Source organism: Toxorhynchites rutilus, chromosome 2 (genome assembly GCF_029784135.1).
Source record: "Toxorhynchites rutilus septentrionalis strain SRP chromosome 2, ASM2978413v1, whole genome shotgun sequence".
Lineage (NCBI taxonomy): Eukaryota > Metazoa > Arthropoda > Insecta > Diptera > Culicidae > Toxorhynchites > Toxorhynchites rutilus.
In genome coordinates, this window is record NC_073745.1 from 298031811 (window position 1) to 298175989 (window position 144179).

The 144179-nt window shown below is 38.1% G+C and overlaps 2 protein-coding genes across 5 annotated transcripts; both read right to left on the reverse strand.

Moving 5' to 3' along the window:
• Positions 1-34589: 34589 nt before the first annotated feature.
• On the reverse strand, positions 34590-91184 carry LOC129770795 (nose resistant to fluoxetine protein 6-like). Of its 4 annotated transcripts, none has more exons than XM_055773882.1 (11): positions 90916-91184; positions 89773-90423; positions 53891-54129; positions 53590-53783; positions 46420-46776; positions 45939-46214; positions 45604-45849; positions 44960-45185; positions 35739-35913; positions 35533-35675; positions 34590-35437 (listed from the first exon to the last, which is right to left on the reverse strand). In XM_055773882.1, the coding sequence occupies exons 2-11, from the start codon at positions 90158-90160 to the stop codon at positions 35273-35275; spliced, it is 2409 nt and encodes an 802-aa protein (XP_055629857.1). In that variant the 5' UTR covers positions 90161-90423; positions 90916-91184; the 3' UTR covers positions 34590-35272. The 4 variants fall into 4 exon arrangements, with proteins under 4 accessions (XP_055629857.1, XP_055629858.1, XP_055629860.1 ...); XM_055773883.1 differs by having other exon boundaries at positions 89773-90442; XM_055773885.1 differs by lacking the exon at positions 90916-91184 and adding an exon at positions 90818-90912.
• A 34060-nt stretch (positions 91185-125244) lies between these two features.
• LOC129769976 (DCN1-like protein 3) lies at positions 125245-140871 on the reverse strand. Its single transcript, XM_055772524.1, has 4 exons — positions 140731-140871; positions 139841-140328; positions 139647-139784; positions 125245-126737 (listed from the first exon to the last, which is right to left on the reverse strand). The coding sequence occupies exons 2-4, from the start codon at positions 139962-139964 to the stop codon at positions 126058-126060; spliced, it is 942 nt and encodes a 313-aa protein (XP_055628499.1). The 5' UTR covers positions 139965-140328; positions 140731-140871; the 3' UTR covers positions 125245-126057.
• Between the last annotated feature and the right edge of the window lie 3308 nt (positions 140872-144179).

The window sequence follows — 144179 nt, forward strand, 5'->3', positions numbered from 1 at the left end:
GAATTCATACCAATCAACGAATATAACGACCGAAGTAGAATATTATATTTCGTGACGATCCTATTAACGTGAGACCTAAAAACCAGATGACTATCTAGAGTGAGTCCCAAGTAGACCACTTCTCTGGATCATTCGATAAGTGAGTCTCCGAACCGAATTCAGTCGGAACAAGTCTAGGAGATCTCGAATGCGGGAATAGACTTTGAAACAAAATCGCAGTGTCATCAGAAAATTGGGACGATATCGATGGGATGTCCGCAGTGTAAAGGTTGTACAGAATGGGTTAAAGTGTGCTTCCTTGGGGCACACCTGCATCTGTATAATGAAATGCCCTGAGCACATATTATGCAGGGATACTCGAAAGAGAGATAATTTCTGATGATCATATTAAGATACATTAGGAAATGGATTTGATTGTAGTTTGTACACCAGACCATCGTTTTCGAAGGCCTTCTCAATGTCCAAGAGCGCCATTACTGTCGTCTTGAACAGCGATCTGTTACGCTGTATAATATTGGTAACTCTAGTGAGTTGATGGATGGTGGACCTTCCCTTGCGGAAACCAAATTCTTTCTCAGGAAAGACATCATGCTCATCATCTGACTATAAGGCTGATGCATAAGAAACTTCTAACTATGCTCCTTCTATGGATATTCTTTCCACTCCTCCGGTAGCTACTCTGTGTCCCAGATCCTGATTATCAACCGGTGCATACACTGCATAAGTTTTGCTGGATCCCCCTTGAAAAGCTTCACTTCACAGTGAAGCCATCAATACTCAATTTCTCCACACTCTATAAGTCTATAAGTCTTAGGCCTCTTAGTCTTAGGAGTATGAACTCCTCCTATTAGCCGATCTGAACATTAGAATCACCGATGATGATTTTTTAAGTGTCGTGTTTTTCGATTGCGATCGTATTACCTTCCTAGCTGCGCGTAGAATTCTTCTTTATAGTCATCGGTGCTATCCAGATACGGGCTATGGACGTTGATGACGATGAAGTTGAAGAACTGGCCTCGCATCCTTAATCTGTACATTATTTCGTTGGTTGACCACCAGCAGACTACCCGTTTCTGCATCTCCCTTATCATGATGGAACCTGTATCTGTACCTTGGTAGATGATATAACCACCTTAAAATGAACGAACCACCTTAAAGTAGAATCGAACCTTTCCAACACATCCTAACTATCCTGACTATAGTCTTCTGCAGTGCTACGATGTTGAAATTTCGGGCACTGAATATTTCCAAATATTTTCGACGTCAGAACCTATCGTGGCGCTAACATCGATTCAGACCACTACCTGGTGATGGACATCAAAAACATAAGACACCAGCGCTCACCATGGTACCACCTACGACGACTACAGGAGCCGAACGTTGCTGCAACATACTCGCAGTGTCTTGCAGCTGCGTTACCGTGGGTAGACGAACTGGATGCTGCTCCCCTCGATGAATGCGGGAACACCTTAAAAGCAGCGATTAGCAGCACAGCAGAGACCGTCATCGGGTATGAACAACGAGGACAACGGAACGAATGGTTTGACGACAAGTGCAGAGCGCTCCTGAACGAGAAGGATGCAGCACGCGCAGCCATGCTGCAACGAGCGACTCGACAAAACGTGAAACGATACAGACTGAAGCGAAGGCAGCAAACACATCTCTTTCGGGAAAAAAATGCGCCGCCTGGAAGAGAGAGAAAGAGTGTGAGGAGATGGAGCTGCTTTACAGTTCTCGAGAATCGCGGAAGTTCTTCAAGAAACTAAACGCCTCGCACAAAGACTTTGTGCCACGGGCCGAAATGTGCAGGAACAAGGAAGGATGCTTCCTGACGAACGAACGCGAGGTGATCGAAAGGTGGAAGCAGCACTACAATGAACACCTGAACAGCGCGCAGACAGGAAACCAAGATGGCGTTGAGGAGGACTACCCTGGTGCAGTGGCTTCGCTGGCTTCAAGGCCGCATATGATACAATCGATCGATATGATACAGCTATGGAGGATCATGGACGAATACGGCTTTCCCCGAAAGCTGACAAGACCGAGTCAGGCAACGATGAACGGTGTGCGGCGTAATGTGCGAATCTCAGGTGAGCTGTCGGAATCATTTGAGACTCACAGGGGACTTCGACAAGGCGATGGACTCTCCTGTCTGCTCTTCAATGTGGCGCTGGAAGATGTTATGCGGGGAGCGGGCTTCAACATGCGGGGCACAATTTTCAACAAGTCAGTTTATCTGCTTCGCCGACGACGTGGACATAATCGGAAGAACACATGTGACGGTAGCCGACTTGTATACCCGACTGAAACACGAAGCAGGACTGATTGGGCTTGGGATCAATGCGTCTAAGACTAAGCACATGCTAGCAGGAGGGACTGATCGCAACAGAGTTTTTCTGGGTAGTAGTGTTGTGATCGACGGCGACGAGCTCGAGGTGGTAGAGGAATTTGTCTGCCTTGGCTCGTTGATAACAACTGACAACAACAACAGCCGTGAAATTCGAAGACGCATAGTCAATGGAAGTCGTGCCTTCTATGGACTCCGCAAATTCTTGAGGTCCAACAAACTCTGACCACGTACGAAGTGTACCATGTAAAAATCCCCAATTCGACCGGTTGTTCTCTATGGGCACGAAGCATGGACGATGCTTGAAGAGGACTCCCAAGCACTTGGTGTTTTCGAACGCCGAGTGCTCAGAACAATATACGGGAGAGTACAGGAAAACGGAGTATGGAGAAGATGAATGAACCACGAACTGGTGCAACTCCACGGCGAACCCAGCATCCAGAATGTCGCCAAGGCTAGACGAGTGGGATGGGCAGGGCATGTTGCAAGATTGCCTGACAGCAGCCCTGCACAGATGGTGTTCGCAGCGAATCCATCGTAGAATCGTAGGAACAAGAAGGAGAGGAGCCCAGCGAGCAAGGTGGTTGGACCAGGTGAAGCAGGACAAGAATCGGTGCAGCCGGGAGTTGGAGAAGTGCAGCCATGGATCGTGTTTATTGGCGAAAAGTTGTGAATCAGATCTAATCTCTGAATGGGGTGTTGAATCATTGTAAATAAAAAAAAATCATTTCATTGTATCTTCCAGTTCGATGTAGTCCTCCATCAAAACTGGTTGAGATGCTGGTTCTTTGTGTTATCCAAAGAGTCGAAGTTCTCGCCATTTAGAGTTTTCTCCAATGACCAAGTGTTAGTCTGCGGTAGTAAAGTTCATAGAGCGAGTCGCAGATGTATATGCAATTCCTTCAGTGTTTTTCGGAGAAACTGTATGTAATCCATACTTCATAGCGGTTTGCGTAACCAAGTTCGACCAGAAGTTTAGAACGGTGATTTTAGATATCTGTAGTTAATCTGCTAATTTACGTGTCGTGTGTCGGTCGTATGGAAATTGATACCCGAAATTCGATATACAAATATACAAATCATGAAAATCCGTTCGCAGCGAATAAATGTTATTAATGTACGAATAACTTCAATGAGAACGTGACATGTTAACTGATTTGGCACCCGCAAAGACTATATTCCTACGTCAAATATGATTAATCACATTTTTTTTCTTTCTTTATTAAAGAGATTTTCAGCCAAAGGCTGGTTCATCTCTTAATTCTCTTTCCTTTCTTCTCTAATTTTCAACATTTGTATGCATAACGAGTCTCCACGTCGGGAGTTTTGCCTGCGCTGGCTATTTTTGCACAAAGGTGCGGCTACTCACGTTATGATTGATTCATTTGATATATCCGTAGTCAAACTGTGATAGATAATATTGTGATAACTCTTCGGAGAAATTATTCAAATTACCGAATAGACTTTGCTCTGTTTATGCTGACCTATGAGCAGCATGAAGTGATTTAAGTGATTTCAAATGAAAATATCAATAAGTATTTCTCCGAGAGTGATGGCGAATGCCTGATATCGTCAGTATGAGAAACCAAGGACTTCCATCTCCGAGTGTTATATTAGATACAAAATGAAATCGAGACAATTGACACAAGCAACCAATTGTCACCAATTGGCCTCAGCAGTTATTGAGACACGAACTAGTCTATCCTTGTATGGAAGGATGAATGGAAATATGAATTGAAATTCTTGTGTCGAATTGAAGCAACACGTCTTCGTGTGTTCCGGGGAGATTGAGCAATACGTTGGGATTCGATTTGTGCAGAGAATTTTTCACCTGACATAGCGTTAAAAAGTGCTTTCATTGCAAATGCGAACTGCTTTAGACTTTTCAATGCCCTAAGGAGAGGGCATGTACCTCTATTAAACTGTCTCAAGGTACGTCAGAATTAATACATACATTTTTGCCACAAAGCTAACCACTACTAGACATCTTTTAGTCGTGTCCAATGTCCCTCATCTTCGGTTCCCAGAGAAGCGGAATGAAACGGATAACAACAATTACAAATGTACAGCTAGTTTAAAAGAACGTTGAATTTCCTTGGGAAATCCCTTTCAAATCCTCATCAGGGTCCCGCGTTAATGAGTTTAGGATGAGAAATTTCATAATTGCTGTCCCCTTCATGGAACATAACCACATGGGATTTAAATTACTCTTCGGTCAAAGCGTCAAGAGTAACTCATTCAGCTCGGTCAATTCAGCCCAACCCTTTTAACATCGATGGCGATGCATATTTTTAGGCCAAATCTATGGTCACGGACACCGCCATCATCCGTTTTGCTTCCGGTTTCTGGACGTAATAATCATCATCTGTGACGGATGGCGTGTCAATATATAACCAAACCCGAGCGAGATGATTATGTTTACGGAAACAGTCTGTTATTTGTCAGTTGATATGCTGAATGCTCCCAAGGATTACCACTTTCGATTGTGGGGACTATCCTCTCGAACCAAACTTCACAAAGGGTGAAGGAACCGATTGCCGTTGAAGGTGAGTTACAGACTCCCGAATGAAAGATTGTGATTGTGGTTGACGGTACGGACATCGGTCATCGTGGCACTCTTTTAATGGTTGGTTGCATATTTAAAAAAAAAAAACTAGTGTGCTAATGAAGTGTAATTTTCTCTGTCTCTGCATTTTGTTTACAGTTCAATGTCGCTCGCTGTCTTTGCTGGAGATGATGCTGATGTTGATGGTCTGAGCCCCCGCCTTACGGCAGAAACATTATTTACTTGTTTTTTTTTGTGTGAATAAGGTTGCACATTTCGGCAATCTGTTTGAAAACTTTTATTTACACTACGTTTGCTAATTTCTGCAATAGGTAAAGTTTGTTGAGCGTATCTCGAACAAGGTAAAAGATGGGTTTGCTGAAGTAATTTGACAAATATTCGGTTGTCGGTTATATTGCATCATTGCTATGTCCGAGAGCAACATGAGGAAAGTTCTCTGTCTGTTATTCAACGCAATACAGCGTTTGTTCAACTTTCCTCCAATATCTAGACGAATGATCGCCGAGAACCCAGTTTCCGCAATGATTACCATTTTTTCTACAACTTTTTTCTTATTCAACGAATGTTACACTTAAACCTTTTCTTTGCTATATGAGTTCTTCGTGTCTAATGAACTTATCTTGTCTCGCTTCAGAATTATTTTCAATATCGATGAACGATCCCGATATAAATCAGTTGCCTCAGAAATACTTTAATCACTTTTACCTGCTTTTAATGAGTTTCTTCGACGATAAACCAATCAGAACGAAGAGTTTCATGTTTTGTTCCTTGTGAACAGATATTCATTGTCAATCTATATATATATATATATATATATATATATATATATATATATATATATATATATATATATATATATATATATATATATATATATATATATATATATATATATATATATATATATATATATAACAATGGATTTCTGTCTGTCTCTCTGTCTGATTCTTATGGACTCGGAAACTACTACTGTTTCTATGGTGGTTAGACTCTGCACCCCCCTCTCTGAAGGGGGGGGGGGCTGCCATACAAATGAAACACAAATTTATGCATAACTCGAGAACTAATCAAGCAAATGGAACCAAATTAAGCTTAAGGAGGTTTGAGGTACAATAAATGTTTCTATGATGGTTAGACTCTCCACTCTTTCTCCCTAAGGGAGGGCTACCATACAAATGAAACACAAATTTCTACATTACTCGAAAATTATTCAAGCAAAAGAAATCAAATTAGGCACATTGAGGTTTTAGAGTGCAATAAATGTTTCTATGGTGGTTAGACTCTGTACCCCCCTCTCTAAGGGGGGGCTGCCATACAAATAAAACACAAATTTCTGAATTACTCGAGAATTAATCAAGCAAACGAAACCAAATTTGGTATGTGGAGATTTTAGGATGCAGTAAATATTTCTGTGGTGGTTAGAAACTCCTCCCGCTCTCTAAGGGTGGGCTGTCATACAAATGAAACACACATTTCTGCATAACTCGAAAGCTAATCAAGCACAATTTGGGATGTGAGGGTTTTTAGGTATGAGAAATGTTTCTATAATGGTATGATACCCCTCCCTCCTTTGGAATGGAGAAGGTATCCCATAAAAATATTACGCATATTTCAACCAAAAATATTCCATCCAAACATGACAATTGAAAATTTTCGGAAAACTCTGAAGGAAAAAGGGAAAATTTGGAAAATTAAATTGCCATATGTTCTACAATTACATAGTGACAAGTGCAGTTAGTCCATTTGATGTTTGCGCTAGCGAAATTGATCTTTGTTCGAAACTGGAAATGGATTTTAATGTGATGAAACGCACTCCTAAATCTTCTTCTGTCTATACAAAAAAAAGGATCGCCTGATGTGTTGATAAGAGCAGAACTCAAGGAAGGAATTGTTCGATTTAGGGCTGTCTTTGTTCTATCATATTTTGTGTATAAAACATTTATTCCATGTAACGGAGGAACATGTTATTTACAAGTGGTTGAAAAATCTTGAACGAGAATTGTGTCTGAAAATATTATGATATTATAATGATGAGTTTTGTTAGACATACTAGGAATTTTATAGTAAAAAGTAAATTCAACGGAGAAGAATAGAAGATCAATCAATGAACAGTTCTGCGATTGGACCCATGAACTTGCTCATAGTAAGAAAACGTGAACATTTGAAGGTATTGATAACAAAAAACAAATTTTTGGCGGGACGAAATTTGCCGGGTCAGCTAGTTTTATATAATTTTACGATAACGTATTGAGATCCCTGTGTCATCGTGGCAATTGGCAAGTTTGAGAATACGTTAGTAACAGTGCAGATGAAATTTTCTTGGCGAAAAATATCTTGGTCAGAGAGGGAATCGAACCCAAATATGCCAGCATGATATGCGTGAAATTACAAGTCGAACTGAGCGAGTAAAAATCCGATCGGAACCTCAGTTAGAACAAAGTGACCAAAAACTGAGTTCGCACACTGTACTGCCAGATGCTGATCAAACTGTAAATTTTAAAGGTCTACTTCAGAGGAAAAATCGAAACAACCATCGACGTTTCATGCAGTTTTATCCATTTGGCATCAAACACATTTTTTGGAAACCCCTTAGGTGATTTCTCGTTTTTCAAAAAACTCAAACTTTGACGCCTTTGCGTCCCTAGTAAATAAAGTTCGATTGAGCTGAAATTTAGCTTAGAGTATCAATATTCGGGAAGTAAGTCGTATTTTACGCGAAGATTTATAGCTTGGTTCAAACAGGAGATGTGCGAGCTTTTTATTGACGCCTTAATTGAAACAAGTACGATTGGAATGATGCAAAAAACTCCTGAAACTGTTCACAAACTTGGCCAGCAGCAAACCTACCAGACTTCATCTCCGGTTCCCCAGACCTAAATCCACTGGATTATTTGGACCAAGTTGGAGGAGCGTGCTTGTGCACATTCTCATCGAGATTTGAAATCATTGAAGAATTCTATCTAGAAGGCAGTCCGCGAATTCACACTTGCAACAATCCGTGTAGCGATTGACGGTTAGCCCAAGCGTTTACGACTCTGCGTGAAGAATTTCGTCAAAAATGTTAGTTTTAGATTCTTTTATACCTTCAATATAAATTTTAGTTTTTTATTCCGTTTTATTCTCGAGTTATGAATTTTCAACCGACTGACTGAACACCATACAACGTACAAAAAGGGGTACCGAAACCCGGAGGAAGTACCAACAGTCGTCGTCTTGTTAAAGGAATATTCGACCTGTATTAGAAGAGATTGTATTTGGGAACACTAGTGGACCACGTGGAATCTCGCCTCTCGCCTAATATTCCGTTGTATATGTCCAGCTGTGTTCTTTTCGCTGAGTAGGACGAACATTCCTGAACGTTCATCCATAAAATGAGGTTAAGCTGTAGAACAAGTTTGAAGATACTGAGGAGGAACTTGAAGCGTTTGACAGAATGAGTTTCAGAATCTTTCGAATTTGACGCATCAATGCATTATATCCGCCAAAACACTCATGAAGATTACTGTAGAGTAACGTGGAATATATTTAAAAAATTCAAGAAATGGTATCTTTTAATGAAGTGAAAATGATTATCGGCGTCTATAATTTTCCAAATCCAGTATTCCGAACATTTGCAAGAACTTGCTTTTGTAGGTTCCATGCTGTCAGTTGGATTACACCAAATTAATTATAAACTGTTATTATAAACATACTAGCTGACCCGGCAAACGTTGTTCTGCCATATAAAATATAAAACACTAGATGACCCGGCAAACTTCGTCCCGCCCAAAATTTGTGTTTTGTTAGCAATACCTTCAAACATCCACGTTTTCTCACTATGAGCAAGTTCATGGGTCCTATCGCAGAACTGTTCATTGGTTGATCTACTAATCGACCCCGTTGAATTTACCTTTTACTATAAAATTCCTAGTATTTCTAACAAAACTCATCATTATAATATCAGATTATTTTCAGACACAATTCTCGTTCAAGATTTTTCAATCACTTGCAAATAACACGTTTCTCCGTTACATGGAATAAATGTTTTACACAGAAAATAAAGTCTGCTTCATTTAATATTGGAACACAAACAATTGCGTGTAGTTCAGTCATTTATTAACGAATTCATAATTTGTTTTTCATACAAATGTAGCATTTTCTTTACTCTTTCATAAAAAAAAATTATTCATTGCTGTTTCGAAGAAATTCTCGTACTTTTCCCGTAATACGGCACATTAGGCGGCGCACACCCTTTTCGTCCACCGTTTTGGCGATTTGATTCCACCAGTTCTTCATTTGAGTCATGTTCCTAACAAGTTTTCCCTTTGCCTTAAGCCTCCGCTTCGTGATTGCCCAGTATTTCTCTATCGGCCGGAACTGGGGGCAGTTTGGGGGGTTGAGGTCCTTCGGTATTACGCTGACCCCGTTCGTTGCGTACCATTCCATAACCGTTTTGCTGTAATGGCTTGCGAGGCCGGCCAAAACATTACTGGACGGTCGTGGGCACAAATAAACGGCAGAATCCGTTTCTGTAGGCACTCTTTTTTGTAGACTTCTGATGTCATTGTCTTGTCAGTGAGAAAGACTTTAGTGTTCTGTCCACAACTGCATATCCCCTGCCAAATCATGTACTTGCGGGCGAATTTATCCGCAAACACGAACTTAAATTTTGCAGGTACATCCCCCCGAGCCGTCGCCAAATAAAATTTTTGACCTGGGATTTGCCCAAAGTCCGCCTTCACGTAGGTCTCATCATCCATCAGAATACATCCGTCGAACTTGGTCAGCACTTGGTTGTACAGCTTTCGAGCACGGATTCTGGCCACATTGTTCTGCTTCAGCGTCCGATTTGGCTGTTTGCTGGCTCGGAATGACCTTATTCCTTCCCGGAGACGAATTCGTCGCACCGTACTGTGAGCGGCCTGGAACTTATTGGCCAAATCGCGGTCTGAAAATTGGGATTCCTCTTGACGGCTTTGATGACTTTCCCACGCAGTTTCCGGTCGACAGTTCCACTCCGACGCTTCGAATGCGGCTTCCGAGCCGTCGTCAATGTTTCGTTGTACTGCTTGATAACACGCCATACGGTATTTCTGGGCATTTTAAGCTGTTTAGCTAGCTTAGATGCCGACAACAATGGATTTTCAAGAAAACTGTGCACAATTTTATCTCTCCGTTCGGCTTCCATGGCGGTTGTTTACAAAATGCTATCGTTTGGTGTTATGACATAAATACATGGTGAAAGGTAATGAATTTCCCGACACGTGGGTGAAAAAAGTTTCCAAATCCGTCCACTAGGAGCGCCACAATGAGCAAAAGAATTTGTTCCAATATTAAATGAAGCAGACTTTATAATAGACATCTCTAAATCGTTAAATTCCTTCCTCGAGTTCTACTCTTATCAGCACATCCGGCGATCCTTTTTTTTGGTATAGATAGAAGAAGATATAGGAGTGCGTTTCATCACATTAAAATCCATTTCCAGTTTCGAACAAAGATCAAATTCGCTAGCGCAAACATCTAATGGACTAACAGCCCTTGTTACTCTGCAATTGTAGAAATTGTCATGTTTGGTTGGAATATTTTTGGTTGAAATATGTGTAATATTTTTATGGGCTCTCCATTCCAGAGGAGGGAGGGGTGTCATAGCATCATAGAAACATTTCTCGTACCCAAAAACCTCACATCCCAAATTGTGCTTATTTAGTCCTCGAGATATGCAGAAGTTTGTGTTTCGTTTGTATGGCAACCCCCCTTAGAGAGGGAGGGGGAGTGTATTCACCATAGGAACGTTTCATGCCTCGTAAAACCTTCGCATGCCAAATTTGGCTCCATTTGCTTGAATAGTTTTCGAGTTATGCAGAAATTTATGTTTCATTTGTATGACAGCCCTCCCTTAGAGAGCGGGAGGAGTGTCTAACCAGTGTGTCATAGAAACATTTATTCACCCTAAAACCTCAACATGCTCAATTTGGTTTCATTTGCTTGATTAATTCTCGAGTAATGTAGAAATTTGTGTTTCATTTGTATGGCAGCCCCCCTCAGAGAGGGGTGGTGAAAAATCTAACCATCATAGAAACATTTATTGCACCTTAGAATTTCCAAATGCCAAATTTCGTTTCATTTGCTTGATTAATTCTCATGTAATGCAGAACATTGTGTTTCATTTGTATGGCAGCCCCCCCTTAGAGAGGAGGGGTCTCAAACTATCACGAAAACCTTCCCCGGCTCCAAAAACCCCTATATACCAATTTTCATGTTGACCGGTTCAGTAGTTTCCGAGTTCATAAGAATCAGACAGACAGACAAACAGACAGAAGTCCATTTATATATATATATATATATATATATATATATATATATATATATATAAATGTGTATGTAAATGTATGTTTTATTTTATAGATAAAATAAAACAAATTAAACATAACTTATGTATTGTAAATGTGTTTGAATGTTTTAACGATCTATAAAATTAATCGAATGTGATCGATGAAAAAGAACGAATGAAACGATTTTAACGGATGTTTGTACGATATTTCTTCTTGATTCAATGTATTTTTTTCAAACGTAACTGACACGTTTGATTTATTTGAAGTTCAATGTAAAGAGAAAAAAGTAATATATTTTTGTCGTAAAGTAGTATTATTTTATATATTACTAGCTAACCCGGCAAACTTCGTCCCACCCATTTACTTGATTAATTCTCGAGTAATGCACAAATTTGTGTTTTATTTGTATGGCAGCCACCCCTAAGAGAGGGGGGAGGGGTATCTAACCACCATAGAAACATTCATTGCACCCTAAAGTTTCCATATACCTAATTTGGTTTAATTTGCTTGATTAATTCTCGGGTAATGCAAAAATTTGTGGTTCATTTGTACGGCAGCCCCCTCTAAGAGAGGGGGAAGGAGTATCTTAACACCATAGAAACATTTATTGCATCCTAAAACCTCCACATGCCAAATTTGGTTTCATTTGCTTGATTAATTCTCGAGTAATGCAAAAAATTGTGTTTCATTTGTATGGCAGCCCCCTCTAAGAGAGGGGGAAGGAGTATCTTATCACCATAGAAACATTTATTGCATCCTAAAACCTCCACATGCTATATATATATATATATATATATATATATATATATATATATATATATATATATATATATATATATATATATATATATATATATATATATATATATATATATATATATATATAGATAGATAGATAGATAGATAGATAGATTTTAATATATTATTTTCGTTCCAATTCCATTGGTGGAAAATACGTGCTTGTTATTTTCGAATTGGACGGCTTAATTTATAGCTGCTGGCCGCAGTTGTTTAAATACATAGAAGACATGGTCCTTAACTTTTTTATATAAATTTCTTTGCATTTCCACCAAAACTTTATCCATAATATAAAATCATTATCAGACTTAATCTTCGTTCATGCTCGCTCTTAGCTCTCTAGAGCACTGAGAGCACAAGGCAGACAATCGGATATCCCCGTCCGGGATATCTTAGGTAGCCGTGATCCTGATCTTCTGCTTCATCTATACCTGTTCCTCAGAAACGCCGATGTCAACGTTTAATGATGTTTCCTTCGTTGTGTCCCCGTTTCATATCCCTCCTATCCAAACGATAAACTTTTACTTAGTCGCGGCAATACATACACACACTCTTTACAGATACACGGGCCAAAGGTTGTGCAGTCCACTGATCATTCAACAAGAGCCAAAGGTTGTACCTCTTATGACAACTCTACACGAGCTGATGATTGCGCCGGCTAGTGACCATTCTATCCTGGATTCCTCGAGTCGAGAAAGACGTACCACGCTAGATATGGGGTACAGACTAGGGGGGCGTTGCTGATTAATGGTCAGCTGCATCCCAATAGGAAGTATCCCGTGTCGGGCACACGTACAGAGCATCGAAGACTGCAACATACCAATTATGAGAACACTTGTAATACTAACCTCGAGCCAACCGCGAGTAATCGGTTACATATTACTAACATAGTTGTAAGCAAACATTGTCGAAATATTGAACTCCCGGCCCCGTTAGGCTGACGCCATATGAGCCTTAATAAAAATATATATTTTGGATAATAAAAAAAAAAAATCTTCGTTCAAGTTTTTTTCTTCAATTGCAGAGAATGTGTTACTTTTTACATATACATATTTACATATTACATATGAGGGGCTTAGAATGCAAGGGGTGTAAGTGACTTGATCGATTTCTCTTCATCAACTTTTTATTTAGTTAATAACTCGACTGCAAAAACGTTCCAAATTAAGTTTGCTATAGAATCCGATAGATGAGGTTCTGACCTATCTTCCACATTGTCAAATACAGCTGGGAATGTATTTGCAGCGAAGTTATGACCAAAAGAGAGAGTCGATGTAGAGAAATCGATCAAATCACTTACACCCCTTTCATTCTAAGCCCCTCATATTTGATATGGACAGTAAGTTTTTGTTTGAAATTTTTGTTTTAAAGGCGTTTTTCCACCCGAATATCCATTATTATTTTTGCTTCATAGAAATGGTACACGGAGTTCAATGTTGTCAATGTCGAATTGCGTGGTAATGTTGTCACATTTGCACAACTCCATTGGACCAGAACACGGGTGAGTAGTTGATCAGTTGACAGATCTGAAATTTCGGGGAAAACTGCACTATCGATTTCCTCAGGGCGGACATGAAAACCAAAAATCTGTTGGTGAGGTAATTCTCGTTTCTTCTATTCAACCGTCGAGTCGGGTTCGGTCCCACCTATTGCTGGATGTATAGCAATAGGTGGGACCGAACCCGACTAAATTTCATTTTTTGTTTGAACATGACAGTGCATTGCCTTTTTTTCCTGGTAATAGCAAAGACTGTATCGGCTTTGCTCATGATAGCGTCCCGCACCGATACCGCTTTTGTTGATTGTGTCGTAGGAATCGCAGTCGATGAATTCCAAATTATTGCTTTTTCTTCGAATCACATTTCCTCGCGACACTCTACAGTTGCCTACCATGATTCTAGCAACGTTTGCCCATTGAATCTACACACGTCTTCTCTCTCCAGCTGGTGTTTTATCAGGACTGATGACAATAGCGTGATTGTGATTTTGGAATTCGACCAAGTGTGATTTGAAGTATTTCAATAATTCATTGTGCTCACTCAAGGATTCCAGCTCACCGGCGATATGACTGGCTTATACGAACTGAGATTACTTGCGCATGTATGGATGAAAGTTCGATGGAACAGGCGGTGCGTCATCTGTCATTTAACAACGTGAATAAATTCGATCTATTTGAAACCGAACGATGGTTGAATTATTTGGATATTGTTCATACGAAAACACTAAATTCGCGAATAAAAATAGGGAATGGAGGCTCAAATTTGGGTTATATGCATGGTATGAAGCCAAATTTAAGAAACAAATTTTTGTTTTCTGCTAATCGGCATTTAACATATGGTAATCGGTATCGTATATAGTTTACATCATATTATCATGCTTACCAGGTTTTCATGCATAATTTCATAAAAATCGGTCGAGACATTTCGGAGGAGTTCGGCCACAAACACCATGGCACGAGATTTTTATATATATACGAGGATCGTTCAAAAAGCAAGTTTCAGTGCCCCCGCGCCATCTCGCATGAAAAGTTGGAAAAACAAAATTTCCAAATATGAGTTACGTTCTACCGTTCGTTTCTGACCGCGAAAAACAATAGTGGTGCTGAAATTAATCGAGAATTGTGTTCAGTGTATGGTGTAGGGCCCATTCTGCTCGCGTAACACAAGAGCAATTGAAAAAATGCAAATGCACTGTGTTCGAGCATCCTCCTTACTCTCCAGACTTCGCCTCTAGCAACTATTATTTATTCCCAGTGATGAAACAGGCGTTCGGCGGTCAACGATTCGATAACACTGCAGAAATTTGTGACGTAGTTACATCGTACTTCAAAAAGTTGGACGCTACGCACTTCGCGCTCGGAATAGAAAAACTCGTGCCACGCTATGAAAAATGCCTCGAACGTTGCGGCGATTATGTAGAAAAATAGAAAATAAAACGTAGATTACGAAAAACACCTTGTTTTTTGTCCTCACTTTATTTTTCCGCGATTCCTGAGGCACTGAAGCTTATTTTTTGAAAGACCCTCGTAGAAAGATAAACTTATGCCACACAGTTAGTAACTCGGAGCGTGCAATTCTTGTGTATTATCCCTCAGCGCTTCCTGAAGTTTACGCTCACCACAAGCCATTCGTTTCATCCCGTTCCTCGATGGGATATGACAATGCTTCTCAACTTGAGACCGCAGCCACGGTGGATTTCTCAACTTCGGAATTACGGCCCAGATTTTTAAATTGCGGAAGATCCTCCAAAAGTGTATCGCGTCGCGAGTATCACATACCTACGCACTACATCTTTGTCTACATCAAAGCCTCATATGATACAATCAACCGACGACGGCTATGGAGAATCATGGGCGAACACGGCTTTCCTCGGAAGCTGACAAGACTGATTCAAACAACGATGAACGGTATGTGATTCTAAGGCTCTGTCGGAATCGTTCGAGACTCGCAGGGCAGACTTCGACAAGGCCTTCTGTCAGTTCTTCATCGTGGCGCTGGAAGGTGTTATGTGGAGAGCGGGCTTCAAAATGTGGGACACGGTTTTCAACAAGTCTAGTCAGTTTATCTGCTTCGCCGATGGCGTCAACATAATCGGTAGAACACATGCGACGGTAGCGGACTTGTATACCCGATAGAAACACGAAGCAGGGCTGATTGGGCTTGGAATCAATGCGTCTGAGACTAAATACATGAGGTGATCGAGGAATGTGTCTGCCTTGGCTCGTCGATAACAACTGATAACAACATCAGCCGAAGGTTACACCAATATTCGAAGACGCATAGTCAATGGAAGTCGCACCTACAATGGGCTCCGCAAAAAGTGTACCATGAACGATGTTTCGAACGATGATGTTTCAGAACGAACATACGGCATTGGAAAGCGAACCGGAGTATGGAGACGGGGAATGAACTACGAACTGGCACAACTCTACTGCAGAAAGTCGCCAGCCAAGGCTGGACGAGTGCGATGGGAAGGTTATGTTGCAAGATTGTCGGACAGTAGCCCTGCAGAGGTGCTGTTCGAATCGAATCCGGTGGGAACAAGTAGAGGAGGAGCCCAGAGAGCGATGTGGAGCTGGACTTGGCAAGAATTGGTACGGCATGGAGTTGGAGAACTGCAGCTGTGGACTGGATTTATTGGCGGAAGAATATTGTGGATAAGATATGGGATGTAGCATCATTGGAAATTAATAAAAAGGATTTATGTGCGAAAAATGGTTTATTTCAACGTTTATTGATATCGACAATGTTTATTAGACATGGTTATTAGACATTCACGTATTTTTACTAAGCGCACGTTCATGGGTCCAATCGCAGAACTGTTCATTGATTAATTTTCTAATCTACCCTTTGAAATTACCTTTTACTATAAAATTCCTAGTACTTCTACCAAAACTCATCATTATAATATCAGATTATTTTCAGATACATTTCTAGTTCAAGATTTTTCAACCACTTGCAAATAACATGTTTATCCGTTACTTGGAATGAATATTTGATACAGAAAATATAATAGAATAAATACAGTCCTAAATCGGACATTTCCTTTCTCTAGTTTTGCTCTTATCGACACATTCGGTGATCCATTTTTATTTATATAGATAGAAGAAGATATAGGAGTGCGTTTCATCACACTATCAGCCCCCTCTTCTTCAGAGAGGAACGTTTCGTGCTCCCTAAAACCTCCATATGCCTAATTTGGTTTTATTTGCTTGATTAATGCTCGAGTTATGCAGAAATTTGTGTTTCGTATGTATGGCAGCCCCCCTTAGAAAGAGGGGTAGAGTGTCTAACCACCGTAAAAACATTTATTGCATCCTAAAACCCTCACATGCCGAATTCGGCTCCATTTGCTTGATTAGTTTTCGAGTTATGCAGAAATTTGTGTTTCATTTGTATGGCAGACACCTCCCCCCCCCTAAGAGGGGGAAGAAGTATCTAACCACCATAGAAACATTTATTGCATCCTAAAACATCAACATGCCAAATTTTATTTCGTTTGCTTGATTAATTCTCGAGTAATGTAGAAATTCGTGTTCCGATTTTTTTATCTCTTGCAGCATATAGTCTTCCAAAAGGTCGCGTGTTTTATTGTCAACTTTCAGAAAACGCAATAGATAACAATTTATAGTTTATCAAAGTTTCCACTATTTTCAGTCAAATACTTCTTAAACTGTACAAATCATCTCTCCTCCCTCGTGTTCTGCAAATATGTAGGCTGCTTGTGCAAACGAAACAAATACATCTGCCTAATAAACCTCATTGAAGAGTGTTTCAAATAAAGATCGCGCCGATGCGTTACATCTTTGTGAGATACCCATTAGCTCGTCGTGAAATAACTTCAATTGCGCCATACTTCGCCGCTCAAATGTCACAAATGATGCCAACCTGTCACACATGATCCATTGTCGGAATTTTGCCAAAATTACCTATCGCAAGTCCCCAATTACCCAACGTAGCACGAGCTCCACAACCGTGCCTAGTTCAAGAAAAAGCCAACTCAAACGATCATTGCACTCTACCAAGACATACCACTACTGTATGTAAATCAGATATAAAAATAAACAAGCGCTCTGCGAGCGCCACTTAATGCGAGTATTGCTTACCTCCATGTTATAAACCGTTTTACGCCAGCCGCAAAAAAGGTGTCTAATTGGTCAAATTATGTTACCATCTGTCATTTAGCTGAGTGTGTCGTCGGGTACGCGTGTGTGCCATCGAACTAAGGTAGAGTGACATAAGAATAGGTATACCCATTATCTCACCGACAATGTCATTCTCCTGCGCTGACACACATCGGAGCACTTGGGTCACAAACAGCTATCAAAATGTAAGGCATGGAACTTACCTGGTAGTCTATACGAAACGAAAAGAAAAACGCTCTTATGTAAAAGGTTTTAAGTGCTGCACATCTGTAATCTTCTTCTGTTGTTTGTCTAAACCCATTCGCGTTTCGCGCTTTTTGAACTGCAGCCATTCATTTTTGCACCTCTGCGTTTTCGACGTCGCGAGCACTAAACGTGAGTAGGTGCTAAACAAAGCTCGCGACCTTAATATCATAAGTTACAGGAAAGTGTCGCAATGGTTGAGTCTTCGTCGTTGGCTTCGTCCCACAGCAACGTTTAGTGTGAGCAGGTTCTAACGACTTCTCGTCGGCACTTAATTTTTGGTGAATGAATACGAATTAATCGACATTATAATCTATCGATTTCTTCCCTCTCGTCTGCATCGTCCCATCCTCGTTCCACCTGTTCTTCTCGTCCAGCATCAATGCATCATCCAAATCGCGGACACCGTTTGTGGGTCCAATAGCCGAAAAAAGAGTGAGTTAAGTCATGCTGTGGCCGCAGTAAACTTGTCTAACTGGTCCGGCTGTTTGGTAGCAAGGGCAACAACACCACAACTCCACAACAATCGGTCGGTCGCGTCACACACGTGAGAAAGAAAGAAAAATAAAATAAACAAAACGCTGAAGTAATCATCCATTGGGAGAAACTGACGAAAAAAAAAAGTGTTGGGAATCTCGGTCAACTCTCGCGTTGGTGTGTGCAATTTTTACTTTTCTTTTCAATTGGTGGTGCAAGGTAGGTTGAAAGGGAAGGTTTCGTTTTGGATTACCAGGAAAATATGCACTCGTTTTTACTTCAATACCTAGTTGATCTTTTATGTGAAAGGGACAAAAATAACTATGGATTGAAATTCAAGAAATGTTTGGAAGCGGGGGCAGTTTTTAAGTTTCGTTACTAATAGTGATAATTTTTTTGACGTAGGACTTCGTCTTTCATTTCTATACCGGGGTGTAAAATCAAAGTTTCGAAAACGAAAGCGTTACGCCGGAGACCGGATTTTGAGCGCTAATAGCTCCTAAACAACTGAACGAAATGGTATGATAAACACTTCATTCGAAAGATAAAATGTCTACGCGTTATATACTTGTTACTTTTTCATCCAAAAACTTGTTTCAATAGTCTTAAAATTGCTTTCAAAACAGGCTATTGAAATCACCAATCGGTATATAAGCGAGCGCCGCTCGGAAACCCACTCAGTTATAATTGAACAGCGATTGGAGCATGTTGTCGCTGTTGTGATGAAGCTAACTTCGTTTATCATGAAAGCGCTGATGAACGGTGTCACCAAGAGCCTGTTTGTGCACCACAGGCCAGAAGGGAATCCATCAGGAGGAGAGTGGTGCCACGGTTCCGCTTGAAACATCGGAGCAGCCGCCACACATACACATGCACGCGCGGAACCCTCGTTGCTGAAAAATAATCTACCAGTTCCCCTGGGAATTGAAAAATACATACATGCGAAAGAGTTTATTTTAATGTTTTTCTATCCATACAACACTGCGACCAAATACATTTGATTTCGTAATTTTTCAATCAAGTGTAATTAGCTGGAAAGCTTCTGAAGATTATTCTTCCCCATCAGTAGGATATTTTCGTATCCGATATTGTAAGCGCGTACAACGGAAAATGTTTCGTATCGCGAAAATTATATAATTTTCAATCGATTATTGCTCAGTCGCCGAAATTTTCATACTCAGAGTGTTCATTCCCCTCGAGTTTGCCTTCCAAATTGTCATCGTAAACCACACCTTCTCTCGCTTCAATCACGCACGAAAAGCATACTTAAGCGATATTCTGGTGGTGAAACCAATTCATTTTTCGTGAGGACATCGACAAGACAACATCGTTACTGAACGAGCTGAACGGCGAGGGATCGAGGGATTCATTACCTGGCCTGATCTGACCTGAAATGCAATCAGTTTGTTTTGACTGTGAGGGAGCGCAGAAAAGCCGATCGATCAGAAGGAGAAGAGGAGGTGACCAAGAGAGTATCAGCATCGAAAAACGGTTCCCCGGGAAGACATCGAAACAGCCGCCACACACACACACACATACACGCGCGCAACTTTTTCGTTTGCTGGTTATCGAGAAGAAACCTGAAAAGAAGTGATTGTTGCTGAAAAATAATCTGCCAGTTCCCCTTGGAATTGAAAATTACATTCAAGCTAGTTTATTTTAATGTTTTCTATCCATATAATACTGCGACCACATACATTTGGTTTTGTGATTTGTCAATCAAGTGCAGTTAGCAGGAAAGCTTCTGAAGATTATTCTTCAGAACAAGGTTTTTTGTACCAATATTGGATGCATAAAACCTTGAGCCTCCAACGTAACGCTCTCGTTTTCGATGTCCCCCAAATATTCATTTATTCATTCATTCACTTTCGGGCACTACGGGCGACTAAATGTTCAAATGTTAGCCTGCGGTCTACCATCGTTTATTGTATCAAAAGGGTCATATGAAAATACACGAAAATAGACGATAAAACACAGTTTTAACATTCCTGTACTCGGGCTGTAGTGTTGCTATTGTGTATTTTGGGCATTATCTTTATTTAAAAAAAATAATAAAATAGTATATTAAATGAAAAAACCCCAGGAAATATTTTTTCTCCAACTTTATTCGGTTTCAAAAGCCGTAGGCGATAGGCTGAATTAACCTCCTCAAAATATTTTTTTTGATTCTTGGTCTGTCAGATCGTATGCTCGAGTATAGGAGGGTTAATTGAAGGAAAAACATTATTCTTCTTCTTCTTCTTTATTGTCTAACGTTCCGTTCCGTCTAACGCTCCACCGTCTCAACGTAGTATTAGTTGCGTGAAATTTCTATCCAGAATAATACGTCTTGAAAGTATCCAAAGCACAGTGCAGGTCGGAAGAAATTTCTTTGACGCAAAATCCCCCGGCCAGAACGGGGATCGAACCCGAACTTGACCACGGGAGCGGGAAAAACATAAGTCATACTAATAAATATTCAATGATAAATTAATCTATGAAATAAAAATAATGATTGGTTACTAAATAATTGATAAGTGATACTTTATTTTCTGTAGAGTCTCATTAATCAATATCATTTATTTTATTAATAAAATTGTCATTTAGGAACATACAAAACATTACCTCAATTACCTAGAAGTATAAGAAATATCTGTCGGAAATATTGGTCCCTATTATGTAGATTGAATCGAATAGTCAATTCGATTCCTCTAACTATCACACCGAGCAACTTGTATTTTGTAAATCGATAGAATGTTATCGAATAGAGTTCTTTCTTGAACGTCATGTGTTGCGAATTCCATATTTTGAACGTTGCCGAAATGTTTCCCACAGAAAAATATCAGGAATGCAACAAGCAAATCAAACAGCTCGAAAAATTATGCCGTCAACTTTCACCAGACTGTATCTAAAACAGTAAAATAGACCTAACGAGCAAAATTCGGTTGAAAAACTAATTCACATTACTTATCATAGTATAAAATAAAAATAACATTACTTATCATAGTATAAACTAATAAATATAATAGTATAAAATAAATATAATGCACAATAAATCAAAATTAAAAGGCTTTTACCGGATGTTTCCAGCATTTTCCAGCCTGGAGAAAACATTGTTGAAATTGTTCCTAGTGACAATTTTTTGCTTTATTGGTTATGGACAATCTGAAAGAAAATAATATCAAAACGGAAACTTTAATGAAGAATTATCTACTCTTACAACTAATATGTTTTATTGAGGTTAGCATAAACCCCCTATAAAATTATCACGGCCAAAGGTGAGGTGAGATGATGTGACACTATCCTAGAACAGCAGGCGGGCGCCTAGGAATACCTACGCGGGCGACCGGTAGACCACGGACTACCGTTTGGCCATCCCTGATATATACTAACTAACTGAATAAATACTAACTTAACTTTTGTGATAACGAACCTGTAATAAGCAATTTGTCATATAATGAAATTTAAACAAAAAAGAAAAGATAAAAAACAGGAGATAGGGGAAAGTAGCATGTTTTATTTCAAAATCGCCCATCGAGACACCGAGCGCTACTAAACGCGTACCAATACGATTTGTGTGCGTTAAGACTCTCTCAATGACATAGAAAAAGCTTCCGATGGTCATACTCGGTAGGTTTCAGGAGAGCTTCAAAACGAGGTCTTGCTCTCTACTGCTCCAACCACCGACCCGTACGGACACAATAAGGGGCTGTCCACATACCACGTGGACAGAAAAAGCATGATTTTAGACACCAACCTCCCCCTCCGTGGACATTCCTTATACCCCTCCCCCTGTTGTCCACGTGGACATTCCTCCGGTTTTGAGGAAAAAATAAAAAAATACTATTTTTTCGCTTAAATTTAATTTTAAGTATGTTTCTATTTTCTATTCCATATGTTTTTTTTATAAATTGTTTATTTTTACAGGCTCAGTTACATTAGTTTAAAGGAGCCGAATTCTTAAATATATTTTTTAAAACTATACATATTTTTTTTAAAACTATACATATACATATACAATTTTCCTAACACTATGGTTAGTAAGGTGGAAAACCGATTACTCGCGGTTTACTCGAGTTTAGAAGGGTGACATATTCTTTCAGGAAAGGGATGGGATATAAGGGAATTGTTACAATGTTGATGATCACACTCAATTCTTAAATCTATTCGTATATCTATTGTATATTTACATTTCAACTTATTTTACTGTTTATACCAAGGGGGCCAATCGCTCGCAATGGATGAAAAGGAGGGTATAAGGACATAGGGACAATCACACACGAAGATCGATAGCTTTAAGGAAAACATATATTTGGATCATGTAATCAAGGTCTAACCGAGCCAACACATCTCTCACCGGTACATTGGGCTGTCTTCCTCGGGCTCGAAGGGAGTTTTCTAAATTCGATCTGGCGACAAGATACACCTCGCACGACCAAACAACATGCTCGATGTCGTGATAGCCTTGACCACAGACGCAGAGATTGTTGCTGGCAAGATTGAAACGAAAGAGTAGCGCGTCTAACGAACAGTGATTAGACATGAGTCGGGAGAAGGTGCAAATAAAGTCCCGACTCAAGTCTAGACTTTTGAACCACGGTTTGAGGCTAACCTTAGGGATAATCGAGTGAAACCACCGGTCCAATTCATCTTCGTTCCATTTGCGTTGCCAGTTAGCGATGGTATTTTTACGGACTAAAGAATAAAATTCATTGAAGGCGATTTGACGCTGATAAATGTCGCCTTCAATCGCACCTACCTTTACTAATGAGTCAGCCCTCTCATTACCCGGAATTGAGCAATGAGAAGGGACTCAGACAAATGTAATGACATAACAGCGTATGGATAAAGCACTCAAAATTCCTCGTATTCTCTCAAGGAAGTACGGCGAGCGCTTTTCCGGCCTTACTGAACGGATAGCTTCGACAGAGCTAAGACTATCCGTTACAATGTAATAGTGTTCAACAGGTCGTGAGGCGACGCTGTCCAGCGCCCAATTTTCCATATGTTTATTGATAACAATTATAGCCTTACCAATGGTAACGCTTTGTCTTGAAATCGTCGATTTTTATCAACATTGTCCGGAAGCGCATTATTTTCTTCCGAATTCCATTTACGTTGTCTCCTTATCCATTTTAACTCTGTGGTCGCTTGTCTGCTCTCAGCCACCATACCATTTTTACCGTTCTGGTCGTTTGTCTGCTCTCAGCCACCACAGCAAGAAACCATGTTAATCTTATGTTTTACTCAACCAAGTATCAGTTTATGCTTTTCCTAAACGAAGCTTCATGTTTAGTGAACCTGTTCACGAATCAATACGGTGCTCCTATGAGTAATAGATAACGGTACTCGGTATCAAACAAAGTAGTCACTCACACAAAACAACGTATAATGCATCGAATGCATAGGAATGTGGGACAAAAATCATAACTGCAGGATTTAGCCATTGTAATACTTTGGTGTGATGGAAAAGATTGTTCAAAAGTATCAGTACTACTGGTTGCATAAATGTCTCATGTCTCATGAATAATCGCATATGTGTCTCAAGCGACAAAATCCTTGTTAATCTAAAGTGAAAAGTTCTGATCATTTCGGATGCGCAGAAATAATTTTTTGAGTAACTACTGGTTTAAATTATGTTGAAATAGTTTTTTTTAAAGAGCAGAATAATTGTTTGCATAAGGGTCTTATGTCATCTGAATAATCTAATGTAAAAAAATATTTGTTTGTTAAAAGTGAAAAGTACTGATCTTTTCGGATACACATTGCTGGCATTAATTACTCATTTATTGCATCAATGGCAAAAGTGTTTCATATTCAACGGATAACAAAAATAAAATAATGCATTGCCAACTTCATAATACCACCATGTTCCCCTGTTATAGAAGCTCGCTTCCTTATTGGCAAAAAACTCGGATAGTCAATTTTCACAGGCCTCTTTTGTGGCTAACTTCTGACTACCTAGCTCGTTCGCCATGGACAAAAACAGGTGGTAGTCACTTGGTGAAAGGTCCGGACTATACGGCGGATGCAAAAGAACCTCCCATCCGAGCTCCCGGAGCTTCTGGCGCGTCACCAAAGAAGTGTGTGGCCTGGCATTGTCCTGATGGAAGACAATGCGGCCTCTGTTTATCAAAGATGGCCTCTTCTTCATGAGTGCTACCTTCAAGCGGTCCAGTTGTTGGCAGTACAGGTCCGAATTGAGCGTTTGGCCATAGGTAAGCAGCTCATAATAGATTTTCCCTTGACAATCCCACCAAACACACAGCAGAACCTTCCTGACCGTTAATGAGGGCTTGGCAATCGTCTGAGCCGCTTCAGCGGGCTTCGACCACGACCGTTTGCGCTTCACGTTGTCGTAAGTGACCCACTTTTCATCGCCAGTCACCATCCGCTTGAGAAACGGGTCGATTTTGTTGCGATTCAGCAGCGATTCACATGCGTCGATACGGTCAAAGATGTTTTTTTGCGTCAACGTGTGTGGCACCCATACATCGAACTTCTTTCTGAATCCAAGCTTCTTCAAATGGTTAATAACGGTTTGATGACTTATCCCCAGCTCTTGGCCGATGCTACGGCTGCTACTATGCCGGTCTTTCTCGGCTAATTCAGCGATTTTGTCGCCATTTTCGACGACAGGCCTTCCGGAGCGTGGCGCATCTTCGACGACCTCTACACCAGAACGAAAACGTTGAAACCATCGTTGTGCGGTGGAAATGGAAACTGTATCGGGTCCATAAACTGCACAAATTGTATTGGCAGCTTGAGATGCATTTTTGCCTTTGTCATAGTAGTACTGTAAAATATGTCGGATTTTCTCTTTATTTTGCTCCATATTTGCGACACTATAACTCACGAACGACTTAACCAAACAAAACACTGTCAAGGACTATATTATAGCGCGCAAAAATACCTTTCCAACAAGCTATAGTATGACTCGATACAATGAATACAACTAGAACTACGCGCTTACAACGACACCTCGCGGAAATACCGCAGGACTTTTTTGACAGCCTAATATAACAAGTAACACAATCTCGCCCCTTGATTATTTCACGATGATGTTGAATTTAGAATCTCATCTTGTTCGAAGATATTCAAAATCAACATATAACAAATATCGTAACGTAATCCTACGTCAACGATGTGGTCATGGTTCAGATAAAACCCTACAACTTTCTTAATTTTCCAAAAAAAAACAAATAAGAAAAAAAATCGATTTTTTCTCCAAAAATATATAGAAATGTCCACGTGGACAAAGACGGGAGGGGTATAGGAAATGTCTACGATTATCCACGGAGGGGGAGGAGGGTGTCTAGAATCGTACTTTTTCTGTCCACGTGGTATGTGGACAGCCCCATATATGTATGTCTGATGTGACCTCATACTTTTGGCTGTAACTTTCCAAAAAAATCAAATATCGAAAAATCTTTTTAGTACAACATTTCTGAGAGCATAAACTTTCCAAAAATCCAAACAAAATCGATTTTTCGATTTTCCCCCCTTTAGCGGCATTACAGTTGGAACAGCGTGGAGAAGCTATAGCGCAGGAGTGGCCATAGCGTAGACCACGGGCAACTTTTTCATTTATAACGACTTTCATTTATAACTGACTAACATCTATGAACATGAATCAATCGAAGTAGCTTGTGTCAAATTTCGGGTGGAAGAATTCTTCAGATGTTGGAACAGAGGAACTTGTATCAAAGGTGGAAGTGCTCAAGACGCAGAAGAAGGATCTATTCCCTGATCTGAACTCTTCGACGCCTTTAGGCATCTTGAAGATTATTCTAAGATATTCTCTCGAAGCATTTTAATCCATCGTAAGCAAAGTAAGGCAAAGATTAGACTAGAGAATAAGCGAAGCTGGTAATGATATTTCTAGCCTTCTAAATACGAATATACTGCTCAAAGGGAACATTGGTATTAGTGAGTAATTTCCACAAAATATCACAATCTCAAAACTAATGAAAAAATCTAAAAAGTCACCGGAGGGTTGTGTCCGAGACACGACCGCATAGTTGACGTAGGATTCCGTTAGGCTACCTGTTGATTTTGGATATGTTTGAACAATTACATCGTTAGACTTTTTGATAATGACTTGGTGGCTCTGATAAGGGCCGTTTTGTTTGGTTGTTGGGTATTGTTTATTCACTCCAACAGTGTTTACCGAGTGATGATGACAGAAGAATGGTAAACAATCGTTGGATGGTGCGAATCAGATAAAAGATACCGAATTGGAGACGAGATATGATTAAAACGCCCTCTGTGATCCTAAACGAGATGCCTCCTGTGTTATGTATGAATGAGCTAAAGAAAAAAAACTCACTAATGTAATATAAGATAATTACCAATCCAGAACACAATTATCAATTTTTCTCATCAGTAAAACATGTTACTTTAATTAAGAGAAAACACATTTGAAATGGAAAAGGTAATTTTCTTTATAATTTTTACTTTCTGAGTGTTTATTCAACCCAATGCGAATTTGAATTGGACTAACAACAACTAATACTATAAGTAGAGCATAAAGGAAATCACTTAATATTTCTTCACTTTTCCAATTTTTCTCACCGTATAAACTTTCCTTGGGTGAAAATGAACACAACAAAACAGATAGCTTAAACCAAAATTGAAATTGAAATAAATCGTTTCATATATCTAGTCATTTTTAACACAACTGCTACCATATACAACTTTATACTTACACTTGTGCTAAATTTTACACAATACACGATCGGTCTTCGATATGAAGTTTCACGAAGCAACCAACAATCAAGTTCCAAAATTAAATTTTATTTGCTAGAATTAATCGTATCACTCACCTTACTTGCAATCAGTGCTGAAAATATTCACGTTCACGACATTCAAATTCAGCGAATTGCTGCCTTCCTTGTATTGATAACCTACTGCTCAAGCGAGAGTCGATAAATATGAAACAACACTATCAATGAACCCCAGTGGAATGAACATCAACATCAGCTTGCCATGAAGTTCATTTTTCATTTTCACCTTCCTTTTCGTCATGGTATTCGTAAGGTCGAAGAAGAAGATCATTGCGTGTTAGTGAAAATCAAAGCATAAAATTCAACGTCACCAATTGAGAGTAAAATCGATTAATGGTAAAGGATGGCAATCCATCACACAAAATTCTTGTTTTTGGCGAGTTCGGCAATAGAATGTATAGAATAACTCTTGCTACGTTTTATGAATCTACTCACGATTGCCCGGAAATGACATACACCACCATTTATACAGGGTGGGCCATTTAAAGTGGAAGGATTTGTTTTTGCAATAGCAAAGTAAAGAAGTGGAATTTTAAATTTTTTTTTTGAAATTCATTTATTTTGGTCCAAGGAGATTTGTTCTAACTACTTTTTGATTATGATATCTCGTAAATGACCGCCTCTAGCCTTGACCGCAAAATGTGCCCTTTTTTCGGCATTTTCCATCACTTTGCCCAATGTTTCGGCCGATATGGCAGCAATTTCTTGTCGGATATTGTCTTTCAGCGCAGCCAGGGTCCTTGGTTTACCAGTGTATACCTTGGATTTTGAATATCCCCATAAAAAAAGTCAGGAGGCGTCAAATCAGGTGATCTCGGTGGCCAGTCATAACCGCCGTTTTTCGATATTAATCTTCCGGGGAACATTTCGCGCAATAATTTGGTCGTGGCAGCCGCTGTATGGCATGTAGCGCCGTCCTGTTGGAACCAGTAATTGTCCAATTCATTTTCACGAACAAATGGCAATAAAAAATCGGTTATCATTGTCCGATAACGCTCCCCATTCACGGTTACCGTTGCTCCATTTTCGTTTTCAAAGAAGTACGGGCCGATGACTTTATCGGCATAAATGCCACACTATTTGGTCGTAAAGAGGTTGCGTTTCGATGAATTGAGGGTTTTCAGTAGCATAAAACCGACAGTTTTGTTTATTCACTCCTCCATTCAAGTTGAAATGTGCCTCATCAGACATTATGATTTTTTGCCAAAAGCCACGTTCATTTTTGGCCATTTCGATGGTCCATTTCGCAAAATCAAGTCGACGTGGTAAGTCAGATGGGTTAAGTTGTTGAGCCATTTGAATTTTATACGGAAACATTTTCAAATCAACACGAATTATGCGTCGGAGAGTGGTTCGAGCGATGCCTAACTCTAGCGAACGATGGCGACCTGATGTCGATGGAGTCTCTGCAACACTGGCTCGAACGGCATCAATATTCTCGTCGAAACGTCTTGGTCGTTGTCTGGACAGATGACTGGCATTACCAACACTACCAGACGATATAAATTTGGCATATAATCGACGTATAGTGTTGTCTCCAGGCGATGTTTTGACTTTATTTTTATTTTTCCACGCACGTTTAGTTAACACAATTGAGAAGTTATTTTGAATGTACAGCTGAACAATTTCAGCGCGTTGTTTAGGTGTGTATTGTTCCATGATTAAAATTGTACCACAGCAGTGGAACTCCATACAATTCATTGACTAAAAAGTGTCCACATTTTCATCGCTTGTTTACTTGAAGAATGTATTTTTTTCAGGCACACTTGGTTTGAGAGTGTATGGATTTCTAGCTGTCTTGACGCAAGGTCTTTAATGAAAAATGAGAAGATGGGAAGGTTTATATAAACATGTTTATAATTACATAAGTTTATTCAAATATTAATATTGCCCTTATTTAACTATTCAGTGCAATTTTATCAAAATTTGAAAGAGAAATTAAAAAAGGAATTTTTTTTCAATATTTTTATGAGATTAATCTATTAAAAATCCATGATTACCTTTGCTTTATTATTTACCCCCCATTATTTGTTAATTTTTCCTGCTTTTCGTTCTTTGACCTATCATTTTGAGAGGTTTGAAATTGCGACAAGATAGAAATTTGGTGTGAAAGAGCGAATTGTAGAAAATTAAGTCGCAAATTCTCAAAACTTTATAATTAAAGTTTTTATGTAGTATTTAATTTTTGAGTTTGTTTGAATGACAGATTGAAGTTGATTCATAGAAGAATAAGATTTCATTTGATATTACGATTTTTGAAATCGACTCAATGGTTGTAAAATTATGACGTTTTGGAAGAAATCTTACTTATTTAATCAGCAAAAGGCCCACGTGGCATGTGCTGTACACAAAAATTGTCTCCATTCACATGAATTTTATTTTTTTTTTTTCCAATTGTTAACTTTCATTCTCATATCAAGGATCAACATATCATATCTTTCCATTAATCCGCAAACATGCCTAGTAGTAACTTAAAAAAAAACAAACTCATAAACGACAAAAAGAGTCTTCGTATATTTTTTATATATTTTTCACAGTTTTATAGTAGTTTTATAGCGCTTTTTTAGTTGGAGTGCCTTTTAATTGGCACTTCGCCAGTTGGAGCACGCGTCAATCAAGAAGCAATCATCCGTCATAATTGTATGTCAGTTTTACTCAGTTTTTCAATGCCATTTTTATTGAAGAGTCTTTGAACGTTAAAATCAAAAAATTAATGCATAGTATAAAAGTATTTAGTTTTGCAGTTTGTTTGACAAATGTATTCGTTTGAAAATATTTATTAATATATATCCATATATAAAGTGGATTATATCACATCCACTATTCAAGGAAGTTAATGATATTTTCTACCGTCAATCCAAATGCAGTAATCTTAATTATTATTATGGCCGTACTAAAAGACATGAAAAACAACAAGAAAAACGCGAACTTTGAAATTTGTGAACTATTGCAGTATTACTGCAGTATTATTGCAGCCATTCCATGCCAAACTGATATAGTGGTTTTCAGATTTTCGTGAAAATTGGTAGCTTCCCAGCAAACATTAAGTCGTATGAATAGCTATAATTGGAGGCGATATACATACAACCAAGACACATTTGTATGATATATGATGCATATAACTAGTATATACACGCAAAAGTGGAGGCTATATACGTATATGCCATATTGTGTACGCATATAAAACCGTATATAACGATATGCGATGCTTTTTGGACTGATATGCCATTTGATCCGACAATGTTACCACTCAATCCATCGATGACATGGAAAATCGTGTTTTTGCATTTTATGCGAGTTTAGATATACATGATCGATATTTTGATTGATATTTTATGCGATTGTGATTTGATACGAATTTATAATAAGTTACATATAATATGCAAATGCAAAGTTATACGATTTAATGTTTGCTGGGGTGATTCGATTTTTTTCACTTTTTCCCAAAAATGACTTTTATCAAAAACTCATAACTTTTGAACCACTAAGCCGATTCACATTATCGATACATCAAATTGAAGTTAATGAGCTAGTCTTTTTTGGAAAAATGTCAAACTTGCAAGAAATTTGAATTTTTTTCTTGTAATTCTTGATTGTATCCGTTTTTATAGTTTACATGGTTTCGGGACCAACGGCGCTATATTTTTCTATATTTTTTCTTGAAAACTGAGGATCTTTAACTCAAAATTAGATTTGTTTTTTTTCTTTTTTGAGTTATAATTTTTTAAAGTTAACCGATAGTTCGGAATATTAATTTCTTCCCCTTTTTCCTATTCTCAAAAATTCATAACATTTGAACTGCTAGAGCGATTCAGATGATAGATATATCAAATTAAAGCCTAGATTTTTTTGGAAAAATATTGCACTTGCGAAAAAAATTAATTTTGTTTTCGTGATTAATAATTGTATCTGTTTTTTTATAAATAAAAAAAATAATTTTTTGCAAGTGTGAAATTATTGACTTGAATTAACTATGTCGATTATCTGAATCGGTTCAGTAGATCAAAAGTTATGAATTTTTGAAAAACGTAATTTTTGGAAAAAAGGAGAAACATGATTTTTTGAACCATCGGTTAAATTTGAAAAATCATAATTTAAAAACGTGTGTTAAAAATGTGTCCTTCACATTTTTGGATATGTTGTCTAAAAAATCCTCAGCTTTCGAGAAAGAATATAAAAAAATGTAGCGCCCTTGAATGAAAACTATAAAGAACAATTACGAACAATAATTGGCATGGAATATATATAGTATATAGTTTGGTGTTAATTTCCCCGGCAGCTAAAAAGCTGTTTACTAAAAACTAATTGACGTTAACGTTTCATTACCTTGTAAATTCTAGATACAATACCAACAGAGGGTATTTAAAAAATTGGCTTTTTACGGGGTGTGTTCGAAACTGAAAAAAAAAGAAATTTATTCAGAAATCATATTTTTAAGTTGTTTTTTAAGCGTACATACATTATTTAGTATAATTATTGTATCATTCAATTTATTCCGATGAGAATGCTTTAAAATATATCAACTGATGCTCTTACCACATTTTAATTTTTTTTTTCAATGTTCAGTTTCTATGGCGAAGCTTCATTCGTAAATTACACATTTTTCATCATTGGAGGAATACGACCATAAATGTTGTTATGAATAGAACAGCAAGTTATGATTACAATACATATGGGTTTATTTTGATAATGCATTATACATAAGCCGATAAAAATGCATTATAATATTTGTCCACAGCGTTTCAGCGTGTATATGTATATTTTATTCAATTTTCAGTTCATAATTTCTATCCCATTCGCCGTGTTTATCATGATGATGCTAACATTATATACGAACCTCCCACCTTATATATGATGTCTCCCACCCTCTTAGAGACATCTTAACAATATGTTCAATTTTTAGAGCGTAAACCATCTGTCAATTTTTTCACTGTTTACATTTTCTTGCCACAAATCGTTGCCACTTTTTTCTCTCAAGTTCCACTTCTCTTCTCTGATTGTACTGAAATGACGCTTCCAACGCGGTATGACATTTGTTAATCTGACATCTCTGTCAAAAGTTATGGGGTTGCCAGATGCTTTCACTTTAAATGGCCCACCCTGTATGTGCAGTGGGTGACACGTTTTCAATAAAAATTCACTGCAAGCGATGAAGATCAACTCAACGTTCGTGATAATCACCTGAAATTATTGACAGTAATGGAAGTGCCTGAATGCAGGCTTTTCGGAATTCGTTCATGCTGTTTTCGATCAATATAGGGTAAATGATCTTGGTTTGTCCAATTTGGGGTGTTTTTACGCAACTAGTAAATGCAAATGGATTTTTCTTCATGAAAATCACACATAATCGATACGAGTATGGGTTTGTTGAAAAGCTCCAAGTCTCTAGTTGCTAATACTACCATAAGGTGTTGAAATTATTCAAATTTTTATGTTTTTTAACGATTTTCCTTAAAGAAGAATTATGATCATAGTTTGACCACCTCTGATCATGGTTTGCCCATAAAAATGATCATGGTTTGTCCGGTTTTAGAAATCTCCATTTTTGAATGAAAACATTCGAATTCACAATTAGATGTTGCATTTATCATTGCTTGAGTTTACTGTCATCATATTGATTCATTCATAATTTAGGCTTTCTTCAGAATATTGCCTTTTCTTGGGCATTTTAGAAGTGTTCACCTCAACACAATCAACACAGAAAAACCATACTCCTGCTATACGCGAAGCACACCATAAACAAACATAAACAAACTGCAGCGCGCCAAGCGGTTACCATAGAAATCATGTGAACAAAACAACATTATTGAATTGGACAACTCATGATCAGAATTGAGTTCATCAAAATGCGTTAATTTAATGGTTTAGCTATGTAAATCCGATACAAATGGTGAGCAAGCATGATGTTTACAATATTTATAAGTGTTGTAATCCAGAAAAGGTCTGAATACGTGCCAAATAATCATCTGGTTATCGATTAAAAATTAGCTCGAATGAGGGGCGCATTGACACAAATAGAAGGTGTATTTTCTAATCCTTTAAAACATGTGATTTCGTAAAAATATACTATCAAACTACTATAAATCATGTAAAAGGCAATTTCATTTATATGTTTCGAAACATTCGAAGGCCTTATTTGACACAGGAGCGCTGAATTAGAGCATTCAAAAAAGTGGGCAAACCATGATCATATTTTCGACTGGACAAACCAAAATCATTTACCTTACCAGACAAAGCTCATGCGTCTTGACTCTTGTGTTATACTCATTATGACAGATATGGTGTTGAGTTTCAACAGAAGAGAATTCATCCGATACTGGGAAAAATCTAATTCCTTCATTCGTGAATAAATTTTGATAATTTGTGGCACTGCTTGCAATATAAAAATGCTCCCGACTAGCATGTGTTTGCAACGCCGTTTTTCCTCAGGCATCTTGGTTTTGATATCTCTGTTAGAGAATACATTTCGGTAGAAACAAAAGCTCCCCCTACTTATATGTATTTGCGATGCCGATTCCCCCAGGCAGGTTGGTTTTGATGTCTCTGTTAGGGAACAGATTTCGGTAGAAGCTCCCCCTACATCATGAAATGACTGAGCAATAAGCTTTTAAATTGGACAATTTTCACGATGTGCTCGATTTTCGATTTTCAATTTGTACCCCAATATGTTCCCGAGAAGAAACAGAAACAGAAGGAAGAATGAAAAGAAAAGAAAAAAGATGAATAAAAAGAAGAAGATCATGACAACAAGCAGAACCTGGTTCTTTCCTTCTGAAAGTGGAAGTACACTGTTTACACAGTTTTATCTGTCAAAAAGTGTCAAAGATTTTTCTTCGGACAAACTGTGTACCGGAATCTCAAGCATCATTCATTAATGCAACAATGGTAACAAATCAGTCACCCTGTATGAAGCTTACATGAACAGCTAATTTGACTGAATAGTGATAATTGGATGTATTAGTTGAATTCAGGCAGGACCTTCAATACTCCTCCATCGAGACGACAAATTATCGAGGAGTGTAAAAATATGATGACGAAAGTGCTGTCTGCAAACTACCGAATCAATGCCATTGAAAAGAAACTGGATATATGCTAATTATACCACGAAGTTTTGATTGAAAGACACAGGTGAGCGCGAAATGACTGCAATATGTCAACGCTTCCGGCGTCACTGTCGAAAATTTTAATGTGAGAAGGTTACTCCAAAGTCTAACATTGATAAGAAATGATTTATTCGTGATATACGTGATACAATACAACAAAAAATCACACCTTTTCTATACTTACCCCGCCTCGAATTAACCTTGTAAGTGATTTATTCGCCACTAGTTCGCTTCTCGTCCCTCGGATCACGGATCACGACAGACAACACGGCGTTGGAAACTCGAATGGATGCCCACAGATATTACATAAAAAAAGTATCTTTATTGATTCCTTTTTCGCGTCATATAGTTGCTGAAGCTGATGGTAGATTTAAGGATTGATCAGCGGTAGAGTTGAATCATCAAGCCGCTCGGGTAAGAGAGTAAGTGATTAGAGAAAACAAGCGGCACGGAATCAAAAATACTAGCTTTGGCCGAGTGATCATTGTTTGGATGAAATCGAAAAAATAATGATGTTTTTGCTGGTTTCGATCGTAATTAGCACACGATTTGCGCATTTTATTTTTCGCTCCAATTTGAGACCGAAGTGCTACATAGTGCCACTTTCACTCTATCTCTCTCACGCGCGCGCGCATTCAGGAATATTTACAAACTGACTGGGTCAATGCCTAAACTAAACCCTACCATTAACATTAACAATAAATAATACTAGACAGTTTTCCTATGGAAAAAAGAACAAGTTAACATTAAAATCTTCTCTCCATGGAAACTTAGCTGGTGGCAAGCTGGCTAAAACAATATAGACGCTCTGTTATCACATTATCCAATGAGACGCATTTCCTTCGAACCGGAAATTCGGAATGTGCCCACGGTGTTTCTGTTTCATTCCCACGGTACCGATATCACTCCGATTCCGTTCCCTATTGATATACATGTAATTGTTAGTAGTAAATTGATCCATGCGATGATGCCTACGGGTCCGGCCAGTGTGCACATATATTTTTTTTTACTGTTGTTGTTATTCTACTTTTTTGGGTGACGCTCCGGTGGCTGCCGATGGCAACGGTTTTTTCTTCAGTTTCAAAATTTCGCTCGAAATTGTGCAGTAGGGTATTTCGAACAGAACCGTGAACGCAATCGCTGCCAGGTAGGACAGCAGTGTGACGCCCAGAGCCATCACGACCTGGTTGGGAAGTGAAGAAGGATGATTGAGCGATTGAGAGACAGAAGTTATCTTTGAAAATGGAAAAGTAGCAAAAAAAAATTGTGGAAACTCACCGCAGGAATAGGGTCTGCGTTCGAGCTGCTGTCGGAGATTCCGAATACGCCTGTGATAATCAGTGGGTTCAATAGGTAGATTGCGTACGTCAGCTTGTTGATGTGGATGAAGAATTTGGCGGATAGAAATCGGGTGATTAGGTCTGTTTCGGGGTGTTAAGGTGCGATTAGTGTAGTATACTATTTGACGCGGGTGTTTAACGTACTTGAGTAGCCGGCGGCGGTCGCAGTTATGGTCCAACAGGCCGACCAGGATGTCATGAACCGTACCAGCACCATTACGGTGGAAGCGAGCGGGAATGGGAAGTTTCGCTTGATCGTCGAGTGCATGCTGAGGATCAGCGAAGCGCATACCAGCACCCATGTCCTACGGAATTGTTTCTGGGGAGGGGTAGGCAAAACGAGAGCTATGAGGGAGAACACCGCCAATGTTACAGTAGAGTAAATTCATGCAGAATCGTCCATTCCGTCTGTCACGGTTCTCACTGATTTTTTGGAACATTTTCCATATGATGAGGAGTACCCAAAATACTGTTTATTATTTTCAATTAATGCTATTTTTACACACTACACAATAATTTCATAGTAGTTTTCAGTGATATATGAAATAGGTTATCGCGCAAACTGAAGTGATCTAATCAAAGAAATCTTTCTTTGTCAATAACATACATCAAAATCATGGGCTCTTTTGAAAAATATAAGTTTCATTTAAATAGTAGATCTGTTTTTGTATCGGTCACACTGTATCGGGTTTAAATTTTCTAGGGTCTGCTTCGAAGTGAGCGCAAATAGGGACGTTCAATTCTGGATTTGTACAGTAAAATTAGGCGAGCTTTTGATGAACTAAAAGGCATCACGAACTGATACGGCCATCAAGATGGGAACCTCAATGTCCAACATCGATCATACCAAAAGAATGTTGAATACCTATGAAAAACATAAGCAACTAAAAAAACCCAAGCAGAATGTTAAATCAAAAGATTGAAAATGGAAGTATACCTGAATTCTCGCTGCATAAAATTTCGTTTGTTTTTCGTCGAATTAACGAATTAACTTTGCACACCATTTATTGGAATTTTCAAAACTGCCTATCGGTTAGCAGTGCGTTTACTATTTTTAGTGCGTTCATCATCAATTATTAATCGTCGAAGATGATGCAGCACTTTTTCATTCAAATAAACACAACTTTTTGTTTACGCTGTTATGTCATTACATTTGTCTGAGTCCCTTCTCATTGCTCAATTCCGAGTAATGAGAGGGCTGACTCATTAGTAAAGGTAGGTGCGATTGAAGGCGACATTTATCAGCGTCAAATCGCCTTCAATGATTTTTATTCTTTAGTCCGTAAAAATACCATCGCTAACTGGCAACGCAAATGGAACGAAGATGAATTGGGTCGGTGGCTTCACTCGATTATCCCTAAGGTTAGCCTCAAACCATGGTTCAAAAGTCTGGACTTTATTCGCACCTTCTCTCGACTCATGTCCAATCACTGTTCGTTAGACGCGCTACTCTTTCGTTTTAATCTTGCCGATGGCAATATCTGTGCGTGTGGCCAAGGTTACCACGACATCGAACACGTTGTTTGGTCGTGCGAGGAGTATCTTGTTGCCAGATCGAATTCAGAAAACTCTCTTCGGGCTAGATGAATGCAACCCAATGTGCCGATGAGATATATGTTGGCTAGGTTAGATGTCCCAAATATATGTCTTCCTAAAAGTTATCGATCTTCGTGTCTGATTGTCCTTATATCCTTATATTCTCTTTTCTCTTTAAATACTTATTAGATATTAGATAGGCTTAAGAATTGAGTGTGATGAATGTGAGTGTGAACATTGTCAACATATCCTCATATCCCTTCCTTTTCCTGAAGAAAATATGCCACCCTTCTAAACTCGAGTAGACCGCGAGTAATCGGGTTTCTACATCACTAACATTAGAATTAAATGTTTATATATACTTGTAACAATACAGTGAGGGGTTTGGCTCCTTTAAACTTATGTTACTGAGCATGTAAAAATAAACGATTTAAATAAAAAAAAAAACACAACTTTGTATTGAAAGGTCCTACAGGAAAGTTCTTGGAATCCAATGGAAGCTACATTCACACACATTAAGATAACAATGGGTCCGTGGTATATTCCAAAACTTGAAGCTTTGAAATGATGTATTAGGTTGGGGACAAAGTTATCCATTATTTTCTCGTTGGCTGGCTTCAGTGGTCAATACCTTGCGTAATATCGATCATACAATTTCAAGTTTAGGCTCCTTGTAAAGGTGACGTTTCACACTAATAAAAATTCTTTTGTTGTTTTTTGTTTGATTCATTCAGTTGTGAGTTACAGGGTGCTAACAATGGAGGTAAACAAAGAGAAAATTCGGCACATTTTACACTTTTTATTTTATAAATGCGGAAATGCAAGCCAGGCCGCTGAAATTGTGATTGATGTCTATGGTGCCGATACTGCAACAGTAAAATACGTGCAATTTAATTTATTTTCTAAAATTTTAATTTTTTTTTTAATTTAAAAAAAAAATTTTTTCAGTGCAATACACTAAATTAAGATATCTACTGTCAACAAATGGACCGTTTGAAGCTAGCTTTTTCTCGCATTGGAAAATTCCCAGAGCGATAAGAAATTGGGATCAAGAGAAGATTTTAAAAATCTATTGCTATGGTTTTTCGTTAATAAGGACCAAGATCTCTATGATAGAGACATTATCAAGCTACCTTTAGAATGGCAACAAATTTTCTAACAAAACTATATTAAACTATATTAAAAATAGTTCTGACTTTCACCTAGAAAAAACGGATTGCCTTATATATTGGATTTTCAAGAAGTTACAGCATTTCAACTTAACACTCTGTTCTTCTGATTTCTTCGTCGAGTGTATTATAAAATTGTAACATACTTCGATTGTGTCTTCATCCTAGTGGAATGCGTGATTCTCTCCTATCAATGGAATTAAATCGATCGCACTCAGTTCATATGGATGAATTTCAGAATACACATTCCAGGGAAGAAGTTCAGCCATATGACAAAATATGGATGTTTGACGCACTCAAGCAGCTCAAGCCTTTTTTCATAAACTCAGAATACTAAGAGTGGGCGGAAAGTTCAATAATTCTTGAAAATACAGCGCATCATTGAAAAACTATCTTACCCTGTACACGTGGATATTATCTAAACCCCCTCCTCCCCCACCGTGGACAACCGTGGACATTTTCGCGACAAAAATGAACGGTTGCCAAATGGTTCAGCCATTAATTGATCGATTAATTCAGAGGAGAAAATTATGTTTGTTATGAAATAAATATTGCTGTAGTCATGGGTTAAACATGGTATGTTGAAAAAATGCAATGTAATGCAATGATAGATGATGACTGCTTATAGCCTAAATCAAATCTATATATATATATATATATATATAAAGGGTGTGTCACATCAAATTGCATCACGGAAAAAACGCTGTAGAAATTTAATTTTTAGGAATTATATCTTCAGCTTTCGCTTATAATCAGATAAGAGTGTATAGATCACGTTGGCCATGCTTCACTGTCAATTTTTCGTAAATTTGGAAAAATGTCGTCGAACGAAAAAGAGGGTCGTGAATTAATCCTGTGCACTCATTTCGAGAATCCGGAGTTTTCACATCGGGACATCGGTAAGATGCTGGGAATCGTCCAATCCACGGTCAGCAGAGTACTAAAACGATACTTCGAGAACCTAACCATCGACCGGAAGGTGAAGAACGGCAAAAATGGATGCTCCGTCAGTGAAAAAGATCACAATCGCGTAGTTAAGCAGTTTAGACGTGATCCCAGAAGTTCGGTCCGGGATGTCGCCAATAAGCTGAATTTGTCAAGTTCATTCGTCCAGCGGACCAAGCAGCGGGAGGGCCTGCGTACATACAAGGTTCAGAAGGCTCCTAACCGCGACGAAAGGCAAAACATGGTGGGGAAGACGCGAGCCCGGAAGCTGTACACCGAAATGCTGACGAAGCCGCATTGCCTGGTAATGGACGACGAAACCTACGTCAAAGCGGACTTTCGTCAGCTGCCGGGCCTGTTGTTCTTCTCCGCAGAGGACAAATTCTGCGTTCCGGAGGAGATTCGCAAGTAGAAACTATCCAAGTTTGCCACAAAGTACATGGTGTGGCAAGCGATCTGCTCTTGCGGAAAGCGGAGCGCCCCCTTCGTGATGACCGGCACGGTAAACGGGCAGGTTTACCTTAAGGAGTGCTTACTACCACGTGTTGGAGTGGTACGAAGCCAACGGGGTCACCTTCGTGCCAAAGGAAATGAACCCGCCCAACGCGCCGGAGCTTCGCCAATAGAGAAATATTGGGCGATTATGAAGCAGGCCCTCCGGAAGAACCCAAAAGTTGTCAAATCGGAGGCCGACTTCAAGAGAAAATGGATTTCTGTTCAAAAAAAAAAACTACAACCTGACGTTGTACAGAACCTTATGGACGGGGTAAAGAGGAAGGTGCGAGCATACGGGCTTGGGCTCGAAGTATGAATAAAAAGAAAATGTCAAAAGTTGTTTAATAGTATTTATTTTACTGTCTAAAATTTTCAAATGGGTCGGTCTACTAGGCGAATTTCTACATCGTTTTTTCCGTGATGCAATTTGATGTGACACTCATTCATATGGACTTGGAAACTATTGAACCGATCAACATGAAAATTGGTTTGTAGGAGTTTTTGGGGCCGGGGAAGGTTTTCGTGATAATTTGAGACCCTACCCCCTCTCTAAGGGGGGCAGCCATACAAATTAAACACAAATTTCTACATTACTCGGGAAATAATCAAGCCAATGAAACCAAATTGAGCATATTGAGGTTTTAGGATGCAATAAATGTTTCTATGGTGGTTAGACTCTCCAACCCCCTCTCTAAGGGGGGGCTGCCTTCCAAATGAAACAAAAAATTTCTGCATTACTCGAGAAATATTCAAGCAAATGAAACCAAATTAGGCATATTGAGGTTCAAGGGTGCAATAAATGTTCTGTGGTGGTTAGACTCTCCACCCCCCTCTCTAAGGGAGAGGGGGCTGTCATACAAATGAAACACAAATTTCTGCATTATTCGAGAATTATTCAAGCAAATGAAACCAAATTAGGCATATTGATGTTTTAGGGTGCAATAAATCTTTCTATGGTGGTTAGACTTTCCACCCCTCTCTCTAAGGGGGGGCTGCCATACAAATGAAACACAAATTTCTTCATAACTCAAAAACTAATCAAGCACAATTAGGGATGTGAGGGTTTTTGGGTATGAGAAATGTTTCCATAACCCTTTCCTCCCTCCTCTGGAATGCAGAGGGGTCCCATAAAAATGTTACACATATTTCAACCAAAAATTTGCCAACCAAACATGACAATTAAAAATTTTTGGAAAACTGAAGGAAATAGTGAAAATTCGAAAAATTCAATTCCCATATGCTCTACAATTACATAGTGACAAGTGTTGTTAGCCCATTCGATGTTTGCGCTAGCGAAATTGATTTTTGTTCGAAACTGGAAATGTATTTTAATGTAATAAAACGCACTCGTACATCTTCTTCTATCTATACAAAAAAAGGATCGCCGGATGTGTTGATAAGAGCAGAACTCGAGGGAGGAATTGTCCGATTTAGGGCTAATATTTTCTGTATAAAACATTTATTCCATGTAACGGAGAAACATGTTATTTGCAAGTGGTTGAAGAATCTCGAACGAGGATTGTGTCTGAAAATAATCTGATATTATATTGATGAGTTTTGTTAGAAATACTAGGAATTATAGTAAGAGGTAAATTCAAAGGGGTCGAATAAAAGATCTATCAATGATCAGTTCCGCGATTGGACCCATAAACTTGCTCACAGTAAGAAAACGTGAATGTTTGAAGGCATTGATAACAAAAAACAAATTTTTGGCGGGACGGAGTTTGCCGGGTCAACTAGAAAATGAAATAAAAAAGAATACCGTTCTCAATAATATTTCGGACATTTTGTTCTAATATCTTGAATTGCTTAATGCACAGATGATCTATATATACAGGGTTTTCCATTTCGGGCTTCCGAAAGTATACAACCCTGCGCTGACAACTGTTTGACATAGCTGTCAACCAAAGCGTCATATCGTTAGTTGAATGTCTGCCATTTTACAATATGGATCGTTTTAGCATCGCACAACGTGTTAATTTTGTTAAATTATACTATAAAAATGATGAAAACCCGGCAAATGTTTTTCGAGCATTACGGACGGATTTTGGTCGTCATGGACGGCCTACAGAGCACACAATCGCTAATGCAGTGCGTAAATTCGAAAAAACTGGATCCGTAGCGGATATTGTGAAACCTGTGCATCATCGTAATGTGCGTTCGGCCAAAAATATTGCTGCTTTTGCTGCCAGTGTGGAGGATGACCCGAATGTTTCGATTCCACGGCGTGCTCAGAAATTGGGCTTGTCAAACACATCATTGTAGCGAATTTTGCATTTGGACTTGACCTACATCCATATAAAGTCCAACTGGTACAAAAATTAGAGCGTGGTGACCATGGAATGCGTCGGGCATACGTCGATTGGATGAACGAACAACAGCAGCAAAATGCTGAATTTTCACATCAAATTTTCTTCAGGTACATTGATGAGGCACATTTCGAGCTCGGTGGCTATGTGAACACCCAAAATTTCCGTATATGGGGCTCAGAAAATCCACACGTGGTTGTTGAGAGGCCATTGCATCCGCCAAAAGTCACTGTTTGGTGCGCATTATGGTCTATTGGAGTCATCGGGCCGTATTTCTTTGAAAATGAGGACGGCGAGACGGTAACTATGAATGGTGAGCGCTATGGCCATATATTAACCTGTTTTTTGCCACAAATTGAAGATATGGATACGGACGACATGTGGTTTCAACAGGACGGCGCCACGTGCCACACAACACGACCGAACATGGCCATATTGCGAACGAAATTTGAGGGACGCATAATTTCGCATTTAGTATGCAGGGGTTTTTGGGACCGGGGAAGGTTTTCGTTATAGTTTGAGACCCCTCCCCCTCTCTGAAGGGGGGGAGGGGGGGTGTTGGGCTGCCATACAAATTAAACACAAATTTCTACATTACTCGGAAATTAATGAAGCAAATGAAACGAAATTTGCCGTGTGGAGGGTTTAGAGTGCAATAAGTGATTCTATGGTGGTTAGCCCCCCTCTCTTAGAGGGGGCTGCCATACAAATGAAACACAAATTTTTGCATTACTCGAGAATTAATCAAACAAATTAAACCAAATTAGGCATACGGAAACTTAAGGATGCAGTAAATATTTCTATGGTGGTTAAATACCAGCAAGTGTGGTAAGTGTGGTAAGTGGTAAATGAGACGCAGTTGATTATAAAATATCAAGTGTAATGTAATTTTCGTCCAAAAAATTACAGAATGAAGTGTCCGAAATTTGAATTCAATCTGTCCGAAATTCGATTTAGTGTCCGAAGTTTGATTCTTATTCGCTTCATTTGCAAAGCATTTTATTCGATGATTTTTTTATGTTTTCAATCAAATAGGTACCAAAGTGGAAAGCTTAAAAGCATATTGAACTAATTTATTGAAAATATCAACCAAATCCACCAAATCAACCAAATAAGCTTAGATCGGTTTTCTGCATCATATGCTCTAAGCGTCCGAAATATGATTCAGAACGGTATTCATTCAGTGATGAGTTATTTGTTTATGTCTTTTACATGTAAATTTTTTTTTGTGATGTTGTTTTTATTAAAAAAATAGACATCTTCGAAAATTCAAAATAAAAAAAAAATAAACTGATACGGCACAGTATTTGGTATTGAAAATCGTGTCAGTATTTTCCAGTTAAAAAATCTGAAAATTTTAATTCTGAATATTTTTCACAATGTGCATTTCGTATTCTGTATTGAGTCTCCATAGTTCTTTCAACAAGAGCCATTTTCGATTGTAAGTTAATCTCATAGTTATACAGGGGAACTTCGATATAACGTACCCTCGTTATTACGTACCCTCGATATAACGTACATTTTTCCTCGATTTAACGTACACATTTCCAATGTGTAGAAATTCACTTCAAAATCGATACATAGAGTTTCATGAACAATTAATTAAGTAACCCTGTCAATCTTACAGTTTTGCAGAGATCGTTTAGTGCCCTTTGGGCTTTGGAATTTTCATAAAAATAATCTAGTGTTTTGCAACCAATAATCAACCCCACCATGCAGATCCTTTTTCACTACTTTTGAAAGTCAAAAACAAGCTTTCGAAACGTTCCATTTAGTCAATGGCGTATACAGCTTCAATCTTCAGCTTTTGGAATATTTCACGAACACCTTGATGTTCGTAGATGTAGTGGACAAAAATATCGAGAAGCAATAAAAAATCGATTGCTTTCTGTTTTTGCAGGAATTTTGTGAATCTACAAAATTTGTTGCTTACCAGCTTAATAGAAAATTCAATAACCTTACCAACCAGCTTTCATTTGGTTCTTATAACGGTCATGAAAGACCTTTCCATACAGAGATATTTTTGTTTGAATGAGAAATTACCCTTTGTCTTTGACGATGAATAATTTAAAAAACAATGATCGCAATGCAAATCGAAAGGTAGTTTTGAAAGCTTAAATAAATTATGTACAAATTTGATTTTTTACTTTAACGAAAACAAATTTGTTTTATTTTGTTGGATCAATTTTTAAAAAGCACCAGAAATATTAATTGGAAAGTTATTGTAATGTTATCATCGGATTTTTAACAATCTGTTTGTTTACGAGAAAGCATCGATAAATCCGCGGATGGTGTGAGGTTTGTTCAAGGGATGGTTTTTCAATCAACTTGTCTCTCAGATGATACATTTTCTTAAGCCTGATTAAGCTCTCCTTAAAGCCTTAAAGCCGTTGAAGTCAAAAATTCTCAAAAAAATTTTTTTGCTTTTTTTGAGTTTGATAAATGGAATGAATAGCTTTGGTTTCAAGGTATATTTTGAAATTTATTTTTTCGTTATTTATCTATTTACATTTACAACTAGTTGGCTAGTTGGATTTTATAACCATTATTTACTAACCATACTCAAACAACAACATAATAAGGTAATCTGAGCTATATTTTTGAATTCTTTTTTTTGCTTCCATATAACGTACAATTCGATACAACGTACAATTTTGAAAGCGAAATGCACGTTATATCGAAGTTTCCCTGTAATTTTCTGAAGGGAAAGTTCTTGTTTTGGGTTATGGACATGGATTGGACGATTAGGGATAACCTTTCATGAATAAACTGTTTCATTTAAATGGGTCATTTAAAAAGGAAAAACAATATTATGGATGTACATCAGAAGAAAGTTTCAATTGGAAACAACAAAAAAAACAGAAAAGCGTGTACAGATTCTGCATGGAATCGGCCCAACAGGGCTACCTACATCCGTAACGTCCAGCTTGCCTCCGGTAACCGAGAGCTGCCATCCGAAGTAGACGCCCACCACGTACGGGGACATCCGAGCCCAGGGAGCGATGTACAACGCACTGCCAGTGTTGTAAAGCACGTCGTACGATGGCACAAAGTGATGCATCAGCGTGATGGCCATGTTGAACGCAACCGTTGCCGCGGCGAACGCGACGAAGATCGACTTGCCCAGTCGGGTATTCCTGTGCAGGTGTGAAACGGAAGCGAAGGTGGACGGAAAACACAGAACGAAAATGAAAAAAATGAATATAAACGCGCACAAAGCTCAAAGAAGGAAGGCGGAAAGATTCGAAAGCAATGTCATGATTACGACCTTTACACAGAAAAATATCTGAGGTGTCGATGGGGGAGAAAAAGCGCCCATTTGGGTTGTTGTGAACGGGAGGTCAGGAGATGCGATGCGATATTCGGTTTCAGGTTTTGGCCTGATTTGGATGATGCTGTGGGGAGCTGAATGAATGGGGTGTGTCAAAATTGGATAACGAGAGTGAAATGTAAAGTGAATGAGCGACGCAGAGGAGAACTGTACCAAAAAGCAGTAGTAGAAGTAGTGGTAGCAGAGGTAGTAGAGGAGATAATTGGTGGTCTGGTAGAACGCACTTTGCGTAGACGAAGAGCAGCACTGTTGCGATGATATAATACTGCATTTCACAGGCCAACGACCAGGTCCAGTTCAGACAGAGCTCATCGATGTCGAACAAGTTTTGGATGTACAGTACGTTACGCCACCAAAAGCGCTGACAGCGGAGATCGCTGCGCTCGTGAACCCAAAATTTCGACGTTTCTACGATGTAGCTCGTCATCAGTTCACCAACCGCGGTGACCATCAGATACAACGGAGACAGCCTGAAATAGTGTAGTCAAAATATAGCGAGAAATTATGCTCTTTCAGAGCTACGATCGTTAGAACAAATTGGTTCCCATTCCAAAAATACCTCAGATATCGATGCAGCACCATCTTTCCGTAGAGCTTCACATTCTGCCAGTATCCGTTGGCTAGGATCTCCTGCAGCTTCCCTTGATTGCGGATAAAGTTGTACGTCACCAGGAAGCCACTGATGGCAAAGAACACGTCGACCAGAAGAGGCGCATTGCTCACCAGCTGATAGCGTATTTGCTCCGCATAATGGAACATCACCGCCGAGTTGTGAATGGCGAAAAATGTGTACCACTGCATGTGGAAACACAGTATCAAAAAGCACGAAATGGACCTAGACGCGAGGGCGGAAAGTGGCGAAATAGAAAGAAAGAAAGAGATTACATCACTAAAAGTTGCGCGATCAATTTCGTCATGATTGCAAGTTGCTCTCGTTCCACGAGAGAGCACAGAAGGAGAAGCAAACACAGAGGAAAGTTTGGTTTGTTGTTACGTTGTTACGGTTTCTGTCGCCTCGGGGTCAAGGCTGGGCTATTTACTTGATTCCACAGATCACGGGCAGCGATTGTGGGCCAATGTCAGTTCGGAAGACGATCGCGAGATTCCTGCGCACGTTGAAGCTGTCGATGACCTTATCGGCGAAGGAGGGCACTTCCGCTCGTTCCGTTGCCGGGGCTTCGACCTTGGTCTCTTTCATCCGCTCGTCGTCGTTCGCAGCCGTCGTTGCCGTCGTTGTGGTTAGGCCTGAGGACAGGTAGCTGCCGGGGGTTCCCTTCAGCACCGGACTGTAGGTCGAGTCGTTTCCATCGCTAATTGTGCTTGGCTTATGCTCATTAGCTTTCTGCTCGCGGTTGTGAGCCAAAAGTACAACCATTAGCGTCGCGGCGGTACAAATGCTGTTTGCGAAAGGGAAAGAGAATTGTGATAGTGAAAATTATGTTCAGTTTTTATTTTTCAGCGTATTATCACTCCCATCGCTCAGAGTTTTGGGGAAGTGCGGTCAGTGTTTTATGAATTGAATGTTTTGATAGTTGTTCTATATTTAGAGTTTTTTTTTTATAACGGGTTGGTTCAAAACAGCTGAAAACTGTAAGTATTTTTGTTCATAATAAAATTATGCCTAAAGGGTGTGTCACATCAAATTGCATCACGGAAAAAACGCTGTAGAAATTCGCCCAGTAAACCGATCCTTTCGAAAATTTTAGACAGTAAAATAAAAACTATTAAACAACTTTTGGCATTTTCTATTTATTCATACTTCGAGCCCAAGCCCGTATGCTCGCACCTTCCTCTTTACCCCGTCCATAAGGTTCTGTACAACGTCAGGTTGTAGTTTTTTTTGAACAGAAATCCATTTTCTCTTGAAGTCCGCCTCCGATTTGACAACTTTTGGGTTCTTTCGGAGGGCCTGCTTCATAATCGCCCAATATTGCTCTACTGGGCGAAGCTCCGGCGCGTTGGGCGGGTTCATTTCCTTTGGCACGAAGGTGACCCCGTTGGCTTCGTACCACTCCAACACGTCCTTTGAATAGTGGCACGAAGCGAGATCCGGCCCGAAGATGGTCGGGCCCTCGTGCTGCTTCAATAGTGGTAGTAAGCGCTTCTGTAGGCACTCCTTAAGGTAAACCTGCCCGTTTACCGTGCCGGTCATCACGAAGGGGGCGCTCCGCTTTCCGCAAGAGCAGATCACTTGCCACACCATGTACTTTTTGGCAATCTTGGATAGTTTCTGCTTGCGAATCTCCTCCGGAACGCTGAATTTGTCCTCTGCGGAGAAGAACAACAGGCCCGGCAGCTGACGAAAGTCCGCTTTGACGTAGGTTTCGTCGTCCATTACCAGGCAATGCGGCTTCGTCAGCATTTCGGTGTACAGCTTCCGGGCTCGCGTCTTCCCCACCATGTTTTGCCTTTCGTCGCGGTTAGGAGCCTTCTGAACCTTGTATGTACGCAGGCCCTCCCGCTGCTTGGTCCGCTGGACGAATGAACTTGACAAATTCAGCTTATTGGCGACATCCCGGACCGAACTTCTCGGATCACGTCTAAACTGCTTAACTACGCGCTTGTGATCTTTTTCACTGACGGAGCATCCATTTTTGCCGTTCTTCACCTTCCGGTCGATGGTTAGGTTCTCGAAGTATCGTTTTAGTACTCTGCTGACCGTGGATTGGACGATTCCCAGCATCTTACCGATGTCCCGATGTGACAACTCCGGATTCTCGAAATGAGTGCGCAGGATTAATTCACGACGCTCTTTTTCGTTCGACGACATTTTTCCAAATTTTCGAAAAATTGACAGTGAAGCATGGCCAACGTGATCTATACACTCTTATCTGATTATAAGCGAAAGCTGAAGATATAATTCCTAAAAATTAAATTTCTACAGCGTTTTTTCCGTGATGCAATTTGATGTGACACACCCTTTATATTGCTATATTTGTTTTGGGATTTTACCTTACAGTGATTAGTAACTGTGAAGCGGCCCTAATCCCTCCATTTATATAAACATAGCTGAACGTTATGAATTTTAAAAAAGTCACAGGAGGGTTGTGTCCGAGACACGACCGCATAGTTGACGTAGGATTCCGTTAGGCTATCTGTTGATTTTGGATATGTTTGAACAATTACATCGTTAAACTCTTTGATAATGATTTGGTCGCTCCGAAGAGGGCCGTTTTGTTTGGTTGTTGGGTATTGTTTGTTCACTCCAACAGTGTTTATCGAGTGATGATGACAGAAGGATGGTAAACAGTCGTTGGATGGTGCGAATCAAATAAAAGATACCGAAGTGGAACGAGATATGATGAAACCACCTAGCGAGATTCCTCCTGTGTTATGTATAGATGAGCTAAAGAAAAAAAAACTCACCAATGTAATATAAGATAATTACCAATACCGAACACAATTATCAATTTTTCTCATCGGTAAAACATGTTACTTTAATATAGAGAAAACACATTTGAAATGCAATTTTTACTTTCTGTGTGTTTATTCAACCCAATGCGAATTTTAACTGGACTAACAACAACTAATACTATAAGTAGAGCATATAGGAAATCACTTTTTCTAATATTAGGCTGTCAAAAAAGTCCTGCGGTGTTTTTTTTTTAATTTTCATTTGTTCATAAAATTAGTTACAATCATCTGTTTTGAGTCAAATATGCGCCGTTTTGTTCGATGACTTGTTCCCAACGAGATGCCAACTTCATAATACCCCTGTTATAGAAGTTCGCTTCCTTATTGGCAAAAAACTCGGATAGTCAATTTTCACAGGCCTCTTTTGTGGCTAACTTCTGACTACCTAGCTCGTTCGCCATGGACAAAAACAGGTGGTAGTCACTTCGTGCAAGGTCCAGACTATACGGCGGATGCAAAAGAACCTCCCATCCGAGCTCCCGGAGCTTCTGGCGCGTCACCAAAGAAGTGTGTGGCCTGGCGTTGTCCTGATGGAAGACAATGCGGCGTCTGTTTATCAAAGGTGGCCTCTTCTTCATGAGTGCTACCTTCAAGTGGTCCAGTTGTTGGCAGTACAGGTCCGAATTGAGCGTTTGGCCATAGGGAAGCAGCTCATAATAGATTATTCCTTGACAATCCCACCAAACACACAGCAGAACTTTCCTGGCCGTTAATGAGGGCTTGGCCACCGTCTGAGCCGCTTCAGCGGGCTTCGACCACGACCGTTTGCGCTTCACGTTGTCGTAAGTGACCCACTTTTCATCGCCAGTCACCATCCGCTTGAGAAACGGGTCGATTTTGTTGCGATACAGCAGCGATTCACATGCGTCGATACGGTCAAAGATGTTTTTTTGCGTCAACGTGTGTGGCACCCATACATCGAGCTTCTTTGTGAATCCAAGCTTCTTCAAATGGTTAATAACGGTTTGATGACTTATCCCCAGTTCTTGGCCGATGCTACGGCTGCTACTATGCCGGTCTTTCTCGGCTAATTCAGCGATTTTGTCGCAATTTTCGACGACAGGCCTTCCGGAGCGTGGCGCATCTTCGACGACCTCTACACCAGAACGAAAACGTTGAAACCATCGTTGTTCGGTGGAAATGGAAACTGTATCGGGTCCATAAACTGCACAAATTTTATTGGCAGCTTGAGATGCATTTTTGCCTTTGTCATAGTAGTACTGTAAAATATGTCGGATTTTCTCTTTATTTTGTTCCATATTTGCGACACTATAACTCACGAACGACTTAACCAAACAAAACACTGTCAAGGACTATATTATAGCGCGCAAAAATACCTTTCCAACAAGCTATAGTATGACTCGATATAATGAATACAACTAGAACTACGCTTACAACGCTTACAACGACACCTCGCGGAAATACCGCAGGACTTTTTTGACAGCCTAATATTTGATTGTCTGGAAGTTTGAAAAGTATCGGCCAACTACGTAATTTTCTACAGCGTTTTTCCGTGATGCAATTTGATGGGGGACACCCTTTACAATGTTCCAGCAAAGAAATGGACTTCAATAATTTTGACCGGCTGTAATTCATCAAAACATTTTTTTAATTCATTCTAGTCATAACGTCATGATACCAAATCGTATAACTCTCCAATTTGGATTGGAAATACTACACAAGTGACAGATTGAGATGTCATTTTAGAATTTGACGCTAGGTGGCAGGATCGTCGTATAGAGGTCAAAAGAAAATAGCTTTTTTTTCCTACCGAACACAGGAGGTTTCAATCTCTCTCCATGGATTGGACTTCATTATCCTAGTACCCTCGCAGCGCGCCCTTACTGTGATAGAAGTCAAAACGTTACTGTAACATAATGGGACTTCATAAGTAGAATTTCGTTTTCAAGACACTCCGTTTTTTAATAGTTACAAACTCATAGTCTTTTTCATACAAGAACGCCGATTTTCTTTCCGAAACTTCAATTCCCCTGCCGAATATATTTTTTTTTTCGATAAGAGATTTGTTGTCGCGAAAGGTAAATTAAGCTTGTTGAATTTATTCAATCGGTTTCTGGAGCATAATATTGTTCCAGATGACTGGAGACAAGTACGAGTTATTGCTATTCAAAAACCCGGAAAACCCGCGTCCGACTTCAATTCGTACCGCCCAATAGCAATGCTGTCTTGTATACGGAAATTGTTGGAGAAAATGATCTTGTTTCGCCTTGATCGATGGGTTGAAACGAATGGCCTACTCTCAGATACACAATATGGGTTCCGCAGGGGCAAGGGAACGAATGATTGTCTTGCGTTGCTTTCTTCAGAAATTCAAATGGCTTACGCCGAAAAAAAACAAATGGCTTCAGTATTCTTGGACATAAAGGGGGCCTTTGATTCTGTTTCAATAGAGGTTTTGTCAGACAAATTACACTCTCGGGATCTACCGCCTCTATTGAATAACATGTTATATAACATGCTTTGTGAGAAACATTTGAATTTTTCTCACGGAGATTCGGCAGTGAGTCGGGTCTCCTATATGGGTCTCCCTCAGGGCTCCTGTTTAAGCCCTCTTTTGTACAACTTCTATGTAAGCGACATTGACAACTGCCTTACACAAAATTGCAGCTTAAGACAACTTGCAGATGATGGAGTGGTGTCTGTCGTAGGATCAAACGAATCCGACCTGCAAGAACCCTTACAAGATACTTTGAACAATTTTTCAACCTGGGCCATTGGGCTAGGGATCGAATTCTCCACGGAGAAAACAGAGATGGTGGTTTTTTCTAGGAAGCATAGACCAGCAAAACCAAAGCATCAACTTTTGGGTAAACCGATCACTCATGCTATGTCATTCAAGTATCTTGGGGTCTGGTTCGACTCCAAATGTACTTGGGGGGCCCATATTAGGTATCTGAGTAAAAAATGCCAACAAAGAATAAACTTTCTCCGTACAATTACCGGCACCTGGTGGGGAGCCCATCCCGAAGATCTTATAATGTTGTATCGAACAACTATTCTCTCAGTGATGGAGTATGGTAGTTTCTGTTTTCAATCAGCTGCCAAAACACACCTCATTAAACTCGAGCGAATTCAGTATCTTTGTCACCGTATTGCGTTGGGATGTATGCCCTCAACGCATACCATGAGTCTCGAGGTTTTAGCAGGCGTACTCCCACTAAAAGATCGCTTCAATTTATTATCTCTTCGGTTCCTCATCCGGTGTAAGATTATGAACCCATCGGAAATTTTGAGCAGCTTATCGAGCTAAATTTTCATTCTGGATTCATGAGCTCATATCATGAATTCATCTCCATGCAGGTTGATCCTTCTTCGTATATTCCCAACCATGTTTGTTTTCCTGACTACATCAATTCTTCTGTACATTTTGATTTGTTCATGAAGGAGAAAATCCATGGAATTCCAGATTATCATCGATCGGGGATCGTTCCTACGATCTTCAATGCAAAGTATGGGCGTGTCAATTGTGATAATATATACTTTACTGATGGGTCCTCTATGAATGAGTTGACTGTTGAACATATGGGAATGTAATTTTACGCTTGAGATAAAACATGACTATTATGTTTAATAATCGAAATCTCGCATACTCTTGTACTTAGCTCTGTCTTACTCGTTTGAATAGTGAGAAATATTTAGAATCATTTTTTATGAACCGTTTCTACAATTTTGATGAATAATAATAACTTCTATATCTCAGAACAAACCCGAATTTGTCCACCTCACGATCAGTATAATCTGAGCTTCCATATGGGATTCTGAAGTTTAATCCTCTTATCCTTCCCATTCTTGTGTAATTTGATATACGGAACATGAGGTTTGATTAAATTATTTAAACAGAAACTGGCCAGCAGCGTCGGTCAGAAGCATAATCCTCATAGGAAACATCTGATGGGTTTCAAGGAATTTGACAAAAACGGAAAGTGATTCAGATTTTCTTTAGACTGATATCAAAATTATGGAAAAAGAACCAGAACTAATTACATCCCATAGCGCATTTACCGAATACAACTAAACAAATTCACGTCCTCTGGATACGTCAGAATTTCGTTCTAAAAATGCCATCAGGCGGGTAAATTGCTGTTTGTTTATCTTTTGTTTCTTAAACAAGGCAAGACAAGATTCAAAATGTTAGCAAAAAAGCTAGATAAATACGAAATTAAACTTACTTCATTCCGCGTGACTAGCTTTCACAATCTAAAACACAAGTGACACAATCCGGCACTAGCACTGGCCATTTTATGCCAAAACACGTGTAAGAAAAGCAGTTGTCAAAAATTAACTGAACATTCAAAATAGCCGTACTTGTCAGCATAAGTGAGAGACATGAGTACCAACATAGCGCCACAACAAAATCTAGAATCGACTATAGGTAACCCGCGTAAATTCAAAAGTCGCGATACTTTTTGAACAGACCTCGTAGACTCACAAAGAAAAAATTGAAAATAAAATTTTGATTCTTTGAAAATCTCCCAAGGGATGAAATTAGAAAAATCGAAAAAAAAAATTTCACTGCCAAATGGCTTTAAAAAGGATAAAACGTCGAGATCTGGTGTTATCTCGAGAAAATAAATTTATGGTCGAAAAAATCTCGATTTACCAAACCATGCAAAGTCAAGCCACATGCGAACGATGATATGGAAATTATGATGTTGGCTAGAAATTGAATAATAACTGTGCATACTATTTTTTACAATTCAATAAATACAGTCATAGATCGTTAAAAACACTGACCCCATCCCATTCCCCAGGACGATGGCTTGCCGAACACTTACCCGATGACTAGAACACTTTTCTTATTCCAAAAGTTTTCTGCCAGCTTCATATCCTTCACCTGCAGAACATCTGGTTTGAACTCGAAAATATCTTGCGCTTGAATGATTCCCTCGTCGAAATACCGGCCAGTCAGATTGAGCAGCTCCCCGTTGGAGCAGGATTGCGGTACGCAAACCCCGATATGCAAAATATTCTAGGCGCGAAAAAACAACAAAATTCAACAAACAGGGTGAAACACCCCCCGATTACCCCGGACACTTCACGCATTTGAAGATCGGCAACGGAAGGGGTCAGACTTACCTCGCTCAGAAACTTCATCTCCACCTGCCACGCCGACTGATGCCGTGCGTAGACCATCCTGTAATTGACGTCGAACGGGGCCATGGCCGTCACCAGATTGGGCTTCATGTTGCGCCGGTAGCGATTGGATAGTGTTATCGAGAGTGGCGATCTAGCGGCATCACATCCCTTCTCCGAACCAATCCAGTGATTGTGGCCCCACATAAAACCCGGCGCCTGCGTTCCAGATGCGTCCAGCACTGTGGGAGGGGTAGAAAGGAGAAGAAACGTTGACCACAATTACATAACCATAATAAAAGTACCCCTAAAACAGGTAATAGATTGTTTGGCATTGAGGGGTTTACTCTAGTGCAAAAAAAGCAAAAGTCAGGAGTTTCAGAAGTACAAAGCAGAGATGGTATACCAAAAGTGTGCGTGTGAGAGAATTGCGGCTTCTGTAAGCTTCGGTCACTGAAACTGCATTTCATCACAATCGTCGCACGCTCGAAGCGCTATTAATGCTACATTAAAATAAACTTGAAACATGCCAAAATTTACCGATTACGGCTCGTTCAAGGACATTTAGTCGAGAGACAGTTTTGATTACATATCGTATGATATAGGCCCTCAAATAAGAAGAAGAATTTTCAGAAGAGAATGTTCACGATATCTCATACAGGGTTAAACTCATTGGAATCGACCGTAGCTGCAATCAAATTGTACCATAAATTAATCAAAACTTCACAAATGATAATTAATTTCAGCGATTCTGTTCCTACTGAGAGGTGTAAGGGCTATAAAATTAGAGAATATGTGTTACCCAACTCTAATTCCATCATCAATCAATTCAAAACCAATTTGAAGGTTCATAAAATGAACTCAAAAACATAGGCCTAACGCGTCTGGTCCGTTATATTTCAATGTTTATGTTCTTCTTCCTCCCAAAGCTGTGCGGCAGAGTCGAAAGTGAAAGGCCATTATCACTGTTATCTTGTTCCACTGGTTCTACTCGCCCACCTACTCGTTGTTGGAAATGCTTCGAATGCTTTGAATATTTTCGGTTTGATTTGACTGTCTTTGAATGTCAGTTCTCCGCTGCACAGAATTCAATAAATCCCGAAAACGAACAGTATCTTCCACGAACGATTTTCCGCGATTTTGATTAATGATTCAATGGTAATAATTCATCTTGCTTTTTTCTGTTCATTGAAATATAAATCACTCACTAATGAGTATATTCCTTTCGGTAATTGATATCCTTTTGAAGGTACAACAATTTGCCAACTGATTGCAAATTCACTTTAACCGATGACTTGCGTTTTGTTTTACCCTGTGCGAACCGGATGGCGGCAAAGAAAACATAATGCAACAAATCAGACGAAATGCAAGTCATGATTGGCTACGCAAACATTTTGCACGATTCAGTTTTTGTTTTGGTTAACATTGGCTCGAACAACAGGAATTAGATAAGTACTCCCTCATCACCACCATCAAGTGCTGAGAACAACACAGTTAACTTGAGCGTTAGTCTAACTAGGCAAGACTGAACACCAGGTTTGTCCTTTTCTCTAAAATCCGATTCCAGTATGTCGAGTTTTTTTTGGTCTACGATTAAATACGATACATAACTCAAAAATTACAACTCAGTGTGGTTTTTGATTTTGAGTTATGCTACTAAAATCCGATTTTTATGCAAGTGTGATATTTGGGTTCAATTTGATTTACAGCTCATGTGCATCGGCCCAGTAGTTCAAAAGTTATGGCTTTTTTGAAAAAAAAATTGTTTGGAAACAAGGGAAAACATGATTTCCCGGACCATCGGTAAACTTTGAAAAATCATAACTCAAGAACGAAAGAACGTCTCTCTAGTTTTCAAATGTGTTATGTAAAAAGAAACCTTGGCTTACCAGAAAAAATATTTTCAAAAATATAGTGCCATTGGTCCCGAGACCATGTGAACTATTAAAAAAAAACAAATACAAACAATAATTACAAAAACCAAATCCAATTGTCTTGCAAATGTAATATTTTTTCGAGAAAGACTAGCTCATTTGCTTAAACTTGATATTTCGATCATCTAACATAGAACAATGGTTGTGTGTAGTAATTGTATTTGAATTGAGTTTTTTCATTGTTCAAAATATGTATTTTTTCTCTTTTGATACATCAAATGGAAGCTCTGAAAAAAAACGTTTCCTGTATGAACTTGTATCCTTTAAACGCGTTAGATGAGATAACGTGGTAGAATCTGGAACCAAATTCTGTTCAAAAATGTACACAAAAATACCATTATTACCCTTTCTTCTGTTTATTCAATTATACAGAAGAAGACAAGGAGTCATCATTTATCATTTTTAAATACAAGTCTAAATAGTTAAGATGTACATTAGGGTGCCAATGAAAATGGTCATCTATAATTTCAAAAAGTTACCTCATAAAAAAAATGTTCACCACCTCGAAAAAACACCCTATGCCAAATATTAGCTCAATCGGTCTTAAGGGAGAGTGGCACAAAGCGATCAAAGTTCGAGTTTCTTGAAAATCGAAAAATCACCCAAGGGGTAGTAAAAGAAATCAGGGTTTTCGAAGAAAAAAAAAATGTATGCCAAATGTTTTAAAACTGCATGAAACGTCGAGATCTAGTGTCATCTCGAAGAATTTTTTTTGTCAAAAATCGACACTCTGGGAGTTTTTTTTTTCGGAATACGAAACGAAACGTATGGTACCAAATAGTTATCTCGATTCTTCATTCGCAACTTGCTGCGAAATGTTGATTTGCACGATAATATAATATACCCTTTGCCAAATATTAGCTCATTCGAACATCATATATGAGTGGCACAGACGTAAAAATTTGAGTTTTTTTTGAAAAACGAAAGATCACCGAAAATCGGGGTTTTAAAAAAAAATTGTTCGTGCCAAATGTCATAAAATTGCATTTCTCGTCGAGATTTGCTGTTATCTTTTTGGCACTTCGTGGGTCGTTTTTTCCTCTGAAAAGATGATTTTTAACAAACAATTTATTATAGATAAAAATAGCATTTTCTCCTTCGTTGCCACGTTGTCCAAAATATCGTTTGTAGGGGGTTGTAATAAGTTCATAGCCAGGTGATGTATATTGAGTATCCTATGGCCAAGAAAGCACTCTTGGGAAGTTGTAGTAGCTGCTGTAGTGATTTGATCTTATTGAGTGCTAAGTTCTGCATATGTACAGGAAAGGGAAAGGAGAATGGGCAAGTACATTTGAGAAAGCGAAACGGGCTACCAAGGAAAACATATATGGGGAACATAATATCAAGGTCGCGACTATTCAAGCTATCATAATCTGATATGCGTGAGTATACCCTTTCGAACTTTTAAAGCAGCAGTCAGTTAAATTCATTAATTGCATTTTTTACATAACCAAACAACATGTTTGCTATTATGACATCCTCCAATTTTCCAAGATTATCCCTCCATTGATTCTGCCAGCTGATAAATGGTTATTATCGGCAAATGGAGAATAACTCATGATACACATCGACACACGTTGTGAAATAACGCCGAATTGTAGGCAAAAAGATTGCTCGTTGCGTCGGGGAGGAAAGCGAGTGGTTAGTGTAATCGTGAAAACATACCCATTTTAATCGTGAAATTGTTTAAATTTTTTACTATATTTTCTGTTGGTCCTTCAAGCGAAAAATGCTGGAAAATTTTCCTATCTAATGGTATCGTTCGGACAACATCATATTTCGGACACTTTGTTCTAATATCTTGAAATGCTTAATGCAGTGATGATATAACTATTAAATATCATATCACAATTGCTTCTTTAGAGTAATCCCATGGTTTCACTATCATTTCATTTGAGAAATAAACTTGAATTATAACATAATCGGCAAAAATTTATCAACACTACTCACTATCGTTTGTGTTTGAAGTTTGCTTAGCGGGAGCACGTAGAATTTACCCGTTCATCAATATTTAAATATCTCCCGTGTTTCATCAGTTCTCATCATCGTTATCAGGTTACTGTGATTGCTTGGTTTGTGTGTCGCAGTTGATTATAAAATATAATCGAGTGTAATGTAATTTTCGTCCAAAAAATTACAGAATGAAGTGTCCGAAATTTTAATTCAATCTGTCCGAAATTTGATTTAGTGTCCGAAGTTTGATTTTTACTCGCTTCATTTGAAAAGCATTTTATTCGATGATTTTTTAGGTTTTAGGTCAAATAGGTACCATAGTAGAAAGCTTAAAAGCACATTGAACTAATTTATTTGAAATATCAACCAAATAATATCTGTGCATAAAGTTTAGACCTGTTTTCTGCATCATATGCCTTAAGCGTCCCAAATATGATTCAGAACGGTATATAACACAACTGATGTCGCGATAACGATTTTGAGTAACATGCGTATGAAAACGCCTAATGAATCGTTACCCTCCTATATAGAAATCAAAGACATAGTCCTATGTCGAAAGTCATTCTTGGAAAAGAATGGAAAAAGTTGTTTTTTGGACCACCCTAAAGGCTAATGTTTTTTTTCAAATACGTCTCGAATGTTTTACGAAAAGGAATAAAACCACAATTTTTCACGAAAATCTGAGAGACACTATATCGGCTTGGCATGGAACGGCTGTATAACACTGACTTTTCTTAACCCTTTCATCGAACCTCACTCGTGGTGTATCGATGTGAAATGATTACATAGCTTCAGGCGTATGGATGACCCAGATAATTGAACCAATAGAGTATTCACTTTTGTTGCACCAAGTGAATATACGAAGTGAGAAACAAAGCCTGTTGATTTCATATCCGAGCTGTTCCTAACATCGCACACCCCACTCAAAGTCTGCATACAATTTTTTTTTTCATTCTAACTATAGAGAATAATCGCGGCACAGACAAGTGCAGAGTGATAAATGATATTAGATGTACCGGTAAGTTTCTTCGGTTTAACAACAGATGGCGTAACTTGATAATTATTCCAGTGAATCAGATTTCCAGACATTCATTGGAAAGCTACTGCCATTGCGCGTCTTTTTCAGTATATGGCAAAAATCTGAAGCGTAAACAACATAGTATTTTGCAATTCGAATATGTCGAATTTCGTACCAGCGAGAGTGTTTTTGCGGGGAGTGTTACTTCATTACTTCAATCTGGAGAAAAAGCTGCGGAAAGTCATCGCATCTCGGTGAAAGTTTATGGTGACCATGCTTCAACTGAGCGAACGTGTCAGACGTGGTTTGCACGGTTCAAAAGTGGTAATTTTGACTTGAAAGACGAAGAACGTTCCGGACCGCCAAAAAAATTTGAAGATGAAGAATTGGAGACTTCACTCGATCAAGATCCGTCACAAACGCAACAAGAACTTGCAGATACACTTGGAGTAGCTCACAAATGGGAAACTGTATTCAGTTGTCCTTAAAACGTTGAGCCCCAAATTGTTCTTGCTACGCTTTCCATTCAGCCCGCGTCTAAAGCACAATATCAGTGTCCGTTCCTGCTCCCAAAGATATTTATTGTATAAAGTGCAAATAGTCAGAAATTAGAGTGCAAAGTCACATGTCGTACAACATCCGATAACAATTTTTTTTAAATATTAATTTATGTTGTAACTGTCAGTCCCAGTGATCAACATTTTTCTCATGAAAAGCTCAACGTCAGTCCCTAGGAACCGACACGGGTTAAAGGGGAACCCCTGTCTGGAACTACGTTTTTCGCCATAGCACTTGAAGTGAACCATAAAGGGATACAGAAAAAATCCTAATTTTGTAATTTGGTATCCTATACACTGGGTTTCACAATTATAGAACCACTCATTTTTTCTGAGTTTCCAGATATATGTAAGAAATCAGTTGACTTGAAGTATATAGTGTAGAATACAATAACTATCTTCATTTATAAGACTGGCCATTTGAACTTTATTGTTGTGTTCAGGCGCAAAATATCCAGAAAACTTAAATTCCAGTGTTTCATAATTATAGAACCAGATGGAAAAACTCTCAGTCTTTTACAAAATTAACGTCAATTTAACATGGATTACGTTTATAATACGTAGGTCATCTTTGATTCTCATTCAAGTCAAATGACCCATTCGGGGTGGTTTCGACAAAGCTGCACCATGTTGTAATGTGTATCTCGTTCTACGCAGAGGATACTGCTCGTCTAAGCTCTTCGAATCGAGCATACTGCTTGTAAACTGCATCTACTATTCGTACTTATTATCCTATATCCTACTTCAATTCAACCGACTTCTTACATATCTTTGGAAACTCAGAAAAAATAAGTGGTTCTACAGTTGTGAAACACAGTGTACAATATTTTCTATAACCCTGCTGGAAAGGTTTGGGGATATCAAAAAATACCTACGAACATATTTAATTATAAAGTGAACTATAAATTAGACTGGGTGTCAAAATTCTAAGCAAAAAAAAAAATTAAAAATTGGAAAAATTCCAAAAAGAATTTTTGTATTGCGCCACACTATTAAATTCTGAAAAACGCACATATCTAGAAAAGCCGTAGAAATACATTTAAATATGAATTAGAGCAGTACTGAACCTCTAATCAATTTTTTTTTGCAACATTTCAAGATTTTTTTTTGTATCTATTTCAATTATTGATGACAAATATTGTTGATTATATTCCTCGATGCATCATAGTGAGACATGAACTTTCTGTATTTTTTGTTCAAATTTTAATGTTGAATCTTTTGAGAATGGTTTAAAAAGTACGTTTTTGAATATAGATCCTATGGGTTCAACAAAAAAAATAGTTAAACTTTCTTATTCAGCACCTTTAACAACATTCTCCATAGAGCTGGTTTGGAGGCACTTTAACTTTGGTTAATTTCGTTCGAGTATGAAAAAAGTCTGAAGTTTGAAAGTGTCACAATAATTATCGGCTCACCCTTTATAGGGAATTTCAATATAAGAAAAGAAATTCATCATCATCAAGATTACGACAAACATATCAATGATAAAACAAATGTAAATAGGAATGCATATAACAATGTTGTCTTGAAATTGTCCAAACAATGTAAATCCGTCAAAACACTTCGTCAAACGAAATTTCAATAATTGTTAAAATCTAATAAAACGGTTAGGTTTCGTAAAATTGGAATATACCTGTTCAGCGCGGACTCGATTATATACAGTTTTTGATTTCTTTTCACTGTATATAATGGAGTATATAATCGAGTCATTTGATTCATCACCTTGAAGTCAGAAAAAAATCCTTTCTCACATGAAAAAAATTGAAACTCATCCTGATTCTCTCAGGTGATAGAGTTTCATATTTGATGAAAAAAATCCTTCTACGCATATGTTCGAATTTCAACAATGACAGAGTTATAGAACTTTTTTTTTGTTTCGTACTCTGTTGCCTCAAACGGATTCTACATTATAAAGTACGTTACGGAAGACGATTCTGTTGCTTTCGTTTGAAAGATGAGAAAATTTAGTACAGGTTTTAGCAGTGAACATCTAAATTAGCGGATTTCAATAACATTTTGGAAGTGAAAAACCTAAAAGTTAATAATTTTTTTATATAACACATATTAATTTCATCCTAAAAATTTATATTAAACTAGATTGTTTCTATCAATTAAATCAAAGCTCTTTAAACCGCTCTACAATCTGTTCTTTGACACCCAACTTCTATCTTTCTTAATTTGGCTGCAATATCGTTATGAACAATTCCTAGTGAAAATTCAAGCAAAATCTTCAAAAATCACGATTTTTACCCTACTGTACATGTAATAGCCACTTAAATTACACCTTAACGTTGAAAGGTTACATTTCTTTTTGAAATAAGTCATATTTGAAATATAAAACAATTTTTTTTCCAAACTTTTTATAATCGAGGCCAAAATTGTATATAATCGAGTCCGACCTGTACTAGATTATCTAAGTATTTCATAATTCTCATGGTATAAGACGGCAACCGTTAAGGCTCTATTAGGGTAAATGATCTTGGTTTGTCCAATTTGGGGTGTTTTTACGCAACTAGTAAATGCAAATCGATTTTTCTTCATGAAAATCACACATAATCGATACGAGTTTGGGTTTGTTGAAAATCCCCAAGCCTTTAGTTGCTAATACTACCATAAGGTGTTGAAATTATTCAAATTTTTATGTTTTTTAACGATTTTCCATAAAGAAGAATTATGATCATGGTATGCCCAAAAAATGATCATGGTTTGTCCGGTTTTAGAAATCTCCATTTTTGAATGAAAACATTTGAATTCACAATTAGATGTTGCATTTATCATTGCTTGAGTTTACTGTCATCATATTGATTCATTCATAATTTAGCCTTTCTTCAGAATATTCCCTTTTCTTTGGCATTTTAGAAGTGTTGACCTCAACACAATCAACATAGAAAAACCATACTTCTCGCGTAACTTTTGAAAAGGTCCAATGTAACATTTTCGTCAACTCGAGAAAAACGAAGTTGAAGACCCGAACATTAATCTGCGAATTGTATTGAAAGGTATCGATCTCTATCGCTACTTTCACCACTAGCAGTCAAGAATAACTCTAAAAAACCAATCGTAACTGTTGTTCAGTGATTTGCTTAAATTTGAAGCCTAGGAACGAAAAATGTTACATTGGACGTTTTGACTGCCGCGTTTGTACATTGGACATATTACGTTGCACGATGCGAATCTGAAACTAACTGCTAAACAGCAATTCAAATATCAGCATTTCGTTCTAAAGACATATTATTGTTGTTATCACTCGTTGAATTGCACTGAAATCGCTAACAACGCCTGCAAGAAACAAAAACCCAAAACGACCGAAGTACGACTTTGTGTTGTTTTGACTGCTTTGTTACTTCGGACGTTCCGAGCGTCGGAGGAAAGTGGCGTCCGAAGTAACAGCCGAGTGCTTAAAATACGAATCTGCACATTGGATATTTTTTGTATCGGCGATAAAAAGATGAAGAAGATAGATACATGAACGATTGTTTTTGTAATGCATTCAATGATTGAAAACTAAGAGCGTGCATCCATTAACTCGATTTGTTTACTTTTGTTACATAGAACCTTTTCAAAAGTTAAGCGAGACTTCTGCTATGTGCGAAGCACACCATAAACAAACATAAACAAACTGCAGCGCGCCAAGCGGTTGCCATAGAAATCATGTGGACAAAACAACATTATTGAATTGGACAACTCATGATCAGAATTGAGTTCATCAAAATGCGTTAATTTAATGGTTTAGCTATGTAAATCCGATACAAATGGTGAGCAAGCATGATGTTTACAATATTTATAAGTGTTGTAATCCAGAAAAGGTCTGAATACGTGCCAAATAATCATCTGGTGATCGATTAAAAGTTAGCTCGAATGAGGGGCGCATTGACACAAATAGAAGGTGTATTTTATAATCCTTTAAAACATGTGATTTCGTAAAAATATACTATCAAACTACTATAAATCATGTAAAAGGAAATTTCAATTCTATGTTTCGAAACATTCGAAGGCCTTATTTGACACAGGAGCGCTGAATTAGAGCATTCAAAAAAGTGGGCAAACCATGATCATATTTTCGACTGGACAAACCAAGATCATTTACCCTACTTTGTTTATCGCTTACGACTTTCTTGGTAGATTCTCATTATATTGAATTTATCTTAGTTTCCGATAGTGAATAAAAAAGCACAGAAATTTACCACGGTCATCTCAAGTAGCGAATCTTGTTGTATAAGTTCAACATAACCCCATTTTTACTTAAACTGCAATATATGATTTTGCTGAGCAACTAGCAAAATCATATATTGCAGTTTAAGTAAATGAGTAGCAGTTATCATCATTGGTTACTTGTCGCCTCCATGCTCTCACGTCATCCCGATAGTCGCTGAACGGACTTTCGACTAGCAGTAATTGGATAGAGTCAGGATCCTCAGTGTTTACTCCCCAGAGGCTGTATCCAACAGAAACTGATAGAATAAAATTATCATTAAGTACTCCGTTCGTATAAAACAGGGTCCCCTGGGGTCGATTTCAGTTTCCAAGTGGTCGACATAAACGAAAATTGATTCTGGGAGTCGACAAGATCTGAAGATCGACCCCTATTAACATCAGGTTTACGGGACGCGTCATTTGTGTGCATTCTGAATTTTTTAAGTAAAATTACAAAAATCATCTGCATTTTTATTCCATATCTTATAATGACTTTTATGCATTGATCGAGGTAAATATATATCGATGTTTATTTTCTTAAAAAGCGTTGAAATATTGGAATTATGTTTGTGGTATACCTATCCCTACGGATATGCGTCAACGATCGTAATGTAGACAAAATTTAGCGTAAACATGCAAACATCACAGCAATGATTAATAGGGATGTACCGACAATACTGCGATCCGTTAACTTCGTTTTCCGATATCGTTATCTCAAATGAAACAAAAAATACAACTGTTGCCGAGAAGCATCAATAGAAATAACGAAACACAGAATATCAATTGAAGTCAGAGTGCGAGGAGGTTTTAAAAATTTCAATTGCTTAGTAGGTATTGGAAAATGAAATACTAGAACATTTTTTGAATCAGTATCACTTATTACGTTATTGTGAACCTCAATTATACATATTTTAATTTTTTACTTATAGTATACTAAGTGTAGTTGTATGCAGTGTTGCCATACGTACAGATTTATCTGGAAAGGTACAGATTTTCGTCAAAAAGTACAGATTGGAACAGATTGTTTCCACGTGTGAAATTTCTTACATTTGAACAAAGCCACATTAAGGTACATATGATGACTTTTACACCGCAATATCGCTTGGTGCTGCTGATCATAAAAGCAAATACAATGCAATAATTGACATAATAGTCTGTGAATATATAAGCAGAATCGTAGCTTATATATTCACAGACTGTGCGTGTCTCTATGATATTACTATTGTGTATTTTTAGGCGTTATTAGTATTTATTTAAAGAAAAGAATATAATAGAATGAAGGAACTTCAGAAAATATTATTTCTTTAACTCCATTCAGTTTAAATAGTCATTTTATTCAGCCACCTCATTGACTCTCGGTCTGTCAGACCAATGCGCGAGTAAAGGAAGGTGAAGGTTATTTGTCACGGTTTTTCCGTGGAGATGATCAAGCAAATGAGAAAAAGATTCCATTTTGATGATCCGACGCTCAAGGCTGCGGCAATGTTAAATCCCAGAAACTTTCCCAATTTGACAAGCATAAACGTTGTGTGGAAAACGTTTCCTGGATTCTACGATGGGAATATACAAGATCTGGGGAATCAATTCGGTACCCTAAAGATAAAATTACTTTGTAAAGAAATCACATGTTTAGAAAACGAACATCTGCGGGATTGGTGCACAAAAATTGGATGCCTTGTTTGTATTGTTCTCACTGTGCCTCACTCCTGGCAATTGTTGAGCGATTTTTTTCTGAATATAATCAGAACAGAAATAAACTTCGAAATCTGCCTCGCAACTATACGATGAACGCTATTTTGAGATCAAAAGATTTGAATAAACATCGGGAGGATAGTATGAAATTTAGATTCTGAAAAACTATGTATAAGCATCGTCAAACACACGAATGAACTGCAAATGTAAATGTAGTATATGTAGTAAATAAATGAATATTTTTTTTCATGCTAATAAATTAGTTTTTTCTCTACAACGAATATTTTCGATAGTATAAATTTTTGGTACAGATTTTTGGAAGAAAAAGTACAGATGATGAAAGATTTTTAACCCCTCTAGTACAGATAAAATGTTGCAACACTGGTTATATGTATTCGTCCACGCGTCGAATTAAGATAGGAATATAAGAAACGTCCGTAAACATTATGTTAAATAACACAAGGTCTTATTTGAAACTTTCAAGATTCTGAATAATTAGTGTGAACCATCCTGTTATAAGAATAACTGATATTTTAGTAGAAAATATTATTGCTGTACATTTTAGAAACTCGACAACACGATGAGTGTGCGCAATATGAAAAACAAAACAAGAAGTGGGTTATATCTGTGATATAACCGCAAGATAGACGTAGGACTACCATTGGCTCGGTAATAATATATTTGAAATTGCATCTGAATCAATTTTTAATGCATGAATGAATAAATATTTTGAAAGATTGCTGAAAGTTTTTCTTGTTAGTGTGTGGGTTTTCAACTCAACTCTTTCGAACTTGTTGGTGGTAGCGAAACGAACCGATGGAATTTGAGTGGCATTGTAAAAGCAACTGAAGATGTTTGATACATGATTCACTTTTGTTTTCGTGAGAATAACACGAGAGTTTTCATGATCACTCAATGCGCAGAATAAAAACTGAGGGCGCCATTTCACGGTGAAAACGAAATAAAGTCTTATAATCTTGCATAAAATTCATTTCGTTTTTATCGTGATGTGGCAATTTTTTATATGCTATTGGCGATCTAACGCAAAACGTAAACGATCGGTGAGACATCTGGATTTTGTTTTTGAACTAAGAAAATGATGCTCATGTAACCTAAAACTCAAAAACAAATCACGCATATTTTACTTCCGGGCTTTCCAAGGTAGTTCTCACATGCATAAATCATGCATTTTTCTTCTTGTTTTTGATTGTGCTCTCGTTTCCTTCTTTAATTCGACCATTGCCAATATTTATACAGTTTTCACTGCTGGTAAGGTAAGCAAATAACATGTTGTATATAAAATTGCGCAGAATTAAATTTCTTCCAAACTCATCGCAATCAAATAATCTTTTATGATTATAGCATTGTAATTTATTGAAAGAACTACAAACCTACCATAAACTCACATTGCAAAATTTAAAACCATCATCACTTTCACCGCAGCACCGCCTAGGTGTAGATTTGACATCATATTTCATCGCTCAGACGCATTCACACGCAAACAATTTTTCACGACTGTTCCATGTGAAAGCAGAACAGAAACTGATGCGAGTAAAAGTGTTCACGCCTTGCGTGTGTCCGCCATGGTTTCCCAAACACTCATGCAAGCGAGTAAAAGAAGTCACAGCTTGCATGTGTTCGCTATGACGGTTTCTCCAGGTGCCTTGATTTTGCGTCCGTGTTCGGGAACACATTGCGATCACCAATCATCATCAATCAGTTAGATTGTTATGATTTCAATAGCTTGCTTTCAAAGCAATTTTTAAGCTATTGAAACGATTTTTTGGACCAATAAGTGACAATCATATAATTCGTTGACATTTTATCTTTCGAATGGAGTGATTATTATACCACTCCATTCAGCCGGTAAAGAGGTATTAACGTTCAAAACCTTGCAGTCCAGCGTCACTCTCTCGGTTTCGAAACTTTGAACTTACACCCCGGTACAGAAATGAAAGACGTAGTCCTACGTCAAAAAGTAAAAAAAAGTACAAGATGAAAAATTCCGCAAGTAAAAGAACGTGAACCGATTCGTGCAAGATAATGTTTGAGCGTACAAGTCCTTCAGGCATGTTTCAAATTTCTCTGTAGTTTAAACATATACACATTTAATATGTAGGAAGCCATTATCAAATTCAAATTAAAAAAAAAATCAATTAACTTGAGACGGGTCGCGAAGAGGGAAAAATGTTATTTAATTTATAATAGACCAACAGATTTTCTCTCCAGCTGAACGAGACTGTATTACCCACCAATGAAGCTCTGGTGTTAGGGTATGTTCTATACATAGTGGTTTTACAGCTCACTCAAAGTTACAACTGCGAAAGGTACTGTTCATTCACTGTTTGAGTCTGAGCCCTAAATCACATCAGTCTTTATAGTATGATATAAGTGTTATTAATAAGCTTCGAAGCAATTCTTTGAACTCTCGATTATTTGCTTAGCTATATGAGAAAAACGACGAAATCTTTACTCGGTTACTGTTACACATTGGAGATCGCTGACCACCAAGAGGCCCTTGTTTAGAAAGATTCTCAGCCTTTTTCAAATTTGTGCTTCAGCTGCAGGGTGACGATCTCAACTTGATTGAAACAATACCAATAATATCGGTCCTTCTGTCAAAACTTTTAAAACAAAATTTAGGCAGAAAAAATATTAACAGTTTCCGCATTTGGCAAGATTATTACAAAAGCTTCAAGATCATGTTATATTATCGTATGTTACTCAATTGGACGTATTACACAATGATTGTACTAAGATGTTTCAGGATCTTCAATATTTTCAAATTCCTCAATGGATAACAAATTGCCCTGGAATGAGCCAAGGTGATAACGCAAGATAAATTGATTATCATCAGCTCAGATGAGGAGCTCAAGCAAGAGTACAACCAAGGTTGTCATAAGTTCTGGTTACAACGCAACATTGAAATAGAATATCTTGCGTCATGGGACATTGTTGAAAGATGTCTTCTCATTTTTCATCAGGATATCTTGTCGGAAAAGGCTTCAGTGTGGTTGCAAACTACCCGATATCGAAGAAACCATTTGAAAATCAACGAACGCGGAGATTTCAGGCTTTAACTAACCAAAATTGAACCGTACTTTGATATTTTGATAGTAGCGGTTAGATTGGTTTGCGATTTGAACGTTTTTATAGTTTGTGAGTAATGTGTATTAATAATAATTTATTACACTTGATTTTAACTAAATTTCATGTCTATTTATTTGTTGAATTTTTTGAGAAAATACTGTCAAATTATTCATTGAACTAACTGCAATGTTTCTAAATTGATAAAAATGAGATAAGATTTTCGAAGAAATCTAGCTCTAGGGGGTCTGTGGTATGACTTCATTCTGGAAAGTTTGAGAACCCCTGGTAAAAACATCGTCAGTTCTAGTTATTTTCAAAGGTTGAAAAATTAATTATGCTGTCATCAAAACAAAGCTTCAACTCTTGCTAACTACTTGTTTGATATGTCTTGGCATCGAGTTGGAAACATTAATTTCTTCAAAATAGAACGAATTTTGTGAAGCACATGCCGAGAAATGGGGTGTTCTTGATTTATCTTCGTTTCTAGTGTGATAAATTGAAATTTCACTTCCTCTTTCAACTAAATTTCACACACATCGAGACAGCAAACCGTTAACTACTTTCAAAATTAACACCTTGCTTCAATACACAATTCTTTTCTTCACAAACAACCACTGCTGAACGATGAGCATTGAAAATGAGGAAGTGAACCTATTACATTTCGAATCAAATGCATTATTCTGTTCTGCGAGCGCTGTATATTGAAAATATTTACGTTTCATTGGCCAAATATAAAATTGAAGAGCGAAAAATTTGATACGGTTAGATGGCTCATTCTTATAGCTGTATTTCACATAGTTGAATCAGTTCTCAATCCACTCCACTATCATTCCAAGATATTCATTCTTCCGAACGCGATCAACTGGTTCAATTGCATTAGAGACGTACTCAATTATTCGATTCCGCGAGATTATCAGAAATTTTAATGTAAAAAAGCTCAATGTGATGTAAAAGCCTTATATTATCATTATCGTATCTGTATCAATATCATAAAACTGGAATGGGTTCTAGACCACCATTTTTGAATATGTGGAGTAAATGTCATTCTGATTTGGTATTTCTTATTCATTGTACTCCTGAACCACACCAATTATAAGAAACCATTCTAACCCTTTGCGGTCGTTTGTGTGCTCTCAGTCACCATAGCAAAAAATCATACTAAATATTTTATCCAACGATGTGATACTTTACATTTTTCTAAACGAATTTTAATGTCTAGGGGACTTTTTCACGAATGTATACGTATTTTCTATGAACTCGGTATAAACAAAATATTAACGTGGAAAGATAAGAGGGTCTCTTTCAAGGGAAATTAATTCCGACCGCAAAGGGCTTAAAGTGTCCTGCTATCGAATTTAATGTTGAAATCGCAAAAAAACATTTTAGGTACTTTAAGTACTTTACAATAGCGATTCAGCACTACCCTCCCCAACACTAGGTTGAAACCTGAAATGACCTGAATGGATATAAAGTAAATGATGTTGGTTTGTCAAATCGGAAATATTATCTTGGTTTGTCCACTTTTTGAATGCTCTAGTTCAGCGCACCTGTATCAAATCTGGTATTCAAATGTTTCAAAACATATAAATAAAATTGTCTTCTTCATGATTTACAGTAGTTTTATAGGATATTCTTACGGATTCACATGTTTGAAAGGTTTATAAAATCCATGGTGTCAATGCGCCTCTCATTTGAGCTAACTTTCAATCAATCACCAGATGATTATTTGGTACGTATTCAGTCCTATTCTAGATTATAACACTTACAAACATCATGCTTGCACACCATTTGTATCAGATTCATTTACGTAAATCATGTAATGTTTCATATTCCGAACAGTCTCAAATTCCGAACACTTCATTTTTAAATGTAAATTTACTATACTGCAATGTTATAAATAATTGAATAATGAAAGCCCTGACATTCTTTGAGGTATGAGCTGTATTTTAACATCATTTACAGGTATTGATACATTATAATTAATAATAGTAAACATTTACAGAAAGTGACAGTCAAAACCAAAGATAAAACGCGTTAGCAAATTGCGTGAAAAACAAGCATCGTTAATTTTTCAGTTTTTGTAGTTGTTTCAACTTTTTTGTTTGCTTTTTTTCATGTTAACTGCTAGAAAAAGTAAGAATCTACAATAAAAAGAAGAAAAAAAAATAATATTTCATGCAGACATATTCATTAAAATTAGTATTTATGTAGTGTTCGGAATTTGAATCAAATTTCTATGCATGATTCAAATTCCGAACACTTCATTTTAAATGTAAATTTTTCTGGACCTTAATGTTATAAATAATCGAATAATGACAGCCTTGACATTCTTTGGGTTATAAACTTCATTTTAACACCATTTACAGGTGTCGATACAGCCTATAATTTATAATATCAAGCATTTGCAAAAAAAGTGACAGTCAAAACCAATGATAAAATGTTTGCGTTAGCAACTTCCGTAAAAGATAAGCAACGTTAATCATTCAGTTTTTGCAGTTTTTTTTTCAATTTATTTGATTGCTGTTTTCATATTAAGTAAAATTGATTTTCTTAGTCAGGTTTTCAACTAAAACCACAATAACAAAACTAGTGCCCTGAACACAGGTCGGACTCGACTATATACTGATTCGATTATACAGCCATTCCATGCTAACGCAATATAGTGGTACTCCAATTTCATTTTTTTTCCTAAAATAACATTTTTTCCGGGCCAAAGGTTGTGCAGTCCACTGATCATTCAACAAGAGCCAAAGGTTGTACCACTCATGACAACTCTACACGAACTGATGATTGCGCCGGCTAGTGACCATTTTATCCTGGATTCCCCGAGTCGAGAAGACGCACCACGCTAGATATGGGGTACAAACTAGGGGGGCGTTGCTGCTTAATGGTCAGCTGCATCCCAATAGGAAGTATTCGGTGTCGGGCACACGTACAGAGCATGCAACGAGACAGCAACATCCCAATTATGAAAACACTTGTAATATTAACCTCGAGCCAACCGCGAGTAATCGGTTACATATTACTAACATAGATAATAAAAAAAATTGTCAAAGTATTGAACTCCCGGTCCCGTGAGGCTAACGCCATATGAGCCTTGATAAAAATATATATTTTGGAAAAAAAAACATTTTTTCAAAAAATCATAACTTTTGAACTACTGGACCGATTCAGATGATCGACATACCAAATTAAAACCAGTTAAGTGTTTTTTTTAAAGATAGTACACCTGCAAAAAATGAATTTTATTTTCATAATACGTGTTTGTTTTTTATAGTTTCGGTCTCGGGACCCGGGCACTGTATTTTTTATATGTTTTCTTGAAAGCTGATAATTTTTTACATAACATATCAAAAAGTCAGAGATGTGTTCTTTTTCGTTTTTGAATTATAATTTTTCAAAGTTAATCGATGATCTAAAACATCTTTTTCCCTTTTTTTTTCTTCCAAAAATGACGTTTTTTAGAAATTCATAATTTCGAACTACCGAACAGATTTGAATAATGGGCATATTCAATTGAAGTGAATGACCTAGTCTTCTTTGAACAAATATTGAATTTGTATAAAAAATGGAATCCTATTCGTATAGATCTCGTCTGGTCGCATAGAAATATCGAACGAAGACTAAATCATGTTAACTTTGAAGAATAATAACTCAAAAACTATAAACAACACATCTATGATTCTTGGATATGTTTTGTAAAAAAATGTTCAGCTTTCAAGAAAAAAAAATAAAAAAATATAGTGCCCTTGGTCCCGAAACCATGTAAATTAATAAAAACGAATACAACCAATAATTACGAAAACAAAATCCATTTTTTTGCGAGTGAAATATTTTTTTCTAAAAAAGACTAACTTATTCGCTTTAATGTGATATATCGATCACCTGAATCAGTCCAGTAATTTAAAAGTTTTGATGTTTTTTTAATAAATGCATTTTTGTTGTTCGGAATTTGAGACAAAAGTGTTCGGAATATGAATCAGTGACATAAATGGTGTTCGGAATTTGAGACAAATGTGATTAATGTAATTTTTAGTTTTTCACGATGAAAATATATTTGTGAATCAATTTTTTTGAAGTGAAATGAAAAAGAAGGCTCTATTGTGTCCAAAAATAAAATTAATTTCGCGAAAAATTACCATTTTGAGTGATGAGACACTGTTTAATGGCCATCAAGGCTTAAGTGTTCGGAATTTGAGACAAAACGGTACCTCAGTTCTGATCATGGTTTGTCCGATTAGCTGATGTTGGTTTGTCCACATGATTACTATGGCAACCGCTTGGTGCGCTGCAGTTTGTTTGTTTAGTTTTGTTGTCCTGCGCGAATCAGAAATAAAGTTTCTCTGTGTTGAGTGTTATCCACCTTTAAAATGCACAACAAAAGCCAATATTCTGGAGAAAGCCTAAACAATGAATGGATCAATATGATAACAGTAAACTAGAGCAATGAGAAATGCAACATCTACTTGAAAATTCGAATTTTTTCATTCAAAAATGGTGATGTCTAAAACCGGACAAACCATTATCATTTTTCGGACAAACCGTGATCATAATTTTTCTTTGCTGGATATCGTTGAAAACATAAAAAATTGAACAATTTGAACGCCCTATGGTATTCATAACAACGAGAGACTTGGGGTTTTTCAACAAAAACTGGTCCTGTCTTGATTACATGTGATTTTCATGAAGAAAAATCGATTTGCATTTACTAGTTGCGTGAAAACACCCAAAATCGGACAAACCAACATCATTTACCTTATGAACATTTTGATGAAGCGTTGTCATTATTACTGATCGTGAAAAGGCCGTTTAACAATGAGATTATGTTTATTCCATACAGTCGATTACAACGTTGCGTGATCTGAAACTTGCAGGGACATTTTCTTAAAGCCCCGAAGACTGCAGACTTTTGATCGGCCAACAGTTTGGTAGGGTTGGGCTGTTAGTGCAAAAACCGGCTCAACTGTATTGTGCGCATATGCACTGATTTAGAAGTCGACCAAGCTATTGGCCGAGAATTGGTTTGCAGTCTGCGAGGTCTCTTAATGCGTTGTCTCTGTATGAGGCCCGGAGCTTTTATTTCTTCGTACACCCAAAGTTTATTTTAGCACAAGTTATGGCATCCCGATTTATTACATTAAATGAGCTGAAAAATAACAGAAAATGTTCTACTCCTCAATACATGTATATCATTTGTATAATATATATGCTAGAGCCAATATGAGCGAGTGAAACAGGAGACACATTGAAATGAATGCATAGGAAAGCTTTTCGTATAGTTTGCCAAACACACGGCCCAGACAGAGAAAGATATATTCTCGTTCATGTTCTTCTTTATCCTCTTAGAAAACACTTTCCATCTTCATTTTATGATGAGGTGTAACATTATCACGCTTCCATATAATAGCGCTGGCAGCTATATGGATAGGGTGGTCGTGTGAAATAGCTTTGTGTTCCAGCCGGCCTTGGTTTGATCCCCATTGACGTCGTATGGACTTTTATTTGGCACAATTCCTAATGAAATGAGTAAAGAAAACAGAAAGAGATGTCTGCTCGCATACATACTAACCATTTTTAAGCTTTTAAAATAGCTCAGTATTTGCGCATTTCACTCTCCAGCACATGAAATGGCATCATTTCTGCCAAAGATGAAATGTTTTCTGCCAACACTAGTTTGGGTGTAGTAAAATTTTCTACGAGATAACATCTCAGCAAAACTGTTGTCGGAGAATAAGGTTAATCATCAATCAAATAACAATCGAAATTGTCCCGACACAAAGGCATATTGACTGCATATTCTACTCTTCCATCGAGTGTTTATTTTTTCCCATTTTTAACACATTGCATTCAAATAAGCATTACCATTCTATAATTCGAATACTACTTCGAGCAGCTTTTAGAGACAGAGAAGCATTTTCAGTATGAATGGAAAATTTATGATTTGTTTTCGAAGTTATTGATTGCATTAATGAAAACCGGATTTCCCTCAAACTTTATTTCAAACTTTTCATCCAACGCCAGCTCAAAACTATGATAAACTATTTGACAGAGCGCCTAATGTGTTAAACGATGCAGTTCATAGAGAGTTAATAGGAACCCGATTCTGAAGGAAAACAAGTTTTACACCATTCCTTCACAAAAGAGGTGTTATTCGGATACCGTTGCTTTTCGTCGTCTTACGCACCAAATCAGATTCGGTTTTGGGTTCAAGATGAGCTCGGTGGAAGAAGAGAAATACAAAGATACGTAAAATGCATCTGCTCACGCTGCTCTACTATGAATAGATAATTAATGTAAACCATATAAGTCGCTAGGTCACCAGGCAAGAGCAACACGAATATGACTAATCAGCGGCAAGATTATGGAAATCCAACGATCTCTGAATATTTTCTGCATCACTAATCCATTCAGAGTGGTATCGTTTGTTTGGAATTTGGAATGGTGACTAATGGTATGTTCGAAAATATCAATACGATACTCGATGCACCGTTTCACTAGCCGTTTTTGGAGCCGTCCGAGAATAGCATTTTGGAGGATCCTTTTAATGTGAATCATTTTTGTCGTGCCAAAACTGGTGGCTGTTGTAACAATTCGTGCTTCCATAATTTTCGGCATCATCACTTTTGTGGGTTCGTAATATCCCACGTGGTCGTGTTGGAATAGAGTTTCGCTAAAAAAAGACATAAGGTAAATGATTTTGGTTTGTCCAGTCAAAAATATGATCATGGTTTGTCCACTTTCTTGAATGCTCACCTTTGTCAAATCAGGTATTCGAATGTTTCAAAACATATAAATAAAATTGTCTTTCTCATGTTTTACAGTAGTTTGATACTATATTTTCACGGATTCACATATTTTAAAGGATTATAAAATACACCATCTATTGGTGTCAATGCGCCCCTCATTCGAACTAACTTTTCATCGATCACCAGATGATTATTTCGCATGTATTCAGACCTTTTCTGGATTATAACACTTACAAGTATTGTAAACATCATTCTTGCATACCATTTGTATCAGATTCACATAGCCATACCATTAAATTAACGCATTTTGATGAAATCAATTCTGATCATGAGTTGTCCAATTCACTAATGTTGTTTAGTTGTTGGCGCGCTGCAGTTTGTTTATTGTGTCCTTCGCACATAGCAGAAATAAAGTTTGACTAAATATATTGGCTGTGTTGTGCTTTTAAAATGCCCAATAAAATGTTTTCATTCAAAAATGGTGATATCTAAAGCCAAATCATGATCATTTTTTGTACAAACCATGATCAGAGGTGGTCAAACCATGATTATAATTCCTCTTTGAGGAAAATCGTTAAAAAATATAAAAAATGTAATAATTTCAACACCTTATGGTAGTATTAGCAACTAGAGACTTGGGGCTTTTCAACAAACCCAAACTCGTATCGATTATATGTATAGGGTCTTACCTCTAACCGCAAAAAAAGAATAGCATACCTGCTTACGAAAACATTGATACATTGACAGATGGGGGGGGGAGATGGAGAGAGTGACGAGGATCGGTCGATAGCGATGGGCACTGAAGAAGAATATAATTGAATGTAATAATAAACGAGAAACAGGAACAAACCCATCCCTTGGATTATGTGTGGGACACTACAAATTGGCGACGAGGTGGGTGAGGTCTACTATTTATTTTGTCATTTTAGATGCGGTGGAATGCGATGCGATGAAAAGGTATACAAGATGTCTGTCGTATTGTGGGATGTGAAGTGTAAACAAAACTGGAGATTCATATGCATAAAAAATATTAAAGGATTCCAATTTACACACGAGTGAAAATAGCTCCACTAAAAAAGCAGAGCTGTGTGTGCTAATTGCATAAAAAGTGTCTAAAACAGAGCGTAGTCGCATTTGATGACGAAATGGTGAAATAAGGTACGATACTAATTAGTTGACCTTGAAGTACATGTTTGAGTTGATTCTGCTTGATTGTAAGATTTGCAGACATGAGTGATAAAATTGAAAAAAGAGGAAAGAAACAAATGGCAAAGTTGTGCGAGAACTGAGAACTTACAAACTTTGTGATTTAAGATGCAAAGAATTCTATAGAATAGGTGGGATTGAGAACTATTTTAATTCATGATTCCCATCAGAAGTGTAATCGATTTAGAGTGAAATCGTTTTGACGAAACTGTAACAATCGGTTTATGAGATGAAAATCGATTTGAGAATCGATAAAATTAAAATCGATTTGGGAATCAATAAGATGAAATCGATTTGGGAATCGATAAGATCGATTTGGAATCGATATGATGATCCATAAGCTGTCGATTTGGGAATCGACAAGTTGAAAATCGATTCGGGAATCAATAAGGTGAAAATCGATTTGGGAATCGATATGATCAGCATCGAAATGGAAATCGACAAGGTGAAAATCGATTTGGGAATCGATGAAGTGAAAATCGATTTGGGAAGCGATAAGGCGATCATCGATTTGGGAATCGATTCGGGAATCGATTTGGGAATCGATGAAGTGAAAATCGATTTGGGAAGCGATAAGGCGATCATCGATTTGGGAATCGATTCGGGAATCGATTTGGGAATCGATAAGATCGATTTGGAATCGATATGATGATCCATAAGCTGTCGATTTGGGAATCGACAAAGTGAAAATTGATTCGGGAATCGATAAGGTGAAATTGGATTTGGAAGTCGATGAAGTAGAAATCGATTCGGGAATCGATGAGATCAAAATCGGCTTGGGAATCGATAAGATAAACATCGATTTGGAAATCGATTAGGTGTGCCATAAGCTGTCGATTTGAGAATCGATAATATGATAATCGATTTAGCAATCGGTGAGATGGGCCATAAGCTGTCGATTCAAGGATTGATAAAACGAAAGTTGATTTGAAAATCGACAAAAATTCGGCAAAAAATCGATTTGGGAATCGATAAAATTATAATCGATTCGAAAATCAATCGGGCTACGACTGTGCATTCGATTTGGGAATCGGTCGTATTTCAATTGGTTTATGAAATATATCAGACTTATTAGAGAATAAAATCAGTTATTTAGTTTGGTATTGATTGAAGGTTCAGGTGATTTAACAAAAAAAAAATTGGAGTTCTTATAGTTCGAAAATACTAAATCGTTTGCGAAAATCGATAATTTCCAGGTATATCTGGACTAACAGTTGAAACCTATGATCAACAAACTCAACCTGCAGTGTAAAACATACTCTAGTTTTTCTCGTCAAAGCCTCAATCGAGGGAAATCTGTGATTCCAGCAATTTGAGTTTCACTCCTAGATGTAGTTAGCAAAGCTAACATCTTAAAATGTGCCTCTATTTTTGCAGATGCGCGGAAAAAAACGTTATAAAAGTACACTGGAGATTAGGGACGTATTTCTTTAGCATTACTTTCTAAAAATAGATTGGAAGTCTCAGAATGTTTTGGTTATTATTAATTTCCACGGGGGCTTTCGGATCCAAAGAACAGAGCTTCTGGTAAGTGCAGCTCCTGAGGAATTCCAAGAAATTTGTTTTTTGGTGAAGTTGCAATGATTCAATGTACTCCTGTGATCGAGTGTTTGGCGTGACATCTTTCATGCCGGGAGTTCGGGTTCGAATCCCGCTCTAGTCGGGGGATTTTGATTCTACGTTGACACAGTGAAGTTTCTCTGGGAGCGTTAGTACTGTTTTATACTTAATATTTAATTTATCTGGGGATAAAGGAAAAGGGGAAGTAATAAGTGCTCGATAGATTAAAAACACACAAAAAAATCGAAGTTTGCTTGTGAGTTGTCTTCAAATTATTCGGATCGAAGGCAACAATAAAGTCTCTGCCATCTGGAAAGTAGGTTATGTGCAACGTGTGTCACGTCGACAGAACGGAGACCAAATATTCCCAAAGCAGGTCAATCAACCGAATTATGTGAAGTGAAGTCACTATCGGAAAAGTTAGTAAGTGAACACGTGGGCGGCGCCAATACGAAATAAAAATACCGTGTGACCATGTTACATGTTGTTTTAAAAGAAGGGAGGAGTGTAGGGTCTTATCTCTAACCGCAATAAAAGAATTGCATACCTGCTTATGAAAACATTGATACATTGACAGATGGGAGGGGGGGGGTAGATGGAGAGAGTGACGAGGATCGGTCGATAGCGATGGGCACTGGAGAACTAAGTGGTGCGGACTCAATCCACTTCATTTTCAAGCAAATTCATGCATGTTTTCAAGCGATTTCTTGCAATAAATTCTCAGACCACCAGGGATGCTAGATTTACAAATATGTTTGTAAATTTACAGACATCTGTAAAACACTTTTCATTTTTGTTGTAGACTTTTTGGATACAAAAATATTTCACAGGTTTTTGAAAAATAAGAGGCTTTATTCATCACATCAAAGATATTCGACATTTGACATTTTTCCATAGTTTTAATACAGAAAAGTTATTATATTTAGTTTATATCAATACACATGACGTTAGACCAGCGATACTCAACCTGCGGCCCGGCAGTCTTTCTGGTTGGCCAATCTGGTGTGTATAAAGTTTGGAACTCGTACTTTTGCCATGACATCATTGCAGACGAAAGAGAGGATACGGTTATTCACAATTAATGAAAAATTGCATTCTCTGCAGGTAAGGAAAAATCTTGAACGAAAATTGTCTCTGATAATTATTTTCTGTTCTAGATAAGATTGTTTTGCTGAAATGCAAGGAGATTTATTGAAGAATAGTTAAGTTAGGGTCAGGACTATGTCTTCAAAGTATTTAAACAACATCGAATAAAAATTTTCATTCTATTTTCAACAACTTACATTCGCTTTCGGGTCTGCTTAAATATAATATGGGTTACTGTTCGATATTGTTACCACAGACATGGTTCATGGCCGTGTGGTGATCTAAAACTTGTATAGCCTTGCATGGCGGATGGAAAATATTCACTGCATTTTCTTATAAATTTCATCAACGACAAGACCGCAAGCCTTGGTGGATGTCCAATATATCAACGAAGAAATACTGATTTTTATGAAAATTAACAACGCGTATATATGTGTATGTATGTATGTGTAGATTGTTGAAACATTTAAACACACTTACAACACATAAGTTATTAAGTGGCCCGAAAAATCAATTTTTTCCACTTATTCCCAAAAATTACAAATGAAAATTAATAACTTTTGAATCACTGATTTAGAAGATCGACATATAAAATTGAACTAATGACCTAGCCTTTTAGTGAAAAATATTTAACTTGCGAAAAAAATGATTATATTTTAGTAATTATTGATTGTAGTCGTATTTTTATTTTTTTATGACTTTGGACTAGAGGGCGCCATATTTTTTTATATTTTTTCTTGAAAGCTGAGAATTTTTTACATAACATATATCGATATCAGAGATGCTATTTTTTTTGTTTTTTAGATATGATTTTTCAAAGTTAACCGGTGGTTCGAATAATCATTTTCCCCCTTTGTCCTAAAATAACATTCTGCAAAAAATCATAACATTTTAACTACTGAACCGATTTAGATGATCGATATATTAAATGGAAGCCAATAAGCAAAATTTGAAAAAATATCACCCTTGCGGGAAGTTTGGATTCTAGTAGCATAGGTCTAGTTCAGTCACATATGAATATTGATCGAAAACTTAAAACATGTTAAATTTACAAAGTTATAACTTAAAAATGAGAATTATAGCATCTCTGATATCGAGATATGTTAGGTAAATAATCCTCAGCTTTCCATGAAAAATATAAAAAATTATAGCGCTCCTATCTTTAACCGAGAAAACTATGAAAAACTAACTGAATCAATAATTACAAAAATAAAAAATTCAATTGTTTCGCAAAAGTAAAATTTTTCCATAGAAAAATAACTCGTAAGCTTCAATTTGATATGTCGATGATATGAATCGGTCCAATAGTTCATAAGTTATGACTTTTTGTAGTGGGAAAAATGGGAAAAAATTGTTTTCGAACCATCGATTAGTTCTGAAAAATCATATTTCAAAAACGAAAAAAAGCATCTCTGATATCGAGATATTTTATGTAAAAATTCTCAGCTTTCAATTAAAAATATAGAAAAAAAAGCGCCCCCTAGTCCAAAGCCATGAATACATTGAAAAACGACTACAATCAATAATTGCGAAAATAGGATCCATATTACCTGCACGTTCAATACTTCTCAATTAAAGCTCATTGGCTTGAATTTGATATGTCGATCATCTGAATCGGTTAAGTGGTTCGAAAGTTATAATATTTTGAAAAAAAGTCATTTTTGAAAAAATGGAAAAAAATAATTTTTTGGATCACCCTAAAATGGAAATGGGCACCCTAATGAAAAAATAAAAAAATACGAGTTTAATGTTTTGCGATAAAGAACAAAATTACCACTTTTGACGAAGATCTGAGAATCACTATATTGGTTTGGCATGGAATGGCTGTATATATATACAAAATACAATCTTACGTGCATCGCGATGTACAAAGTATTAACGAATATGTGAAAATTAACGTTAAAAAACATTTCTATAGATATGTACACTTTTACAGACTTTTCCACATTTTTAACAGACATTGTTTTTACAGACTTTTTTCAAAAATCATCTGGCATCTCTTCCTTCCACTTTTTATCGAATATTTTCAAATCGCAGGAGTAAACATTTACGTGACTCTGACTTCGTTTGTTTTTATTTCGTTCGGAAAAAACGTTATGTCAAAGGGAGGGGAGATTAAAAATGCGTTGCTCAGTGAAAGGTTGAGATGCTCTTTCAGAGATGCAATGGTTAATTAAACAATTGACGGAAAAATGTAGCTCGTTCATTTTATAATTTTAATTATTTTTGCCCTTGACAACAATACCTCTTTTATAGTGTTGATTATCATAAGAAAAATAACACTCCTGATCGTTGGATCTCTTTTGACATTTCAATTGGATCTTTTTTGACAGCCGTTTTGATTCAGTCCGCACTACCTAGCTGGAGAAGAATATAATTGAAAGTGATAATAAACGAGAAACAGGAACAAACCCATCACTTGGATTATATGTGGGACACTACAATATGTGATTTTCATGAAGAAAAATCGATTTGCATTTACTAGTTGCGTAAAACACCCCAAAACGGACAAACCAAGATCATTTACCCTATTATTAGTAGAGGTGTGCAATCCAGCTTATCATGATGAACAGCTCAGATCAGCTCAGCTCATCTAAAAGAGCTGTTCTTTATGAACAGCTCTTCAGCTCAGTTGTCAGTGTCGACGTCTGGAGGCGACTTCCAATTTGGGTCCCAAACTCGATAGTGTAATCTTTATCAGATTAGAAGACACGAAGTTAGTTTTGAAATGTTAAAATTTAAATGAATTTTTTCACACCATGTTATTAAATTACTTAAAACACGTATTCCTGATTCCTGATGAGTGAGCTACTCAATCACTTGCCAAATCCGAAAGATACTGAAAAACAAAAAGGACTCCACGTACTACGAAGTTTAACATACCGATAGCCATATCCGTACATGATTTGGGCAATCTCTTCGGAACTGTCAACTTTTTCGACTAACCAATACCAACAGTGTTTTAACCATGACTATTTGCATAGAGTTACTTCGTTCTCGTTATCTTTTTGCCGCCGCTCTTTTTTGTTGAGGCTAATCCGGACAATGGTTGCGCAGAAACACATAAATGACAAGCCGGCATTACTGTTTTTGCTGATTGCTGAAATTGATTTGGCAAATCACGATCGTTGGCCTATGACTGCGCGGAACAACTTTTGTGCGTAACTAAAGCTAGGCCCAACCGGCTTATGTGGTTGATGTGGGTGAAGGTTCTTCATTAGAAACTCGTGCAGCTCAGATTTGCACCACTGAAAGTCAAGATGCTCATCGATGATGATCTTCTTCTTCAATGGCACTAACGTTCCTAGAGGAACTTCGCCGTCTCAACGTAGTATTACTTGCGTCATTTTTATTAGTACTTTGTTGAGATTTCTATGCCAAATAACACCGCTTGAATGCATTCTGAGTGGCAAGCTCTAGAATACGCGTGATCACAGTGCAAGTCGGAGGAAATTTCTTTGACGAAAAATTCCCCCGACCAGAACGGGAATCGAACCCGAACCCCCGGCATGTTAGTTATGACGCTAACCACTCGGCCACGGGAGCACTATGATTATCGATGATGATAATGAGTTTATTAAACAAGTCACAAGTGCAAAAGTCCCTCGTTTATTATTTATCGTATAGGATTTCTGTTGAATTAGTTGTGTTAGAGCGTTCCTAACTGAGACGTATAAAAAATGTTTCCACACTACTCAAGTCGAAGCAATAAATCAATCATCATCACTGTCTACATCTCTTCGAGTAGATTACAACGAAGTGTGAATAAAAAAAGTTATCGTTGGTTCAACGGCAGCGCAGTGCCTTTGAATGTCGCGAGCTCCATCGGGAGCCCATGTGCAATGATTGAGCCATTCTGACCCAAGCGCTGTGCAAACTTCACCTCCTGTCAGCAACCAATTATCGACGCGAGAGTGCAGCAAATGATATTGCAACCGTTGCAGCTTGAAACTGCTGCAACCTTTTCTACGACTTTCCGCGGTGCCATTGTTCAAAGCACGACAAACGGAAAATATTTCGATTTGATGCTGACGAAATACCATCTTGTGGGCAGTAGTTTGTCTCTGAATGGAGCAGTTGAGTTATCAAGACAACAGTAAATAAACACTGTTTGGTTGCTTTAGGGGGTAGTACACTATGGAAACTTGAAAAAATTTTTTAAAAAATCTAGCCTAAAATGTTCTCTGGGATACCTAATTTACTATAGTTTTTGTCCCAGGTTTGTCCCATGCTCCGTTCCAAAGTAACAAGCCATTTAACAGTTCGGCTGAAAAGTTAATAAGGTAGCACAGTAAAACTATTTTTTTTTTGCAAATTCAATTTTATTATTCAACATAATTGCCTTCGAGGGCGATACAGCGATTATAGCGATCTTGCAACTTTTCGATACCATTTTTATAGTACTCTTTCGGTTTTTCCTCAAAATAGGCCTTAGTTTCGGTACACACTTCATCATCGGTTTTAAATTTCTTGCCAGCGAGCATTCTCTTCAGGTCTGCGAACAGAAAATAGTCGCTGGGGGCCAGATCTGGAGAATACGGTGGATGCGGAAGCAATTCGAAGCCCAATTCATGCAGTTACACACGAAATACGATTTTTTTCATTTTTTTTTCACAATAACAAAAATTGCTTCGCTCTCAATGCTGTAACTCACGAAGCAATCGACCGATTACTGTCAAACTTAGACACGTACCCATTGAAAGATGGTGCTTCGTGATAGTCAAGTAGATTTTTGCAAGAGGCGTCATCTAGACGTCAACCTTATGCTCGCGGATCCAAAATTTAAAATGTGCTTTTCCGAAACTAAGTTTTGCAAACTGGTGGGAGTTCTACCTTCGGAATAAAATAGAATAAAAAATAAAATTTTGGTTAATGTTTTTGGCTCGATTTTTGAGGCAAAAACGCAATTCTTTTACAAATAATGTCGCCATTTCGTCAAAAATCAATATTTTGAAAAAATCCTGCGTACGATGACAGGAAATGTATCCAAGATTACGTAAAAGAAAACTCATTGGTTGAAATCGGTCCACTAGAAAAACTTGTAGAACTCCCACCAGTTTACAAGGTTTTGGCTGAAAGGGTTCAACAAACCGGTTGCGGCTATTCAGGGGACAGTCCAATTGACACCATTTTTTTGCTTCTTAAGTATTATATACCTAATAAAACTGTGATATCAGACTAAGCATAGTCATCCATTTTCACAAACACAGTTGACAGTTGAAAGATACCGAAGTGGAACGAGAAGAAGAGATGCCTCCTGTGTTATGTATGGATGAAATAGAGAGAAAAAAATCACTAATGTAATATAAGATAATTACCAATACCGAACACAATAATCAATTTTTCTCATCAGTAAAACATGTTGCTTTCATATAGAGAAAACACATTTGAATTGGAAAAGGAAATTTTCTTGCATAATTTTTACTTTCTGAGTGTTTATTCAACCCAATGCGAATTTTAATTGGACTAACAACATCTAATGCTATAAGAAGAGCATATAGGAAATCACTTTTTCTAATATTTCTTCACTTTTCTAGTTTTTCTCGCCGTATAAACTTTTCTTGGGTTAAAAAATAACACAACAAAACAGACAGCTTAAACCAAACGACCCGTTCTCGAGCGGAAACACACCTCGGTTCTTTTTAAAGAAAATTGAAATAAACCGTTTCATATACAGGTCGGACTCGATTATATATAGTCGACCATTTTTTTTCAACAATTATTTTCAAATCCTATACATAATCGAATCTCAAGAAAACAATTTTTTCATTGATATATGAATGTCAAACATTAATAGAAAAATAGCTTTTTTGTGATTCGATTATGTATTGGATTCGAAATTTATCGTTGAAAGTGAAATTGCGATTATATATAATCGATTACGACCTGTATCAAGTCATTTTTAACACAACTGCTACCATATACAACTTTACACTTACACTTGTGCTAAATTTTTCACAATACACGATCGGTCTTCGATATGAAATTTAACGAAGCAACCAACATTAAAGTTCCAAAATTAAATTTTATTTGCTAGAATTTTTATTTGCTAGAATCACTCACCTTACTTGCAATATAAAAATGCTCCCGACTTGCATATATTTGCAATGCCGATTTCCCCCGGGCACCTTGGTTTTGATATCTCTGTTAGGGAATACATTTCAGTAGGAACACAAGCCCCCCCCCCTACTTCATTATGTATTTGCAATGCCGATTTCCCCCAGGCAGCTTAGTTTTGATGGCTCTGTTAGGGAACACATTTCGGTGGGAGCAAAAGTTCCCCCTACTTTCATGTATTTGCATTGTCGATTTCTGCCAGGCAGCTTGGTTTCGATGTTTCTGTTAGGGACCCGCCGCATGTGTCGTCAATTTCGACCAATCAGAAGTGGGTATTTCCGTTAGGATAGGGGTTGAGATTTTTCAATTGTTGGATAGTTAATTTCATGACATATATTATTTTCTTCAATATAAAAAATTGTTATGGAGTACCGAAATCGATTGACGCAAAAAATTCATCAATCCATCATGAAATGACTGAGCAATAAGCGTTTGAAATTGGACAGTTTTCACAATGTACTCGATTTTCGATATTCAATTTGTACCCCAATATGTTCCCGAAAGACGTAATCCTACGTCAAAATTGCATAGTCCTACGTCCTAAGCGGTCGTGTCTCGGATACAACCCCTGGATTTTTTTTTTGCTTCAGAATACATTCTTAGAATATGCACAAAGCAAGCTTAGTACAGAGATTGCCTTGGCGTGCAGAAGTAAAGCCGAAAAGAATTATTATGAATTGCATTTTTGAAAAACAATCAGTCTGCCAACGAGTAGAGGTTTTTGTTTCTGTTCTAAAACCCAAAGTGAAGGCCCGATGAAAAAATACTTCGCGTCGGATGTAGCATTTGTAGAATTAAATCACACGTAAGTATTTTTTTTTTTCAAAGGTCAGAAGTACATTGTCAATGGTAGAGGTGGAACACATAAAGAAGAATGGTTCACAAAACAGAACAACCCTTATTCTTCGTTAATGCTGCCCCCATATCCATTTTTTGCTGGATTGTCAGCATACCAGTAACAGCATTAGCAAAAGGTGTCCGCTCGTTATGCTGTGCTTGCCTGCACGCTCGAGACTGTGATTTCAAACCGTGCATAGCTTATTTATACCAAAAAAGTTGAAGACGGGCAGAAACGAATGTATTAGTTGCTCACTATTGACGGTACGGGTAGGGAAACACACAAATCTGCGGAACAAATGTGTGGGTAAATGGGAATGTTTTCAGTTTTCATTAATTTAAACCGCTTAGGGATTAGGGAATTGTAATGTATAGTATATCCAACAAATCTGAGAGAATTTACGATCCGATTGATATACAAAGTATCAGAATTCGTTCGCAGTGAAAATAATTATTAACGTTAACTTTATTTCATACAAACGTGACCTGTTTTCTGAGTTGGCACCCTACCTGAAAGACGTAGCCCCACGTCATAAAACTGAGGTATTTTTCAAATTTAATTGTTTTTATTAGCGCAAATTTAATTGTTGTAATATACTTCACATTTCGAATTGCTTATTTCTATAAAATAGTTTTTGATACGTTTATTGTTCTTGCGATTCTCCATTAAATCAATGAGCTGAATTCAGTGAAAAATAAAAAATTAGTTCATATAGCCATCAAAATTGGTTGTTTGCACCAGCTGAAGGCATCCTTTAGCACTTTGAAATCAATTTATAAAATAGAAAAAAAGGATTATTCTTCAATTATTTGTCTAGAACGATAACAATAATACGAACATTCACAATCCACAATAATAATGAAAGCAACCGAAATAAATCAAATAAATCATTATATAGCATTTTTTTTCATGGAAGTATTAGATCGTATCGATAGATACCAAGATATTGATGCTCATGGTGTCATAAAACAGATTAACTGAGATGAAAAATGGACAGAAAAACAAACTTTATGATGATATACCACTAGCTCCCCTGTACAGTGGTAGACATTCGTTTAGCCGCACCCTATTTTTCCTCAATATTTTTAAAAACAAGTCAATTCTTTGTACAGTTTTGCTCATAAAAAACGATTATTGTTTATTTTCATCGAATTCATTCTAAGAAAAGTATAAATTCACTTTTTGTTTTTGTGCGGCAAATTTCGAGTCCAATAGGTAGCTAATATTTAATATGTCCACCTCCATTTCGGATCACTTTGAAAACTCGATTTGGCATCGAGTCAGACAGCTTTTAAAGTGTTGCCATATTGATTATAGCCCAACATTCCTGAATTACTGCCTTGAGACTGGAAATGTTGTCAAATTGTCATCCGTTTGCATAGACCATCTCGGCCAAGATTCTCCATAGGTTCTCTATGGGATTGCAATCGACTGCGGAATGGATTGCAATTCAAGAAGCGGAATGTCCTTCTCGGTAAACCATGCCTTCGATTGCTTGGAAACTTGGATCTATGTATAATCCTGCTGAAAAAACGACATCCTCGGTAACGTTATTCTCAATATGGCCAATCAAAACGTGCTTCAGTAATTGAAGATACTTTTCTGAGTTCATTCGGGTGAAATTGAAAGAAATGAGAAGCTTGCCGTGATAGGAAACGGCTCCCCACACTGTCAAACTTCCGCCCCCAAAATTTCGCTTCGATCTCACGACATGCCGTTGACTTAAATTATACCAATAGCAACTGTAACAGTCCGGACCATCCAAATTGAACTTTTTTCGCCGGAAAATACTACATTTCTCCATTCTAGTTTCCATTCCATGTATTGCCGGGCGAAAATGAGATGGTCCTGCTTATGGGTGGCGGTCGGTTTCGGCTTCCTTTGAGGTTTCTTCCACCGATTCTGCCTTAATGTATGAGCAGGACATCGAAATTTCGTACCACTTTCTCAGATAGACCAATTTTTGTTAAATAATAAAAGTGACTTAAATATACTATCACTACAGCAAATAAGTATCCCGATAAAAAGAACATTCCTAGTTGTTTCAAGTTTTTTTTTTCAAGTGCGGTTAAACGAATGTCTATCACTGTAGTAGTAGCTTTTATGATGTTTACTGCCCGCATAAGGTCCACGATTTGCTATGGTGTAGAGAGCTTAATCATGTTTAAGGTAAATTTATCAATTTTTTATAGTTTCTAATCATGTTAAGGGATTTCACCAATCGGGAAATTTTATCCCGGTGCAATTCATTTTAGGCCATACTGGCCAGCCGTTATCAAAGAATCGTAGTTCAAAGAGTTCCACCAGCGGTTATTCAATCAAATCGATTCTCATGCTATCCCATGGCGACAGGCTCACAATCTCATGGAGTTTTCCCGGTATGATTCCTTCACCATCTTGGAGCTTTTGCGAGGTAAATCTCTCCGTTGTTCACATAATCCAAGTAGTTTGATCCCCCTAACTAATTATTTGTCTTCTCGTTATTTTGAAGCCTGGTAAAACCATTGATTTTTGATGTCAAATCGCTCACTACTATTTACTACGTGATATCAACGCAACTGCTGCTGGAATTATGATGAACTATTGGTTTATGGATATTTTTTTCCACTAACCATAATTTATGAATGGTGATAACAATGTTCAATCAATCAGCTATTAAGATTACTATTACTAAAATTCAGTATTGAATTGTTAGAAGATCAATGAAAAAAATGCAATGTGCGTTCTATTCTCAAAACATGTTGTTCTGAACTTTTTTAAATCCTTCAGTGAAGGGCACCATAAAAACAAATCAAATTTTTGAAATTAGAAACCAATACCAGAAACAATTTCTCAAGATGGGAATCAGGATATTTATTTGCTACAGTTGAAGTTAAATTCCAATCATAATTTTCATTCAAAATGCTCATTTCGAAAAAAGGAAAATAATGACTATGAAAATGTTTGTGTTGGACTGAAGAATAACGATGATTTGAATTGCTGCTAATGTTATTACTGATATTCTTAATGATCGCGTAATGATCGTTTTAGGATCATTTTTGAACAATCTTTTATCCTCCGCGAATATGTCGTTATCTTCCAAAACAAACAACATTCTACAAACCTACAATATACTTCTCCTTATTGTAGAATTCTTCTACTATGCCGAAAATTTTCACATTGTCTCCATACACAATCTAGTAAAATTATCATCATTTTTGAAGTTCAAAATAATTGTTAGATCGCATATGCTGTACGCATTTGATCGCGCTTGTGTTCAAATAAATCAAATTCTCAAGCTCTTGTTGCAATCGGCACAAAAATAATATAGTCGCACAACATTGAATATTCATCATATCCATCGTATTATCTGTGTGCCTTTTCATGAAAGCCCTTGACGGTTCAGTTCAGTTGACAAACATGATTGCGAGTAAATTATACAGTGGTCAACAATCCACCAATTGGAAAATCGAAAGCCGGCTTAACAACAAAAGGTGTTCGATATGATTCCTTTAATATCAACAAACGCAAACGTACAACGCATGATGGCTTCATGCGTAAGAGTCGGCTTTATAAATACACGATTTCAAAACTTGATTGCCAGGCCATTGAAAAAATTTTGTCGTTCGGCAAGAAAAACACGAATAGTCCAATAGTCTTGCTCCAGTGCTCTTCTGAATCCCATTCCCGAAGCGAAAATTGGGAGGATTGTCAGAAGCACTTCAAAGGCTGCTGTTTTCTCCATTTTATTATGTGGGATGCTCTTCACATGGATCATCAAAACAGTCTTAGTAAAGTGCACATTTTTTGGAAATAAAACAACGAATAGTGCATCGAAAAACATAGCTTATCAAGTAACCTAATTGATCACCATCGATGTGCTAACTTATCGAAGAAACAAAACAGTCCACTTACCCTTCAATGCCCAGATCTCCTTCTGCTGGATACCCTCGTAGATTTGTTGCAGCTCATCATAGCACTGCTCCGATAGTTCCTCCCGCTCGGCTATCGAGATCAGTCCATAAATGACCGAAGTATGCTTCAAAACTTCCTTTTGCCGTAGGGCCCGATTGGCGCCCATAATCACTCCTTCACCGTATCCTGACTGACGGTGTTCCTGTTGCAGGCAATACTTATCACCGCAGGTTCCATTCTGATTCCGCTGCTGTTGCGGCCGATTGTGGCGGTGATAGGCGGTACCGTTCACATTTCTTCCAGTCGTCGAGTGACCGCCGCAAACCACCGAAGCCAAAAGAACGGTCGATAGCACCGCCAAAAACGCAAAACGAGTTGATATGACCATTTTGCAGTTCTCGCTTTTCCTTCTTTCGCAAAAAAAAACCAAAAGTTGAGTATCTGGGCAACCGACAATTCGTTCACCTATTTTTTGTTTCACTTTTGCTTTCAGCCCCGAGCTGCACTCACAATCAGCTGAGATGGATCACGTTGTAATATCATTGCACATTTTCACTTCTTTTTTTTTCTTGTTTTCAGCACAGGAGATCCACCCAAAATATACGGTACGGAAAAATGGATAAAAGGGACTCAAACAGACCGCGCTCGACACTGAAAAAGAGAAAAACACCTTTTTGGGCCAGCCGGAACAGGCTTCTTTCATTGAGTAATAATATCGGTTCACGTGTACTTTTTTCTCCGTTTCACCTCACCTCACTTTGGTCGGCGACCCAAAATTTGGCTCAATTCCTTACGTAATATTTATTATCACCTTTCCGACGACGGCAACAGGAGAATAAATATTATGTTTCAAAGCACACGGCACACTCCCAGTATATGATCATCGTCATCTGATCGCCGCTCGTAACACACTCGAAGAAGAGTTGATCATCTCAATTCGTTGTTTCTTGCGTTGCAATGCTCTAACGATGGACCGATCCAACCGATGCACAATTCATGCGAAAAAAAAAATACACTGAAAATAACCCGGTCACCGATTACTAACAAAATCGTCTGCAACCAAACGGCGAGGGTGCGACCTCGAAACCCACGTCCGCCTCAAGATGATGACGATCAATCGGTTGATCGATTATGAGAACATACCACACAAGAGAAACCCCAAAGGATGGTTACGCCTTTGGAAGATGAACGGATCACGCAGCAGCAGCAGCAGCAGTTAGCCCTCGCGAGAGATTAAAAATGCGTGTGCACCACTTCGACACGTAACGTGAAATGAGCGGCTGCGCTGGGCTGAAGATCGATGTTATAATCGGCACTCGCTGGACAGGCAGGACAGGGCGGGCTGAATGACGAACGAACGACACACGGGGGGAAGCGAAAGCTCCGACACGATCAACGGACACCGATGGAATGAATGGGCTGCAAGCAGCGCGCTTTGACACCGACTGCAGCGCGGCGGTCAAACTTCAACAACAAATCTCGACGACCCAAACGGGACGACGAGTGACCCATTGAAGTTGGCTTTTGTTGTTCAGATGTGTGCGGGGCGGTGTCATAAGACATTAACCCCCCGGAGTTCAACCGTAAGCTTTGAGCTTCAGCATAATGTGGCGGCCGGCCTCGAGTTGCGCGCCAATTCGAATCTTTCTCTTATTCGGTCTCTCACGCTCATGGTTTTGTGTGGTTTCCTATGTTTGCCTTTGCTGCATTTTGTGCCATCCATTCTCGGAAAGCTTTCGCGGAAATGAGGAGAGAACTTTCGCCATCGATGGCGTTTGTAAACAGAGTGCAGTTCCTCTCTCCTCTAACATTAGAGAGAAAGGAAAATACATAGACGCTTTGATATTTACGCTCTCATGCATTTTAGTTTCAAGAGAGAGATTCGTCCGATTGTTTTATTCTAAACATTATTATGGAGAAGCGTGGCTTGTTGTGATTATCAATGAGGTAGTTTTTGAACAAACATAGGGTAAATGATCTTGGTTTGTTCAGTTTGGGGTGTTTTTACGCAACTAGTAAATGCAATCGATTTTTCTTCATGAAACTCACATATAACCGATACGAGTTTGGGTTTGTTGAAAAGCCCCAAGTCTCTAGTTGCTAATACTACCATTAGGCGTTGAAATTATTCAATGTTTTATGTTTTTTAACGAATTTCGTCAAAGAGGAATTATGATCATGGTTTGTCACCATCACCATTTTTGAATGAAAACATTAGAATTCTCAAGTAGATGTTGCATTTCTCATTGCTTGAGTTTACTGTCATCATATTGATCCATTCATAATTTAGGCTCTTTTCAGAATATCTCATTTTCTAGGGCATTTATAAAGTGTTCACCTCAAGGCACTCAACATAGAGAAACTTTATTTCTGCAATGTGCGAAGGACACGATGGTGAGAGTGATGGTGAACGGTACTCAGTGAGTTGTTCGTGGTCGCAATTCAGTTGAATTTTTCGCCGTGTAATCCGAACCCATGCTACGATTTGTATCGTTCATGTGATTCTTAACTGTAGCCGCTTCCTGACGAACATAGTTGTTTGTGCCATCCTACCGCTGGTAGTTTAAAAATTGCATCGAAGTGATCTTCATTGTCACGGTATCTGCCATACTCGCCATACTAACGGCCTTGTTGAGTGCCACTATCGCTTTGTGTTATACTAAAACTCGTGGACCACTCACTCGAATGAACACAAACAGAGCTCTAACTCGTGCGGCACTAAACAAATAGAATAAAAACAAACCTACACTTGCTTTGCCTGTGGAATCACCCAGCAGCGATGGTCAAATCAATAAAACAACAAGAGAGGATGTGGCCCGGACTGACGATGGTGTGAAAAGTTTGGATGTGCTGTTGGTTCGAATTAAGTAGATGATCGATAGTGGTAACGCGAGTATCGAGAAGAAGATAGAGTCCAGCAACTAAGCTCTCGTTACTGAAACCTCTACTCTGCGTAATGAGGTGAACCAGCTTAACACTTTCGACGCCCCGTCACCCAGATATGGGTGACACTTTCCTCGCTCGAATTGAGTAGGATTTTTAGAAGGTATTTGACAGAATAGGCACCTAAATGTAACTATAGGATATGAAGAAAAATTATAAAATCATAACCATAATATTATACTGTTTCATTCCATGTCTAAAGTTTGCGGTAGCCAGACGTGATTGTTGCGACTCCGGATATTCGATTGGTCTCGTTAGCTACAAAACCGGACAAGTGTTTTTTTTTCTCCTTCTTTCGTTTGGGATTTTTTTTTTCTCACGTCGCGCGTGGTTGTCACCGCGGAACATTGGACAGTGTACAAACCGGGAAATCATTTCAGCAGAGCTGGAAAAGTGATTGATTTCTGCTGTATCATCGCCATTGCTGCCATTATATCGCGCGTGTACACACCAATACCAGTGTGATTGCGCATACCGTGGATATTGTGGTGAAGTGCCGTTGGCCGACTCATAATCGCAGCTATTCTTTGCGCGTGATCATCCGATTGAGGAGGAGCCGCCATCCTCGTCGCACTTACAACTCATTCGCATACAGTGCGATTCAACGACCACCGGCGACTGTGTGTGGTAGTGTGCGACACACATTCAATTGTGCCGAGCGCCATCAACCGATTGGGAAGCAAGCATCGGTTGCCAGTTTATCTGCACTGGTGTACAATTGGATGAATAAAAATGAATATATTTAATTATTTTTTTCTATTTAATTTTTTTTTATTATTATTTTTAAATACATTAGATTATAAGTACAAATTGTAGAATGTCAGAAGGGGGGTCTCCAAATATGGAGATCTCTGACGATGACTCCCCAATGTTAGTAAAAATTAACAAGAAAGGAACAGCGAAAACACTTAAACGCGTTACTTTAACAGGAGATGCTTCGTCCGGGGACGAGTCAGCTAACTCCACCAAGCCCCCCTCTAAAAAGTCTGCCACTAACTCCTCTCCATCCCCTAGCACTTCCGCCCTTCCTTCGATCCCACCTCCCCTCCCTGTTGTCACCGATCCCACCCAATCCACGTCATCTCCTTCTCATGTTATCACATCTCCACGTGTCAAGGTCTATCCGGAAGATGCACTTGGAACTGGTCCATGGGTTGTTTTCCTCAGGCCTAAGCCAAACGGAAAAGCGCTTAATGTTATTCAGATCATGAAAGATCTGACAAGATACTCCTCCTTGAAAGAAATTTCAAAAGTTAGACCGACCAAACTGCGTGTTGTCGTGGATAATCGGAAAGAAGCAAACGATATTGTCGTCGACCAGAGATTTACCCTAGAGTATCGTGTCTACGTGCCTTCCCATGACGTAGAAATCTCGGGAGTAATAACCGAAACGGGTCTGACGAGCGAATCAATTATAGAAGGAGATGGCAGATTTAAAAAACTACCTTTGATGAAAATCAAAATCTTAGAATGCCGACAACTCGGCAAAGTCTTCCAGGAAGGGGAAAACTCTAAATTTACGCCGTCCGACTCGTTTCGAGTAACTTTTGCTGGTTCCGCTCTCCCTGACTACGTTATGGTGGACAAATTGAGGCTGCCAGTGCGACTCTTCGTGCCAAAGCCCATGACTTGTCAAAAATGCAAGTCAGTTGGTCACACTTCAGCTTATTGTGCCAACAAGGAGCGCTGTGCCACTTGCGAAGAGCAACATGTGGGTAAATCTTGCAGTGCGACTGAGCAAAAGTGTCCATATTGCAGAGGAATTCCACATGTGCTCTCGGCTTGTGAAACTTACAAGAGTCACTGGGAGAAACAGAAACTCTCTTTAAAGGAACGCTCGAAGCGTACTTTTGCGGAAATTTTAAAGGGCGCTTCTCCACTGGCCGAACAAGAACAACCAATCCCCACACACAATGTCTTCTCCACGTTGCCAGTTGACGAAGTAGAAGCGGACACAGCTGAAGAGGGCACACCGTTCATTTTCCAAGGGAATCCCCGGCGCAAAAATGTGTCCACTCCCAAACTTCAACGACAAGTTCCATCGGTGATACCCCCTGTTAGCATGCCTAAAATATCGAATGCAGCGGACAAGCAAAGTCAGGTTCCTCCTGGCTTCCGTGGGAATAGTTCACCTTCGAATGACCCAGCACTCGAGGGGACAACAAAAACCCCAACTGTCCCTGTTTCGCCGTCAAGCTCAACTTCCCAATCGGGATTTATAAAGTTGTCTGACCTTTTGGATCAAATCTTCACGTGTTTTAATGTTTCCGACTCCATCAGAACCCTTGTCATCTCAATGCTTCCAGTATTAAAGACAATTTTACAGCAATTGATGCAAACATGCCCTCTCATGTCTAATTTGAATAGAGAGGTCGGAGATATCACTGTTTTACAGTGGAATTGTCGTTGTCTTATCCCTAAATTGGATGCATTCAAATTTTTAATTCATAAGTTCAATTGTGATGTTTTTGCTCTGTCCGAAACTTGGCTTTCTTCGCGAGATGATCTCTCTTTTCACGATTTTAATATTTTACGCTTGGACCGTGATGACAGATACGGAGGGGTGCTATTGGGGATCAATAAGTGCCACTCATTTTTTCGAATTGACCTTCCACCTATTGGAGGGATTGAAGCTGTTGCTTGTCATGCAATCATTAAAGGCAAAGACCTCTGTATTGTCAGCTTGTATTGGCCGAGAGCTGCGGTTAGCCGCAAACAACTTGATGACATGTGCTCACTCCTTCCTGAGCCACGATTGATCTTGGGAGACTTCAACTCTCACGGAACTGTCTGGGGGGAACAGTACGACGACAATCGTTCGTTGTTGATATATGACCTTTGTAACAGCTTCAATATGACCGTTTTGAACACTGGGGAAACAACACGTGTACCTAAACCTCCTGCTAACCCAAGTGCTCTTGACCTCTCGCTTTGCTCGAATTCACTATCGTTAGATTGCAAGTGGAATGTAATTCAGGATCCCAACGGTAGTGATCATTTGCCAATCAAAATTTCCATCACCACTGGGTCGAGTTCTTCTGAATCTATAAACATGGCATATGACCTCACAAGACACATTGACTGGAAAAAATATTCGGACGCGATTGCTCTAGCCATCAATTCCAGAGATGGTTTTCCTCCATTGGAGGAGTATAACTTCCTTTCTTGTTTGATATATGACAGCGCGGCTCGCGCTCAAACGAAACCCATCCCAGGTTCCACTATTCGTCGAAGGCCTCCCAATCCATGGTGGGATAGCCAATGTTCCAAGCTTTATCAGGATAAATCAAATGCATTTAAAGCTTTTCGAAAACGTGGAACCCCCGAAAATTTTCAAACGTATTTAGCCCTTGAGAATCAGTTCAAAAGTTTGATCAAAGGGAAAAAACGTGCGTATTGGCGAAATTTCGTGGGAGGTTTGTCACGAGAAACGTCAATGAAAAAAATATGGAAAGTGGCTCGAAATATGAGAAATCGCTCTTCAACGAATGAAAGCGAGGAATATTCACATCGATTCCCGTACAAAAAATTGTTCGAGATATTTCCCAAGATAGGTGCGATCTTGATTCCGAGTTTTCGATGGTGGAATTCTCTCTTGCTCTCCCTTCATGTAACAATTCTGCTCCGGGATCGGATAGAATTAAGTTCAACTTGCTGAAAAACCTCCCTGATGTGGCGAAACATCGATTGTTGAATTTATTCAATCGGTTCCTGGAACTTAATATTGTTCCAGATGATTGGAGACAAGTACGAGTTATAGCTATTCAAAAACCCGGAAAACCCGCGTCCGACTTCAATTCGTACCGCCCAATAGCAATGCTGTCTTGTATACGGAAATTGTTGGAGAAAATGATCTTGTTTCGCCTTGATCGATGGGTTGAAACGAATGGCCTACTCTCAGATACACAATATGGGTTCCGCAGGGGCAAGGGGACGAATGATTGTCTTGCGTTGCTTTCTTCAGAAATTCAAATGGCTTACGCCGAAAAAAAACAAATGGCTTCAGTATTCTTGGACATAAAGGGGGCCTTTGATTCTGTTTCAATAGAGGTTTTGTTAGACAAATTACACTCTCGGGGTCTGCCGCCTCTATTGAATAATATGTTATATAACTTGCTTTGTGAGAAACATTTGAACTTTTCTCACGGAGATTCGGCAGTAAGTCGGTTCTCTTACATGGGCCTCCCCCAGGGCTCATGTTTAAGCCCCTTTTGTACAACTTCTATGTAAGCGACATCGACAATTGCCTTACACAAAATTGCAGCCTAAGACAACTTGCAGATGATGGAGTGGTGTCTGTCGTAGGATCTAACGAATCCGACCTGCAAGGACCCTTACAAGATACTTTGAACAATTTTTCAACCTGGGCCATTGGGCTAGGGATCGAATTCTCCACGGAGAAAACAGAGATGGTGGTTTTTTCTAGGAAGCATAGACCAGCAAAACCAAAGCTCCCACTAAAAGATCGCTTCAATTTATTATCTCTTCGGTTCTTCATCCGGTGTAAGGTTATGAACCCATTGGTGATCGGAAATTTTGAGCAGCTGATCGAGCTAAATTTTCACTCCGGATTCATAAGTTCATATCATGAATTCATCTCCATGCAGGTTGATCCTTCTTCGTATATTCCCAACCGTGTTTGTTTCCCTGACTACATCAATTCCTCTGTGCATTTTGATCTGTCCATGAAGCAAGATATCCATGGATATTCAGATTACCAACGATCTTCGATGAAAAGTATGGGGGTATCAATTGTGATAATATGTACTTTACTGATGGGTCCACTATAAAGGAGTCCACAGGATTTGGAGTGTTCAACGAATTTTTTAGCACCTCACACAGTCTTCAGAATCCTTGCTCAGTGTATATTGCTGAATTGGCAGCAATTCATTGGGCGCTGGACAGCGTCGTCTCACGACCTGTTGAACACTATTACATTGTAACGGATAGTCTTAGCTCTGTCGAAGCTATCCGTTCAGTGAGGCCGGAAAAGCACTCGCCGTACTTCCTTGAGAGAATACGAGAAATTTTGAGTGCTTTATCCAGACGCTGTTATGTCATTACCTTTGTGTGGGTCCCTTCTCATTGCTCAATTCCGGGTAATGAGAGGGCTGACTCATTAGCAAAGGTAGGTGCAATTGAAGGCGATATTTATCAGCGTCAAATCGCCTTCAATGAATTTTATTCTTTAGTCCGCAAAAATACCATAGTTAACTGGCAACGCAAATGGAACGAAGATGAATTGGGCCGGTGGCTTCACTCGATTATCCCTAAGGTTAGCCTCAAACCGTGGTTCAAAAGTCTGGACTTGAGTCGGGACTTTATTCGCACCTTCTCCCGACTCATGTCCAATCACTGTTCGTTAGACGCGCTACTCTTTCGTTTCAATCTTGCCAGCAACAATCTCTGCGTCTGTGGTCAAGGCTATCACGACATCGAGCATGTTGTTTGGTCGTGCGAGGTGTATCTTGTCGCCAGATCGAATTTAGAAAACTCCCTTCGGACCCGAGGTAGACAGCCCAATGTACCGGTGAGAGATGTGTTGGCTCGGTTAGACCTCGATTACATGTCCCTAATATATGTTTTCCTTAAAACTATCGATCTTCGTGTGTGATTGTCCGTACACACTTATCCTCTCCTTTTTTTTCCTTCGCGAGCGACTGTTTCCCTTCTGACTAACTATAGAATAAGCTGAAATGTATATACATAATAGATATAATAATAGATTTAAGAATTGTGTATGGTGAGCGTGAGTGTGAATGCGAGTGTGAACATTGTACAATATCCTTATATCCCCTCCTTTTCCAAAAGAAACTATGTCACCCTTCTAATCTCAAGTCGACCGCGAGTAATCGGTTTCCTACTTTATTAACCCTAGATTTAAGGAAACATGTTGATATATACTAATAAAAGTATAGCTAAGAGTTCGGCTCCTTTAAACCTATGTAACTGAGCCTGTAAAAATAAATGACTTGAATAAAAAAAAAAATTATACTGTTTATACTATACTTTTTATTAACCCTCTACCGCCCAAGTTTTTTAATTATCTGAAAAAACCTACTCCACTTTTATTTCGAATTTCCGAATTTCAACATAAAATACTACTAGCGGAAAGCTGTCAGCATAAAAACAATGTGTATGTGTGATAGATGAAAATATTCTAAAGACGTTCTAGTGAGGGTGAACATTGAAAATAATGTCTGAATAATTTGAAAAGAGAATCCGCGAAGCCTGTCTAAAGGCGGGCTTGGGCTGTAGAGGGTTAATTTATAGTACGGATGGTTTGTACTGCATCTTCATTTAATAATTTAATCGCAAGTAGGGCTCTGCAAGAAACTCAAAAACGTCGCGTTGGGCGTCGAACGTGTTAACACGTTCGTAGCCTCGTCATTCATATATACGTGGCAGGTGTACTTCCTAGGAAGTCCGTCACCCATTTACTCTTCTCGTTCAAGTTGAATAGAAAAAGAATTTGGTGGAATAGACACGTAAATATAACACCTTCAGTCACCTCTTCTGGAAGATTGCCTGCTGTTCCGACACGGTAGGCCTCCGCATAAAAATGTCCATTTTGGGCCTCTCCATCGGTTGACCGGTTGGTTCGACCTTCCGACCCAGGGTGCGGAACGATGAGGCCACCTTCCTCTCGATCTTCCTCTTCAACTTTTGCTGCATTTTACGGTCGCGCAGCACCATTAGCCGGCGGGGACTAGCCTAGCAAACATTTAGTCGTATAATTTTTTTTCACATGCTGCAATCCATATAAATCAGTAACATATCACAAGCTCAAAAAATGTCAATCAAATATGCATCATGTGAACCTGAAATCGCATAAAATACAAAAACACGATTTTGTATATGACTGGCAGATTTTGTCGTACCGTCGATGGGGATGAAAATGGGTTATGGGGGTGAAATTGAGTCATAAATGGAGAAAGTTACTATAAGTAATATCTTGAAAAATATTGTTGGAAGTTATGAGCCGTTTAATAGGAGACATATTTCCACAACTTCCAATGCATTATACTTAACTGTAGTACAAATGATTATTATTTAATAATTCATCAAAGTTTGATGTGTAAATAACCATCAAATAACACCTCAGAAAAACGCTCATGCCCAGCATTATACAGAACTACTAAAATTGTAAATATCGGATAGAATTATTCTTTAAAGTCTTGCCAGATGAGTAATTACTGATTTTGAACACCAGAATTTTTTTTCCATTCGAATTGCAATATTTTCGAAATAATCTCTTATTTACACTGAGTGGGGGTGAGAATGGGTCAAGCACAAAATTTAATTCCATACCAAACCGATATAGTGATTGTCAGATTTTCATGAAAATTTGTATTTTTAATCCTCATCGTAAAATATTAGACCCGTATTTTTATTTTTTTCCATCGGAGTGGTCATTTCCATTTTATGGTGATCCGAAAAATCAAATTTTGTCCATTTTTCTTTCCAAAAATGACCTTCTTCAATAATTAATAACTTTTTAACTACTGGACTGATTTAGATGATCGATATATCAAATTAAAGCCAATGAGCTAGTTTTGTTTGAAAAATACATCACAATTGAAAAAAAAACAAATTTTGTTTTTATAATTATTGAATGTAATTGTTTTTCATAGCTTACATGGTTTCGGAACTAAGGTCACCAAATTTTTTATATTTTTTCTTGAAAGCAAAGTTTTTTTTACATAACATATCCGAATATCAGAGCGGTGAATTTTTCGTTTTCGAGTGATTTTGCAAAGTTAACATGTTTTCAGTTTTCGTTCAATATTCCTATGCGACTGAACAACATCTATGCGGCTAGAATCCTTTTTTTTGCACGTGTGGTTTCAAATTGGTATATCGATCAGTTTAAAAGTTATGAATTTAAAAAAAAGGAATTTTTGAAACAAAAAGGGGAAAATGATTTTTGTTAAATTATCTTGAAATTATTGAGAAATTGATTTCTAAACACAATTCTTAATAGAAAGTAATATTCACTACTTTGACCCATTGTCACCCCTTCTAAGGGGTGAGATTGGGTCAACTTTCATTTAATCGTAGTTTAGTGAAAAATTAATATTACTCTACAATTCCTTGAAAGCCTACGAGTGTTCATCATTAGAGAACATTTCTACGTAATCAGAATTGTGTTTTACAATAGTTTACGATAGTGATTCATCAAAAAGTTCGAAAACTACCTTTTTTGACCCATTTACACCCCCATCGACGGTATATCGTAATATGATTGTATACGGTTTTATTTACGTATATAGTATGCCATATACGTAAATCGCCTCCAATTTTGCGTGTATATGCCAATTATACGCATCATATACCACCCATCATATATATATATTGCCTTGGATGTATGTATATCGCCTCCAACTTTATACGATATAATATTTGCTGGAAGGCCTTCATTCGACGCTCTCGGCTATATCCGGCGGTCCCAAAGTGCCTCACGATGTCCATCTTCTTCGCTCTGGGGTGGAGCTGGGAGTACGAACAAAATATCGGCCGTATTTGCTTCACTGTTTTCGCCGTGTCTGCTACAAATCAACCGAGAATGCTGTCAATTTTTTGTTCTGCTAACTCCCACCACACTCACTCACTCATACCAGCTAGCGAATAGACAACAGTTTTTCTTTATGCTGGTGCCACATTCAACAGTTTTGCAATCTATCTATCTGTAAAGATAGAGGTAAACATAGCTCGGCAATGTTGCAGCTCCAATTATTTGAGACATCTTTGTAGAACAAAAAAACTTTGTCTCTATCTAAGAAATCTCTGTCTAAGAAATATCAATAACTTTGAGTAAAGTTGAGATATTGACAAGTTCTGTTTGTATTAGTAAGCTCCAGAAGTCTATCGAAGACAGTTTGCATGTAAAATTTGAAATATAAAAGTTAGAGCAAAAAAACAGTATTCTTCACGGTGACCCTAACGTAACTTAGAAAAAAGGCGCTGTATCGGTTATTTCAAGAGATAGAGAAAAACTTTGTTCTACATAGATGTCCCAAATAATTGAAGCTACAACATTGTCGAACTATGTTTACCTCTATCTATAAAGATAAGAAAGTTAGATTTTTTTTATCGATAATTTTGGTCACCCCATTTTTGACAACATAAGAACGAGCGCTCTGTCGCTTTGTCTAAGACAGTTTTTGTCTAGAGAATAACTGTCGAGCTCTAAATGCTAATTTCCACTTACATGCATCTCCTGGACCATTGTGCAATGGAAATTATGGAAATAGACCACAAAATTCAAACCAAAATAGACCCCCCAAACGTATGTTTAATATGTTCAATCGTATGTTTAATATTTCTACAAATAATCCCCAAAATTCTCAAAATTCCCAAAATATAGAAGAACAAGAAGAGCCAATTGAAGAATATATTGAACAAACAGAAGAAAATTATACTGAACAACTCCAACTTTGAAAGATATATAAAACAATTAGAAATTCAAGACGACAATGAAGAAAATGAGGACTTGGGAAAAGCAGAATTCATCTTTTTAGGATGAAATCTTCGTTACTTCTTATATTATGGCAACGATAGAAAAGCATTAAAAGTTTTAGTGGAAAATTTCATACATTAAAAATTTACAAAGATATCACACAATGTAATAAAACCATTTACAGTTTCTTCAATAGGAGGAAACATAATTATGTTCACAAGGAAAATTCTTCAAACCATACTCTTAAATTTAAAATTTAAACATAAAAACATTCGACGCAGTCATAGGTCACGATACATTAAAAGAACTTGGAGCAATCATCGATGTTTCGGGAGAAAAAATTATAATGCCTAATAATAATATTATTCCACTTTTACAGCATAATTTTTCGGCAAATCAATAAAATTCACATCAGGAACGAGCATCTAAATACCGAAGAAAAACATGAGCTCACATCATTATCAACTTCATTTCAGGATTTTTTTTCAGCCACCAGACCAAAAATTAACATTTACCACCAGAGTCGAAGCAAAGATAAGAACAACTGATGATAATCGTGTATATTGTAAATCCTATCCATATCCTCAATTTCTAAAAACAGAAGTCATAAAACAAATTAACAAACTTCTAAATGCACCTGTTTGGATAATACAAAAAAAACTCGATGCGAGCAATGAAAAAAAATACAGATTGGTAATCGATTATCGTAAACTAAATGCAAAAACTATAAGTGATAGATATCCTATCCCGGATACGTCAGCAGTTTTAGCAAACCTTGGAAATAATAAATATTTCACAACACTTGACCTTGCGTCAGGATTTCGTCAAGTACCCATGTCAAAATCTGACATTGAAAAAACAGCTTTTTCTATAAATAACGGTAAATACGAATTCGTTCGAATGCCGTTCGGTTTAAAAAACGCGCCATCCATTTTTCAAAGAGTAATGGATGATATTCTTCAAGAACATATTGGTAAAAGATGTCACGTTTATATTGGTGACATTATCATATTCGGAAAAACACTAAATGAACACTTGAATAATTTGTAAATTGTACTAGAAACACTCAGAAAAGCGAATTTCAAAATTCAACCTGACAAATCAGAATTCTTGAAAAACGAAGTAGAATTTTTAGGATTTATTGTTTCAGAACACAGCTTAAAACCGAATCCAAAAAAAGTTGAAAGCATTGAAAAATACCCAGAACCAACTAATTTGAAAGAGTTGGGAGCATTTCTTGGACTATCTGGTTACTACAGACGTTATCAAAGATTATGCAGCAACTGCAAAACCTTTGACAAAACTTTTAAGAGGGGAAGATGGCCATCGCCAAATTCCGAAAAATCAATCCAAACCATTTTCAATCAAATTAGATGCAGAAGCACGAGATGCTTCTCAAACTTTAAAAAGTATTTTATCCTCAAACGATGTTCTAGCTTATCCAGATTTTGAAAAACCCTTCATTCTCACCACAGATGCATCAGATAAAGCCTTAGGAGCTGTGATTTCTCAACAATTACCGAACGGAGAAAGACCGATAACCTTCATTTCCAGAACTCTTTTCAGAACAGAAGAAAACTATGCAACAAACGAAAAGGAGATGCTTGCAGTCGTTTGGGCACTACAAACTCTACGAAATTTCATTTACGGAGCTAAATTAAAAATTTACACTGATCATCTACCATTAACATTCACACTATCACCTAAAAACAACAACGCTAAACTAAAACGCTGGAAATCATTTTTGGAAGAGCATGATTATGAAATGCATTACAAACCTGGAAAATCAAACGTAGTAGCAGACGCGTTATCACGCATCCAAATGAACTCACTAACCCCAACCATTCATTCAGCAGAAAATGATGACACTTCATACATTCCATCAACTCAAGCACCCATCAATGTTTTTCGGAATCAATTAATTTTTTAAATTGGACAAACTTCATCGCATGAATTAAACGTCCCTTTTGAAAAATTCAGTAGACACATATTTGTCGAACCAAATTTTACCCCACAATTTCTTAAAAGAGATACACCTTAACAATTTTTAAATCCAGGATTGTAAATGGAATTTTAACAAATGAAAACATAATGGGTCAAATACAAGAAATATACAAAAAAAAACAATTGAATTCTAAAATTGTCAAAGCTATGTTCTCACAAACACAAGTAACAGATCTGAACAATGAAGAACAACAGTTAGAAGAAATAAAAAATATACATAACTTTGCTCATCAAAGTGCAAAAGAAAACTCTCTACAAATCATAAAAAAATCTTCTTTCCAGGAATGCATAAATTAATACAAAAAGTTGTAAGAAATTGCGAAATTTGTAAAACAGAAAAATACGAAAGAAACACAACAATTTATACCTGTAAAAACACCAATACACAATTATCCTGGAGAAATTATTCACATTGACATATTTGTATACAACTCCAATTTTCTCTTCATATCCGCTATAGTCAAATTTTCTAAATACTTAAAAATTCGACCCATCAAATCAAAATCAATTACCGACATAAAAGATGTATTACTGCAATCATCCAGTCATCATCCGACTGGGATTTACCAGCACAAAAAGTCATTGATAATGAAAGCTCATTCGTTTCCAATGTTGTAGAACAACAAATACTAAATCTGGGTGTTCAAATTTTTAAAACACCTGTAAAGAGGTCAGAAACCAATGGTCAAATAGAGAGATGTCATTCAACTATAAGAGAAATCGCTAGATGCACAAAAGCATTGAATCCCGATATGACAATAATTTGTTTGATTTAACAAGCAGCCCATAGATACAATAATACCATACATTCCTTTATTAAAACACACCAAATAGTGTCTGCATAGGTAAAAATAGAGAAAATCTTTCATTCAGCGAAATTGCACCATATCATCCTACCATTGGATTAATAGCTTGGGAAACGGAAACAGTCGATGACCTTCCTGTGGAATACCTTCAAAATTTAACACTTGAGCACCGTGAGAAATTGGAAACTATCAACCTGCAAAACAATTCTTTATCCTGGAAAATAAACTTATTGGGATCATTAAGCGGAATATCAATTATATCAATTCTAGCTGCACTTGGAATTTTCCGTTATCTTTCCAGAAACTCCACAAAAATAAACATCAAAATACCAGACAAGCAACAGGAAGACATCCCACTTACAATACGGCCTGAACCTGATAAACCAGCAAAAAAGGAAAAGGAAACTTTTATCAGCATACCAACAACATTTCAAGCAGCAAACAAACTTTGAGGACAGAGTCATTTGAAGGGGGAAGAGTAAGTGCAACACCAGTCGCGATAAACAAAATGCGAGTCATCATAATATCGAACAAGCCAAGCGAGCGATCGATAAATAAACATAAACACGCCACATCAAAGATCACGCCATCCGGACTATAAACATAAACATCATGCCACCCAGATCGTTCTCACCGAATATGCTGAAATAGAATAAGATTAAATATTGTAAACCATTTCGTTCAGTATAAAAAGGCAGGGATGATCATTGTGAAGACAGTTCTAAATTATATTTCAACTAGTGAATAAAAAAGGAGCTTCACCCCAAAAGTAGAAACTATTTTTTTAATATAGAGTAAGTCCGAAAGTATTAACTTGTGGTTTATCCGAGGTGCGATCAAACCCCGAAAACAAAAGTCTCTGTTGATTACTAAGAACAAAAGTGGACAAGTAATAATGTGAGCGAATGACACTGAGACAAAAGCCCTACTTCTTTCGACGATATTTTCGGCCAATAGTTAGCATTTTATGGTAATAATATCTCTCAGAAATTCGCTATCATACTGAAATGTCTTCATATATCTCTTGTCTTTAAAATGTTGATTATTGTCATTATTGACGACAGTAACCATTCCGTGTTACGATAACGATGTGCCAAGATCAGAGAATCCGAAATCGCATCATAATTGTTCGTCATTTCAACTTTGTCCATCCTATCCGAAGTATTATCAATATTGATTATCGTATAGGGGCCTAATAAATGTCTACTATTTAATATACATTAGTATATGATTGTCATTACACTCATAAAAATTAAACTTGGCCAATTGGATATGAATTCACGAAAAAAATATCACCATGGAAGTTCGTGCAACAATATTAACTGATTTAAATCAAAATACAAGACTACATTGATCGTCACGATAAACTAGGTCGATCTTTCGAATTTCCAATGAACAAACCTTGCGACCCAATCAGAAGTTGATGCTATTCAACGAATTGTATTGTTAAAATGGCCAGTTGGGTACACAATAATATCTATCGTTATCTTCGGGGAAATATGTAAAGCAAACGTCAATGATTACTCAAATTCAAACTAACGTTACGCAATATACACCAGTATTTATGGCATTCCACATCTGACTAATCGTTATTGAATCGTAAATCATTCACATAATCCATGTAGCTCTATCCGCCCGAGAGAATGACGTTATTATTCTTCGAACCCCCAAAAACCACATCATTCATATGCATAATTACAATTTAAATAGATGACCCGGTGCGATAATTGACGGACAAACAAACGGTCCAAAAATTTCCAACGAACAATATTTGCACACAGTTTAAGTGGACTGTGTGCAATTAACCAAAGAATTCTCCGTCGCCAATATTTGGTGGATTCTTGCTTCATCACTTGCGTTTATTTGTTCACTTAGATTCTTAAGTCTTGAGCCCGTCCTCGTGGCTCGAATGACGGATGATTTCACTATTGCGAGATATTTCAAGTTCACTTCTAATGAACGGCGGATCCATGTGGACAATTGCATGTACGCCAGCCATCAGTAACGGAAAATGCTTCCGTTTGGATATACGGCTGGTTAGCTTTCTACCAAATTTTTGAAAACGTGATTAATCGAAATATCAACGCAGTATGACACGTATGACTCAATACAGATTAAAACAATGCTAAAGCCATGACTTATAAATGCATAAAATTTGCTTTGGTAACCAGATACGCACTCGGCCCACCCGGGTGCACTTGAATCCGCGATAAATTTCTGACGAAAGCTTGCATTCGACATTCATCCACTTCAAGGTGAACGATGCAAGCGGTGAAAATGCGCGCCATACACGGTTGGCGGTTATTCTTGGCAAATTCATTTCTGTCCGTCAATCCAACGGTGTGCCACAACATGATGCAAAACCGTAAACTTCCGTTCAGAGCTCGGTTTTTTTTTCTCGTTGGTAGTCATGCTCAGTGGAAATGTAACAAGAAGAGTTGCAACTTTTACCTTCAAAACGTAACGAAGCACGCACGGAATTGGGAAATTGATATGACCATGTGTTTGCATGCATTGCAAACAAATCGAGTCGTGCGGACAGAGAGCATCTCGAAGGAAAAACAGCTTTTGAAGCATCTATCGTGATTCATCATATTTTTACACAGTTCAGTTAGGAATAGGCTGACCAAATAGTTCAGGAATAAAAACGGGACACGTAAGCAAAAAAACACAAAATGCATTTTTTTCGTAGAATTTTATAAATAAGTGAATAAAACCTGTAATAAAACCAAACAAGGGAACATTTTTAGATTCACCTACTTTGTTCTCTACAACGAATTTTACTCGTGCATGTTTAACCCATTAACGACCAAGCTGTAAAAATTATTTTTTTGACGAAAGCCATTGTTGTATTTTCGATTATTAACGCTAAAGGAACTCCAATGTTCAAGAATTTTTTTTCCATCTTCCATTTTCCGGGAAATGACTGTTCGAAAAATCGAACATTGGCCGAAACCCGCACTTTTTTTTTTGCAAGTACAAACATACTGCGAACTAAAAGTCACTCCAATTAGCAAATATACGGTATTCATAAATGCATCAATTTTGGATTCCCGGAAGAACAAGAATTGGAGAATGGAGGTCTCTAAGTATAAATCCAAATTAATCCACCTAAGGTGAGATGTGCCATTTCTTATTTCATGTAAATTTAACTTATTACTGACAGGCTTTTTCTTTAAACGAAAGCATATGCTGTTATTTTTATTGTTAACTGTGGAGAAATGTCAATGCTTAAAAACAAGTCTCTCCAATTATTCATTTCCCGAAAAAATCGAACATTTTCCAAAATCTGCAAAGTACCAGAGTACAGTTAGCACCAGACGTAGCGATAAAATTATGCGAGTCGATATAAACAACGATTTTGCTAGCGGACGATCGGTCAGCATAAATACCATCCGATCCCGAGAATGCGCACTCAGCGAAGATAGCGGTTATAAACATCAGCCACCCAGAGAGCGAGGTTTCATCTTAGCATAAGAACGAACTTGTATTTAGTCTTAAGTGATCTCGAAATAAAAGAGGAGCATAGCTCCTAAAATATATTTTTTTCCCTTAATCAGGAAAGAAATTTGTAACTGTACTGCTAAAAAACAATGACATAGAGGGTTGGGAGGTTATTATTCGGTCCGGCGGAAGAATATTCACACAAACAATCTCATTAGAATTCTCGTTATACGTACTGATCATTTCCTCCGGCCCCCCACAAAAAAAATTCTACGGGCCGCCATCACCTAAGGTTGTAACGGACAAAAAATCACACCGAGTATTCAATAATATTTGCTAAATTAATCGATATTTGCAAACATTCACAACTGAAAATGCAAGAATAAATGAAAAACCTTTCGTCTTCTAAAGTAAACAAACCAAAATGCGCAGCGGAGGTTAGATGTGTCGGAGTTGATTCAGCAGAAAAAAAAATGTTCGTTATGGCCAACGTTCGATTTTTCAAACACTCAATTTCCCCGGCTGTTATTGTCCTGTATGCGGCTCAATCGAATGATTTTCGCTCTATATCACAATGTATGTTCTTTCATCAAAGCAATACTGTAGAAAACTTCACATATTTTTGTTTTTTATTGGGATTTTTAATTGAAATTGGAAACACCTTCCAAACATACTTGCTTTAAATCGAATTTATTATCCAATAAAGTTACTCAAAATTGAATGAAATCGATATAAGTGGTAGCTAATAAATTAAGCTATCTTTTGGTGCAACAACATTATCATATGGTTCCTGTCCAAAGAAATGAAAAATTATCAAAGTTGCTGTTCGATTTTTCGAACACTTGGCCTAAATGGTAGAGAGACTTTGCGAAGCGAATCAGGATTTCTAGAAATTTTATCACAGAAATGGTCACATTTCAGATCGAAGTTTTGTCCAACAGACGTTTTTTGTTGTCCATAATGTTCATCGCGCAAAAATTCATTCAACTGGTTCGGTACTATCAGGCGGATGCAATATATAATTTGTAAGCTCCACGAATTTCTTACACTCTGGAGAATTGTTTTCCATTTATGAAAATATTTGCACCCAACGATTTGCAACTAGCACCGATTTTTTGTTCTTACTTTTTATCTCAATTATTATAATTCCTCTGATCATTGTCCACTAATCATACAATATGTTTTTATCTATCTCAATTGGATGTACTTTTTACGAATGCTACTTTCAATTTCTGTTCATCCAGGAATGCGCTTTAATACAACCTGTAGTGTTTCTTTTCTGGCCTTCCATTTTTCAATGTAGTCCAACCCAGTGTCATAGAAATTTTTCATAGGCTTTCAGAAATTTAGCCTCCTGTGTTTAGTTTGAATCAACTAGACTAATCAGAACACTAATGAAATCTTCAAAAATAACAGAAAATTAAGTGGCAAATGCCTCGTCTTTTTCGACAAGACAATAAAAATATTTGAAAGGTCACCAACTGATCTGTGGTAGAATAGGTAGTAATTCAACGCATGGGGTTTCAAATTAATACCGCAGGACATTTCTCCTTTGAAATAAAATAGGAGCACAATCTGTCAAAAATACTCCTCTCGATAAAACATCCAAGATTTCATGATTTCTTTAATCATATGTTACCTTGCTCAAGCAATTTAGCATCATGCTTACTGTTCAACACTTCAATTCTGTATGAGAATATTTGTAAACTTTCACAGCGAAGCTTTCAATGTCGAATGCCAAACATTCGATGTCGAAGACAGCTATGTAAAATTTCTGCGAATACAATGAGTAAAATTTAAATCCAAATACAAATTGAAAAAAAAAAAATTACACGGTGCTAAAAATATTTCCCCTGGCTTCTCTAAATGATTTTTATTTGTGTTTGGCTCAAAACTAAACGTCGCAATGTAGTCATCGCTATCACATGTTTTGATATCAAAACGATATGCATAGACGCTAAACATAATAATTTACACTCAGCTGATTTTTTACGAGTTGAAATAGTAATCAGATAGGTACAATTACTATTAAAACAAGTGAGAAAAATCAATTTCACAAAAAAAAAGAAATAGAACTTTTTTTAGCTCAGTTTTTCCAGAAACGGCTGAACTGAATTGAACGCAACAAGTTTCATTTGACGGGAACAAGTTTAGGGCCATAGATTCCAGAACCTAAAACAACACAAATCCGTCATTTGGAATTCATGATGCTTCATGATTTCATGATTTTTCAAAAATAGCTCATTCGTGATTATTTCAAGCCTATATGACCTCATTTACGTAAACCGGATATGTTCCGGATCAGGTTTTAGAGAGAAGTGACTACTTTATGACCAGAATCAAATCCCATCATTCGACATATCGAACATCATGGTTTGTCATAGCTCGTTGGAGACCAGTTCAAGGGTTTTGGCCACATTGAGATAATTCGTACGGTCTCCTGATAACCTGCAGCTCAAACTTCAGATCGAGATATGAACAAGGCACAATTACAGGTTGAGCTTGATGCAATCAGATTAGGTATCCTAAAACCCTAGAGTTATGATTTACCATAGGTAAAGAAATCAAATCTGATTTAAAACAAAATAAATTGGCGCTTTCCACTCCTTTCCTAGAGGGTTCAAACTCAAGGACATCCAGATTTGTGCCGAAGCCCATGAAAAACCATAGGTAGGGGAAGTGGGGGCATAGTGGTCACCCTAAGGAATATGCCCATTTCCGGCGTCCACATACCGCTTCAATTCCCGTTTCTCGAAGAATATTAAAGTTTAACTCATTGTTATTCAAGATAGCAAACGGCTTTTACTGTAAAAAATCAAAATAGTACACTTCTCATCATTAGTACAAAAGGTGAAAAATGGAACTTTTTTTTGCTTGGAGGTAAAGTGGTCACTCGCACATATCAAGCTTAATAGGATAAATTTATGCGTTTTTTTTCGTATTTTTAGTATTTTTTTCAAATTTTTATCTCGGATCTATTGGGGATGGCGTGAAATAAACGAAAAAGTACGTTTTTCACTATAGATCCTACGTCAAACCACATATAGGGGTTCAAATAAACCGCCAAAATTTCTTATTTAATATCCTTTACAATATTTGACATACAGCTAGTGATTTGGTTTGGGGGCACTTTTTACTCTCTTACCCGGCCAGGCCCTTTGTTCAAATCATATTTGATATAGTAGATACATGTATGAAATAAGTTTGACCTTTTCACCTAGAGTCTCAATTTAAATCTTCTCATGCATACAAAAACGTAGTAAGAAACACATAACGTTCCGCCTAATGAGGCTTGGTTTAGTTGGAGTAGCAGATTTATCCAGGGTCAAAGCCACAAAAGGATCCTCTTCAAGAGCAGAATGTAGGGGGTCTCCGTAGCCACATTGGTTGCGCGTTCGCTGAGTAAGCGATCGATCGTGAGTTCAAAACTCAGGGCCCTCATTGACCATTGACCATTTTTGTGTTGTTACAGAATAACTACGTCCACGCAACAATCATCAGCGATGGAGATCGATCCACGGTCGAAATAAGATCGATTCATCCATACAACTGCTCTGCTCTGCAAGAAACATCGGACTACTGTTCTATAAATAACTCAACAATGATCAATCAACTGTCTCCGCTGTCCGGTCCAACTTGGATAATGGAAGAACAGATAGAAAACTCTTACGCCTAAATGGCTACTGTGTAAATGTACCATATGTAATGGTATAGAAGGAATACTGGCGAATGGCAACTGTGTAATGTACTAATTATAGATATGATAACCATGTGACATGTACACGATTAAAATTTGGCTCTGTTACAGCTAAAATGCTAATGAGCCTAAAATAAATAAATGGGATAAAAAAAAGAGCAGAATGTGATGCGGTATATCAGCTTTAGTAAACAGAACATTGTAAGTTGTTATTCACCTATGACAATTTTGCTCCCAAACATCAAAGTAATTTCTATGCTAATTAATCTCTGAGATTAAACAAAATATCTGTTCACCTCTCCTAGAATATGTGAGAAGTCGTCCAAACTGATGATTTGTCCAATATATCAGATTGAATGAACAAAATTTCACGAGAAATTCCTTAGATACCATGCGCACAGAACTACGGCGACAGCTCTACTGAGGTACGGGGTGGCTCAAAAGTCATTGAATTCTTCAAACATAAAGTGACTATCAATACGGCGTCTATAGTCAATAGTTATACTATCAAACAAACAGGTAACCACTTTGCCCCCCATGACCAATTTGCCCCCACTACCCCTAGAGCTTCTGGTAGAAAAAAAGTGAATTTTTGCAGCACTGTGTTATTGAAAATAATGACAAAGAGATAAATATTTTTTACTTTATTATCAAAATACGGTACTAGTTGATAAAAAGACAGGACAATCAAAAAGGGTCGCAAAAACGGTATTGCCCCGTTAAAAAACTCAACTATTGGTCAGCCTAGTTAGAAAGGACATTTTGGTCATGATTGTTTGAAAAGTGTGGACTGAACTTTGGCTTAGGCCTTATTTTTACGTTGTTATTACGAAATTCTTAAGAGAAAGGCCGCAATTCAACTTCTACTGTGTTCGACACATGTCGCATATCTGAAACACTTCGAAACAGCTCTTTTCAATTTTCGACATCAGCACCAAGGCTTGATCTTTCGAAGTAAACAATCACCCATAGTATCCGCCTTCGGTGCAAGTAGAATGAAAATAAAGTAAGCAGAAATGACATAACTGCGATTTACATTCACGCTCCTATATTGTATGTTTATTCATTCTTTTCAATCCAGAAACCCATTACCATCCAAGGTTGTGCAAATTCGGAACTACGTTTCTAGCCGACTGGTTGATTCAACACATTTAACGACAGTTTTTGAGCGTTTGTACTGTTTCTCTCTTCTTTTTTACCGGTCTTAAGCCGGCCAACCTGAAGGTTAGTCCTGTTTACTTAGTACACACGCTGATAAAGATGAAACTGTGAAAAAAGGTTACATTTACGTTCTCTTCCCTTTCGCTGGAGCGGTTGTTGTGTTTTACATTGTGAAATGTACAAAAGGTTCAATGTACCGATCCGCAATTGCCGTACCCATTGCCCCACTTACAGTGATTACAACCAATAAAGACAAGGTCATGCGTGTTCACTTATTGGAAAGCACTTTACTGATAGCGTTTCAGGTACATTCTAAAGGCGTTTACTCGAAAACACAATTAACAATCAATTTTATGTAGACTGTTTCAAATTAAACAGAAATTTCTACCTACAGATGAAACCGTTGGCGCCATCTGTGGGTTGATGATTGTTGTATCAATGCGTAGCAAAACTTTTATCCATATGCGTTTCCTTGAAAATGCCAATGAATGTATGGGAAAATGTGACCTTCGAATTTTCTAACGAGACTTCTTCCAAAATGTTGATTCCCGCGAAAAAAATCCCTATACCGAATTTCAGCTCAATCGGACTCTATTTACTTGTTTCGCAAAGACGTCAAAGTTTTAGTTTTTGGAAAACCGTAAAATTATCCAAGAGGACGCAAAGCTGGATTCAAAAAGCAACTTGATGTTTGGGTGCTACCTCAATCAACACCAAAAACATGATGCATCGAATCTCCATCTGCGAAGCGGATCAATAGAAGATTGTTAAAAATCGATTACTAGAGTTTTTCGCCAACAAGGATCAATACTTCAAAGAGAGAGGTATAAGGAAGCTACCTTCAAAATGGCAAAAAATTATACTACAATACGGTGCATATTTGAACCAAATCAGACAATCCAAAACATCTTGAACAAAGTTTAGAATTTCACGCGAAATAATGGATTTCTTTTCCCGCAACCTAATATAGGGTTGGGGAAAAAGTAATGTCGTATTTCTGATCGAAATTTGACGCTTTATTTAACATACTTAAAATTCTCCAATTTAAGTCAAATATGCGCCGTTTTGTTCGCAAACTTGTTGCCATTTAGAAGGCAACTTCATTATCCCCCCTTATAAAAACCCCCTCCTTATTTGCAATAAACTCAGACAGCCAGTTTTCGCAAGCCTCTTTTTTTTTTTAATTCGTTTATTTTACAGGCTCAGTTACTTAAGTTTAAAGGAGCCGAATTCTTAAATATAATTTTAAAACTATATATATGAACAATTTTCTTACATCTATGGTTAGTAAGGTGGAAAACCGATTACTCGCGGTGTACTCGAGTTTAGGAGGGTGACATATTTTTAGGAGAAGGATGGGATATAAGAAAATTGTAACAATGTTGATGAACACTCAATTTATAAATCTATTCGTATATCTATAGTGTATTTACATTTCAACTTATTCTACTATTTATAGCAAGGGGACGAATTACCCGCAAAGGAAGGAAAGGAGGGTATAAGGATGTAGGGGCAATCACACACGAAGATCTATAGCTTTAAGGAAAACATATATATGGGACATGTAATCAAGGTCTAACCGAGCCAACACATCTCTCACCGGCACATTGGGCTGTCTTCCTCGGGTCCGAAGGGAGTTTTTTAAATTCGATCTGGCGACCAGATACACCTTGCACGACCAAACAATGTGCTCGATGTCGTGATAACCTTGGCCACAAACGCAGAGATTGCTGCTGGCAAGATTGAAACGGAAGAGTAGTGCATCTAACGAACAGTGATTGGACATGAGTCGGGAGAAGGTGCGAATAAAGTCCCGACTCAAGTCCAGACTTTTGAACCACGGTTTGAGGCTAACCTTAGGGATAATCGAGTGAAACCACCGGCCCAATTCATCTTCATTCCACTTGCGTTGCCAGTTAGCGATGGTATTTTTCCGGACTAAAGAATAAAATTCATTGAAGGCGATTTTACACTGATAAATATCGCCTTCAATTGCACCTACCTTTGCTAATGAGTCAGCCCTCTCATTACCCGGAATGGAGCAATGTGAAGGGACCCAGATAAAGGTAATGACATAACAGCGTCTGGATAAAGCACTCAAAATTTCTCGTATTCTCTCAAGGAAGTACGGCGAGTGCTTTTCCGGCCTCACTGAACGGATAGCTTCGACAGAGCTAAGACTATCCGTTACAATGTAATAGTGTTCAACAGGTCGTGAGGCGACGCTGTCCAGCGCCCAATGAATTGCTGCCAATTCAGCAATATACACTGAGCAAGGATTGTGAAGACTGTGTGAGGTGCTAAAAAATTTGTTGAACACTCCAAATCCTGTGGACTCGTTTATAGTGGACCCATCAGTAAAGTACATATTATCACAATTGATGCCCCCATACTTTTCATCGAAGATCGTTGGAGCGATCCTCGATCGTTGGTAATCTGAATATCCATGGATATCTCGCTTCATGGACAGATCAAAATGCACAGAGGAATTGATGTAGTCAGGGAAACAAACACGGTTGGGAATATACGAAGAAGGATCAACCTGCATGGAGATGAATTCATGATATGAACTCATGAATCCGGAGTGAAAATTTAGCTCGATCAGCTGCTCAAAATTTCCGATCACCAATGGGTTCATGACCTTACACCGGATGAAGAACCGAAGAGATAATAAATTGAAGCGATCTTTTAGTGGGAGTACGCCTGCCAAAACCTCAAGACTCATGGTATGCGTTGAGGGCATACATCCCAACGCGATACGGAGAAACAATCCTCTTTTGAGGCCAACTTAGTATCACCAAGAGCGTTTTGCATGGACCGGAAGAGATGATAATCACTTGGAGCCTGGTCCGGACTATACGGTAGGTGCAATAGGACATCCGATCCGAGCTCCCGTAGCTTCTGGCGGGTCATCAAAGATGTGTGAGGCCGAGCGTTGTCCTGGTGGAAAACAACACCATTCCTATTGATCATTTCTGGTCGCTTCTGGTCAATCGCCTACTTCAAACGGTCAAGCTGCTCACAGTAGATAACCGAGTTGAGGGTCTGGCCATAGTTGCTAATAGTGGATGATTCCCTTCCAATCCCACCAAACACACAGCAAAACCTTCCTGACCGTCAATCCGGGCTTGGCGATGGTTTGGGCCGGCTCACCGCGCTTCGACCACGACTTTTTTCGCTTTAGGTTGTCGTACGTGATCCAGTTTTCATCACCAGTCACCATCTTTTTCAAAAATGGGTCGAGTTCGTTCCGTTTCAGGAGTGCATCGCAGGCGTTGATTCAGTCTAAAAGTTTTTTTTTTGCGTCAACTCGTGTGGCACCAATATATCCAGCTTTTTTTGGAATCCAATCTTCCGCAAATGGTTCCAAACGGAGTGCTCACATGCCGGTCTACTTGGATGATTTCAACGATTTTATCGGTTTCCACGACGATTGGCCTACCAGTACGGGGTGTATCTTCGACAGCCACTACACCAGAACGAAATCGATCAAACCAACGCTGTGCTGTGCGAATCGTTACAGTATCGGGTCCATAAACTACACGATTTTTTTCGGTCGCCTTCGTTGCAGTTTCACCTCGCAGGTAGTAAAAAGTAAAATATGGCGAATTTCTTGCTTGGTGGTCCCCATCTTTGACGCGCTATAACTTGAGACTGAAAAGAACAATCACAACACTGTCAAAACGACACTTGTAGCACAGATTGTCGCCTTTAAATAGCCGTATAGTATGACCCGATGCGATAAGTACAACACAAGATATGTTTAAGTGTTGCCATATATTGACAATATACGACATTTCTTTTTTCCCAACCCAATATTTTAAATGCTCGACATTGTTTTCATAGTTGCGGGTTTCTATCCAGCTTCCGTTCCCCGTATTTGTTGCAAATCGCGACGGGTGATGAAAAGTCAGATAAATTACAACAATTTTTAACGTAAAAAAGTCTTCTCTCGAAGAAAGTCATACTTTGCGTATGGTGTATTGGAAAGGAATTCTGTGTTATGAGCCTCCATCAAGCAATCAGTCGATAAATTCCAATAAATATAGCTCGCAACTGGATGAATCGAGGGCAGGGATCTATTCAGTATTTATGAATATAATGGGCGTCGTATTAGACTATAGCAACGTGCTGCTTCATGGTCATCGGATATAGCACCTCCAGATTATCATTTATTCTGACCACTGCTCAATTCTTTCAAGTGTGAAAACTACAATTAGTATAAAAACAGTATAAAGTATAAAAAACACAATGACAGATTTTTGACAAAAGATTGTGGAACAAACCGGTAGAAAATATATATTAGGCTGTCAAAAAAGTCCTGCTGTATTTTTTTTGAATTTTCATTTGTTCATAAAATTAGTTACAATCATCTGTTTTAAGTCAAATATGCGCCGTTTTGTTCGATTACTTGTTCCCAACGAGATGCCAACTTCATAATACCCCTGTTATAGAAGCTCGCTTCCTTATTGGCAAAAAACTCGGATAGCCAATTTTCACAGGCCTCTTTTGTGGCTAACTTCTGACTACCTAGCTCGTTCGCCATGGACAAAAACAGGTGGTAGTCACTTGGTGCAAGGTCCGGACTATACGGCGGATGCAAAAGAACCTCCCATCCGAGCTCCCGGAACTTCTGGCGCGTCACCGAAGAAGTGTGTGGCCTGGCGTTGTCCTGATGGAAGACAATGCGGCCTCTGTTCATCAAAGATGGCCTCTTCTTCATGAGTGCTACCTTCAAGCGGTCCAGTTGTTGGCAGTACAGGTCCGAATTGAGCGTTTGGCCATAGGGAAGCAGCTCATAATAGATTATTCCTTGACAATCCCACCTTCCTGGCCGTTAATGTGGGCTTGGCCACCGTCTGAGCCGCTTCAGTGGGCTTCGACCACGACCGTTTGCGCTTCACGTTGTCGTAAGTGACCCACTTTTCATCGCCAGTCACCATCCGCTTCAGAAACGGGTCGATTTTATTGCGATTCTGCAGCGATTCACATGCGTCGATACGGTCAAAGATGTTTTTTTGCGTCAACGTGTGTGGCACCCATACATCGAGCTTCTTTGTGAATCCATGCTTCTTCAAATGGTTAATAACGGTTTGATGACTTATCCCCAGCTCTTGGCCGATGCTACGGCTGCTACTATGCCGGTCTTTCTCGACTAATTCAGCGATTTTGTCGCAATTTTCGACGACAGGCCTTCCGGAGCGTGGCGCATCTTCGACGACCTCTACAGCAGAACGAAAACGTTGAAACCATCGTTGTGCGGTGGAAATGGAAACTGTATCGGGTCCATAAACTACACAAATTTTATTGGCAGCTTGAGATGCATTTTTGCCTTTGTCATAGTAGTACTGTAAAATATGTCGGATTTTCTCTTTATTTTGCTCCATATTTGCGACACTATAACTCACGAACGACTTAACCAAACGAAACACTGTCAAGGATTATATTATAGCGCCTTTCCAACCTTTCCAACAAGCTATAGTATGACTCGATACAATGAATACAACTAGAACTACGCGCTTACAACGACACCTCGCGGAAATACCGCAGGACTTTTTTGACAGCCTAATATTTGAGTTTTTCCTTAAAACCGGCACAAGCTTTCCAACCAACCTAATATTCCCCAATAATTTACACAGGAAGATCATTGATACACTACCCAGCCTAGTTTTGTGTTCTGAAGAGGCGGGGTGTATCCTTATTGCTTAGACCAGGGATTCTCAAACAATTTTGGGCAAGAGACCCCTTTCCCAGAATGAAGTGATACCATCGACCAGCCAAATTTCTTTAAAAAATATATCTTTGTCATATCCATACAAAATACTTACCAATTCAAAAACTTTATGGTTAGTTGAGTGTGTAAACTTGACATCATTTTCTCATCAATAGACATAAAATTCAGTAATGTACGTATATATTAATTAATACAAATTACAACAATAATACTTTTTACGAAAATATTAATCATTCTTATTTCAAGTTCACGTAACACAACTTATATAGTATCTAGAAAGATTCAGATAAGAACTTGTGTTTAATCATAGGGGCGATTTCTAGACCTCGTCGACCCCGAAAAACTGTTATCATTTATGTCGACCCCAGGGAAACCGACATCGATATAGACCACTTTGAGAACCCCCGGCTCAAATACCAAATAGCAAATACCAATTCCAAACTTTGCTTAATGGGATGATGAATCTACGGATCAGCTAAGTGAAATTTGGCCACTGATTGACTATTTTGAGTTTGAGCGACAACTCGGGTGTTGAACGATCGAAAATTACATCACACTATGAAACCTTTTCATAACTTGAACAGCAAATTGAATTGGAAAATTGAACTCCTTGCGGAAAATGTGCGTGATATAGCTTGTTTGAGAGTTACAATGTAGAACGGCCCTACAAACATGCGGTCAAAACTATCGAATACACTTATTGTAGCATTTATAGATGATCGATTAGCGTGATTTAAGAGATAGTGTGCTTTGCAACTTTTCTGATTTTGGGATACTGGTAAAACAGGAGCTTCACGCAAACAAGTGTGAAGCAATTCCCTGCAGATCATTTCCTTGTACAAAGAGGGGGACGGGGGTGTCTGAAATCGTGCTTTTTCTGTCCACGTGGTATGTGGACAACCCCTGAAGTGAGTTTACAAGGCAGCGTCAAACAGTGTTTTTGGGGTTAACGGGCAGTGGCAACTATATTGCAACCTATTTTTTTAACTGTTTTTAACAATAGTTTATTTTTTATCAAAGGTAAATATGTGTTCTTCCTCATGTAAGGATTATGTTCTCTGAAGTTTGAGTCGATAGCATGCCTAATTCCCACGGTCTCAAAAAGGATTGAAATGCGTCCCATTTTCGAACCATATGTTGGATCTACATTTCAACTATCAACTACTAATTTTTCAAAGAGACAGACTTCGCTTCAAATTTCGAAACAAATTTCAATGAAAACAAGAAACAAACGTCCTTCATCTTGGTATACCAAAATAGAAAGTTTTCGCATCGTTTTTGCAGTAACATTTTAGAGCATATCTCAAAAACAAAAAACATAGCATCTCTGATTTAGAGATATGTCATGTAAATAATCCTCAGCTTTCAAGAAAAAACTATAAAAAAAATATAGCGTCCTCTAGTCCAAAGTCATGAAAACAATAAAAAACGGTCACAATCAATAATTACGAAAACAAAATTCATCGTTTTTGCAAGTTCAATATTTTTTAATAAAAGGCTAGGCTTTAATTTGATATGTCGATCATTTAAATCGTTAAATGGTTCAAAAGTTATGAATCTTTAAAGAAAGTCATTTTTGGGTAAAAGTGGATTTTTCACCCTAAAACGGAAATGGTCACCCTAATGAAAAAATATATAGGAGGTTGTGTTCAAGACACGACCGCATTGTTGTCGTAAAACTACGCTGTAGTTTGATTCAAGTCGCTTGTTTATAACTGCGGATATTATTTTATAATGCTACGAAAATTTGAAATAACCATTCTACCAGGTCGCCCTGAAATGTTTCTTTTATTTGTAGAATCATTTGACGATAATTGTTTGATGATTCATTCTTGTGCTCGCAGAACAATATATGCTCGAGATAAGCGCAGCTGTCATCCTAGGTGGAGAAAGTTTTGCTACTGGCAAGTGAAACCAAATCACATACAAAATTCCAGAACAACATTTACTTTCTTGGTGACTAAATAAGCGAAATAAACTCTATCTGCACGCGAACCCAAATAAATTAATGACTTATTATAACTTATTGAATAACTTGGTATTCCCCAAATAATTTTTGGCGCACAACCTTAACACCAGCTTCACCATAGCGTCAGTTCAATGCATTGATGCAATGTCAAAAGCACCAACGAAGCCTTTATGATGACAGAAAACAAACAATGTCAACTGCTTGGAAAAAGGATGAATATTTGCCTCAGCAGAGGTTCATTATTAATACTCTAGCGTAAATAATTCCCTCCCGCTATCTCCCCTCCTTGTTTATATTTATCATTACAAATGGGGTTTCAGCGTAGCGAAGATGCACTATTTTTACGTACAGGTACGCACGCACACAAATATCCATATATCGATGGCTTGAAGCAACTAAATATACACAACCTCATCTGTTTGCGCTCTTCTGAACAGAAGTCCTTTCCGTTAATATTACCAGTCTAGATTAGCTTAGCTGTCATCCTTTGTGGAGAGAGTTTTACTACCGTCATGCGAAACCAAATCACTGAGAAAATTCCAGAACGTTCATATTCTTGGGGAGCTAACGATAGCCTAGCTTGAAGATTCCCGACGCAATTGTGTAGCTCAAAACATTAATGCAATGGGGTCAGTTTGATGCAATGATTGCAATGTCAGAGGAATCATCCTTCAAAAAGGCTCTTGGAAAACTCTACTTTTTCCTCATATTACTCCTCCACCCCCATTGTCTTGAGAAAACCATTCTATCCCTCGCCGTCCAGCTCGCCCAGCAACAGTGTTGTCCAGTCGCTGTCCTCACGGGGAATGCAGTTTGCCTCAGCAAGATTCACTGCTTATACTCTAGGCAAATATTCCCCTTCGTTCTTCTTCTTTTCCTTTGTTCACGGAGACTTTACATCTTACGATTTCCCCTTCGTTGCTCGTCGATAAGTTACTCGTTATTGACAGCTCTGTTCGGGAAAGCACACGAATGGACAGAACAAATGTATGAGGAAATGGAAATGCTTCCAATTTTCATCAATTTAAACCACATACAGACTATAGGATTGTAATGTATAACATATCAAACAAATATTAGGGAATTTCCGATTAGTCGACCTTTTCTACTTTTTGAAATAAACTGTTTGAACATTGACAAAACAAAACAAAAATTAGTTTTGTAGGTAAATCGCCAGAATCCGTTTACGGTAAAAATAGTTATTAACGTTAACTTTATTTCATAAAAACGTGACCTGTTTTCTGATTTGGCACCCTTATTTAAAATTAATGAATGACGTAGTTCAACGTCAAAATTAAAAAATACGGGTCTCATATTTTGTAATAAAGAACAAAACTATCACTTTTCATAGAAATCTGAGAACCACTATATCGGTTTGGCATGGAATGACCTAATAAAAATATATAACATGTCAAATAATTTATCAGAAATCAACCTTTTTCATTCAAAAAATAATTTTGAATCGAAGATGCGAAATATAATCGCTGCATCAGTTCCTGTGTCAATAGTTAAACCAAGCCTCATTTCCCGTTCGTAAAATTACTCAAAAATTGGAGAAATTAGAAAAAGGAGAAATTGATTACAATTCAGATTCTCATGCTGGAGTAGCTAGAAATTTGTTTGAATTAAAATTGTACAGATTATACAGATCTAGAGGTGGATAAATTTGTGTTTTTAGTTATAGAAAGAGTGCTCCCGTGGCCGAGTGATTAGCGTGCCACATTAGCATGCGGGGATTCAGGTTCGATTTCCGTTCTGGCCGAGGGATTGTTCGCCAAAGAAAGTTCTTCCGACCTGCACTGGTACATGCGTATTCTAGAGCTGCATTCAGGGCGTGTTATTTGGCATAGAAACCTGACTAAGTACTACTAATAAAAATGACGCTAGTTAACGCTTTAAAAATGTATTAAAAAATTAAAATACAAGATATTCTTTTCTGTGTCAATTTTTATTAAGGCAATTGAGCAATTGAGAGCCTTTACGACATATCAGCTGGGAGCACCGATTCATGCTTGACCGAATCAATCACTATGATGGACGATAGTGTCGACGTTGATGAACGAAAAACACGGCGAGTAACATTTGTCTGAAGATAACAAATGTTAAATCGTAGATATTTGAGTGTTTCGGTTTTCCTGCTTGTTCTGTTACGAGTTTCGAGTCTCCCATCCCCAACGATTTGTCGCGTATAAATTTAATTTGTTTCCATCCTTGGAAAAGGTCGATTAGAAAATTTAATGCTGATAGTTCTGTCACGGTCGCCATGTACTTCGAACTTCGGAACGGTAAAAATAACGTCATAGTGACGATGAGTAACTGAAAATATCATTTTTACCAGGTAACTTAGGTGCTAAGCCCTATCGTTTGTTATTCTACCTTCTTGTTTAGTATTTCTACTATCCAGGGCAAGCGGGCTTTGCTATTATGGCAAAAATTGAACACGTGCTGTCGCGGTGCATTCTTGCAGACGCGCAGCACTTTCGTAATGTTGTGAATAAGGAAAATCAAGTGTTTTAGAATTACTGGCACTGCATAAATTAGACTGTTATGTAATTTGAGAAAAGGTGGCGTTTATGGGTTTTCCGTATGAAGGTCGAAATATTTATACATTGCATCATAGGCGGTGTTGAAGGATATCTAGGGGAGATAGATTTAAATCCGTTCTGCCCGATTATAGTATACTCATACACTACAGTACATTAGTGTACAGTGGATACTGTGAGAGTAACACGCATAGACACAAAAAATATGGAAAATACAGAAATGAAGAAAGAATTCTTTTGTTAAAATAATTTATTCTTACCTTGTAATGCACTTACCTTAGCACTTCTCGAGCGGGACTAGGAATTGGAAACAGCTGCCTTCTACGTGGAAAAAAGAAGTAATTTTATATATATATATATATATATATATATATATATATATATATATATATATATATATATATATATATATATATATATATACATATACATATATATATATATATATATATATATATATATATATATATATATATATATATATATATATATATATATATATATATATATATATATTATATATATATATATATATATATATATATATATATATATGAATTTGCATGCTTCCATTAATGCATTAATCCATCCATTAGGGTGCGCCAATGAATGTATGGGAAAAAAAACGATCATAAAATTTCAAAAAGTTACCCTATACAAAATGTTCAACACCTCGAAAAAACACCCTATGCCGAATTTCAGCTCAATCGGACTTAAGGGAGGGTGGCGCAAAGCGGTCAAAGTTTGAGTTTTTTTAAATCGAAAAATCACCCAGATAGATTTAAATAAATTTAATTTCCGTAATTTTTCGTTTTTCAAAAAAACTCAAATTTTAACCTTTGTGTCATCAGTAAATGAAGCCCGAATGAGCTAATATTTTGCATAGGGTATATTATAGTATAAATCAACATTCCGCAGAAAGTTCCGAAAGAAAAATCGAGATAACTATTTTTATTGGCACCCAAAACCATAGTTTTCGTTTCGTACTCCGAAAAAAAAACTAAGTCCCAGAATGCCGATTTTTAACCAAAATATTTTTCGAGATTACAATAGATCTCGACGTTTCATGCAATTTTAAGACATTTGGCATCAAACATTTTTTTTCGAAAACCCCGTTTTCCTTAGCTGATTTTTCGATTTAAAAAAAAAACTCAAACTTTGACCGCTTTGGGCATCTCTCAGAGTTTAAAGTCTCTCTAATTCAATACCTTCCTTCCTGACCGCTTTGGGCCGCTCTCCCTTATGTCCGATTGAGCTGAAATTCGGCATAGGGTGTTTTTTCGAGGTGGTGAACATTTTTTATGAAGTAACTTTTTGGAATTAGAGATGACCATTTTCATTGGCACCCTAATATACATATAACTCAAATGTTTTAAATGTTCATGATAAATGTATTTATTCATGACTCACTTAGCTTTCAGTGTTTTTCCAGAGAAAGAATAGCATCCATCGATATAAAAAATCAGCTCGTCTGCGCTCCAGTAAAAAAATCCGCGAAATATACCTTTTGTTGGCGAAAAATGATGTATAAATAATATATATTCAAACAACTGCAAAATAACTAACGAAAACTGCGAACAATAAACAATAACGATTGAGTTTGTTCACAGTTACAGCCTACTTTGTCACTATGAATCATGGTTGTGTGAACAAACGACAAAACACTCCAAGCAGGTCACATTTTCTCATTGATGTATCAAAAATCCCTATATGCACTATTTTTTGTTTGTTTTATTTCATTTCACTAGAATTATCTTAAATAGAGCTTCGCTAGATATTCAAATTTAGCCTATACGATTCTGTTTTCTAAATATAATTTCAGCTGTTTTCCAACAAAGACATATAACACACAATTGTTTGTATCTCCTTTTGTCACGCCAAAAAATAAAGAACGTTTACTTGTTTGTTTGTTTATTTTTTTTTCGTTTTGTTTTGAGCTAAAATGTAAAAAAGTTACGCTAATTCGATTAAGATATTCTGAGTTTCTCGTGGAAACGGGGAAGGGGAGTCCCCGCAATAATCTATAGCCGAAATGCTTCTTGTACATAAAATTCTGTTTTCACGTGGTTCAAAAAATGGTTCGATTGAATCCACCAATGATATGAACATCATTTGTGTCACTGGCAGGTTAGCTATACGCGGTTTCTTGTTAACAGGGTCCACACATAATAAGTCATTAAGCATAACTTAATTATACTAAATTTTGATATCTATAGGGGTAATTAAAAAAAAACCAATATTACGGGTAGTCGTAACCTTAAGCATTTAAAATTCGTTAAATTGAACAGATGATAACCATTGTAATGTTGTTAAATGTTTGTTTGTCCCCCCGATGTCTAGGACCAATTGGGGGAGTCAATATTAACAACTCCATGCGTTGTTAAGTCAGACGTAAGTTGTAGCGATTCGAAACTCAAAACAGATCTACACTCTATGCGCGTCGTCTAGAAACGGAAGAAAAGAAAAGTAGAGACCGTGTTCGTTTAACGCGGAGCCCCACCAACGCAGCCGTCATTGCAAAATACTATGAATTGTAGCCATTGTTGTTATCATCCTCATCGATGCTCTCATCCTCCCGGTTGTCTTCTGTCACGCTCTTGGTCAGCTTCGCGCGTTCCTGTTCGTATTCGACGAAATCGTCGAACAAGCTGGGCCAGGCTTCCGTGTCATCATACTGTGTAATATCACAGGTCTCCACAAAGTTAAGAAACATATTCCAGGTGTCCTTCGGGACGCCCCGGATGTTCTGATGCTGTTCGAGGAAATGCAACCACCGGGGCAGGATGTCCGGCGTGTGAACCGTAAACACTAGCCGCCACAGACTGATGGCCATGTCGAGCGAGAGTATCCGGTGGCCTGGCTCGAGCCCGAATCGGAATGTGAATCTGTACAGCAGCTTGAAGTCCTCCGAATCGTCCTCAAGTTTCTCGGTTATCTGCTTCAGTCGTACCTTCACATCGTCGATGCTGGCAGCGTTCATCTGTTGCAGGCCCTGAATGAACTCCGATTTCGTAAACTGGCACATCTGGGATGCGTCCAGACGCCAAGCCAACACCAGGATGGCGAAGTCGTCCGGCTTATAACCTAAATCACAGCACAGCCTTTCGATGCCTTCCGACAGGATCGCGTCCTCCTGGCCATCCTTGTACTCCTCGAACAGCTTGTTCAGATCGTTATCCGAGATTTGCGTCGCCAGATCTTTTCCTGGGAATACGGAATGTATGGTTTTATAATTACATATAATTACATTACATATAAGAAGGATAGGCAAAATTTTCGACAATTTTGAGGTGCTATAATATCGACAAATATATTTCTTTATAATAATAATAATACATTCCATACTTAGATTGTGTTTTTTTTGACAAAACAATTCCACTAATAAAAAACCCATTCCGTGGCTGCAGTTCTCCTGCTGCTGTCTATATTTTTCTCACGTCCGCCGTAAATTGTTCCGAGCTCTCGGCTTCCAAAATCAGCAAGTACTTTCGAGGACTTATAAGGATTAATTGCCTAGAAAGGAATTTGTACATGACACACTGAGTACGGTTACAGAGTTGATTGAAGATTGAAGCATCTGTTCCACAACCAACATTACACCCGCCGAAAGCTCAGCAGTCCGGTACCAGAGATGCTATGGTGTGCATGGCATTATCTGTTATTATTGAAATTCAAGAGTCATAAATAGTACTGCTACCGATTACTCTCTCGAGACTTGGCTCAATTACAACACCTTTCCCATGCGAATATTTGCAAGCGCATACACGTTTTGACGTTGGACTCAAATGGATTTTGAACGTTAATACATGGTGCGATTCCTTTTTTAAAGTACACGCCACTCAGTTAGTTGATGTCATAGCGGAGCGCTAGTGGTCTCGTTCAAGAGGGGATACTGTAAAATTTTGTCCCGACATGGTTCAGTCGCCATCATGCGTTGGAATAGTAAGGAGCGTGCCTTTGCCGTTGAGGTTTACTTTTCAAGCGGATGTTCGGTTATTGCAACACAGCGTGCATTTCGGAATCGCTTTAATTTAGCCCGGTTGGCCCCCGCCCCAGACGGCAAATCAATTGTTACATGGGTCACTACATTCAGACAAACTGCAAGTGCGACAAAAGGAAGAACTGAAGTCCCTCGGCCCGTTAGATCACCTGAGAACATTGAAGCAGTGAGAGCGTCAATGTTGCGATCGCCACGGCGTTCTGCGCGCAAATACGCATCTGCCCTTGGAAAATTTGGATTTGGGGGACACTTGGCAACAGCACACACTTCAAGGGCATCGATGGCTGTTTTGAGGGAACACTTTGCAGAGCGCCTTATCTCAATTAGAGGCGATTTGGAATGGCCGGCACGTTCTCCCGATCTGCCCCTATGTGAATTTTTTCTACGGGGTTTTTCGAAATCCCGTGTTTATGTGAACCGTCCAAGAACCCTACAAGATTTGAAAACCAACATCCAAGAAGAAATTGCCAACATAACATCTGCTATGCTAACAAGAGTCATGACAAACGCCAGAAATCGGTTTAGATTTGATCTTCAAAACAATGTAAATAAAAACTTTAGACATGTACCTACATTATAAAAAATAAATAAATATTTTCCGATGCATACAATAGTTTTTATTGAGTTTTGAAAAAAGGAAGTTATGCTGCAGCACCCTGTACTTCTTTGTCGGCTGAAAGAAATGGTATAATAAAAACTTCATTCGAAAATAAACTGTCTACGTGTTGTATGCTTGTTATTTATTGATCCAAAACATTGTTTCAACAGCTTAAAAATAGCTTTGAAAACGGACTATTGAAATAACACAAATCTATATATATGCCGGTGCCCGCTCGGAAACCCATTTAGTAGTGATGGCGATGTGACTGCAGTGACTGATCCCTAAGCATTCCTAAGCACTATGCTCTTCTCTTCCAATTCCATTTCTTTTCTGCCGCCGGACTGAACTGAAATCAAAGCGTCTGGAGAAATCGTCACAGCAGATACATGCAAGCTGTGAGTATTTTTTTTACTCACTTGCATTTGTGATAGACGGAGTGTAATTCGATGAGCAAGAATTATAGGGATTTGTTCGCTGATATACGTGATTAGAATGTGTAATAGCAGTAGAAAATAAAAGAAAGTGTTTGTTGTTATATGCTATATACTTAAACTGACCAGACGTCCCGCGTTACGCGGGACAGTCCCGCATTTCAACAAAATGTCCCGCGTAAGATTACCCGCGAAACGTCCCGCGTCCCGCGAAACGTCCCGCATTCGGCAAAAGAAACGAAAATGTCCTGCGATCTATCTATATTTCAATATTACAACTTGATTATGTTGTTTTCTTAAATGGATAAACCTCAAAGAAAACTTTTATTTGGCAGACTGTTCAAGAGCGCTTCTAATGCATTCACAAAGATTAATACGTTGAGCTGGTTTCATCGCACCGACAGTGGGCTTTTTGTTTAGAGAGTGTCAACTGGAACAAAATTGGAAAATGATTTTTATAAAAGCCCCCTATTGATCCGCAGGGACCAACGTGAGTCAGACGAAAAGTTCATCTTTGGTCCCCTAGCTCGGTCAGGGCTTAACGTTTTAAATAAGTCCGAAGAACTGGTGTATACTCGACTGGAAGAGGCAGGGTTGTTTGATGAAGTATCGTAAGTGAAGCGCTGGGCGGTCTTACGGAAGTTGGCCTGAACCTCAACCATGACCGATGAACATCTCATCTCGGCGTGATCTTTTACCTTTTCGTGGCTTTGGTGGTCGACTGGCTCTCCATTTTGGCCATTCGCGCAAAAGTTTTCTATAGGTCGCAGCTGGGGAATGTTCGGAAGGTTGGCGGTCTTCGCGATAATTGTTATCTCCAGCTGATCCATCCTCCAGTGATCTTTTGACATAATGGGCTGATCCCAGGTTCAGCATAAAGACCACATCACCTTCGCAATTTCCGGTAAGCACTTAGTACTGTATATCTCTCCGTTCACCATATGACTCGAAAGAAGAACGGCTTGGACATTCTCTTCACGTCTGTCAGAGAAGGACCTTCTTCGAGAACTTGATATATACGACGTCATCGCTTACCTGGGGAACGTAAAGTACGAGCATTCCATTCGGTAATTTGAAGAAAATTGCAGAATTTGAATCGTGCTCGCCAGGCGTAAATGCTCTGATTGAGTGAGTGATTTTCAGGCGTAAGCAAAATCTAAACCACCGAAAAATCACAATCGAGTGCCGATACTTGGAAAGAAATAACACAGATCAGTTTAGACTCGCTAAATTATGGTTTATGTTCACATAACATATATACATAACGTTTTGTTTTTTGTGTCCCGCGTTAGACCTCTGACCATCTGGTCACTTTATATATACTGAAAAAAAATTATAGGAGGTTGTGTCCAAGATACGACCGCATTGTTGACGTAGAACAACGCTGTTATTCTATATAAGTCGCTTATTCATACCTTCGGATATTATTCTATAATGCTTTGAAATTTTAGAAACAACTGCTTAGTAGAATAATCTCTGAAATGGTTTTTTCATTATAGAATTTGTTGACGATAATTAATTGATGATTCATTCTTGCCCTCGCAAAACAACACACTAGCTGATCGTAAGACGCAATTTATTTCATGTCAATGCAATGAGAATTTACCTCGAACGTTTTTCTTTTTTTTTGCCTTTTTCGCAATTGACATAGACTCAGCTAGACTCGATTATATACATGTTGCACCAGCACCATTATTCCACATCTCATAGCTACATAGCTATATCTTTGGCACCGCATGGAAACAATAACAATTACAACACTTGAAAGTATCAAATATCATGCTACATGTTATTTAGTATTGCCTTAAAGGAATCGCACCGCTAGGCATCCTTCGTACAACGCAAACCAAGCGCCAAACAAGCGTTCGCCATAGCATGCATACAGAGCCATACATTGGTGGCTTGAAACTACTAGGAATATAAAACACTTCTCATCATTCTGCGCTATTCTCAAAAGAAACGCTTCTGTTAATATTACTGGCCTCGAAAAAAGTTGTATTTCTTTCTCATGCTCGAGAGAAGCGCAGCTATCACCCTTAATGAAGGAAGTTTTGCTACTGGCAAGCGAAACCACATACAAAATTCCAGAACGACATTTACTTTCTCGATGACTAAACAAGCGAAATATACTCTTTTTGTTAATAACAACCTCGAAAACAGTAGCAATGAAGCATTGATCAATATTAGCGCTAATTCAATCCTAGCTGAAGGCAGTTTTGCAACTGGCACGCGAACCCAAATAACTTATAACATTCCAGTAAGACATTCAAGATGCTTGGTATTTCCCAAATATTTTTTTGACGCACAACCTTATGATGACGGAAAACAAACAATGTTAACTGCTTGGAAAAGACTGAATTATGCCACTAAGCTTGTACTCTGCTTAACACCCATCGATGCGAATTCGCTGATGAGTTTGTCAAGAGCGACCGCCTTCACCACAAGCGGGGAGAGCTTGATTTTGGTTGCTGCCTGGGTAACGGCGTTTACATTTTCAACCGACGCGCCGAAATCGCCTACTTCGCTGTTGTGAGATGCGGTGTCACACTCGCGAAGGCTCGGTTCAGTGCGAGCGCTTTTCACTGCACCAACATCGGGTGCATCACTGGATGACGCTTGCCTCGAAATATTATTGCCCCTGGCAATGCGTTCGTTTTTTGCAGGGCTCGAGCCTGCTTCCCTCTCCTTCTTCCTCATCATACCCTACACGAAGCGTCCAATTATGACGCGGAAAGAAGAACACACGATACGAATAACGCGAAAAACGAACAGAAAAACCAAACGACGATATCCAAGTTGGATTACCAATGGTGGGGTCCAATCTTAGATCGAAGCGCAGCGAAAGCAAAGTAAACTGGATTGCTCAACAGTCCGATGCCGAATGAAAGTTTGCCTCAGCGAGATCCACTGTTTATACTCTAGGCAAGTATTCCCCTTCATTCTTCTACTTTTCCTTTGTTCATGGGGACTTTGAATCCTACGATTTCCCCTCCGTTGGTCGTCGATAAGTTGCTCGTTATTGACAGGTCTGTTCGGGAAAGCACACAAATGGACAGAACAAATGTATGGGAAAATGGAAACGCCTCAAGTTTTCATGAATTTTAACCATTTACAAACCAGGGGATTCTAATGTATAGCATATTAAACAAATCTTACGGAATTTCCGATTCGTTTAGTATGTGAATCGCCAAAATCCGTTCGCGACAAAAATAGTTATTAACGTTAACTTTATTTCATAAAAACGTGACCTGTTTTCTGATTTGGCACCCTTAATGAAAGACGTAGTTCTACGTCAAAAAAGCATTGTGCATCCACAGTGCTCATGGATGGATCATGACTGGATTCCAGTGTTAACTGATTGTTACAGTTTCATGTTTGAATGCAATTTTGCTCGACGTGCTCTCTTTGCTCTCCTCCTAATGAGAGGAGCTGCCAATGATTAATTTGATGATTGAATGATCGTTTCGTGAGCGACAGGAAGCATAGAACGCTGCTAAGTATGATTCTGTCTCTTTCTTTTTGAAACTCTCTGCTTTCGTGTATTTATTTTATGGCTCAATTCTCAGTGCGAAAGTGTTGCCGTACAAGTTGTGTACGGTCGCGCGATAGGGCTCTTGCTACACATACATACAGAGCATCTGTTGGGCAAACATCACTTGATTACGTCCGTAATTTCTTTGCAGCAGCAGTGGATTTATTATCAATCAGCATCTTGCTCTTGATTTAAATATAAATGAACTATTTCTACTAGCGTGAAATTGTTAACAACACTAACATGAACTTTGTGAAACAGTTAGACAAGCTGTTTCCTGAACAAGAGTTTTTGTGTGACGCATGTTGCTTAATTTAGTAGCACTCATTTCACAATGTTCATTGAGCGACTTTTCCACTAGATTTGGATCGATTGGGGGTAAAAAGATTATCGACATGTTCGGATCAAGATCAGAGGCTCGAACTCACGTTTGAATGCTTCCTTGTATTTTCCATCAATTGGCCAACTGATGGTTTTTCTCCGTTTCCGATCAATTTGCTTTTAAACATATTAAACTTTTCCGCAGAGCATTCAGGTAGCCATAGCTGAGGGTTGGTGGCTTTTTTTCTGGCTGAATATGTCCTTAATTTTAACATGGTCAACCGCTTTTTTTGGCGGAACTAACCACCGATTAAGGATGTCTGCACAAGAATGTTGATTATAGTCTACTTCTTCACGAGACCAGCATTCCAGGGTAAAAAGCACATGCCTACATGGGAACATACTTCTCCTAATCCGACCATACAATCGCAATGTACAATTTGCACTGTTTCTGTGGAACTTTTTGAATAATCAATCTGCTTCCATTGATATGGATCATAGCCATAACAGAAATTTCTATTTTTCTCCGTGTATATGGCTTTGAAGCTAAAAGTAAACATTTTTATGTAATGATACATATGTTCGCATGTTATTAATATGGAATAGCGCGTAATTTTTGTAACTATTTCGCTAAAATAATTATTTAAACAAAGCCCAATCTTGTCGATCCATATAAATCCTATGCAGCAATCACTTTTGCCAGCCCAACAGATCACTAATACATATGCACGCTGCAAGCGCTCTATACCATCGCTTGAAAATGTTGAGCTGTTGAGCTGATGAGCTGTTGAGCTGTTGAGCTGTTGAGCTGTTGAGCTGTTCAGCTGCTGAGCTGTTGAGCTGTTGAGCTGCATAGCTGTGGAGCGCAAAAGCTGCAGAGAGTGAATTGCGAAACGCGAAAGGATTTTTCGTCTCCCGCGCTTCATGGCATGACGTCAGTTTGTTTTCGTGTATCCCTCTTCGTACTTTAGCTTTAGCAGAGATGCCAGACAGGAAAAAAGGTTTTTGTTTTGAAGATATTCAATCGTTCGTTACATCATTAAATTTTGACGTAGGACTACGTCTAACCGGAAGATATAGGGGGTGAAATGGAAATCTAGGCACTGAACAAGTAGGAAAAAATACAAGATTTGGAACGCTTATAACTCGAGCATTTCTCAATAGATCGCAAAGGTTTTTGCATCAATTGATAGGAAATATATCTACGCATCTATCATAACGAATAACATTTCATTTTTCTTGAGATAAATAATTGAATAATTGTGAAATATCAAGCATTGTCAAAATGCACTATGTGCCCATTTTTGATTGGTCCATTTTGTGCTCCTCAAATCGTACCGACCAAAACGGGCAACCAGAGCAGCAGCGAAATAGAATGAAGCACGATTCGGAAGGAAAAAGAAAAAAATGAACGAAACATTGGTCGCAGTCTCACACATGCGTAATTCTCGAGCCAGCCAGTCAGCTTAAAAATCCCCGCTCCGCTGCCGTAACGATCATTCTTTGTGTGGACACCGACTGGACAACATCGTTGCTGGACGAGCTGGACGGCGAGGGATCGAGTGCCTTTCTCAAGGCAAGAGGGCGGAGTTGGTAGCGCTGAAGTAGAGTAGAGTAGAGTTTTCAAAGGGCCTTTCTCAAGGCTAGAGACGAATGAACTGCAAAAGTTTAAAGTCTCTATAATACAATACCTTCCTTCCTTCCGTAACGATCATTCTCATTCAAACCGTACACCACATCGGTTCGCCTAGCAGGCGACATATAGTTTCGGCCACCGATGTTATCGAGTTAGCTGGCAAAGCTGCTCGCGACGATAATAAAACCCGCATTCGGAACAGAACACATTCGGTTCGGTGGACATCAAGACAACAGGCAGTTGCAGCGAGTGGCGAGTGGCAAACGCAATCGCAAAACGGCAGCAGGTAGCAGAAGAAAAAAAGTTTGTTCGTTATACAAACTGCTTTGGTGGCAAATCCAGAACAAGGCGGCATCGAGGGCGTTCGAAATGGTTTTTTTCAAAACCACGAGTACTAAGTTTTCTAAATTGGAACCATTCCATAAAACAAGGCGCTTTTCAGGGCCATTAAACCTTCCAAAAAAGAGTTTAGAAAATACAGTTAAATGCTTTCTAAAACATTATCCAAAATAATAATAAAACACAAATTGATTTTTTCATAATTTGTTTGCCAGGATCTGATGAGTATGTGAATTTGGCAGTTGTTCTGAGCTTATTGATAGTTGGGGACTTTCCTGATTATTCAATTTTCACCAATTCTTAAATTGTTTCCAGATTGAAAGTACAGTAATTTACAATTAGTTCGACATTTAGCTAATTGGACGGACATGTAATGCGACTTATTTAGTTGGACATTTTTCCAACTGTGAAAGCTGTGGCGAGTGGCAACAAATCGCTAAACAGGAAGGTTTAGCCGAACAAGATGGGAATATCGAGTGATAACAAAACAATAAACTCTTTAGATTGAAGATAATTTTGTGATCCTGAAAAGGACCCTTTTTAGCCTTCATGTAAATCCAATGAGCGAACAAATCGTAATGAATGTATTTTTTTGCCATCGCTCCCTTTTAACGCTCATTCGTTCGTCTCGTTGGACTCGCCCCTCTGGCTGAGTCTGCCGATTTGTATCTATCCTGTGAGTGTGTACCGCTAGAGTATAAAACACGCGGACCCCAAAAAAATATCTTATTTTCTTTCAAACCGTAAACCCGTGTGGTTGTACGGCATCGGCATCGTGGACGTAACAAAGGAGGACAAGTTAAGGGAAAGGCAAAGTCTCACTCGAACCGTGCAGGTCTCCAGTTCCCTGTTGGTCGCATTCACTGATTGCTCCGCAAGGGTAACTAGGCCGAACGGATTGGTGCCGGAGCACCAGTATACCTAACAGCGATTATAGAGTTTCGGCCGTCGGAGTGCTCGAGTTGGCTTGCAAAGCTGCTCACGACAATCAGAAAACCCGCATCAAGAACAGCAGCTTCGGTTCGGCGCTCATCAAGGTAACAATTAGTTTCAGTGAGTGGCAAAGTGTTCCTCCGGCACGTCGCATTAAATGTAATTTACTGAACAACATGTCACAAGCTGGATGGGAAGAAATCTTCCAACTGTGAAAGCTGTGGCGAGTGGCAAACGCAATAGCTAAACAGGAAGGTTTAACCGAACAAGATGGGAATATCGAGTGATAACAAAAACACAACACCAAAGGTTCTTTTCAGAACCATCAACATATTCATAAAGAGTAAACAGTAAACTAATCCATTTTTCAGGTAGATAGGTAGGTATTCACGTAGAAGAAGAAAATAAAACAATATATTTAAAATATATATTTAACAAAAGCTGTCCCGTTTGTATAGTCCTACGTCACTCCGGTTATGTCCCCGACATTACCCACCCGTCTTTTTCTTATATGGCCAAACAAAATAATAAACATTATTATATGCTTGTAAATAAATTTTATATATTACATTGTTATTTAAACATTACTGTGGAAACACATACATTTATTTCCGCGTGCTGAATCAAAACAATTCAGAAAACCACCCGGCATAAATGTTGATTGATACTGGTCCTTTTGTTACCTTTGTGATCGTGAATAATTATTTCTCGTTGCACCTATTAGTGGATTTATTTTTATATCCTCGGATGCAAAAAAAAAATCTGGATGGTTTTTTCAAAAAACGTTGTCTCGGCCAATATTCCTGGAGGCATTTTATTTGGCTACTGCTGGTTTTTCTGTTGTTTAAGTTCAGCATATCCTAAGCATCTTCTATGTTGGATTTCAGCATTCAGAATTTGTTGTATATTATATTATTAGAATTCATATCAGTTCTAGTTTTTGTACAATTACAAATTAAATTCGTTTATTTTTTGCTTTCCGTCTATTAAGAAAATGCACACTATGCAATGTCCCATGGTGATTACGTTTCATATGCAATTGTGTAGACAACTGCAAAATTCAACTGAGCTCAAGAGCTGATCCAAATGAACAGCTCACTTGTATGAGCTGAACGGCTCTGAGCCGCTCACCATGATGAGCTGATTTGCCCACCTCTACCTTGAAGTGGATTTGCACAAATTATATTTTATCAATTAGAAATAATTTCAACAAACAAAAAATTAAGTAGGAAGCATGCACTGATATATATATATATATATATATATATATATATATATATATATATATATATATATATATATATATATATATATATATATATATATATATATATATATATATATAACTTCAATTGAGAAAGCCTGTAGCTTCGATAAAAATGATGACGTGAAGATAATAAAATACATTTTCAAGCCGCAAATTTCTAGTTTGGGGATATCGCACGTACATATTTTCAATTCGATGTATATATGCGTGGTGGACAAAAGACATTGCAATTAAAATTATAGCGTTTTTTGTTTGCTTTCAAAGTTTCTATAGTTTTTAAAATATATTCCCAATAACAATCCAATCAACCTTATTATTCCGCATCCATTTGATTCATAGAAACTTTAAGTAGAACTATTTACTACAGAGGTATTCTCTACCGAATGAAAACTTATCCTTTAATTTTGAATAGAGAATATTTCATGAAATAATGAGCCAGAGCAAATCGCTCGTCTAATTGGCCACTACAAATTTGGAAACATTCCATACACGGCCCAGTTGTTACTTTGACGAATGCATTATAATATAACAAAGTTATAGCGTTTCGAAAATCACTCAAAATTTTCGATGTTGCATTTTGCTCCTCTATTTTTTTTTGTCGAGTGTGGTGCTTTGCCCACTCCGGAATACGATCGGATATGTTCGTTCATTTACGCTCTCGATTTACTTTTATTCATCAGTGCAATACGAAACCTTTCCCGCCATAGTTCGAGGAATTTTCAGCGGGTAAAACATAAAACCACAAAATTTTAAGTTTCTTCTTTACCTCTAAAAATTACTTGGTTCCATTAATTTCAATGTTAGAGTCAGTTCAAGCCATAAAATTGGGCTCAAGAAAAGTTCAACAACTCTGTCCTAGTTGGGAATTGGCCATATGCGTGGAAGGGGTGATTTTACACGCAATACTATATGAAAAACTATACAGACATTATTATCCTCAGACTAACTGTTCTCGAGATATAATGATGAAATATAAAGACGAAAAATCATTTACGCATATCATGAAATCTCAACCATTATTCGTTTAATTTTCATAGTTTTGGGCTATGAGAGTCTATGCACACCTCGTAACTGTAAAAGTTCGATCATAGGAAATAGCTTAGTCATTCACAGTTTACGTGAGATATTTTTATAATACAGATTTCAATGAGAAAGAATATATGAATGTTTGACTGGGCAGCACTCTCAGGTGGCTCAATCCGTTTATTGATAAATACGGAGAGTTTGAAATTCTGAAAAATGCATTGTTTAATTTAATTTTGAATGCATAGGTGATAGTATTTAAAAAAATATTCCTCCTGTTCACGTGGACTCAGTCTATACTCCGTCCCTCCTCTTCGTGGACAAATGTGGACATTTTTTCCCCCCTAGTTGTCCTCCTAAAGTTGTCCACGTGGCATGTGGACAGCCCCTTACTCGACTGGCTCAATTCTCATCTGGTTAACCATTCAATGTCTGTCAAAATTAATGATACTCAGTCACATCAGGTGACCCACAAGACAGCCACATTGTACCTAATGATTATTACTATCTAGAAGACGCACATTTTCTTCAACAAAAACATTTTTCTCAAATGATGAAATTTTCTCCAAATGATGCTCGGTAATCAGATGAGTCTGAATGTTGACAAAAGCTCGGTAGTTTTGTTTTATCGTAAGTGCTTCCTTCTTATTCAATAATTTTGGCGTAACGTCTTTACAACATGGCCTGATTCACAATATTTCTCCAATTAACTGGTTCGTAGCTATCTCTTTCCGATTCCGCAGGCACTCCGTGCTCACCAGCGCCTGATTCACTTGGTCTAATCACCTTGCTTCTCGTCGTCTCGTACGCGCCTGATTCCCGATGTACTTCATGCAGAATAGTTGTCCAACATTTTTGTAACATGTCCTGCCAAGCGTATCCTTCCAGCTTTGATCACTTTATAGATACTAGCTGAATCGATAACCTGCTTTAGTTCGTAGTTAAGCTAAGTTTGACCACAAATGTTTGTGGGAAACCGCGACTTCTCATCGCGAACTCATTCCCGCCGATCACTACATCGCTGCATAATCGGACTCTGTGGTCTTCGGATCCGGGTACTCCTGTGGCCGAGTGTTTTGCGTCCCACATTATCATGGTTCGGGTTCGATTCCCATTCTGGTCGGGGGATATTTTGTCAAAAAAAATTAAAAATAATACCTACGTTGAGAAGGCAAAAGTTCCACTGGAAACGTTAGTACCATCCAAGAGAAAGGTGTTCGGATCCGGAACTCGACAAGAATCCGGTTTCAGACGGAATAATTCTCACTTCAAATCTCTTTGATCCGCAAGTCAAACGCCGCTCTTAACATGACACCTTCTAGCGCAATGTTGAATATCAGACAAGAGAAACCATCACCATGCCGAAGCCCCCTGCGTGACATGAATGAGTCAGATGATCCACCGGATACTCACACACAGTATTGTATTCTATCTATAAAACCTTAATCAGTCTGGTCAGCTTCACGGGGAAGCTGTTTTCGTCCATGATTTTTCATAGCTCTTTCCGTGTTATCGAATCATATGTGGCTTTAAAGTCAATGAATAGATTGTGCGTTTGTACTCATGTTATTTCTGGAGGATCTGGAGGATCTTCCGCAAAGTAAAGTAGTAAACCAACCTTCGATGAAGCCGACCCGCAAACCTCCCACAAACCTGTTCGTAAGTGGCGATAGACGACGGAACATGATTTGGGAAAGCGCTTTGTAGACAGTATTCAGGCAGGAGGTTACATGAAAGTTTTCACAATCTAATATGTCGTCTTTCTTGAAAATAAGGCCATCTTTAGACTCTATTGGTAACTGTTCTGATGATTGTTCTTTAACTACTGAAACATAAATTTCCATTTCTGTAGTGTTCGTAAACCACCATAATATATCTGCGAGACCATGAAACTGTATCAAATTTGCTGTTGAAGGGTGCAAGAATTCAAATTGGATAATATTTGATAAGAATAGAGCACTTCAATATAATCGACAAAGTCGCTATTTTTAGTACCTCCTCTATATCCCAAAAAATTAATCCCGGCATACCTGCCACACTGCTCCCATCCTGGAGGGCGTTCAAATTTCCATTGAGAAGCCCAATGGTTTTCTTGAAACTACCACTTTTCCTCTCGGTTCCAACTGGGGTCGCTCTAATTGGACTAGCCGATAGCAAGTCATCGGTTTCTGTTGGAAGATAAAGGACATTAAGCAAGTTGTCATGCAAATCAGACCTCGCTCACCGTGAATTCCCGCATCAGAATCGATTATAACTGTCTCTGGTCCAGGCCCGCTGATACCCGCTGTGGCAGGAATGGTTACAGTCTGATTCGGGGGCGCCTTAAAGCAGGTCAAACAACTTCCCATCGCACAGTTGCGCAGCACTTCTCCTAATTTTTCGGCTCCTAAAATCCTTCCTCCGGTCCAAATAAATGGCCCTATTATCTCCCGAGATGAATTGCACAAAGCCGGATACTACCGGATGACTCGATACTCATTCTCTTGTTTTTTGTTTTATTTCCGCGGATTCAAACCGGTGATATGAAAACGAGTGCAAACGGCGGTGGAAATCCAACTTTAGCGTATTCGAATCCGAGCCATTGTAGGAGCTTCGGTATGTTGGCACACACGATTGATTTAATGAATGATGATGATTGGCACTTGTACAGTTAGGCTAGATTTTGGTATCGTTCTCTACTTTGCTGCTGCTTTTCGTCTTGCCTTATGGTACCTAAAATGAAAATCACAAAGATAGTATTATTGTTGTTCTTGTTTTCCTTCGCTGATTCGGCTAACATCTGAGTCATTGCCATATTTGAGAACAAGTTTCATGAAAACATATAAATGGGCGATGATTGGCATTCCCAAATGATAATAACTCTCATTATTTTGGAAAATTTTACGACGGTAATCACATAGTGAATTATTTATATTTCCCCTAAACATTTCAATCGCGAACAGACATGTAAAGATGTTCCAGTCACAACCAGATTCACAACATAAAAACCCATTTTTGGCTAATTCATCTTAGTCCGAACACTGACTGTTGTTTTCCAGCGACAAACAGCAAAACTCATACCAACCATAACAATTATCTACAACATTTTCGGTTGAAAATCACAATTTTTGTTACCTTTTTGTAATTCTCCAGTCTGCCAAATTTATGTTCCACAATCACTCGCCTTCTTTTTGCTACAACACAACTGTCACGGATGGCCGGCTGCTTTCTGAAACAACCGCTGATGTTGCGAAGCGCTGCGATCGGTTAGAAGCGTGTAGTGTGCAACATTTTTATTTGTCACATGTGCGCACAGTGGCAAAGGATGAAGCGAACGGGAATTGACTGCGACTGAAATAGAAATTATACTATAAAGGAGGCTATTTAGTTTGTTGCTTTTTAGATAACATTTTTCTCTTCTTTTCTCTTAATAATCACCATGCAATCATCTGTCTTTTATCTGTAATATGTATTATTGAATAAAATGCAAATTGATACCTGTGTATAAGCAGGATGTTAGATAGTTGATCCAGAATCTTTCAACAAGACGAAAAGTTTTTTTTATGCAAATTACCTTTTCAAGCATATACTGAAATCTCGACCATGACCGACCATGACAGAGTAAACTTGCTTAAACACGTTGAGTGCCACGGTTTTATGGCGACTCTATGGACATTTTAAACGTATTAGGGTCATCGTTTCTTATCGAAAAAAAGTAAGAAATACAGTAGCAAAACATTTTTTTTTTCCAATATATATATATATATATATATATATATATATATATAACATATATATATATATATATATATATATATATATATATATATATATATATATATATATATATATATATATATATATATATATATTATTATTATTATTATTATTATTTTTACTTAGTCGCGGCAATACATACACACACTCTATTTACAGATGCACGGGCCGAAGGTTGTGCAGTCCACTGATGATGCAACAAGAGCCAAAAGTTGTACCGCTCATGACTACTCTACACGAGCTGATGATTGCGCCGGCTAGTGACTATTCTATCCTGGATTTCTCGAGTCGAGAAAGACGCACCACGCTAGATATGGGGTACAGACTAGGGGGCGTTACTGATTAATGGTCAGCTGCATCGCAATAGGAAGTATCCCGTGTCGGACACAAGGACAGAGCATTGGAGACAGCAACATCCCAATTACGAAAACACTTTTAATACTAACCTCGAGCCAACCGCGACTAATCGGTTACAAAATTCTAACATAGTTGTAAGCAAACATTGTCGAAATATTGAACTCCCGACCCCGTTCATTTATACGTTGCTAGTAGCTGACCTGTCAATGATCAGCTACTGACCCGGTGGACTCGCTTGACAATTGGTTGACTCGCCTTGTCCGTTCACACAGTGTGAGCTGCTGGCGAGAAAGTAGATATTACGGCACGGGTTTACCAGGGATGCCAGGCGATTTTTCAAATGTCAAAACTGTTGGATTTAATTGCTCCACAAATACAACGCCAAGATACACTCATGAGGGATGCTGTACCTGCAACAGTAAAATTAGAAATGACATTGATGTGCCTTTCTTCTGGAATGTTCAGATTGTTGTCGGTATTTTTTAGAATCTCGAAAGCATCTATAGCTGAGATAATTCCGGAAGTATGTGATGCTATAAATGGCAGTCTTAAAGATTTTTTTAAATTTTATTTAATTCGCCTTGCCAGCAGCTTCGTATACCAATTTGTGAAATGAAAATGATAGTAGATTTTCATGCGGAATAAATACGCGTCAAAAAATAAAATAATGAATGAAAATGTACTTATTTAAATCGAATATGTATTCTGTTTCTTAGAAAAATACTTTTTTTTTGCAAGTTGTGAGTGAATTTTGAATGAAAATTGTGCCTGATAATGATTCTATATTAGAGATTCTTTAGAAAACTATCTCAAAAAGAAAGCGAGCGAAACAAAAATACAACGATTTCGTTCAGAAACTATGAGGGTTTTATTTGTTCTTCCAATTATTTTCATGTCTATAAATATCTTCGCATATTTTCAAATATCTTAAAAATAGAGACATTTCTTTACATTTGGCATCCCTGATTCGAACGCTAAATTCCGTTTTGACGTTTTGAGGGATGCGAGTGCGAGTAAATTAAAAAAAACTTTGAAGTAGCTCGCACACCGGATCACACATGACACTAACTGGCATGATGTGTTCACACGGTGTGAGTAGCTGCACTGCAGTAACTGACTAGACCGACTCGTATACTTACTCGCACCGTCTGAACCCGGCTTTAGGCTGACGCCATATGAGCCCTAATAAAAATATATATTTTGGATATGAAAAAAAATAACGTTTGCATTTTTAAAAATGGATTTTTTTCGGATGATGATAAAGAAAAACTAAAACAGATAAGTTCGGAGTTCGATAAATTTTTCATGGAAGGCATATATTATATTATATTAGCTTACTTGTATATTATATTATATTAGCTTATTATATTATATTAGCTTACTTGCAAACAAATTGTACGCCCTTGCGAGCGGCCTTCCGGTAGTTAACCGGAACATTCGCCATGGCGGACGAAAACATGCGTGTAGGCATGTTTTTGAGTTCTTACTCCGTTTTATTTATCAATTTCTTCTCAGTTTTTGCGACAAAATTGTTGGGGTAGATCTTACGCTTCAGGTTTGCCCAGAAATTCTCGATGAATTCTCGATCTCGGGACGTTGGACGGGTTCGCCGCCTTGGGTACCACATCGATATCCAGCCGCTTCATCTTCTCTAACGATCGCTTCGAGTAATGGGCTGACCATAAGGTATTTCTTGATGAACGACGCAGCTTCCGGCAGGCACTTCGTACTATAAATTTTCGCGTACACGGCCAATCCGGAGCTGAAGAAGAGCGACTTTGACATCCCCTCCTCGCTGGTTGTCAGCCACAACAGCACCTTCTTGGGTAACTTGGTATGTGAAATAAACTTCACTTCGGATCCCACTTTCTTCGTGGGGGGAGTAAAATACGAAGTGCCCTGCCAATCGTTGTTATCCAGGACCGCCACGTCGCGATTCGCCGGGAAAATCGACTTGACCGTCTTATTCAGCCACTGCCGCTGCGTCATTGCCTGCAGCTCTGAAACCATTGGACGGAACTTCCGCTTCCTGACATGTATGACCATGTTCGCCAGGTACTTTTTCAATGTTTGGCCGATTGCACCGACCTCCCGGCCAAGCGCACACAGCGATGTAGCCACTTTTCCCTCGATCTTTCTCTTCAGCATCCTTTGGAGCTTGTTGTCGCTAAGGGTCGTCAGCCATCCGGAAACGGGCTTTCTTTCGATGCTCTGATTGTTGTCCAATAGTGCCAAGATGTTGTAGATGCCGGTAAGGGCATATCCAGCGTCCACAGAGTGCCGCACGATGTCCGTTTTCGACGCGGGGGTACCGTTCTTTGAACGCTTTGAACGCGCTTCTAAACGGAGTAGTTTCACTGTTTTCGCCATCACGGTTGGAGTTCGGCTGATAGAGCTGTCATTTTTTTTCTGCTGACTCATGGGTTACTATGATTGATGCTTAAATTTGA

What these genes read in the sequence shown, in the direction of transcription:
- LOC129769976 (XM_055772524.1), bottom strand. Translation starts at nt 139,964, where the DNA reads ATGGGAAGTTGTTTGACCTGCTTTAAGGCGCCCCCGAATCAGACTGTA. An exon ending in TTCTGATGCGGGAATTCACG is followed by an intron (nt 139,785 to 139,840) that starts GTGAGCGAGGTC and finishes ATCTTCCAACAG; the next exon opens with AAACCGATGACTTGCTATCG. An exon ending in GGATGGGAGCAGTGTGGCAG is followed by an intron (nt 126,738 to 139,646) that starts GTATGCCGGGAT and finishes CCGTATTCCCAG; the next exon opens with GAAAAGATCTGGCGACGCAA.
- LOC129770795 (XM_055773882.1), bottom strand. Translation starts at nt 90,160, where the DNA reads ATGGTCATATCAACTCGTTTTGCGTTTTTGGCGGTGCTATCGACCGTT. An exon ending in AAAAGTGTTCTAGTCATCGG is followed by an intron (nt 46,777 to 53,589) that starts GTAAGTGTTCGG and finishes TTTCGCAAACAG; the next exon opens with CATTTGTACCGCCGCGACGC. An exon ending in CCCGTGATCTGTGGAATCAA is followed by an intron (nt 46,215 to 46,419) that starts GTAAATAGCCCA and finishes CCTCGCGTCTAG; the next exon opens with GTCCATTTCGTGCTTTTTGA.